The sequence below is a fragment of the Talpa europaea genome (assembly GCF_964194135.1).
Source record: "Talpa europaea genome assembly, chromosome: 4".
In the NCBI taxonomy this organism is placed as follows: domain Eukaryota; kingdom Metazoa; phylum Chordata; class Mammalia; order Eulipotyphla; family Talpidae; genus Talpa; species Talpa europaea.
Window position 1 is genome coordinate 146520783 of NC_140070.1, and position 118883 is coordinate 146639665.

The following is a 118883-nucleotide window of genomic DNA, read 5'->3' on the forward strand; positions in this document are numbered from 1 at the left end:
GTCCTTCACGCCCCAGCAGCGCAGGACAGCAGGCCCGGTTGGGAGTGACTCAGGGGTCCTGCGGGCCGGAGTGCGGAGCGTCCTTTCCTCCTAGCCGGGGCAGCCGGTGCAGGTGCCGCGGGGCGGGAGGGAGGCGGGCCGGGCGAGCAGGTATGCAGGACTGTGGGCAGCAACCCAGGCAGGGGCGCGGGCTGTCCGTGGGCCTGGGCTTGGCGCGGTGCTGGGCTCCAGGGCTTGGCACGCCCAGGGCTCCAGGGAGTGCGGGCTGCAAGGTCAGCTTGGGGACCTGTAAACTTGGGGAGCAGCCCTGGTGCTGGGCATCCGGGATCCAGGGACGCCGTGGGGCCGCAGCCCGTGCGGGAGCGGGGTGACCTGCGAGGTCGGGGACCTGGAGGGTCTCGCGGTGCTCCGAGCCCTGTCGGGCCACTGCTGCCGCCCCGCGCCCGGCTCCTCAGCAGAGCGGGGCCGTGTTCAGCCCGGGAAGCGCCGGCGGGCAGAGGAGGAGCCGCGGGGGCAGCTGGTCCGCGGGAGGAAGGGGTCACGCTCAGGCAGCGGCCAGCCCGCCCCTGCCGCCAGGCCCTGCTCCTGTTCTGCGGGGAGCCCTGGGGCTGGGCGGGGGCCGCGGAGGAGCCTGGCCCTGAACCCCAGGCCGGGGCCCACCCGACCGCAGGGCCCGGTGCTGCCGAAGAGTGAGCCCCGTGTCCGGTGCCCGGGCAGGACCTCCGGGCTCAGGTCTCAGCAGGAGACTCTTGCGGCGGGCGGGGGCCGGGGCTGGGGCGCCGCTTTCCTCTTTACGGGGCTTCTGGACGCTCCACCTCTCTCGAAAGCTCCCGGGGCTTTGTCTGGCCCTACTTGGCCTTATGGCCGCCTGCGGTCACCCCAAGGCGTGAGGCACCCCGGGGCGGCTCCTTCCCACGCCTCTCCCTGGCCACGCGCTGTGGCCGCGCCTCAGGCCTGCGTGTTCCCCGTGCGGGGGCGGCTCACGCCAGGGGTGCCGACTACGACGCCCCTTGGGGTGCCGGGCCCAGCCCCCGGCCGCGTCCGCCTGCCCCGCAGGGCCCTGCCTCTGCGCCGAATGCCGGGCCTGGGTGCGTGGCTTTTGGCCCCACCGTCTGAGAGGGGCTCCCTGGCAGAGTGTCCTCCCGGCCGTGGCCCGGGGTGCGGCGAGGGTCCTCGAGCGCCGAGCGCCCTGGCGGGTGGAGAGGCTGGAGGAGGTGATCTGGGGAGAAGCCCCAGGGACGGCGGGATGGGGTCTTCGTAAGGTCACTGCTGGCCCAGGCCCAGGCTGTGGGCAGGGGCGGCGGGCAGGCGGGGGTGGGCAGGGGCAGCAGCTGGCAGGCTGGGGCGGCAGTGGGCGGGGGCAGCAGCTGGGAGGCTGGCAGCAGGCAGGGCGGTGGCGGGCGGGGGCAGCAGCTGGTAGCAGGCTGGGGCGGCAAGGGCAGGGTGGGTAGGGGCAGCAGCTGGGAGGCTGGCAGTGGGTGGGGGCGGCGGGCAGGGGCAGCTGGCAGGGCGGTGTTGGGCAGACAGCAGACGGGGCAGACCTGCACGGGCCCCGCAGGGTGTGCGGATGCCAACGTGGACGAGAGCAGCCGGGCCGGCAGGGTGGCCCCGGCCGTTCCCACAGGCCCCTGTGGCAGGGCAGGGCTCGCTGTCCAGGGGAGGGGCTGGGCCTCCCTTGAGGCCGTGGACCCCATCTGTGAGGGCGGCTGCTGACCTCCCCGCCCTCCCGCGGACGCGTGTGCTTCCAGCGCCCACCCCGCGCCCACACCCGGCGCTGCCTCGGCCGACTTCATCTGAGCACCCCCTAAGCCAGGGGGACCGGGAGGTCCCGGCCCTGCCAGGGCCCCTCAGCTGCGTCCCGGCAAGCAGAGCACACGCCGGCTGACACCTGCGCCCCGGGCGTCGGGAAGACCCTGGTGAGGCTCGCGGGCCGTGCGGGGCGGCTCTGCTCCCTCCTGGTGCGGCTCTGGGGCTCCCTGTCCCCACAGGGCTCTCTGCCTGGGACTGAGCCCCATCCTGGGATGCCCCCACCTTCACTCTGGTGGGGCAGCTGCCCTGCTGGGCACACTTCACACGGTGCCAACAGCCCTGACACTCTGGGTCACCAGGGGTCACGCTGGGTCAATAGGGGTCACGCTGGGTCAGAGGGTCACACTAGGTCACAGAGAGAGACGCTAGGTCACTGGGGGTCACACTGGTTCACAAAGGGTCACTCTAGGTCAGAGGGTCACAGAGGGTCACGCTGGGTTACAGAGGGTTAGAGGGTCACACTGGGTCACGGGGTCACAGAGGGTCAATCAGCCACCCAGGCCACATCTGGCTGTACCAGGCCTCACTGGGCCACACCTGGCTGCTGCGCACAGCGTGCTGGGATGCTGGGGGCCGAGTCACGATGGGGTGCTGGCAGCCGTGCCTCCCCTTGAAGCCTCCCGGGTGCGGGACGGCCTGCGCCCAGCTGCTGCCAGATGGCCGGGTGGACGGCTGTGCGTCCTGACCAGAGTCTGCTCGCCACCGCGGAGCTGCTCTCGGGAGCATGGGGCTTCTCCCCAGGGCTCCCCTCCCTGCTGAGGCCTCCCAAAACCCCGTGTCCGGCCTGCAGCACGCACCTCCAGCCTCTGTGGGCTCTGCGCCCATGTCCGCGCCTGCGGGTGTCTGGCAGCAGCCCCACTGGCAACGCCTTGGCGGGCCCCGCCTTCACGGTGGGCCTGGGCGTGAGCCTGGCCCGGGGCACACCGGAGGCCAGGCCGGAGGCTTGCTGGAGACCTTCGCCAAGGCCGGGCCCCAAGTGCCGGGTGCTGAGCAGAACAACTGAGGAGGGAAGTCAGGGGCTGGTGGGAACCCCGTCCCGAGGGCACTGACTGCGGGAGGGGTGGGCTGTCCGCTTGGGACACTGCTGGAGTCCAGCGGAGGATTTGCCAGCCCTCCTCGCCTGACCCGGCTGTGGGAATGGTTCCTCCCCGGCCCCACCGTTGCCCGGATGACCTGCTGTGTAGGGGACTGAGGGCAGGCTGGGTCCAGGAGGCCACGCCCCACCGAGGGCGCTGGGGGCGGTGCCTGGGGCGGCGGGCTCCCCGCGGGGCCCCAGTGTGGACCCGGGTCTCTGGTGGTAGGTGGGAGGCCGCGTCTGGGCCAGGCCGGTGCTGGCCGGTCGCATTTTGCTGGCTCGGCTCCTGGCTCCATGGGGGTCGGCTCCCGGCCGTCGCTCCTCGGTGCTGGAGGCCACTCAGGGTGGAGGGAGGTGAGGTGGGGCTGCTCTTCCAAATGGCCCTGGGATGTGAGCCTGCATGGGCGACGCCATGGGGGGAGAGCACGGCCTGAGGTGTAGATGATGTCACAGGGCAACACTCGGGGTGGCATGGGCTGGCATCGCTGGGTGACATCGTGGAGGTGACATGGGGACATCACGGGGTGACATCACAGGGTGACGTCGCGGGTGACATCACAGGGTGCCGTCGCAGGCACGTCACCTGGGTTCTGCGGGCTGGGCTTGTGCACGCGCTTGCAGACCGCTGGGCCCTGGCCAGGCTCCGCGTGCGGCCTCCGAGTGCTGCCTCATCGCCCCGTCTGTCCCCACAGCCGAGGCCCAGCCGTGCAGGCCTCACTCGGGAAGCTGAAGGCCAGGCCACCCCCAGGGAGGACGGCGCTGGAGCCCGGGGCCTGCGGGATGGAGCTCGCCACCCTTCCGAGAGCTGGTTCCAGGCAGGAGGACGTGGGGGTGCCGCCCGGGGTGGTGGCCAGTCTGGCCCCAGGCCTCCACCTCCGGCGCGGCAGCAGCTTCCCCTGCGAGAACGGGAGGCAGACGCAGCTCTCCAGGGAGCTGGAGAAGGTGGGACGGCGTCTCGGCTCGGGCACGGCTCTGCCGCCTAGGGGCACCCCGGAGAGCCCTGAGGAGACTGGAGAGACGGGGAGTGGCCAGCTCTGCCCTCCCTGTGCCCACACCTCCAGTTCAGATCCTGATGGGGGTTGCTGGGCTCCTGGCACTGTCCCCCACTGTGCGGTGAACCCCACTGCACCCTTGTTCAGGTCCCGAGACCTTGCGTGGTACCCGGTCCCCTTGCGTGAGACTGGGGGATGGCAGGGGCAGCCTGCCTGTGCACCCTCCTTCCCGGGGCAGGGGTGCCACGCGCCCCCCAGTGCTCTGGGAACCTCAGGGGGTGTGATTCTGGGTCAGGTCACCCTGAACCTGCGGCAGTGCCCGGCAGGTGGTGGTGCCCGCGGGCCCTGACGATGGGTGGGGGTCTCAGGGTCTCAGGGCCTGACACCAGCACCCCTCACCCCCGCAGGACAACCTGAGAAGGTGGGTTTCTGAGAACATCAGGAAGAAGGTGTGCGTGTGCTTCGTGGAGAGCACCAACCAGTCCGATGCGGGGTGAGTGCTGCTCCCCGGCCCCCGTGGCTGACGGTGTGGAGGGCGGCGGGTGTGGGGGACGGGCACCGGCTCGGCCCGGCTGGCTGCAGGGGAGGCACCACTTCCCGGGTGCAGAGACAGCTGCAAGCTGCGCTCTGAGGCGGCCACCCCGCAGGGGACTCTGCTGTGAACTCAGGTGCTTAGGCTGGTGTCACCCCTTCCAGGACACCCCATTTCACTCTCTACGGGTGCGCCACACCCAGGCCAGTCTGAGGACCAGGCCTCTCTGAGTCTCATGGCCTCCTCTAGTACACCCCCCAGAGAGGCCACCAGGGCCACGTCCATGCAGCAGCGGCCACCCGCTGGCCATTGGGCATGCATGGCTGCCTGTGGCTGCTCTGAGGACCGCTGTGGAGGGACCTGGCATCCTCTGCGGCCCCGGTGTGCTGGTCTCAGGTTCCTTGGAGGCCATCAGGGAGCTGACCAACGGGTGATTCTCCTGAAGCCACACCCCGGCTGGCTCCGTGCCACCACCACGCCGACACCCGGGTACAGCCTGCCTCTCCCTCCTCTGCCCGAGTCTCACTGGCTTCACCGGGGCCCGCCCAGGGAGGGGCCACGGGGCTGTGCCATGCACAGCTGAAAGCTGGCGTGGGGTCTGAGCCCCTGCCCTCAGGTCACCTGTGGCGCCGGACACGCGGTCAGCCTCAAGCTCCTGTCTGCTGAGAGGCAGGGAGGAGGCGCGTCCTGGGCCTGGGCAGGAGGTCAGGGCAGAGACGCCCCTGCTGAGGTCGCTCCGGACCCTGCGATGTGCTGGGTGGCCTCGGCCTGGCTCCTCTGCAGATTGGACCCTCGTCTCATCGGGGAGACCCAGGAGCGACCCCCCAGATGGGAGGGTCCCCATCTCTGTCCAGGAGCCTCCCAGCCCATAAGGCCGACATCCGAAATCCTTGTCCTTAATCAGCTTCAGCTCCCGCCGCGTGTGACAGGGGCCGGGGCTCTGCGTCGGGCTGGCTTTCGTCACTTAAAATAGGGGCATGATCAGCCTCGGGGGCTGTGGGTTCAGCTTCCATCGGAACTGCTGGTTTGAAGGCATCCTGACCGTCCTGTGCAATCTCGTGTCCAGTTTGTGGGTGACCGGGGTGCCCCGCATTGAGCCCTGGCTACTTCTGTGAATTCTGAGCCATGGAGCCTGTGGCCAGGCAGGCGAGGGCCGGGGCTGAGTGGGGCCCCAACTCCCTTAGTGCTTCTTCCCTGCTCTGCACTGGTGCTCAGGATGTGCGTGCTGCTGGAGACGTGTGCGTGCGGCCTCAGCGGAGCCCTCAGGTGTGCTGTGCGTGGAAGTGGGTATGTGCACAATCCACCTGCATGTTATGTGTCACATGGCACGGAAACAGCACGGCCTGCTGGGCACGTTCACTCGCTTGAGTGGCGGGTAGAGACCCTACCACCTTCCCTCACCGTGCGCAGCAGGATCGAGGTGTCCCCCACACGCGCCGGGCGCCGTGTTGGATGGTGGTGTCATTTGTATGTAGTTCCAGAGGGAGCCAGGTCGTCTGCACCACGATTGGACACTGCCCGTTGCTCTTTGGCGTTCACCATCTCACCTGTTTAGAGCCTGACACCCCCCCCCCCCCCCCAGCCCTTCTCGCAGGGCGGCAGAGGGCGCCTCAGGCTTCTCTCGCCTGCGAACGCCTCTGTGTCCCTTCCCGCGCCAGGGATATCTGCTCTGGGCACGGAATCCAGGTTGGTAGTTCCGTCTCTCAGCATTTGAGAAAGGCTGCGCCCCTCCTTTCCGGCTCCTGACGAGGAGCTCCTCGTTGGCGGTGTTTCGCGGGTGCCGTCTCCGGCCTGCAGCGTGCGAGGGTTTCTCGCTGTTCTCAGTCCTTAGCGTCTGGCTGTTCCGCGGCCCGACCCTGCCTCCTGCGTGTCTCCCGCGCGTCGGTCACTCCGTTCTCACAGTCTGTACACTGAGGCCTTTTTTCCAAGCATGGGGAATGTTGGCCAGTCTCTGTTTTCCTTTTGTAATAGATTTTTAGAGTTCACTTTTGAATTGTTTATTTCCGCTAGAAAATGGAACATTGATCTATGTAGGTGGGCCTGAGCGCCTGCCAACTCTCTTCCCTGCCGCGTCTCGCAGCTTTTTCTGGGAACGTCCTTAGGAATTTCTACACCTACTCGCTTTGTCGCTGGTGGATAAAGGAAGTTCTGGTTCTTCTTCTCTTGTCCGTGTGTCTTTTATTCCTCCTTCCCTCCCTCCTTTCCCTTCTGGTACGATGCTGACTGGCAGTGGCGGGCGGGCTGCCTGGCCTTGTCCCGTCTTAGGGTTAGGGTGAAAGCAGCGAAACCTGGTCTGAGGTGAGCGGCAGGACTTTCATAGATGCCCTTAAAAAAAACCAGGTTTAGGGCCTCCCCGGCGGCGCAGCGGTTGAGCGCTGAGCTGTGAAGCTGTGGGCAGCCTCTGCAGCGCCGGTTCGATCCCCGGCTGCTCCCCGGCCACCGGAGGAGGGTCCCACGTGGCGCGCAGACCTCTCCTGCCGCCCGCTGCTCCCCTCAGCAGTGTCCTTCGGTCCTTCTGCCTGCTCTGCTCCCTGCTCCGGCTCTGGTGAATTCTCTCCCCCTCCCGCGCTTCTGACTGTGCCCAGGGCTTGTGTAAATAAATAAATAAATAAATAAATAAAATCAGGTTTAAACCTACTCACCTATTCTCAGTTTGTGGAGTTGTTATTAGGGGCGAGTGCGGTTGCTGGTAAATCAGGTCATGTCTCCAGCCTGACAGAGGCTCCTGGGTCTCCTTTATTCTGCGGAGATGACGCGTCCCATGCGCTGCTTTCTCCGTGTCAGCCCAGCTGTGTGGCTGGTCGTCTCTGTCACACGCCCTTCAGCCCTGCCTCTGCTTCTCGTCCCGGGCTCTGGTGGCAGCCCCGTCCGTGTTCCCCACATGGGCCCCGAGGCTCTGTTCTTTCGTGGATCACTCAGTCCGGTTTCTGTCTCTGGGCCACTGTGAGGGGTCCCTCGAGAGGGTCTTCTCTGTGTCGCCTCCGCTCTGCTGCCTGCTTATCTTCCGAGTCTCTGAAATTGTGGTCTTTGCATTTTCAGTGGCAAAGCTTCCACTGGCCACGTCTCTCTGGACATTTTTCAGTGTTTCAAGCGTGTGTGTAGTTGCTGCGAAAGCGTCTGGCCTGAGGGCGGCTCCACGGGCCTGTCGGGGGCCCTCGCCCACGTCTGTGGAGCAAGTGCTCTCGTCTATCCTCACCCTGCCCGAGAGCTCCTGGCTCCTGGTGTGACTGGAGATTTGCCACTGAAACGCGGCTATTTCAGATCTCGTGTTATGAGCCCTGCGCCTCGTGTTCCAGCCCCTGTGCCGTGTCTGTGGGGAGGGGAGCCCCACATTATTGCCCCGGGGTGGAGGTCAGGGCCGCTCCGCCTCAGGAACCCTCGTGGGGGGCCCTGGCCGGGCAGGGGTGTGTTCCTGGGGTGGGGGTGGAAGCCCCGCTCCTGTGACCGTGGACCCCTGCAGGGAGGTGGTGTGTGCCTGCGGCTACACACGCGAGCAGCACCTGGAGGAGGCCACCCGGCCCCAGGCCGCCCCGGACACAGAGTGGGACCGGAGTTCGCATGTCCGGGAGATGCCCACGGACGCCTTTGGGGACATTGTCTTCACGGGTCTGGGCCACAAGTCGGCAAAGGTCGGTGTCCTCCACTTGCTCTCAGTGTGGAAGGGGCTGGGGACCCATGGGACCTCCTGGGGAGGCGGGGGGCAGGCTGCCCGGTGTAGGGCCTCTGGGATTAGGGGGACAGTAGGATGTGCCCCCCTCCCCACACAGCAGGGTGGGCTGCCCGTTTGGGCGTGCTGCTTTGTGGGGCCGGGAGGGAGTGGGCAGCCCCCAGACACTCAGGGCCCACTGAGGAGTGGTGCACGGGAGGGCCAGCCTGGGGCCGGCTGCCAGGGAGCCCACCCGCGCCAGCGCCCCCCGCCGGCCGCGCGTTCACACCAGTCCACCTGTTGGCGGCAGCGAGGGCAGCGTCAGGCCCAGAGTGGGAGGCCGATGGGCCGCCGACACGGGCAGGTGGTGGGCCACGGCCTTGCTGCGAGGTCGGGAGAGGACAGGGTGTCGAGGGGCTCCCCAGACACGGGCGGGGCGCGTGATGTGGATGTGGGGGAGGGCTCCTCTGTGGCCCCCCAGGCCCCCCGTCCCTCCTGGCTCTCAGCCCTGGTCCTGCGGGCACGGCTGCCTTTACTCACCAGGTCTGGCCAGCCTGGGCGTCCCCCGGCCACCGGGCTCGCTCCGGGCCGGCACAGGCCACCGCTGACACCCTCCCCTCCCCGCGTCCAGAAGTACATCCGCGCCGCCTGGGACACGCCGCCCCGCCTGCTCTACGAGCTCATGACCCAGCGCTGGGGCCTGAAGGAGCCCAACCTCCTCATCTCGGTGGCCGGCGGGGCCAAGAACTTCCACATGAAGCCCAGACTGAAGAGTGTCTTCCAAAGAGGCCTGGTCAAGGTGGCCCAGACCACAGGTAGTGTCCGCGCGGGGCGGCGCCCAGGCTGGGCCGTGCAGGAGGGTGGGAGCAGGGAGCCGCGCCGTGTCAGGGCCATCGCGCTGAACGCCGGGCCTCGGGGCCCTCCCCGCCTGCCGCGGCTGTGGGCTGGTGCCTGGCCTCAGGCACCGTGGGGGACGCTCGCCTGCCAAGCCCAGAGGCGCCGGCACACAGGGGCCCACCCTGGGGAGGGTGGAGGAGGGAGGTGGGACCTGGGTCTCCGGGGCCAGGCTGGGGTCTCACGGGTCTGCTTTTTCTGGGTGGCCGAGGACAGGGCACCCAGACCCCACTACTCTCTGCTCCTCCCAGGGGCCTGGATCATCACCGGGGGGTCCCACGTGGGCGTGATGAAGCAGGTGGGGGAGGCCGTGCGTGCGTCCAGCATGAGCTGCAGCGAGGGAGACGTGGTCACCATCGGCGTGGCCACCTGGGGCTCCATCCACGGCCGGGAGAGCCTGGTCCACCCCGAGGTGAGTGCGCGGTGCCAGGTCCGCACTAGGCGCCACACGCACAGACCCGGGGCAGCAGGCAGGAGGGTCGACATGGCCAGGACGCAGGCGACGTGCTCAGGGCCGGACAGGCTGTGGCCACGGCTGCCTGGGCTGCCCTCCTCCCTGGACCTCGGGCCTGTGGGCAGTAGCGGCTCAGTGAAGGCTGGCCCTTGCCTGAGTCAGGCCGTGTGACCCCAGGGCCAGGCCCTTGACCCCGGAGCCATAGGCAGAGGCCCCTGCAGCCCGCCCCGGGGCTCCCCCTCTCGGAAACCCCCCCCAGAGCCAGCTCCGTGTCTGGTGCCCAGTTGCCTAAATACAGACACCGAGTGGGGAACGGCCCCCCTCCCCGTGGCTTGTAGGGGCCCAGCAGGTGTGTCCAGCTTGCCCACGGTCAGGAGAGCTCGGGGAACACACTGGCCCAGGCCCCGGGCCCCGGATCCTCAGGGGGGAGGCCCCTGGGTGCCGCCCCTCGCTGCTCACTGGGTCCCGCTCAAGCCCCGTTCCGCAGGTGACGACCTCGGCGGGGAGCACCCGTCGCGCAGGCGAAGGTCTGAGCTCAGCTCACCTGCGCAGACGCTCCCGAGGCCGGGGTTCCCGCAGGCTGGGGTGCGGTGACGTCTGGGTGTGACCCCCACTGCCGTGTTCAGGACGGGCGATCCCCGCGTCCACCCTGCAGGGCAGGTTCCCCGCCGAGTACCCGGTGGACGAGGAGGGCCAGGGCCACCTGACCTGCCTGGACAGCAACCACTCCCACTTCATCCTGGTGGACGACGGGACCCACGGCCAGTACTGGGCGGAGATTGAGCTGCGGACGAGTCTGGAGAAGTTCATCTCGGAGTGGACCAACAAGAGAGGCGGTGGGCAGCGCATACCCTCGGGGTGTCGGGGGCGAGAACGGGGCTCTGGGTGGGGGACCGGGAGGGCCGCGCTGGGTCCGCCCATGCCCTGCCCCGGCTGCGCGCCAGCCCCAGCCTCTCAGGTGGGGGCAGGTGAGAATGGGCGATGCTGCTGGGCGGGGCGGGCTTGAGAACGCTGCCCCCCCGTGGGTGTTGGGGTGCGCGTGGGGCCAGCCAGGCCACGTGGCCCTTGGAGGGAGCCTGCTGCTGGCAGCGTTTGTGGTGCCTCTTCAGCTCCCCGGGCTGCTGGGCGGGGAGGGCAGAGTGGATGTCGCTGGGGCTTCACCCAATGCGGCCCAGGCTGACACCCCGTGTCAGGGCTGCAGAGGAGAGCGGCTGTGGCCGGCATGGCCTATAGGTAGAGAAGGGCCAGGCCTGGGCGTGGCTGGAGCCAGCCTCACCCCTGCCAGCGGGAGCAGGGGCTGCGCTGCGGGGAGGGGCGCTGCCCTGGCCCTGGCTAGGGAGCCGCCACCTCTGACTCCTCAAGAGCCCTGAGGAGCTGCCCTGGGGTCAGGCTGGGCCTGGGCGGGGACGGGTCCCGGGTGGAGGGGTGAGCCCCGCTCCCTAAGTCGGCTCTGGGCTTTGTCCTAGTCGTGGACATCAAGATCCCCATCGTGTGTGTGGTGCTGGAGGGGGGCACCGGCACCCTAAAAGTGAGTACTGGCCGGGCAGGGGGGCGTGTCTGCCGCGGGGGATACCGCATGTGCCCATCCCCAGCACCCAGGGCCCTGCTCAGAGCGGGCTGCACCAGGGAGGCTGTGCCGGGTGGGTGCCGCTCAGGAGGGGGGGGACTCTCAGGAGGAAGAGCCGTGGCCCTGGGCGGTGACCGGCTGATGTCTTCTGGGGCCGGGCGGCTGGGGGGCGTCCCGGGGGCTGTCCCAGGCGGGTTCTCAGGGTCCAGGCCCCAGGTTCCGCCGGCCGAGGCCGCAGCTGAACGCATCAGGCCTTCCACGCGGGGGCCGCGGGCCTGGGCCAGCGGGATTCCCACCGCGGGATCGCGTGGGGATGTCACAGCCTCAGAGCTGGGGCACGAGAGTGGACGCTTCACTACGGGGCCTGGAAAACGCCCCCCAAGTCAGCAAGCGCAGCTCCCCCCAGAGCGGGACTCCCGGGGGTGCGCCCCACGGCCCGTATGTGCGGGGTCCCTTGTGGGCCCCCCGACGGCACCCGGGCCGCATCCCCCGCCCCCAGCAGGCACCACTTGCCCTACAGCCTCCTGGCCGGCCCCAGCCCCTCCTGGCACCCGGCTCGCGGGGTCTGTGGGCCTCCCCTGGCGCCCCGGTCTCGCCCGGCCTGACGGAGGAGCAGCGCACCCTCGCCCCGGAGCAGCGCTGGCAGCCCGGGGGCCTTGCTCCCGGGTGCCAAGGGCGTGGCCTTTGGGTCGCCCAGCAGCGGGACCAAGGAGCCAGAGCCCAGGCTGGGCGCGGGGGCCGGGTGTGGGCGCGCGGCTCACTCGCCCGTGTTGCAGACCATCTACGACGCCATCACCAGGGGCACCCCCTGCGTGGTCATGGAGGGCTCGGGCCGCGTGGCCGACATGATTGCCCAGGTGGCCGGCCTGCCCGTCTCGCGCATCACCATCGGCCTGGTCCAGCAGAAGCTGGGCGCGCTCCTCCCGGAGGTGTTCGCGAAAGTCACCGAGCCCGAGCTTATGGAGTGGACCAAGAAGGTGAGTCCGGTGCACCCCCGGGCGGGCCCACGGCCAGGGGGTGGGAGGGAGACAGACACTCACGCGGGACCCTGGGGCTGGCCGGGGGCGCCTTGGGGTTACTGGGCAGTGCCCAGAGGACCCGCAGCTGCCTGGGCCTTCAGGTCCGGGCTGTTCTGGGGGGAGCCTGGGGGTGGGCGGGCAGCTCAGCTCCTCCCGGAGCGTCTCCGCTCGGCCGTGGGTGCTGCGTGGTGGAACCTATACTCTGGAGCCCGCTCCCTGGGCTGCAAGCGGGGCCCCTCCAGTGCTTCCCTCCACTGGAGGTTCCAGGGGGGTTCCCCGCTTTGGCCCAGTGGGTCAGCGCCGTGGGTGGGGACGGGACGGGCGGGCTCCTGCAGGGCTCCGGCTGGCGGACCGCCAGGCGCACGGGGCTGGTGGGACTGCGTGTCCTTGTCGCGTGGCCTGGTCGCAGCGCCAGCTCGGGCGGGGGGCCGTGAGCACCGGGGCTGCACCCGCCCAGGCAGCGTGGGGATGGGGCAGCGTGGGTGCGGGGCCTTGTGGCTGGGCAGGGTGGGGGCCGTGGACTCACTGTGAGAGCCAGTCCTGCGGGCTGGGCCCAGGGGCTGGGCTGTGGTGTGCGCGCAGGTGGGCCCCGGCTGGGCGGCAACCCATGGGTTGTGGCTGCTGGGGGGAGAGACAGTTGCACAGCTGGGCGGGCAGGGGCTGAGCCCAGGCTGAGCTGCAGCACCGTCCGCCCCTTGCGACCACGGGCGGGCGCCCCGTGCCTGGCCCCTCAGCGTCCTCGTCCTGGCCGCCGGTGGGAGCGAGGTGTGGCCGTGGCGGGCGGGCGGGCGGGCGGCCGGGGCGCAGGGCCTGCCCCTGGGGAACGCACTGTGTGCAGATCCAGGACATCGTGAGGAGGCGGCAGCTGCTGACCATCTTCCGGGAGGGCAGGGATGGCCAGCAGGACGTGGACGTGGCCATCCTGCAAGCCTTGCTGAAAGGTGATCTGGGCAGAGGGGGGGCAGGGAGAGAACACGGGGACGGGGGCGGGGGGCTCGCAACCCCGGTCTGGAGGCGCCAGGACACCACACCTTCGGACACGGGGGCGGCCATCCAGGCCTCGTCTGTGCCCACGCGAGGAGAGAGCCGCGCTCCAGGGGGCACACGTGTGCCGGGGGCCGCACGCCGGAGGCCAGGGTGGGCAGGAACCCTCAGTGGAGACCCCAGATGCGGGTGGGCGGAGGAGGCCGTGCCCCACATGCTCCCCACGCGCCCCCCAGCTTCCCGCAGCCACGACCGCCCTGGCCATGAGAACTGGCTGCACCAGCTCAAGCTGGCGGTGGCCTGGAACCGCGTGGACATCGCCCGCAGCGAGATCTTCACGGACGAGTGGCAGCGGAAGGTGAGGCCGCTGCTCTGGAGGGCCCGGGTGGCCCCGGCCCGGGGGCGGCCCCCACAGTGCCCACGCCTTGCTGGGCCACCGGCCGCCTCCCGGAGGCCTGACCCGGCGCCCCTCAGCCCTCAGAGCTGCACCCCGTCATGATGGCCGCCCTCGTCGCCAACAAGCCTGAGTTCGTGCAGCTCTTCCTGGAGAACGGGGTGCAGCTGACAGAGTTCGTCACCCCGGACATGCTGCTCACCCTGTACCGGAAGCTGGACCCCGACAGCCTCTTCCACCGCAAGCTGCAGAGGGTGCAGCATTACCCCGAATCCCTGGGCCTGGACCACGTGTCGCGGGTGCTGCAGGAGCTGCTGGGGGACTCCGTGCAGCCGCTGTACGGGCCCAGCGACCATACGGAGCCCAAGGTGAGCGCCGGCCCGGTCTGTGGCAATGCTGGCTTCCGGGCCCAAGCAGCACCCACGGGTAGGACACCGGTGGCCCCGCCTCTGTGGTGAGGGTGGCCCGGCGGCCCCCGAGGCTGTCCTGGGCGGGTGGACGGGTCTCCTCGCCCGCCCGCCAGGGCCCCGGGCTCCTGGGGCAGGTCACCCCACCCGGGGCTCCAGAGGCAGCGCCCTCTTTTCTGCAGCACGGATAGGGCGAGAACCCCCAGCCTTCGGGCTCTGGTGCCTTTTCGTAGCAGCCCCTCCCGCGTGTCTGTGTCCTCTGACGCTGCTGCGAGCGGGGCCTGGACGCCCCGCGCCACCCGCCCCACCCGCCTGCCCTCCGCAGCTCCGCCTCCGCTCTGGACGTGGCCTCGGTGCTTCTGGCCGAGGGCCTGCGCGAGTCTGTGGGGTTCTGCTGCCTCCCCACCAGCTGTGAGACCCCGCGGAGCCCCTCGCTCCCCCCATTCACGCGAGCGATTGCGAGCCCGTCGGTCTCCAGAGGCCATCGGGCGGCCCTTTCGCGCAGTCACTGGACGGCTCCGGCCTCGCTCCGGGGCCTCTGTTCGGGGACCTGCTGGTCTAAGAGGCACTTGCTCTTGCTGGCTTCCTGCCAGAGAGTCCCCACTTCTCTCAGGGGCTCGGGGCAGCCGCTGCCCAGGGGCGCTGGGCCCCCCTCCAAGAGGACGGGAGCCGGTGTGCCCATGTGGTCCTCGTCGCCCACGTCGTCTCTAGGGCGCTGCCAGGAAGGCCCGGCCCGGGCGCTCCGCGGACCCCGAGTCTGTGATCTAAGGGGGGGCAGGTTTCCTGAGCGCCCAGGCTGCAGGAGTTTCCTGACATGAGCTCAGCGGGGACTGGCCGGAGTGTCCGAGGCTGTCCCTGCCGGGGGGGCGCGGGGCTCCGGCCGCGCTGGGAGGCGCGGGGCCGGGTCAGGCTGCCCCCCGGGTCCCGAGCCCTCGGCGCCAGGCCTTGGGACGCCGGCTGGCCGGGCGCCGACCACCCGGCTCCTCCGATGCAGGGCCCGTGCCCGTGCTGCCCCCAGAAGGGCGCCCCCAGCCAGGACGCCTTCACCGCAGACCCGGTCCGGGACCTTCTCCTTTGGGCCGTCGTCCAGAACCGCCGGGAGCTGGCGGAGATCGTCTGGGGTCAGGTAACCAGGTCCGCTGCTGTGGGTGGGAGGATGCGCCCAGGGTCAGGCTCTGGTGGATCAGGGCTGAGGCGGGGCGGGGCCTGCTCTGGGGGCGGGGCCTGTTCTGGGGGCGGGGCCTGCACTGGGGGCGGGGCGCTGCTCCCCTCTGAGCCAGCAGGTACAGGCTCAACTCCTCTGCGGGCACATGGGCTCTGCTGACCCACCCTGGCGCTTGCCCTGTTCCTGGAGCCCTCCCCGGCCCAGGGCAGGCCCCAGCGGGCGTCCTGACAGGGTCTGCTGCTGAGGGTCCGGTGCTCGCTGCTGCGGGCAGGGGCGGCGCTGCCCTGCGGGCCCAGGTCCCAGGCGCGGGCAGTGGCTCGAGGGGCGCCTGAGCCGGGCTGGGGCTGGCCTGGGCTGGGAACCTTCCCCCTGTGGGTCCCTCCGCGCCCGCATGGGCCAGAGGCAAGGAAGCCCGGGCCAGCCCCCAGGCCCTGCCAGGCAGGACAGGGAAGGGGCCGCCAGCCGGCAGGCTGCCCGGCCAGTGCGGGCGCTGACCCCAGCAAGGGCTCCTGGCTCTGGGGCGGCCGGGCCACCCGGTGCTCACCGTGGCTGTGCCGGCCGGGGCTGCGTGTGACCACTGGGCAGAGCGTCTGGGCTCCCCCGACCGCGTCATCCGGCTCCTCACTGCGGCCTCCGGTCCTCAGAGCCGGGACTGCATCGCCGCGGCCTTGGGCTGCACCAAGATCCTGAAGGCGCTGGCCAAGGAGGAGCACCCGGACTCACAGGAGATGCAGGCGCTGGCCGGCGAGTACGAGGACAAGGCCATCGGTGAGCTGGCGCCCGCGGTCCCCGGTCCGGTCCCCACCTCGGCCCCGGCCCACCAGGCTGCGCCCTCGGGGCGGGACACCCCAAGCCAGCCCCAGCGCAGCCAGACAGGCCCCTCCTCCGCAGGGGTGTTCACCGAGTGCCACCGGAAGCACGAGGAGAGGGCGTGGAAGCTGCTCACCCGCCAGTCGGAGGCCTGGGGCAAGACCACCTGCCTGCAGCTGGCCCTGGAGGCCGATGACAAGAAGTTCGCATCTCATGTGGGCGTCCAGGTGACCCTCGTCATGCCCGGGGTTGCGGTGCTGCTGGGGCCCGGGCACGGCTCGAGGGGCCGCAGACAGGCGGCAGCCCCCGCTCCTGCGGGGAGTGGCTGTTGGGTGCAGGCAGAGGACGCAGGAGCCTTCCTCTTGGGTGTCTCTCTGGGGCCCCACGGGTCCCCAGGTGCCCCAGGATCCAAATGCCACCCTACTTGGCCTGGGGGGGGGAAGGTGGGGAGGCAGCTCCTGGGTGCTGGGTCCCGAGCACCTCACTGCCCACGTGGTCTGGCCCCCGGCCCCCGTGGCACACCCTGCGCTGCCCCATGGGGGTTACAGGGTCTGGCCGGTGGGGGCAGGAGGTGGGTCCTGAGGCCAGAATCCCAATCTGAGCCCCCTTCGGGCAACTGCCCCCTCTCCCCGGCCACCGCACGCCTGCCGCACGGCCTGTGCGCCCCTCCCTTGGCAGGACCACCACCCACCCCCAGGGACCAGGGGCAGGTGCCCACCGGCCTGACCCTCTGCTCCGCCCACAGGCCTTCCTGACCAGCGTGTGGCAGGGCCAGCTCTCTGTGGACAACGGGCTGTGGTAGGTGCTGCTGTGCATGGTGGTCTTCCCGCTGCTCTTCACCGACTTCGTGGCCTTCAGGTCCCGTGGGGTGCGGGGGGCGCGGGCTGGGCAGGACTCCATCCCCAGGGCCTGGGTGAGGGGTCTCCAGTCCTCACTGCTGCACCCCAGTGCTTGAGATGCCACGGGCAGGAGCAGGGCAGAGCGCCCCGTGCAGGGTCCAATGCCAAGGCCTGTAGGGCCCACCTGCCTTCCCCTGCCTGTGTCCCCACCTGCCCTCCCCACCTGCCCTCACACTCACCTGCCCTCACACTCACCTGCCCTCCCCACCTGCCCTCACACTCACCTGCCCTCCCCACCTGCCCTCACACTCACCTGCCCTCACACTCACCTGCCTTCCCCACCTGCCCTCACACTCACCTGCCCTCCCCACCTGCCCTCACACTCACCTGTCTTCACACTCACCTGCCCTCCCCACCTGCCCTCACACTCACCTGCCCTCCTCCCCCACCTGCAGTGGTGTCTCATCACAGTCTAGGGAAAAAGGTACCAAAAGACTCTTTTGTGCCCCAAGTCGAGGGGCCACCTGGATGCCCCTTCCCGAGGCCGCGTGGGGGCCGCTGCGCAGAGGCCCATCGTCTGGAGCCCCTTGGGGCGTCGGGGCGGGGCGGGGCAGGGCGGCGTGGCCCCTCACGGCAGGTGTGTCCCGCAGGGAGCCCAGGCCGAGGCCTGCGCGTGGCCTGCGGCGCCTGTGCGCTTTCCTGGCGGCGCCGGTGGGCGTCTTCTGCCTGAACGTGCTGTCCTACTGCGCCTTCCTCGGCCTCTTCGCCTACGTGCTGATGGCGGACTTCCAGCCCGCGCCCTCGTGCTGCGAGATCATCGTCTACGTGTGGATCGTCTCGCTGGTGTGCGAGGAGCTGCGGCAGGTGCCGGCCCTCCCCGTCCCGGGGGTGGGGGGCGGGACCCCGGGGAGGTCACCCCACCGCTCTGCCCCTCCCCTGCCCCGCGGGCAGCGCGTTGTCCTGGAAACCTGTCCGGGTCCCCTACTCCCCTCACGGGCAGTGCCCCGTGTGGGGGTCCCCTGGGTTGGAGCTCCTCCGGGGGTGCCCACCAGCGCCATCTCCCCTCCGCTGCTCAGGGGTGCGGGCCGTGGGGCGCAGGGGTATTGCTGGGGCCGGTCCGCGTCTGGCGGCCTCTCCACCACCCTGGAGCCCAGGCCCCTCCGAATCCCTCCAGACCGCTGAGCCCCCAGGCCCAGGAGATCAGAGACTTGTTGGGGGTGGGTCCCTCCCAGGGTTCAGGGCTCAGTTAATCTCACGCTGTGTCCTTGCTGCACCCCCTTGTGGCAAATGTGACCCTTTGGGGCTGGACTTGGGGTTCAGGGCCCACAGGGGTTGCTGCTGGGAGCAGGGTTGTCCCCCTGGCTGCCCGGCCCCTCTCTCCCCTCCCTTCAGGGCCTGCAGCAGCCAGACCCCCACCAAGGGGGCGGCCCCCGTGCCAAGGCTGCCAGCTCACGGCTCTGCCTGTGAGGGCGGGGCAGGCAGGGGCCGGTACCTGCAGGGGTGTGCGGGCAGGCCAGCTGGTGCTCCGCAGCCGCCGGTACCTCCCGCTTCCTCTTGGGGCTCCCGTGGGAACAGCTGGGCTCCCCTGGGATCAACGGTCCCAACAGGCAGGGGCTGGGCAGGGCCGGGAGACCCCGGGCCACTGGGAGGTCCCACCTTCGTGCTGGCCACAGAGCAGGCGCTTCTCGCAGCTCCTCTGCAACCCCCACTGGAGCGGGCCGGCGAGGATGGCGCGCCGGTACCTCAGCGACTCCTGGAACCAGCTGGACGTCGCTGCCATTGTGCTGTTCATGGCGGGGCTGGTCTGCAGGTGGGCGCCGGGCCGCCACTCGCGGGGACGCCCTCCCGTCGCCAGAGGCCGGGTGGCGGGGACAGCTGGCTGCGCCCGTGAGCCCCAGCACCTCTGAAACGCTCCCGTCCTTTGGGCGGGCACACGCTGGCCGAGACCGTCTGTCCTGGACCCGAGGAGCGAGGAGGGGCTCCCCAGCCCCCATCCCTCCTGCCCTGGGGCCGGCCGCATGTCTGCTCTGCCAGGAACCCCTTGTTCTCCGAGGGAGAGGCGCTGGCCCCCCTCCTGGCACTGCTGGCCCGTGGGGCTGGGCTGTGGCCTGCGGAGAGCGCTCCTGGAGGGCCGCAGCGCTCGGCTGTTACGACAGGGCCCAGGGGCTGCCGCAGCTCTGCCTCGGGGTCCCCCTGGGTGGGACGCGGCAGCAGGGGCAGCCTGAGCAACCCCCTCTGCCCGGCAGGCTCACCCCGGGGATGCTGTATCCCGGCCGCGTCATCCTCTCCGTGGACTTTATCATCTTTTGCCTCCGGTTCATGCACATTTTTACCGTCAGCAAGACTCTCGGGCCCAAGATCATCATGTTGAAGCAGATGGTGAGAGAACGAGCTGGGTGCCGGCTGCGAGCGAGTCCCTCCTGGATGCCGCAGTCCATGTCCAGGTCCCTGCCCCACCCCGACTCCCAGCGCTGGCAAAGCCATCTGGGTCTTTGCCTGTATGTCACCTCCTCCAGGCAGCCTTCCCTGATCTCCACCTCTCATTCCTCATCCCTGTTACAGCTCCTGGTGTCCCTCTCCTTGGGTGGCAGTCATGGCCGACCCCGGCCACATCTCCGGGGTGTCCAGCACCCCTTAGGTTGTGAGGCGATCACAGCTCCCCGCCTCGAGCTCCGGGGTTCCCTGGTGTGGGTGTCGGGGTCTCCCTCCGCAGCAGGGGCGCGGGCTGGGCGGGGAGGCCTGGAGCACAGCTGCTGCCTGTCCCTGCAGACGAAGGACGTCTTCTTCTTCCTCTTACTGCTGGCCGTGTGGGTCGTGTCCTTCGGGGTGGCCAACCAGGCCATCCTCATCCACAACGAGCGTCGGGTGGACTGGATCTTCCGGGGGGCCATCTACCAGTCCTACCTCGCCATCTTTGGGCAGATCCCCGACTACATCGACGGTAACGGCTGCCTGACAGCTGCGGGGGGGCCGGGGGCGTTCAGCTCCTGCCGCCTCCGGTGGGGGGGTCTCCCGCCGCCTCACACTCTAGGGGGAGCTTCCGGAGTCAGGGGTGTCGGCCGGAAGGGGGGTTGGCTGACAGCGCCTCCCTGATAAAGGTCACCCCAAGCGGGAGGGTCTTCGGGCGGTGAGTGCTTCTTTAAAAACGCGTTTGATCGAAGCCACGTTGGGTGGCGACGTCCGGTGTTTGGGGTGCGCTCGACCCGCACCCGGACTGCGCGGCTTGTGTGCGTGGTGACTGTCTCCGAGTCGCTTCCCCCCGCCGCCCTCCGGCCGAGCCCCCTCCTGCCAGCCGCCTTCCTCTCTGGGCTGTGCGTGCACTGGCCTCACTTCACCCTCCGCGCAGCGGCGAACCCACCGGCGTCGTCTGCCTCTGACTCACTTCCCTGAGCCTCGTCACCTCACGTCCAGCCAGTGGACGGCAGGACCCACCTTTTTCTCAGCTGAGTAGTGCTCCGCGGCACGATGGGCCTCCTGCCTGGTCACGCCTCAGGGGACGCAGCTTCCCCGCAGCTGTGCCTCAGCGAGTGTGCCGGGCAGAGGCCCGAGAAGAGCGTTTCCGCAGCCTCCGGATGACACCAGACGCGGGCTAGCCGAGCCCATCGTGAGGGAGCCCCGCCCCGCCCCGCACAGAGGCCGCGTGGATTCGCGTGCCCGCGCCGAGCCCAGGGGTGCCCTCTCCCCGCTCCCTCACCGCGTTGTCTCTGGCCTGTGGACACAGCCTCTCTCCGGGCGTGCGGCGGCCTCCCCTGCGGCTTTGATTTGCTCTTCCCGGCGCGGAGCGGGGGCGCGTGTTTCGGAGCCGCTGGTTAGCGCGCGCTCGCTGTGGAAAAATTGAAAAACCCAAGTCTAGAGAAGCACGCGCGCCCCGACGCGGCCCAGAGTTCGCCGCCGCTGCAGCCTGGCGCGTGTCCTTGGCGCTAATGCACAGGCCCGGGGCGCGGGGTGCGCGCTGGGGGCGCGTCGGTGAGCTGCGGGGCGTCCGGTGTGGCCACCGCTCACCGAGGGCGACCCCCTGCCCCGCCAAAGCGCTGCTTCTCTTTCTGAAGCCTCTTCCCCTGCGTGAGCTGCGCAGGGCCGGGGCGCGTCTCAGCCGTCGTGGCGGCCGCCGTCCCCCCTGGAGCAGCGTCGCGGGGCCCGGCGGGGCCTGGCGGAGAAGCTGAAGCGGGCGGGCCGCAGGAGTGGAGCCGCCCTTGGCGGAGGGTGCGGGGCAGGACGGGTGTCTCTCTCGGGCCTTCTCTGGGGCCCCCGGCTCGGGGCGCCTGGTGATTTGTTGGGGCGCCCTCGGTCCAGGAGTGAACTTCAGCCTGGACCACTGCAGCCCCAACGGCACGGACCCCTACAAGCCCAAGTGCCCCGAGAGCGATGCTGCCCGGCAGGAGCCCGCGTTCCCCGAGTGGCTGACGGTCACCCTGCTCTGCGTCTACCTGCTCTTCACCAACATCCTGCTGCTCAACCTCCTCATCGCCATGTTCAAGTGAGTGGCACCGGCGCCCCCTTCCCGGGAGGCCACGGGGCGCCGCCCAGCAGGCCCGGGACGCGGGCGGGTCTGTCCGGCTGGCACCTGCGTCCCCCTCTGCGGGTCACGGCTGCCGCGTCTGTACAGGGCGGGCCTGGTGCCGTGTCTTGGGGAGCCGAGGGCCGGGCTCCCCCGCGTCCTGCTCTCCCCCACCCCGGGGTCGGGCCGTGGGGGCGCCGGCTCTGCTGGAGGGGCCCGGGGCGCGCACACTGCAGGGAGCGGCTCTACGGCGCCGGGGCTCCCGGCCGGCAGAGGGGCCGCTGTTAGCAGGTGGTGTGTGGGAAGGAGTCAGGTCCTGGGGCGGAGGCTCCTGCGGGCGCGTCCCCGTGCGGTCAGGGAGCCGCTGCCCAGGCGAGGCTGGCGGACGCATCCCTGTGGGCGGGCGGGCGCCGGAGGCCGCCGTGGGGAGGCCCGTGCGGTTCTCACCACGGAAGGCGCCACAGCGGCGGGCACCCTCCAGCTGACCAGCCGGCCCGGCGGCCCCCTCCGCCCGGGGACAGCCCCCTCTGCCCTGGCATCAGCGGAGCCGCCGCGCTGTCCCCTGCGGGCGACCGTTCCTGATGCTGCTGGACCCAGTGCTGGGCCACAGGGGCCGGCAGGGCAGCCGCAGCCCCTCGTCTCAGACCCCACCCGAGGGGCCGCCGGGGATGCGGCGCGAGCCGGCCTGTAAACCTGGGCGTGCGGCGCCAGGACACGGCCGGGAGCGCCCCTGTCTGGCGGGCCCGCGGGCCGTTGGGCCTCCACTGAGGGTGTCTCCCCTCCTGTCTGGGGGGCCAGCTCGGCCGTGTCTCCGCACCTGCGCTCGCTGCGGCCCCCCACTCGGCCGGGGCCCATGGGGCGCTGTCTTAACGGTGGTGCCTCTTGTCCCCCAGCTACACCTTCCAGCAGGTGCAGGACAACACGGACCAGATCTGGAAGTTCCAGCGCCACAGCCTGATAGAGGAGTACCGCAGGAGGCCCCTCTTGCCGCCGCCCCTCATCCTGCTCTGCCACCTGTGGCTCGTTGGAAAGTGGATTGTCCGGAGGACCCCTTGCAGGGGGTACCAGCCGCTCAGTAAGCCGCCCCACCGGCCCGCGCTGGCCGTCCCCGGGTGCAGGGGGCCCGCGGCTCGAGGGCGACCCCCGACATCCTGGAAGGTCGGCGGGCACGGATGCCGCTTGGGCCTGAACCCCCAGTTCCCACGGCAGGCGGGCGGCTCCGCCCGGGGCCCAGACGCTTCCTGGCCAGGCCTGCGCGTGGGTCGGGGCCCTGCGGCCGCCTCGGGTTCAGGTGCCTCTGCCCCCCACCCCCAGATACCGCGCTGGAGAAGGCCGAGGAGGACAAGGAGGCCGAGCTTCTGGACTGGGAGGCGTGCCGGAAGGACCACTACCTGCAGCAGCAGCAGCAGCAGGGGTCGGAGCAAAAGATCCAAGACATGAGCCATAAGTACGCGCCAGGGCGGCGCCCCTGGGCGCCCGGGGCTCCCTCGCTGCAGTGCAGGCACCAGCGCGTGCCCACCTGAGGGCGGCCCGGTGCCGGCTCACCTGGGGGGGACGCCTGCGCGTGGTCCTGCAGTTCCGCCGCCCGCTGGCCCCAGGGAGGCAACCCAGTGGGCGGAGGGGCGGGTCACGGGCAGGTGGGAGCCTGTGGGCGGCTGCTGGAGGAGCGGTGAGCTGTGCGCGGGCCTGGCACGCTCAGCCCGTCTTCCCCGCTGGCCTCCCGCCCTGCTGCTTTCCGGGTGCCGGTCACCCCCTGTGACGCGCTGGCCGGGCTCAGCTGTGCCATCTCTCAGGGTGGACGCCATGGTGGACCTGCTGGAGATGGACTGTCTAAAGCAGTTGGGCTCCCTGGAGCAGAGACTGGCCTCCTTGGAGGAGCAGGTGGGCCCAGGCCCTTCTGGGGGGCGGGATCCCAGGGCCCGGCCTCCACAGCCCTGGGCCTGGCCATCAGCAGCAGCTGGCTCCGCGCCCTTAGGCCGAGGCGGGCAGCTCCGAGGGCCTGGACCCGAGTCTTCACTGAGGCCGGCTGGGCTCGGTTGCGGGAGCGCTACAGAGGGGTGTGATGGGCATGAGTGCGGCTGTCCCCCGCCCGCCCGGCCACCCGGCCATGCGTCCCCACCCGTGCACTGGGCACCTGTGCAGGCACCAGCCTAGCCTGCATTTCTTGCACAACTCCCCCGGCCCGGCCTAGAACTGGCGTCTGGAACCGGAGGGTGAGCGCGCATTTCACCCTCAGGAGCCCCAGCCCCTGGGCACAGGCGCACGAGTCCATGGGCGCTCGCGCTCTGGAGGCAGCTGGACTGGAGCCTGCAGGCCCTCAGGCTGCCTGCGCCCCTCCTGCTGAGAGGAGCAGGGAGCTCTGCTCTGGTGTCCCCGGCCTCTGCGCCGGGGTCCCCTCTCGCCCCACGCTCTCCGTGCCTGTCAAGAGTGCGGCCTCCTCCAGCCGCGCCGTGCTGGGGGGGGTGTGACCCTTGCACTGGGGTGGCCACCGTCAGCTGGCCCCTGGCTGGGGCAACTGCAGCTTGGGATCTGCTGGTCACCTTCTCTCCTGGCCTTGGCGACTTCCCCTGAATGGGCGCAGCTGCTCCAAGATGCCTTCTCCCGGCCCGTTAGTCACAGCTGTCCCCTGTGCTGAGGCCGTTTGGCTTCCGGGAGGCCTAAGGACCACAGGGCACCTGGCGGGGTGAGGTGTGAGGCCTCACGCTCTCCTTGGACTCGGATTTGTCTCTCCGGGGCCCTTGTTGTTTCCATGGGCTCAGGTGTCCAGCCTTAGAGGTCACTGTCTCCCCCCTAGTGATGCTGGCCGTCAGCAGCCTTGACCCTGGGAAGCAGGATGAGCCCCCCAGCGCCCTGGCCGTTGGCCGGCGGCCCGGGGAGCAGGTGGCTGAGCAACAGGAATGCAGGGGCCGGTGCTGACAGTCCCCTTGGGGACATGCGTGCCTTCCAGGTGGCCAGAGTGCTGCGCTGCGTGGCCAGTTCCCGGAGCGAAGCCAGCTTGGGCGGGGAGCGCGCCCCCCACCTAGGTGAGTGGGCGGCTGTGCCGGCCACTGCATTCCTCCAGCCTGCTTTGCGCCTGGGGGAGTGAGAGAGGGCAGCTTCCAGGCAGGGGTCTGGCTGTGCCTAGAGGTGGGCTGTGGGCACGAGCCCGGCTTGACCAGACTGGGCCTTCCAAGGGGGAGTCCTGGCCCATGGACCTGGTCCTCTTGGGCATCGTGCTGCCAGGGGGCAGCTCCTGGAGACATCGGAGTCCAAGCCATGTCAAGTGGGCGAGAGAAGACAAGTCTGTCCCCTGTACTTCAGCCAGCCGGGAATCGGGCCCGGGGGGGCTCCTGGGGGTCAGGCCTGTGGGGCCTGTGGGCTGGCAACAGCCAGAGTTGCAGGAGGCAGCACCACCCAGTCTTTGTCCTGCCAGTATCTGGGCCAGGGCCAGGGTTCCGCTCAGTGCTGGGGTTGGAGCTGGTCGGAAGGGGAGGCAGCCCACTTTGGGGCAGAGGACCATGGGGGACATTCCTGCCCTGGGGTCCAGTCCCAGAGCCTGCTCTGGCTCTGCACATGGCTCCACACGGCTGTTTCCAGCACCCCAGGAAGCTGAGGAGGAGAAGGACCCTGAGCTGGAAGGCAGGCTGACGGCGGGGGACCCGGATGACACCCACCACGTGTACGCTCGGGACCTCCGCTACCCCAGCTCGCGCATCGAGCGCTTCCCCGTGCCCAACGAGAAGGTGCCTTGGGAGGTGAGTGCTGCCCGCGCACTGCCCCAGGCAGGGCCCACGTTCTGGGCAGGGGCGGGGTCCTGGCCCGTCTGATGCCACGCAGGTGACAGCACTGCAGAGGTGAGGCAGGTGGGGGCGGGAGAGTGGATAGCGGTGTTGGATGCCTTCCACCCCTGCAGTTTCCTGGCCCTTCCAGAACATTCCAGGGTGTGGGTCTATTGCCTTCTCAGTCTCTGCCAGTGGGACTCCTCTCCTCCAGAGTCCGGCTGACGCCCCTGCCCCGTCTTGGGGAGACCCCTAGACCTCCAGTCTGTCGCCAGCCCCCCGGCAGTTCCCTGGGTGTGGCCAGCTCTGGTCCGCCTGGCGCCCTCCCGCACGGGCTCTGGGGCATCTTGGGTGCCTCGGCTGTGGGTGCCCGAGCAGTCACTGGGCAGGGCTGAGGGGAACCACGTCTCCCGCAGACAGAGTTCCCCATCTACAACCCGCGTGACTACTCGGGCGAGAGGGAGGACGCGGTGGACCCCTCGGGAAGGTGCGTGCCCCTGAGGCCCTGGGCTTCCTCACAGCCGCGGGGTGGGGGTGTCTGGGTGGGAGGCCCCCAGGAACTCCTCGGGCAAGGGTCTGCCCCTGCTGGCAGGGCCTGTGCTCCCAAGGGGCCTGGGGAGAGGCGTGGGGGGCCCCCCCTCGGCCCACAGCCCGTGAGGGCCGGCCCGGGCCAGCTGGGGCTCGGCGGTCACTGTCCCTGTTCTCTCCTGGGCTGCGTCCTGCCGCCTGGCCGCGGCGCCCTGGAACCTCTGTCCGGGATCAGCTGCGACACCGTGGACAGCCCCGTGGCCCGCCCAGGAGCCTCCGTGGCGCAGGACGGGCGCCCGCTGTGAGTGCTGCCCCGGCCCACCCCGGGGCCTGGCCCCTGCCCCTCGGCCTGGCCGCAGCCGGATCCTCTCTGAGTGCTGCCCCGGCCCACCCCGGGGCCTGGCCCCTGCCCCTCGGCCTGGCCGCAGCCGGATCCTCTCTCGCTCGGGGCGCCTCTGACTCGACAGCCTCGAGGCGGCTCCCAGGACGGCCGGCCCAGGGCGTGGATGGCCAGGCTGCCCCCAGGAGGGGCTATGGCCAGGGGGCGGGGCTTGTCAGCTCTATGCAAATGAGGGCTTCAGTAGCCCAGTTCTGATTGGTGGGACGTGTGCCAAGAGGTGATTGGTGGAATTTCAACCCTGGGCGTGGCTTGCGGCTGTGATTCCCTCCCCCCACGCAGCTGCACCGCCCCACAAGCCGGGGGTATGAGGGGGCGCCTGGACGGTCTGCGCAGCCCCTCACGCCTGGGCCTGGGCACGGCAGCACACCCGCCCGGGCCCTGCGGGGCTGAGCCCCTGGTGGTCACCCAGACCCGGGAGGGCTCCGTGCTCGTTTTCTTATTTTATTCCTCAGGGTTTGGGGCACTGTAGGGGACGGTGGGGTCAGCGTCTGTCCTCTGGGGACTGTGCCCCAGAGCGGTGCCCTCTTGTCTGTGGCTACGGCCGCCGGGCCTCTGGGTCCTGGGCTGCCCGGCGCTGCCCCCTTGCCGGCTCAGGCGCTGGGACCTTCAGGTGTGGTGGGTGCGAACGGCTTCGGCCGGCAGGTGGGGCCCCCTGACTTCTAGCTGTCCGCGGTGGGCGGCATTTTGCTCCCAAGGAGACCCCTTTTCAGCCAACCCCAAGGTAACCTGACGCTCCCGCCCCACCCTGAGGAGGCCCCCAAAGATTTGCTGCCAGCAGGTCTTGGTCAGTGATGAGGATTCAGCCTCTGACTCAATGGGTGTTGGGGGTCATCTGAGTCTCCCCCACTTCCTGTGGAGGCCAGTTGCCTGGGCTCTGGGCTCCCTGGGCCAGGGCAGGTGCAGGGGTGGGCATGCTGCCCACTGACCACTCAGTGCCCCCCGGCCCCTCTGGCTCTCGGGCAGCAGCTGAGCAGACCCCTCCTGCCTGCAGGAACCCCAAGGGCCGCACGGGGCTGCAAGGACGCGGAAGCCTGCGCTGCTTTGGACCCAACCACACGCTGCAGCCCGTGATCACCCGGTGAGCACGCTGCCTCCGGCCCACAGCACCCTGCGTCCTCGACAGCCCCCGGCCCGGCCCCGCAGGCTTGAGCACACAGCTTGAACTTGGTGCTGGGGCAGCCTCGGGGCAGGGTCTGGTACACGTGGGTCGCCCCAAGACACAGGCAGAAACATGCCTGTCCCTTGGACAAGCCCAGGCTGCCCCCTCTGCCCGGGGGCTGCCCAGCAGGTCCCCCGTGGCGTGAGCCTGGAGGAGGAACAAGGGCGGGGCGCACCCGCCAGAGACGAGCGAAACACAGCTGCGTCCCTGCCGACAGGCACGTTCTAGGAGACACACCGTGTGCAAGCGTCGCGCAGACCCCCAGGCGACGGGCTGCACGCCGGGGCTGCGAGCGGGGGTCACGCACACGCGTGGCCATGTGACCCGTTGTCCTGGGCCCGCCACGACCCGTGCTGCCTTTGGCTCGCGGACGAGGGGGCATCCGACAGCCCCAGCCCAGCCAGCTCCAGCGGGGGCTCCCCCGTGTCACGGGAGGGGGGCACCCTGACGTCACGGGGGTGGCCCCTCTGCCGGTGGAGAGGCTTTTCCCGGGCGGGGTCTCAGGAAGGGGTCCACCCTGTTGGCAGCTGGCAGCGCAGCCAGGACGGTGCCATCTGCAGGAAGAACGGCAGGATGGTGCTGGAGGTGCTGGTGATGCTGCGCGCGGACTGGGAGCACTGGGCCCTGCCCGGGGTAAGCCCGCTCTGGTCCCTCTCTGGTCCGGACCGCCCCCCACCACCTGCCCGCCGTCGGCCTGGGCTCTCTGCCCTCCCGGATGCGCAGGATGGAGGCCAGGACCTTCCCTGCCAGAGGGCAGCTCCCGCCTCAGGTGGCTGCTGCGGACTGAGGTCCCGACGTGCTGGAACTGACCACAAACCTTGGGCGTCCCGGCCCACGCTCAGGGGCTGTGCCAAAGTGGTCGGGCTCCCGGGAGCTCGCGGCTCCTGTGCAGCGAGCGTCGCCGGGGCACCCCTACCCTCGCCGGGGCCTCAGGCCCAAAGGACGGGTGTTGCCCACCCTGCCCCTCGGCTCGGGCGGATGGTTGTGGGGCGGAGGCCTCTGGGGGCACCAGAGGCCGTGTGGGCACAGACAGAACTGGAGTGTGGAAGGTGCCGGATTTTCTGGTCTGAGGAGCCAGACTGCTGAGGTGTAGCTCCCGGATCAGCCGCCCTCTGCGCCCACCTCGTGTCTGGGGGGACCGTGGTGAGCCCGGCCTTGGTGAGCCGAGTCTGGGACGCACCGTCAGGGATCTTCTCTAGGCCTGTGTATCCAGCTCAGCGAGGGCCTCTGGGGCCAGTGGCTGCCCTCCCATGGCTGCGCGGCTGTGCGGCTCCTCGGCCCAGGCTCTGAGGGCCGGGGCAGCCGTGACCCGCCGCTCCTGCTGAGGGTGTGGGGTGCGGCTGCCTCCCTGGGTACTTCGCTCGCCCCACGGAGGACACTGGCCCATCCTGACGTGGCGTCCACCACGGGGGTCTTTGAGTGGGTCCCTGCCAGCCCTGGCCGGCCACTGGGGTGCCGGATGAGTACCCGGACGCTGCTGTCGCAGCTGGCATGGGGCGGGGGACCACGGGCAGATGGGGGGAGTGCCGGGACAGCAAACAGGGTCCCTTGGATGGCCAGGGGTGGCGACCCTGGCGCCGGGTGTGTTCCTGGGGCAGGTGGCCACAGGCGTGACCGGAGTCAGGGGCTGAGCAAGAGACAGGGACAGAGGATGTGACCAGGCGCAGATCACAGCCCGGCGGCGGGCGGCACGTGTGCTGCCGGCTCCCTGACCGAGCCGAGGGGGCCCGTGGCCTGCGCTCAGGCTGGCCTCAGCTCGCACGCGCCCAGCTCTGCCTGATGTGGGCACTGGCTCTGGAACGTGCCCTTCTGGCGAGGCAGCTGGGCTGCCGGACTCTGCGCCTGCGGGTCCCGGGGGTGGCTGGCTGCCTGGGCCTGGCCAGTGGCCAGCAGAGATGGTCCCCAGAGGGCCACTCTGTCTGCCTCCCTCTGCTCAGGGCTCCCGGGAGCCAGGGGAGACGCTGCCCCGGAAGCTGAAGCAGGTCCTCCCGAGTGAGTTCTGGACGACCTTCGAGACGCTGCTGGCGCAGGGCACCAAGGTGGGCGGCCCCTTGCTCTCTGCCCCTCCCGCGGCCTGAGCCCCCGTGTGCTGGGTGTGCTAGGGTTTGCCGGGTGTGCTGGGGTGTGCTGGGGTGGGCTCGGCGCTGGGGACCAGCGGGAGTGAGTGCAGTGCTCTAACTCCCCGTGGGGTGGGGCTCCCCGTTGCAGCCAGGGCGCCCCGCCTGCTCCCTCCCGCGGCTGCGTGGCGCCGTGGCCGGCTCATGCGAGCAGCGGGTGTGACCAGGTCATGGCGGCCCGTGTCCGTGTCCGTGTCCGGGGAGAAGGCAGTGGCCGTGTCCCTGGTGCCGGCCCCGGGGGGCACACGCCTCGACTTTCCTTGCTTTGTGAAGTTGTTGCTTACGGGGGTGAAAGGCAAACATGAAACGAACCGCTTTGCAGTGAGCAGTTCGTGGCCGTGGCGCTTTCACACGCTGCAAGCACCGCCCGTCTAGTTCCAGAACATTCCATCCCTGAGCCGACACAGCTCCTCCCTGGCCCATGGGCCTCCCTGGGCCTTTGTCACCTGGCTGCTCTGGGCACCTCTGGCGTCTGCCTCTGGCCGGGCCTCACTGGTCCAGCCCTTCCAAGACCCACCAGGCTCTGCTCTCCGTGCCCCGGATGCCAGGCTGGGAGGCGGTAGTGAGGCCACGGAGCGCGGCCGGATGGGCAGGAGAGGCCGGCCCGGGGCTCGGGCTTGCTGGATGGCCACGCTCAGAGGGCCCCAGGGCGGGACGGTGCAGGGAGACCTGAGGGCCTCCCCCCGGAGCAAAGCTGGGGCGGCGCCCAGGGGCCCCCGGAGAGCCGGCTCACCCTGCGCTGTCCCCAGGTGTACGAAGGGTACGTGGATGACCCTCGGAACACGGACAACGCCTGGCTGGAGACGGTGGCCGTGAGCATCCACTTCCCAGACGAGAGCGACGCGACCCTGCGAGCGCTGAGTGCTGTACGTGCCGGTCAGGCGCCCGGGAGAGGGAGCCCCGGGGCCCGACCCATTTCCGGCCGGGGCCAGAGCTGACCGGGGCTCCTGAGGCTTCCTGGGTCAGAGACTTGCACCAGAGGGCAGGGGTCGCCAGGGCCCCCTCTGGGTGACCGGAGTGGACGGCACCTGGGGACTGGTGGGGAGGGGTCGGCCCAGCGCCCTGTGGGGGTTCTGTCTCCTGCACCTCCCTGACCCAGAGCCGTGCCCCACGCTCCCCTGAGAGCCGGCAGGCCCCCCGCTCATGTCCCGGGCTTTGAAGGCGCTTTTGGCTCTTTCCTGCTCCTGTGTCTTGCCCTGTCCGCGGGAGGTCACCCGAGCAGCTGGCCCGGACCGCTGGCCAGGCCCAGAGGGGCCCCAGCACCACCCCAGCCCCACAGCCCGAGGTTTGGGTGTCCGGCAGGGCCAGGCGGGCGCTCAGGTGCTCCTCCCTCCACAGCACCTGCAGCGCGAGGACGCAGCGACATCCCTCAAATGGCAGGTGGTGGACGGGCGCTTCCCGCTGTACGCCGGCCACAGTGCCCTCCTGCAGAAGGCCGCCGCCCTGCTCGAGGCTCACTACTGACGGGACGGCCAGAGCGGGGCCTTGTACAGCTACACGCCCAGTGGCCTGGGCCTGGCCCCTCGGCGTGGTTTGGGACCAGACACCCCTCAGCCAGCTCAGGGCCTGCGGGATTTGCCTGGGGGGTGGGCGGGTACTGGCTTGGTCTTGGGCACGCTTCAGGGCAGGGATGGACACTGGCCCCACCAGTCTCACTGCCTTCCATGCTGGTGGAGGCCAGTCAAGGGGCTGGGTCATTGGCCTGGTGTCCACACCCCCAGTCCATGCCACTGTGACCAGCACGTGCAGCTCAGGGATGTGCTTCCTGGAGAACTGGGTCCCCATGCCTCCTCTTGGGCCCAGCCCCTCCAGAGTGTCCCCACAGACTGTGCCTGGCTGGGGGCATCGTGGGGTGCTGAATCTCCACCCCTCAGTGGGCAGGAGGCCAGTGCTGCATCCCCAAGATGTGGGGTCCCTGCCTGTGCTTGTCCCAGGGGTCCCTGCCTGTGAGCTGAGGGCGGAGCGGGTGGTGGGCGTGGACCTTGGGGGCACCTGGTCTAGTGTCAGACTCACAAGCCATCAGCATCAGGAGCCCTGAGGACCGCCAGTCCCTGACTTTCAGCCCACTCCCCACAGCCCGGTGCTCCCGAGCGGTTACCAGCATGCGGGGTTGGGGGCTGTGTCCGAGCACCTGCCCTCTCCAGGCCCCACCAAGCTGCCCATGGCCCCAGCGTCCCTGTGGGTGGCGTCCCCCGCGCTCGCCTGCAGGCCCTCAGGTCCAAACCCATGGTCTCCCCCTGACACCCGCCCCCGCTCCTTTGCTTTCTGGGCCCCTGAGGACTCGCCCTACCCACGGCTGCTGGGCCGCCGGGCCTGGGCAGTCCTTCTAGGGTCCCGGACACAGCCTGACGAACACTCGGGCAGTGCCAAATAAAGGCCCCTCAGAGTGGGCAGGACACAGCGGCGTGTCACTGGCCGTCCTTCCCAGGAGAGCCTCGGCGATGGGCCCCGGGCAGGCTGAGCTCCTGTGGCCTGCTTGAGTGGCTGTGACTGCCCCCGGGCTGGGCCAGACTCCTCACCGCGTGGTGACCTGTCCACAGCCGTGGCCGGACAGGCAGGCTGTCTCGGGGGCCCCCCTCCTGCTCGCAGACTCCTGTGCTCACTGGCCTGCCCCAGGGCAGCCGGATGCCCTCGTTCTCCTGCTTGAGGACACTGGTCCTGCCCCACCAGGCCTCCTGGCACCTCATCTACCCCCATGTCCTCCTGGCCCTCTCCAGACAGTCCCGCAGGAGGTGGGGCTCCCGGGCGGGCCCTTGGGGAGGGACACGACACGAAGCCCTCAGACACACGTGCACACGCACACAGGTCCGCCCAGAGACAGGTACACGTGTGCACACACGCACATGTACGGCAGACAGGCGCACACAGACGTGCACACAGACACAGACATGCAGATTCAGGGACATGCGCAGGCACGTGCACACCAAGCAGAGGAGCCGGGGACACGCCCCCGAGTGGGGCCGGACCGGCCGCTGCTGCGCACGCCGGGAGGGACGCGTGGCCAGAGCCTAGGCCTGACTGCGGGCGGGCGGGGTGGGGGCAGCGGGCGGGCGGTTCTCAGGCCGCGGCAGGGATGGGCGAGCGGGGCTGGGGCCGCTCCAGGGCCGCGGGGAAGCCCTGAGCCGGCGAGGCCTGAGTGCGAGGAAGCAGGGAGGCCGGGGGCGAGGGCGGGCGGTGTGGACGGAGCGGCGGGGCAGTGAGACGCGGCAGCGGAGCTCGTGCTGGGGGAGAGGCGGCACGCGTCTCTGGTTTTCTCTCATGTTCCGTGTCATCCAAAGCACAGGCGGCGGCCGGCTGACCCCGGAGTCAGTGGCCCCGGGCGAGGCGGGCCGGAGCAGACCTGGCCTGGGCGCGCTCGAGTGGGGGGCGGCACGGGCCCAGGAGGCGACGGCAGCCTCGGGCGCCCACAGCCACCGACACCGCGGCCCCCAGACATCTGCACACTCGATGAGCGGCTGGGGTGTCGGCCCCCCGGGGACCACGGAACTCTCAGAAGTCAGGGACTCGAGAAGCAAAAGGAAAGTAGGGCAGAATGTGGATGCTGCAGTGCACAGATGGAGGCTGCTCTGTGTGTTCCTGCGTGTGTACCTGTGTGTGCCTGTGTGTGCCTGTGTGAACCTGTTTGTGTGTGTACCTGTGTGTATGGGTATTTACACGTAAGTGTGCAGCACACACGATGCTCAGCCCCCATCCCCGTCACTGGCCTCTTCTGGAATGTTCGGTAAACAGAATGTGCTGTGAGTGCCTGGCCTGTCTCACTCCACATGTAGATTTAACCACATTAATCTGTTTCATTAAAATATTAAAAATTATAATTTGGAGGTTCTGTCTTGGCATGTCTTCAGTTTAGCGTATAATTCATACCAGCAGCTTCACGGCTCATATTATTTTAGTCTGTTTAAAAGAAAATTTGCTATTTGAAGCAGAAATAATATTGTGGTGGGGGATTAATGCATACGTGGGAGCTTCTGAGCCTCCCTCTGGGGTGGGCAGGGTTCCCACACCACGTGGGTCTGAGACCGGGGAGAAGCCACACTGCAGTGGAGTCACCCGGCAGTCAGCCAGGGGGAGGAGATGGACTCACAAGCAAGCTCAGCCCCGAGGAAGCAGGAGACATGGGAAAGGGACTGAGCAGAGGGACCTTCGAAGAGGGAGCAGGAGGGGACAGGCGGCCGACCACAGGCCGTCATGCCACAGGGGGTTACCAGAGCCAGGAGTCCCCTTGCTGTGCCCCAGTCTCACCTCCTGAGGTTTTACCAGTGCTCCCACCTGGTCCTTGGGCGACTCTGATCCCACCTGCCGTTAGCTTTTCTTGATCTGTTGTTCTTGATCTTCTCCAAACTGGGACAGAGACTCAATCCAGTCTTTTCTTTTGGCATCTTTTTGAAGTGGGCTCATGGTTCACTTTATGTCTTTCAGCTTGGGTGTGTGAGCTTTGTCCTCATGGCCAGAACGAGATTATGCACTTCTGGCAAGTTATGACTGTCCTGGTCCTGCATGTCAGGGCTATATGATGTCCATCTGGCTAATTGCTGGTGATATTAACTGAGCTTACACAGCTAAGGTGGTTTCTGCTGGGTTTCTCCCCTGGGAAGTCATTCTTTTTTTCTCTGTGTTACAAAATTTATAGAGAAAGATACTCTGATGCTATGGAAATCCTAAGCATAAAGACATACGAAGTTAAAAGGAATGGAAGAAGACATCTCACGTTAATCTCATCAAAAGAGAGCTGGAGGGGCTCTATTAATGTCAGACAGAGTTCAAGGCAAATGCTCTGGGGATTGATAAGAGGGTTGCTTCACAATGGAAAGGCAGCTGGCTAATCCAGGGGACACTCATCTGAATCAAATTGCATGAAACAAAAACAGATGGAGAGGCAGAACGGTCTACAGTTACAGCCAGCTCCGCAACACCCTCTCTGGGTAACTAACAGTGCAAGTAACTGAATGTCGGTGATGAGGTGGAGCACTGGAGCCAGGCAGTGGCAGAGGAGACTTCAGCACTTATAGAACATTCACAGGATGACACACAGACTCACAGAACTATGATGCAGACTATCTGGGGTCATGAAATGAGTTGATAAATTTCTAAAAATCCAGAACATATAGTGTATGTTCTCTGACAACAATGGATTTAAATGAATAATTATCATAAAGTTCTTTGGAAAATCCCCAAATAAATGGAAATTAAATAATATATTGTTCTAAAACCATAGGCCACAAAAGAAGTCAGAAAATATTTCAAACTTAATGACCGTGAAAAGACAGCAGTAGAATTTCTGGGGTGCAGCAACAGCAGGACTCAGAGGGAAATTTATAGCCCTGGTACATCTATATTAGAGGATTGGTGGTCCCTAATTAGTGAGGACAGCTTCTATCCTAGGAAACCAAAAAGAGAAAATTAAAATCAATGTACGCTAAAGATCAGAATGAAAATTGATGGTGGGGGTGGGGAGTGGAGTGGGTGGTGGGGAGGAGCAAGCAAAACACTAGACAAATCAATGAAACAAAAAATCTGTTCTTTGAATATCAATAAAATGGATAAATTAAAAAAAATTATTTTGAATGAGTGAAAAAAAAAAAAACCCAAAACCTTCCATCCTGACTGATGAGTAAAAGTGACAAGTCACACGCTACCAATGTCAGGAAGAGAAAGGAAGATCATTTTTCACTCTGTATTGACATAATAATAATGGGAGATTACGGACAGCTTTATGCTGATAAATGCGACTTGAATGAAATGGACAATTCCTTGAGAAATTCAAGCGACCATTACTAGGCAAGGAAAAGAAAAACTTCAACAGTTGTACAGCCACCGAATAATTAACAACATACAGGAAGGAAAATACGTCATGGCCAAGTGGGGTTTCTCCCAAGAACATAAGGTGATTTAATGCTTGAAAATGTAGCGATATAATCTACCACATTTGAAAAAGATTCAGCACAAAACATTTGCTGACAGTGACTCTCTGCAAACAGGTAATAGAAGCACACTCCCTCCACATGCCTGGGGGCAACAGTGTTCTTAATGTTGGAAGACTGAATGCCTCGCCCAGGGTCAGGAAGAGTAAGGCCATTTGCTCTCACTCATATTCAGAAACTGAAATAGAAATACCATTTACAATAACATAAAGTATACCTACAAATCTGAGAAAAATTGCAAGATCTATGAACAGAAAGTCATAAAACATGGGGAAAAACTACAAATTGATGAGAAGGTATACCATGTTCATGGATGTTAATATGTCTAGCTTTTCAAAATGATCTAAAAATTCAATGCTATTTGAAACAAAATCCCCATTGGCTTTTTTGGGGGGTAGAAATTGACACATTGGTTCTAAAATTTGTGGGGAAACACAAAACATCTGGGATGACCAAAGAACTTCATGAGAGACAAAATTTGGAAATTTAGAAATGACCTGATTTCAGATCATTATAAAGCTACAACAATGAAGACAGCTTGGGATATTGGCCTTAAAATGGGAAGGTAATCCAGCTGAACATGGAAACCTATACATACATGGACTGCGGATTTTCAACAGAGGTACAAAGGCGGCTCGGTAAAGAAAGGAGAGTTTTGTTAACAAACAATCCTGGAAAACTGGATATCCAAAGACACAAAAAATGAACTTTGACCAAAACTTAACTTGGATAAAATTAAAATGGATAGTAGACCCAGATGCAAAACCTGACCTGTAAAATTCTTGAGAAGAGTCTTTACGCATGATACTAAAAGTATGTGCAAAGAAGTCGCAAGGTGGCATGAAAAGAACCTGGAAAGATTTGAACAACACATTCCCCCAAAGAAGACAGATGGTGGCAAACAAACAGAAAAGGTGCTCAACACCTTCGCCACCTGGGACATACAAATTGAAGCAAAAGGAGAGCATGCCTGCCAGCAGCAGGGAGGCTGGGAAGCTGCAGGTGGGGATGCCCAGGAGCAGGGGGAGTGGCCGGAGCCACCCCCCTCTGCATGGTTCCTGCTGTGTCCTCCCAACGCTCATGAGGAACTCTGACCCCTGAGGTGGCAGTTCTGCAGGTGTCTGGGCTGAGGTGGGCCTGACAGCATGGGCTGGCCACAGCCCGACCCTTCCACCCTGCCAGACAGTGAGCAGGGAGGGCGCCCAGGCACGCTGGGGCTGCCTTCAGGGGCGGCCTCCAGGCCTGGGGGCCCTGTTGTGGCCTCCCAGACTCGACACAGTCCCGGGGAACTGACTCTCACTCGAGGGGCCGTTCCCAGAGGGGTGCGCCCAGCAGGCCTGGATACCGGCACCCCCAGGTTCCGTCTTCCCCCGACTAGGCCGACCAGAGCCCCCCGGGGCGGCCCGCAGCAGCCGCCTCAGCCGCCTGAGCCCCCCGAGGGTCTGCAGCCCGAACCTACGAGGCCGGGGGCGCCGCCCCGAGGGCGCGGAGGGGGCGCAGGCCCCCGAGGCTGCAGCGGGGCGGCGCCCCTGGCCTTGCGGAGCCGGCAGGACCCCAGCCCGCCCTGGTCTGTGGGGGCCGCGGGCCCCCGAATGGCGGAGGAGGGAGGTGCAGTGTCCGCCGGGACCCCCGGCCCCTCCCGCGCCCCGCGCCCTCCCCCTCCCCCCAGCCAACTTGGCCAGGCCCAGGGAAGGGAGCCGCCCTGGCCGGCCCCCGGTCCTCGGGTCCGCGCCCGGCCCCCGGAGGCCCCACGAGGACGGGGCGCCCACGCGGGGCTGAGCCGGGGCGCCCGCAGCGGGGCTCGGGGCCCCCAGGAGGCTGGCGGGAGCGGGTGGGGGGGGGCCCAGACGCGGGGCTTTTCCGTCGCGGCTGCTGGAGGCCGCGCCCGCCACAGAAGGACCCGCGGGGCCCTGGCTTGACAGTGACGGGGACCCGGCGCCCCTGGCAGGGTCGTGGGGACCACGCTGCGCCCCCTCCCCGTGGCCCACGGCCCCTGCGGCGCCCGGGAGGGCCGCGCCGTGGGTTCCCGCGGTGCCCCGAGGGGCTGCTGCGAGGACGCCCCGGGAGATGCGGGAATTGGGGCGGCCGCCCCAGGAAATGTAAGCGCCTCTGCCCTCAGAGAGACGCCCCCACGCGCGGGAAGATCGGTGGGGCCACCTGCGCCCACCCCAAAAGCTGAAGATCCGAGAGCGGCAGAAACCCCGGAGACCGAACCCAGGAGACGGAACCTGGGAGACGGAACCGGGCCCCTCCTGCGCTCGCAGGTGTTTCTCGCGGGCGCCCCCATCCACACGCCCTGCCTTGAGCATTTTCTGGCGGCCGTGAGTCCTCGCCAGCACCCCTCCGGGGGCCCCGCCTGCAACAGGCCTTGCTTCGGGGGTCACGGCTGCTGTGGGGCGCCCCTGCCCGCAGTGCTGACCACCCACCCGGTCTGGCCAAGCCGGCCCCCACCCCCGCACCTGACAGGGGCCCCGAGCAGCCCGGGCCACCGTGCGTCCAGGACGCGGGTGACCCGCTGGCCAGAGCAGGACCTGGTGGCTCCTGGTCCCGGGGGGCCGGGCACAGTGGGAGCCAGAGCCAGCCCAGCCCAAGTGGTGAGGGCCGTTGGGGCGCCCTGCCCACATGGTGAAGGCAGTTGGGGCACCCCGCCCGCTTGGTAAAGTCCCAACCCTAGGTCCTGCCGCCTGCCCGGTGGCTGTGGTGGCCGTGGCCCCTCCTGGCCTGACCCAGGGCCGCTGGGACCAGCTGACTGCGCTGCGGTTTGCTGCAGGGAGCGGCCGCCTGCACGGCCTGGCCAGCTGCGTGCCCTCAGGCAGAGAGTCTTCCCGGGAAGGAAGCACATTTCATAATTGCCCCGGGGTGGGGAGGGCTGGGGAGCGGCAGGGGTGTTGTCCAGGCTGCCTGGAACAACTCTCTCTACCGAGGGGAGGGCCCGGGAGCCTGGCTGGTGACCGCTGCCTCCCCGTCGGCCGCAAGGGGGTCCCCATGCCAGGGCTCCTGGGCGGTGAGCTGGTGCTCCCTCCGGTGCCCTGGGCGGCAGCCTGAACGCAGCTGGGGACATTTTTCCTGCCTCCTCGCCATTCACGGGGTGTAGACACCTCGGGGCTCCGGAGCATCCTGGGCCGACTTTGGAGGGGCCCCTGCAATTTGTGGGGTCTGAGGGTGCAGGGCCGTCTCCGGGGGCCACCCAGCGGGCCCCACTTGCATGGCCACGTGCAGTCCGAGCAGACTGCGCTGGCCAGGGCCGGAGCGGCCCCAGCCCCTCCTTGTGCAGCGGCGTGTCTTGGAAAGCGGACCCGGTGCTCCCTGAGAGGGGCTCGTGGCCCCCCACAGCTGCCAGGCGCCTCGGGGTGGCGGGCGAGGCTGGTTCCTCCGCAGTGAGGGCAGTGAGGGCCGGAGCCACGGGAGGAGGGTCTCATGCAGGAGTCTGGCTACCGGGCCAGCCCGAGACCGGGTGCTCTTCAGCTCCCTGGGCGTCCGTGGGGATTAGGGCCCCAGGGCGGGTGGGGGGACGGCAGGGAGCCTTCTAGGGGTGAGAGCTTCTGCCAGGGTGGGTGAGCTTTCCAGGGGTCAGCACCCTGTGCCCCGCCCCCCAGGCCGAGCCCCTGTGCCAAGGAGCCCCCTGGGACTGGCCCCCATCCCCCAGGCTCTGAGTTGACTGGCCCTTCCTGCTGGTCTCCTGCTGGACTTCCTGAGGAAGGCCCTAGTGTGGGGATCCTGGGGCCACCGGAGGATGTGGCTCTTGTTCCCAGGCCCCTGGGTCCCCTGCCCCGCCTCTGACACGCCCCCTTCCGCCCTGCAGTGGGGTAAATAGGGGCCACTGGGTGAACAGGCCCACCGGGCTGCTGGGGCACTGGCAGGCCCGGCCCTCGAGAGGAGACCTCAGGGAGTGGCCGGCGGGCGACCCTGGGGAGACCCCGCAGGTCACGTCCTGGGTCTGACCCTGGGAGACCCTGGCTCATCCTTCACGCCCCAGTGGAAGGTCGACGCAGGGGACAGGAATGCAAAGCCCACTGCCAGAGCCCAGCGCCAGCCGAGGTCGGGGCGCGAAGGACAGGTCGGCGTCGGCGAATGAGGGGATCCAGACTCGGGACCAGGGCGCAGGCTCGTCCTGCTGATAGCCTCAGCGCGGGTTTATTCATACATCAGGAGTGTTGAGTTGGTCTTTACATCATGCCGTCATGTGATTTTGTTTTTACATCCTTTAGAAATTATGAATGATAGTAACAGTGCACGGCCCTTTCCTCATGTTCCTAGTCTGTGATGACCTGGGTCACCTTGTTTCCCCAGGTGCGGCAACCTCTGCCGCTGAAAGCCAGTGAACTTACTCTAAAGAGGAAGGCTTTCACTCAAACACATCCGAGTGAGTAAGACCCCTTCCCCTGTGCGCTGGACTGGACAGTCAGTGACGGGTAAGATCGGGGGCAGACTAAAGAAGGCACTGGCCAGCCTCATGTCTGTGACTCCTGACAACCTAAGACAGGCGCAGTCCCCGAGGGGCTTCATCATGATAAACTTTGGCGTTCAGATCAAACAAGGCCCACATGCCTATAAGCCTAACTTAGGCAACAAGCCCACAGTAAATAACCCCTCCTTTGATGGAAAACAAGGCTGCTAAGAGCATCACCTGCAAACAAGCCTGATGGAATTACCTACAAAGCAGTTTAACCATTAACCAGATAGTCATTGTTTCAGAAATAGCAACTTAGCCCTAGCAACCTGTCTATAATCCTACTACTTTTTCACTTACTTTGCTTTTTCTTTATATGTGTACAATCAGTTTCAGGAAATGCATGATAAAGAAAATAGTGTGTGGCAATGGTAGTTTTATAATAATCATAACACTTCTCACATGAGACAACACCACAAAAATCAAAATGCTTACGTAGAGAATGTATTGCTCATGATCACTAAAAGTAGAAGGTGCCAGTAGGTAAATATCAATGCTTTTTGATCATTATGGTTTTGGGATACGAATCAAGAAAAGCTAGCTTAAAGAATGCTGTTCTATGTAAACAAAACTGATTGTGTAGATTCAGTACCTTGGGGTTGTTTACTGTGTCATGGAACGGCGATCACATGGACATGAATAACAAAGTAGATGTCTTATGCCTTACAAAGTATTTTATGCTGAGAAAGAATTAAATTGTATAAAATCATCTATTGTTAGAAAAGGTATAAAAGTCTATGATAATTTTGAGCAAATTACATTCAGATCTTCACTCTTGAAGTGTGTCTGTCTGTCATTTATGTGTCTGTCTGTCATTTATGCACCGATTCCTTGAGCATCCTCACAGTTTCTCAATCCTGAGACAGTCCTGCGAGTCTACCACTGCGCTGGTCCGCGGCACCCAGGTGACTGTTTTTCAGAAAATAGAAACAGGCGCTCCGGGCCACGTGACTTCCGCGGCCAGCAGGTGACCCACGTCAAGGTCAAGCAAGCGTCGTGGCCTCAACGGCGGCTTCCTATGGCACGCGCTGGGCCCAGGGTCCCCGCTGGGGAACGGTGTGTGTGTGTTTTTCCTCAGTCCAGGTGTCTCTGGGGCGCCTCAGGGTCTCCCCAGTGGAGGCTTTCCCCGGGCTCAGTGCCTACGGTGCTATGAAGCGGAGCGTGTCACCGAATTCAGAATTCCTCAGGCCGGATGGAGGATAAATCGGGGGACGTGGAGAACTATTGGAGATCGCCTCATCGCCAGTGATCCGGAATGTCCGTTCCTCAGGCTTCTGGAGAGCGCGATACCGACACCGACACTGATGTCCACAGCCATCCGTCATTCTCCAAACGCAGAAAGTGCCCAGGGTTCCGGAAACGGCCATCAGCTAATGAAGGGAAGTAGCGGGAGCCAGCTGCGCAGTCTCCCGGTTTTTCAGGAACTCGCCCCCTGCCTGCATTGGTCAAAGGGCCTGGGCAACGCGGCTGACCCCAGCCCGCCCAGCGGGAGGAAGCCCCCCTAGGGGCGAGAACGAGGTAGCCCGGAACCACGGCTGACTGGAGAACCCCAGAACCTGAACCGTTGACCTGGACAAACAACCGCTCCTCGTCAAACCAGTTCCCTCGCCCCTGCCAGCCTGCGGTCCCTCCCACCCTAGACAAACCTGCCGTCCCTGAGGCCGGGCATGACTTCACTGGCCCCCACCTCGGGTCTGTGAACGTCGACCCGGGGTGCGATATCGTCCCCGCCCGAGGAACTTGGCCCGGCTCTCCTTTTCTTTGCTGTGCCAAACTGTCGCGGGGCAGGGAGAGGGGCAGCCCAAACCCTGCTCTGCAGCTTCTCTCCCTGCTCAGCTCTACCCTCCCTTGGGTGGGGCAGGGGACCTGGAACCTCCCCCTTCCCTGGGGACCCCCCTGTTATAAAACCTTTCACCCAGCAGTGCGGGACGGCAGACGGCGCACCCGGCAACGACGAGTGAACGGGTGCTGCGGGCCGGGGTGCCAGGCACGTGTTCCTCCCAGCCACTGAGGCGGTGCAGGTGCTGCGGGGCGGGAGGGAGGCGGGCCGGGCGAGCAGGAACGCGGGACTGCGGGCAGCAACCCAGGCGGGGGCAAAGGCTGTCCCTGGGCCTGGGCTTGGTGCGGTGCTGGTGGGCGCGCCCAGGGCTCCAGGGAGTGCGGGCTGCAAGGTCAGCTTGGGGACCTGTAAACTTGGGGAGCAGCCCTGGTGCTGGGGGTCGGGGATCCAGGGTGCCATGGGGCCACAGCCCGGGCAGGAGCGGGGTGACCTGCGAGGTCAGGGACCTGGAGGGTCTCGCGGTGCTCTGAGCCCCGACGGGCAGGCAGAGAGGAAAGGGTCACGCTCAGCCAGCGGCCAGCCTGTCCCCGACTCCAGGCCCTACTCCTGTTCTGCGGGGAGCCCTGGGGCTGGGCGGGGGCCGCGGGAGGAGCCTGGCCCTGAGCCCCAGGCCGGGGCCCACCTGACCGCAGGGCCCCGCAGGGCCCGGTGCTGCCAAAGGGCGCGCCCCGCATCCAAGCGGTGCCCGGGCAGGACCTCCGGGCTCAGGTCTCAGCAGGAGACTCTGGCAGCGGGTGGGGGCGGGGGCTGGAGTGGGCAGGGGCATGCAGGGCGGGCAGGGGCCGCGGGCGGGGGAGCGCAGTTGCTGGCAGAGGCAGCGGCTGGCAGCGGGTGGGGGCGGCGGCGAGGGTGGAGCCTGGCGGGGCGGCGTTGGGCAGACAGCAGACGGGGGGCAGACCCGCATGGGCCCCGCAGGGTGTGCGGATGCCAAAGTGGACAAGAGCAGCCGGGCTGGCAGGGTGGCCCCGGCCGTTCCCACAGGCCCCCGTGGCAGGGCGGGGCTGCGCTGTCCAGGGGAGGGGCTGGGCCTCCCCTGAGGCCGTGGACCCCATCTGTGAGGGCGGCTGCTGACCTCCCCGCCCTCCCGCGGATGCGTGTGCTTCCAGCGCCCACCCGGAGCGCCTGCCCTGGCCCGGGCAGCAGAGCTGTTGCCCCGCGCCCGCACCCGGCGCTGCCTCGGCCGACTTCATCTGAGCACCCCCTAAGCCAGGGGGACCGGGAAGTCCCGGCCCAGCCAGGGCCCCTCAGCTGCGTCCCGGCACCAGAGCACACGCCGGCTGACACCTGCGCCCCGGGCGTCGGGAAGACCGTGGTGAGGGCCGCGGGCCGTGTGGGGCGGCTCTGCTCCCTCCTGGTGCGGCTCTGGGGCTCCCTGTCCCCACAGGGCTCTCTGCCTGGGTCCTGAGCCCCTTCCTGGGATGCCCCCACCTTCACTCTGGTGGGGCAGCTGCCCCGCTGGGCACACTTCACACGGTGCCAACAGCCCTGGTGACGCTGGGTCACCAGGGGTCACGCTGGGTCTCAGAGAGTCATGCTGGGTCAGAGGGTCACGCTGGGTCTCCAGGGGTCATGCTGGGTCACAGAGAGTCACTGGGTCAGAGGGTCAACGAGCCACCCAGGCCACATCTGGCTGTACCAGGCCTCACTGGGCCACACCTGGCTGCTGCGCACAGCGTGCTGGGATGCTGGGGGCTGAGTCACGATGGGGTGCTGGCAGCCGTGCCTCCCCTTGAAGCCTCCCGGGTGGCGGGACGGCCTGCGCCCAGCTGCTGCCAGATGGCCGGGTGGACGGCTGTGCGTCCTGACCAGAGTCTGCTCGCCACTGCGGAGCTGCTCTCAGAGCTTCTCCCCAGTGCTCCCCTCCCTGCTGAGTCCTCCCAGAACCCCGTGGCCGGCCCGCTCTCTGCAGCACGCACCTCCAGCCTCTGTGGGCTCTGCGCCCATGTCCGCGCCTGCGGGTGTCTGGCAGCAGCCCCACTGGCAACGCCTTGGCGGGCCCCGCCTTCACGGTGGGCCTGGGCGTGAGCCTGGCCCGGGGCACACCGGAGGCCAGGCCGGAGGCTTGCTGGAGACCTTCGCCAAGGCCAGGCCCCAAGTGTGTAGGGGACTGAGGGCAGGCTGGGTCCAGGAGGCCACGCCCCACCGAGGGCGCTGGGGGCGGTGCCTGGGGCGGCGGGCTCCCCGCGGGGCCCCAGTGTGGACCCGGGTCTCTGATGGCAGGTGGGAGGCCGCATCTGGGTCAGGCTGGTGCTGGCCAGTCGCATTTTGCTGGCTCGGCTCCTGGCTCCATGGGGGTCGGCTCCCGGCCGTCCTCGGTGCTGGAGGCCACTCAGGGTGGAGGGAGGTGAGGTGGGGCTGCTCTTCCAAATGGCCCTGGGATGTGAGCCTGCATGGGCGACGCCATGGGGGGAGAGCACGGCCTGAGGTGTAGATGATGTCACAGGGCAACACTCGGGGTGGCATGGGCTGGCATCGCTGGGTGACATCATGGAGGTGACATGGGGACATCACGGGGTGACATCACAGGGTGACGTCGCGGGTGACATCACAGGGTGACGTCGCGAGTGACATCACAGGGTGCCGTCGCAGGCACGTCACCTGGGTCCTGCGGGCTGGGCTTGTGCACGCGCTTGCAGACCGCTGGGCCCAGGCCAGGCTCCGCGTGCGGCCTCCGAGTGCTGCCTCACCGCCCCGTCTGTCCCCACAGCCGAGGCCCAGCCGTGCAGGCCTCACTCGGGAAGCTGAAGGCCAGGCCACCCCCAGGGAGGACGGCGCTGGAGCCCGGGGCCTGCGGGATGGAGCTCACCACCCTTCCGAAGGCTGGTTCCAGGCAGGAGGACGTGGGGGTGCTGCACAGGGTGGTGGCCAGTCTGGCCCCATGCCTCCACCGCCGGCGCGGCAGCAGCTTCCCCTGCGAGAACAGGGGGCCGCAGCAGCTCCCCAGGGAGTTGGAGAAGGTGGGACGGCGTCTCGGCTCGGGCACGGCTCTGCCGCCTAGGGGCACCCCGGAGAGCCCTGGAGAGACGGGGAGTGGCCAGCTCTGCCCTCCCTGTGCCCACACCTCCAGTTCTGATCCTGATGGGGGTTGCTGGGCTCCTGGCACTGTCCCCCACTCTGCGGTGAGCCCCAACAACACCCTGGTTCAGGTCCCGAGCCCCAGCGTGGTACCCGGTCCCCTTGCGTGAGACTGGGGGACGGCAGGGGCAGCCTGCCTGTGCTACCTCCTTCCCGGGGCAGGGGTGTCACGCGCCCCCCAGTGCTCTGGGAACCTCAGGGGGTGTGATTCTGGGTCAGGTCACCCTGAACCTGCGGCAGTGCCCGGCAGGTGGTGGTGCCTGAGGGCCCTGACGATGGGTGGGGATCTCAGGGTCTCAGGGTCTGACACCAGCACCCCTCACCCCCGCAGGACAACCTGAGAAGGTGGGTTTCTGAGAACATCAGGAAGAAGGTGTGCGTGTGCTTCGTGGAGAGCACCAACCAGTCCGATGCGGGGTGAGTGCTGCTCCCCGGCCCCCGTGGCTGACGGTGTGGAGGGCGGCGGGTGTGGGGGACGGGCACCGGCTCGGCCCGGCTGGCTGCAGGGGAGGCGCCGTTTCCCGGGTGCAGAGACAGCTGCAAGCGTCGCCTCGAGGCGGCCACGCTGCAGGGGGCTCTGCTGTGAACTCAGGTGCTTAAGCTGGTGTCGCCCCTTCCAGGACACCCCATTTCACTCTCTAGAGGGAAATCCCAGGGCAGGGGTGCTCCACACCCAGGTCAGCCTGAGGACCAGGCCTCTTTCACTCTCATGGCCCCCTCTAGTACGCCTCCCCAGAGAGGCCAGCAGGGCTACGTCCATGCAGCAGCGGCCACTCACTGGCCATTGGGCATGCAGGGCTGCCTGGGGCTGCTCTGAGGACCGCTGTGGAGGGACGTGCAATCCTCTGCGGCCCCGGTGTGCTGGTCTCAGGTTCCTTGGAGGCCTTCAGGGCCCTGACCAACGGGTGATTCTCCTGAAGCCACACCCTGGCTGGCTTCCTGCCACCACCACGCCCACACCCGGGTCCAGCCTGCCTCTCCCTCCTCTGCCCGAGTCTCACTGGCTTCACCGGGGCCCGCCCAGGGAGGGGCCACGGGGCTGTGCCATGCACAGCTGAAAGCTGGCGTGGGGTCTGAGCCCCTGCCCCCAGGTCACCTGTGGCGCCGGACACACGGTCAGCCTCAAGCTCCTGTCTGCTGAGAGGCAGAGAGGAGGCGCGTCCTGGGCCTGGGCAGGAGGTCAGGGCAGAGACGCCCCTGCTGAGGTCGCTCCGGGCCCTGCGATGTGCTGGGTGGCCTCGGCCTGGCTCCTCTGCAGATCGGACCCTCGTCTCATCGGGGAGACCCAGGAGCGACCCCCCAGATGGGAGGGTCCCCATCTCTGTCCAGGAGCCTCCCAGCCCATAAGGCCGACATCCGAAATCCTTGTCCTTAATCAGCTTCAGCTCCCGCCGCGTGTGACAGGGGCCGGGGCTCTGCGTCGGGCTGGCTTTCGTCACTTAAAATAGGGGCATGATCAGCCTCGGGGGCTGTGGGTTCAGCTTCCATCGGAACTGCTGGTTTGAAGGCATCCTGACCGTCCTGTGGAATCTCGTGTCCAGTTTGTGGGTGACCGGGGTGCCCCGCATTGAGCCCTGGCTACTTCTGTGAATTCTGAGCCATGGAGCCTGTGGCCAGGCAGGCGAGGGCCGGGGCTGAGTGGGGCCCCAACTCCCTTAGTGCTTCTTCCCTGCTCTGCACTGGTGCTCAGGATGTGCGTGCTGCTGGAGACGTGTGCGTGCGGCCTCAGCGGAGCCCTCAGGTGTGCTGTGCGTGGAAGTGGGTATGTGCACAATCCACCTGCATGTTATGTGTCACATGGCACGGAAACAGCACGGCCTGCTGGGCACGTTCACTCGCTTGAGTGGCGGGTAGAGACCCTACCACCTTCCCTCACCGTGCGCAGCAGGATCGAGGTGTCCCCCACACGCGCCGGGCGCCGTGTTGGATGGTGGTGTCATTTGTATGTCGTTCCAGAGGGAGCCAGGTCGGCCTCGGCGTGATTGGACACTGCCCGTTGCTCTTTGGCGTTCACCATCTCACCTGTTTAGAGCCTGACACCCCCCCCCCCCAGCCCTTCTCGCAGGGCGGCAGAGGGCGCCTCAGGCTTCTCTTGCCTGCGAACGCCTCTGTGTCCCTTCCCGCGCCAGGGATATCTGCTCTGGGCACGGAATCCAGGTTGGTAGTTCCGTCTCTCAGCATTTGAGAAAGGCTGCGCCCCTCCTTTCCGGCTCCTGACGAGGAGCTCCTCGTTGGCGGTGTTTCGCGGGTGCCGTCTCCGGCCTGCAGCGTGCGAGGGTTTCTCGCTGTTCTCAGTCCTTAGCGTCTGGCTGTTCCGCGGCCCGACCCTGCCTCCTGCGTGTCTCCCGCGCGTCGGTCACTCCGTTCTCACAGTCTGTACACTGAGGCCTTTTTTCCAAGCATGGGGAATGTTGGCCAGTCTCTGTTTTCCTTTTGTAATAGATTTTTAGAGTTCACTTTTGAATTGTTTATTTCCGCTAGAAAATGGAACATTGATCTATGTAGGTGGGCCTGAGCGCCTGCCAACTCTCTTCCCTGCCGCGTCTCGCAGCTTTTTCTGGGAACGTCCTTAGGAATTTCTACACCTACTCGCTTTGTCGCTGGTGGATAAAGGAAGTTCTGGTTCTTCTTCTCTTGTCCGTGTGTCTTTTATTCCTCCTTCCCTCCCTCCTTTCCCTTCTGGTACGATGCTGACTGGCAGTGGCGGGCGGGCTGCCTGGCCTTGTCCCGTCTTAGGGTTAGGGTGAAAGCAGCGAAACCTGGTCTGAGGTGAGCGGCAGGACTTTCATAGATGCCCTTAAAAAAAACCAGGTTTAGGGCCTCCCCGGCGGCGCAGCGGTTGAGCGCTGAGCTGTGAAGCTGTGGGCAGCCTCTGCAGCGCCGGTTCGATCCCCGGCTGCTCCCCGGCCACCGGAGGAGGGTCCCACGTGGCGCGCAGACCTCTCCTGCCGCCCGCTGCTCCCCTCAGCAGTGTCCTTCGGTCCTTCTGCCTGCTCTGCTCCCTGCTCCGGCTCTGGTGAATTCTCTCACCCTCCCGCGCTTCTGACTGTGCCCAGGGCTTGTGTAAATAAATAAATAAATAAATAAATAAAATCAGGTTTAAATCCTCACCTATTCTCAGTTTGTGGAGTTGTTATTAGGGGCGAGTGCGGTTGCTGGTAAATCAGGTCATGTCTCCAGCCTGACAGAGGCTCCTGGGTCTCCTTTATTCTGCGAAGATGACGCGTCCCATGCGCTGCTTTCTCCGTGTCAGCCCAGCTGTGTGGCTGGTCGTCTCTGTCACACGCCCTTCAGCCCTGCCTCTGCTTCTCGTCCCGGGCTCTGGAGGCAGCGACGCCCCGTCCGTGTTCCCCACATGGGCCCCGAGGCTCTGTTCTTTCGTGGATCACTCAGTCCGGTTTCTGTCTCTGGGCCACTGTGAGGGGTCCCTCGAGAGGGTCTTCTCTGTGTCGCCTCCGCTCTGCTGCCTGCTTATCTTCCGAGTCTCTGAAATTGTGGTCTTTGCATTTTCAGCGGCAAAGCTTCCACTGGCCACGTCTCTCTGGACATTTTTCAGTGTTTCAAGCGTGTGTGTAGTTGCTGCGAAAGCGTCTGGCCTGAGGGCGGCTCCACGGGCCTGTCGGGGGCCCTCGCCCACGTCTGTGGAGCAAGTGCTCTCGTCTATCCTCACCCTGCCCGAGAGCTCCTGGCTCCTGGTGTGACTGGAGATTTGCCACTGAAACGCGGCTATTTCAGATCTCGTGTTATGAGCCCTGCGCCTCGTGTTCCAGCCGCTGTGCCGTGTCTGTGGGGAGGGGAGCCCCTCATTATTGCCCCGGGGTGGAGGTCAGGGCCGCTCCGCCTCGGGAACCCTCGTGGGGGGCCCTGGCCGGGCAGGGGTGTGTTCCTGGGGTGGGGGTGGAAGCCCCGCTCCTGTGACCGTGGACCCCTGCAGGGAGGTGGTGTGTGCCTGCGGCTACACACGCGAGCAGCACCTGGAGGAGGCCACCCGGCCCCAGGCCGCCCCGGACACAGAGTGGGACCGGAGGTCGCATGTCCGGGAGATGCCCACGGACGCCTTTGGGGACATCGTCTTCACGGGTCTGGGCCACAAGTCGGCAAAGGTCGGTGTCCTCCACTTGCTCTCACTGTGGAAGGGGCTGGGGACCCATGGGACCTCCTGGGGAGGCGGGGGGCAGGCTGCCCGGTGTAGGGCCTCTGGGATTGGGGGGACAGTAGATGTGCCCCCCTCCCCACATGGTAGGGTGGGCTGCCCGTTTGGGCGTGCTGCTTTGCGGGGCCGGGACGGAGTGGGCAGCCCCCGGACACTGAGGGCACACTGAGGAGTGGTGCACGGGAGGGCCAGATTGGGGCCGGCTGCCAGGGAGCCCACCCGCGCCAGCGTACCCCGCCGGCCGCACGTTCACACCAGTCCACCTGTTGGGGGCAGCGAGGGCAGCGTCAGGCCCAGAGTGGGAGGCCGATGGGCCGCCGACACGGGCAGGTGGTGGGCCACGGCCTTGCTGCGAGGTCGGGAGAGGACAGGGTGTCGAGGGGCTCCCCAGACACGGGTGGGGCGCGTGATGTGGATGTGGGGGAGGGCTCCTCTGTGGCCTCCCAGGCCCCCCTTCCCTCCTGGCTCTCAGCCCTGGTCCTGCGGGCACGGCCGCCTTTACTCACCGGGTCTGGCCAGCCTGGGCGTCCCCCGGCCACCGGGCTCGCTCCGGGCCGGCACAGGCCACCGCTGACACCCTCCCCTCCCCGCGTCCAGAAGTACATCCGCGCCGCCTGGGACACGCCGCCCCGCCTGCTCTACGAGCTCATGACCCAGCGCTGGGGCCTGAAGGAGCCCAACCTCCTCATCTCGGTGGCCGGCGGGGCCAAGAACTTCCACATGAAGCCCAGACTGAAGAGTGTCTTCCAAAGAGGCCTGGTCAAGGTGGCCCAGACCACAGGTAGTGTCCGCGCGGGGCGGCGCCCAGGCTCGGGCTGTGCAGGAGGGCGGGAGCAGGGAGCCGCGCCGCCTCAGGGCCATCGCGCTGAACGCCGGGCCTCGGGGCCCTCCCCGCCTGCCGCGGCTGTGGGCTGGTGCCTGGCCTCAGGCACCGTGGGGGACGCTCGCCCGCCAAGCCCAGAGGTGCCGGCACACAGGGGCCCACCCTGGGAGGGCAGAGGAGGGAGGTGGGACCTGGGTCTCCGGGGCCAGGCTGGGATCTCACAGCCCCCCCTTTCTGGGTGGCCGAGGACAGGGCACCCAGACCCCACTACTCTCTGCTCCTCCCAGGGGCCTGGATCATCACCGGGGGGTCCCACGTGGGCGTGATGAAGCAGGTGGGGGAGGCCGTGCGTGCGTCCAGCATGAGCTGCAGCGAGGGAGACGTGGTCACCATCGGCGTGGCCACCTGGGGCTCCATCCACGGCCGGGAGAGCCTGGTCCACCTCGCGGTGAGTGCGCGGTGCCAGGCGGTCCTCACTAGGCGCCATGCGCACAGACCCGGGGCAGCAGGCGGGAGGGTCGACATGGCCAGGACGCAGGCGACTTGCTCAGGGCCGGCCAGGCTGTGGCCACGGCTGCCTGGGCTGGACTCTGCCCTCCTACCTGGACCTTGGCCGTTGCCTGTGGGCAGTAGCGGCTCATTGAAGGCCGGTGCTGGCCTGACCTAGGCCGTCTGACCCCATAGCCAGGCCCTTGACCCCCGGGAGCCACAGGCAGAGGCCCCTGCAGGCCCGCCCTGGGGCTCCCCCTCCCGGAAACCCCCTCAGTTGCCTAACTACAGACACCGAGTGGGGACAAGCCCAGCAGGTGTGTCCAGCTTGCCCACGGTCAGGAGAGCTCGGGGAACACACTGGCCCAGGCCCTGGGCCCCGGATCCTCGATGGGGGGAGGCCCCTGGGTGCCCCCCCTCGCTGCTCGCTGGGTCCCGCTCAAGCCCCGTTCCGCGGGTGACGACCTCGGCGGGGAGCACCCGTCGCGCAGGCGAAGGTCTGAGCTCAGCTCACCTGCGCAGACGCTCCCGAGGCCGGGGTTCCCGCAGGCTGGGGTGCGGTGACGTCTGGGTGTGACCCCCACTGCCGTGTTCAGGACGGGCGATCCCCGCGTCCACCCCGCAGGGCAGCTTCCCCGCCGAGTACACGGTGGACGAGGAGGGCCAGGGCCACCTGACCTGCCTGGACAGCAACCACTCCCACTTCATCCTGGCGGACGACGGGACCCACGGCCAGTCCTGGGCGGAGACTGAGCTGCGGACGAGTCTGGAGAAGTTCATCTCGGAGCGGACCAACAAGAGAGGCGGTGGGCAGCGCATACCGTCGGGGTGTCGGGGGCGAGAACGGGGCTCCGGGTGGGGGACCGGGAGGGCCGCGCTGGGTCCGCCCATGCCCTGCCCCGGCTGCGCGCCAGCCCCAGCCTCTCAGGTGGGGGCAGGTGAGAACGGGCGACGCTGCTGGGCGGGGCGGGCTTGAGAACGCTGCCCCCCCGTGGGTGTTGGGGTGCGCGTGGGGCCGGCCAGGCCACGTGGCCCTTGGAGGGAGCCTGCTGCTGGCAGCGTTTGTGGTGCCTCCTCAGCTCCCCGGGCTGCTGGGCGGGGAGGGCAGAGTGGATGTCGCTGGGGCTTCACCCGCATGCGGCCCAGGCTGACACCCCGTGTCAGGGCTGCAGAGGAGAGCGGCTGTGGCCGGCATGGCCTATAGGTAGAGAAGGGCCAGGCCTGGGCGTGGCTGGAGCCAGCCTCACCCCTGCCAGCGGGAGCAGGGGCTGCGCTGCGGGGAGGGGCGCTGCCTTGGCCCTGGCTAGGGAGCCGCCACCTCTGACTCCTCAAGAGCCCTGAGGAGCTGCCCTGGGGTCAGGCTGGGCCTGGGCGGGGACGGGTCCCGGGTGGAGGGGTGAGCCCCGCTCCCTAAGTCGGCTCTGGGGTTTGTCCTAGGCGTGGCCATCAAGATCCCCATCGTGTGTGTGGTGCTGGAGGGGGGCACCGGCACCCTAAAAGTGAGTACTGGCCGGGCAGGGGGGCGTGTCTGCCGCGGGGGATACCGCATGTGCCCATCCCCAGCACCCAGGGCCCTGCTCAGAGCGGGCTGCACCAGGGAGGCTGTGCCGGGTGGGGGCCGCTCAGGAGGGGGGGGACTCTCAGGAGGAAGAGCCGTGGCCCTGGGCAGAGACGGGCTGATGGCTTCTGGGGCCGGGCGGCTGGGGGGCGTCCCAGGGGCTGTCCCAGGAGGGTTCTCAGGGTCCAGGCCCCCGGCTCACGGCCATGGCCACAGCTGAACGCATTGGGCCTTCCACGCGGGGGCCGCGGGCCTGGGCCAGCGGGATTCCCGCCGCGGGATCGCATGGGGATGTCACAGCCTCAGAGCTGGGGCACGAGAGTGGACGCTTCACTTACGGGGTCTGGAAAACACCCCCCAAGTCAGCAAGCGCAGCTCCCCCCAGAGCAGGTCTCCTGGAGGTGCACCCCACGGCCCGCATATGTGGGGTCCCTTGTGGGCCCCCCGACGGCACCCGGGCCGCATCCCCGCCCGCAGCAGGCACCACTCGCCCTGGAGCCTCCTGGCCGGCCCCAGCCCCTCCTGGCGCCCGGCTCGCGGGGTCTGTGGGCCTCCCCTGGCGCCCCGGTCTCGCCCGGCCTGACGGGGGAGCAGCGACCCTCGCCCCGGAGCAGCGCTGGCGGCCTGGGGGCCTTTCTCCCGGGTGCCAAGGGCGTGACCTTTGGGTCGCCCAGCAGCGGGACCAACGAGCCAGAGCCCAGGCTGGGCGCGGGGGCCGGGTGTGGGCGCGCGGCTCACTCGCCCGTGTTGCAGACCATCTACGACGCCATCACCAGGGGCACCCCCTGCGTGGTCATGGAGGGCTCGGGCCGCGTGGCCGACATGATTGCCCAGGTGGCCGGCCTGCCCGTCTCGAGCATCACCATCGGCCTGGTCCAGCAGAAGCTGGGCGCGCTCCTCCCGGAGGTGTGGGCGAGAGCCACCGAGCGCGAGGTTCTGGAGTGGACCGAGAAGGTGAGTCCGTTGTACCCCCGGGGGGGCCCACGGCCTGGGGGTGGGAGGGAGACAGACACTCACGTGGGACCCTGGGGCTGGCCGGGGGCGCCTTGGGGTTACTGGGCAGTGCCCAGAGGACCCGCAGCTGCCTGGGCCTTCAGGTCTGGGCTGTTCTGGGGGGAGCCTGGGGGTCGGCGGGCAGCTCAGCTCCTCCCGGAGCGTCTCTGCTCGGCCGTGGGTGCCGCGTGGTGGAACCTATACTCTGGAGCCCGCTCCCTGGGCTGCAAGCGGGGCCCCTCCAGTGCTTCCCTCCACTGTTGTCTCCAGGGGGGTTCCCCGCTTTGGCCCAGTGGGTCAGCGCCGTGGGTGGGGACGGGACGGGCGGGCTCCTGCAGGGCTCCGGCTGGCGGAACGCCGGGCTCACGGGACTGGTGGGGCCGCGTGTCCTCGTCGCGTGGCCTGGTCGTGGCGCCAGCTCGGGCGGGGGGCCGTGAGCACCGGGGCTGCACCCGCCCAGGCAGCGTGCAATGGGACAGTGTGGGTGCGGGGCCTTGTGGCTGGGCAGGGGCGGGGTTGGGGCCCGTGGACTCGCCGTGAGAGCCAGTCCTGCGGGCTGGGCCCAGGGGCCGGGCTGTGGTGTGCGCGCAGGTGGGCCCCGGCCGGGCGGCAACCCATGGGCTGTGGCTGCTGGGGGGAGAGAGTCAGGGGCACAGCTGGGCGGGCAGGGGCCGAGCCCAGGCTGAGCTGCAGCACCGTCTGCCCCTTGCGGTCACGGGCGGGCGCCCCGTGCCTGGCCCCTCAGCGTCCTCGTCCTGGCCGCCGGTGGGAGCGAGGTGTGGCCGTGGCGGGCGGGCGGGCGGGCGGCCGGGGCGCAGGGCCCGCCCCTGGGGGACGCTCTGTGTGCAGATCCAGGACATCGTGAGGAGGCGGCAGCTGCTGACCATCTTCCGGGAGGGCAGGGACGGCCAGAAGGACGTGGATGTGGCCATCCTGCAGGCCGTGCTGAAAGGTGATCTGGGCAGAGGGGGGGCAGGGAGAGAACACGGGGACGGGGGCGGGGGGCTCGCAACCCCGGTCTGGAGGCGCCAGGACACCACACCTTCGGACACGGGGGCGGCCATCCAGGCCTCGTCTGTGCCACGCGAGGAGAGAGCCGCGCTCCGGGGGGCCCACGTGTGCCGGGGGCCGCACGCCGGAGGCCAGGGTGGGCAGGGACCCTCAGTGGAGACCCCAGATGCGGGTGGGCAGAGGAGGCCGTGCCCCACATGCTCCCCACGCGCCCCCCAGCTTCCCGCAGCCACGACCGATTTGGCCATGAGACCTGGCTGCACCAGCTCAAGCTGGCGGTGGCCTGGAACCGCGTGGACATCGCCCGCAGCGAGATCTTCACGGACGAGTGGCAGCGGAAGGTGAGGCCGCTGCTCTGGAGGGCCCGGGTGGCCCCGGCCCGGGGGCGGCCCCCACAGTGCCCACGCCTTGCTGGGCCACCGGCCGCCTCCCGGAGGCCTGACCCGGCGCCGCCCTCAGCCCTCAGAGCTGCACCCCGTCATGATGGCCGCCCTCGTCGCCAACAAGCCTGAGTTCGTGCAGCTCTTCCTGGAGAACGGGGTGCAGCTGACGGAGCTCGTCACCCGGGACAAGCTGCTCACCCTGTACCAGAACCTGGACCCCGACAGCCTCTTCCACCGCAAGCTGCAGCATGACCTCTGGATCCTGTGCCAGCACCATGTGTCGCGGGTGCTGCAGGAGCTGCTGGGGGACTCTGTGCCGCCACTGTACGGGCCCAGCGACCATATGGAGCCCAAGGTGAGCGCCAGCCCGGTCTGTGGCACTGCTGGCTCCCGGGCCCAAGCAGCACCCACGGGTAGGACACCGGTGGCCCCGTCTTTTTGGTGAGGGCAGCCCGGCGGCCCCCGAGGCTGTCCTGGGCGGGTGGACGGGTCTCCTCGCCCGCCCGCCAGGGCCCCGGGCTCCTGGGCCAGGTCACCCCACCCGGGGCTCCAGAGGCAGCGCCCTCTTTTCTGCCGCACGGATAGGGCGAGAACCCCCAGCCTTCGGGCTCTGGTGCCTTTTCGTAGCAGCCCCTCCCGCGTGTCTGTGTCCTCTGACGCTGCTGCGAGCGGGGCCTGGACGCCTCCGCTCTGGACGTGGCCTCGGTGCTTCTGGCCGAGGGCCTGCGCGAGTCTGTGGGGTTCTGCTGCCTCCCCACCAGCTGTGAGACCCCGCGGAGCCCCTCGCTCCCCCCATTCACGCGACCGAGCTGAGCTGCGAGCCCGGCCGGTCTCCAGAGGCCATCGGGCGGCCCTTTCGCGCAGTCACTGGACGACTCCGGCCTCGCTCCGGGGCCTCTGTTCGGGGACCTGCTGGTCTAAGAGGCACTTGCTCTTGCAGGCTTCCTGCCAGAGAGTCTCCACTTCTCTCAGGGGCTCGGGGCAGCTGCTGCCCAGGGGCGCTGGGCCCCACCTCCAAGAGGCCAGGGGCCGGTGTGCCCATGCGGTCCTCGTGCCCACGTCCTGTCTCCAGGGCGCTGCCAGGAAGGCCCGGCCCGGGCGCTCCGCGGACCCCGAGTCTGTGATCTAAGGGGGGGCAGATTTCCTGAGCGCTGAGGCTGCAGGAGTTTCCTGACATGAGCTCAGCGGGGACTGGCCGGAGTGTCCGAGGCTGTCCCTGCCGGGGGGGCGCAGGGCTCCGGCCGCGCTGGGAGGCGCGGGGCCGGGTCAGGCTGCCCCCCGGGTCCCGAGCCCTCGGCGCCAGGCCTTGGGACGCCGGCTGGCCAGGCGCCGACCACCCGGCTCCTCCGATGCAGGGCCCGGGCCCGTGCTGCCCCCAGAAGGGCGCCCCCAGCCAGGACGCCTTCACCGCAGACCCGGTCCGGGACCTTCTCCTTTGGGCCGTCGTCCAGAACCGCCGGGAGCTGGCGGAGATCGTCTGGGGTCAGGTAACCGGGTCCGCTGCTGTGGGTGGGAGGACGCACCCAGGGTCAGGCTCCAGGGGAACAGGGTTGCGGATGGGGCGGGGCCGGTGTGCGTGTGGGAGGTGGTCGCATTGGGGGGGCAGCTCTGGGGGCGTGGCCGGCGCTGCCCTGCGTGCCCAGGTCCCAGGCGCGGGCAGTGGCTCGAGGGGCGCCTGAGCCGGTCTGGGGCTGGCCTGGGCTGGGAACCTTCCCCCTGTGGGTCCCTCCGCGCCCGCATGGGCCAGAGGCAAGGAAGCCCGGGCCAGCCCCGCGGCCCTGCCAGGCAGGACAGGGAAGGGGCCGCCAGCCGGCAGGCTGCCCGGCCAGTGCGGGCGCTGGCCCCCAGCAAGGGCTCCTGGCTCTGGGGGGGCCAGGCCACCCGGTGCTCACCGTGGCTGTGCCGGCCGGGGCTGCGTGTGACCACTGGGCAGCGCGTCTGGGCTCCCCCGACCGCGTCATCCGGCTCCTCACTGCGGCCTCCGGTCCTCAGAGCCGGGACTGCATCGCCGCGGCCTTGGGCTGCACCAAGATCCTGAAGGCGCTGGCCAAGGAGGAGCACCCGGACTCACAGGAGATGCAGGCGCTGGCCGGCGAGTATGAGGACAAGGCCATCGGTGAGCTGGCGCCCGCGGTCACCGGTCTGGTCCCCATGCTCGGCCCCACCCACCAGGCTGCGCCCTCCGGGCGGGACACCCCAAGCCGGCCCCAGCGCAGCCAGACAGGCCCCTCCTCCGCAGGGGTGTTCACCGAGTGCTACCGGAAGGACGAGGAGAGGGCGTGGAAGCTGCTCACCCGCCAGTCGGAGGCCTGGGGCAAGACCACCTGCCTGCGGCTGGCCCTGGAGGCCGATGACAAGAAGTTCGCATCTCACAGGGCCGTCCAGGTGACCCTCGTCATGCCCGGGGTTGCGGTGCTGCTGGGTCCCGGGCAAGGCTCGAGGGGCCGCAGACAGGCGGCAGCCCCCGCTCCTGCGGGGAGCAGACTGGTGGGTGCAGGCAGAGGACGCAGGAGCCTTCCTCTTGGGTGTCTCTCTGGGGCCCCACGGGTCCCCAGGTGCCCCAGGATCCAAATGCCACCCTACTTGGCCTGGGGGGGGGAGGTGGGGAGGCAGCTCCTGGGTGCTGGGTCCCGAGCACCTCACTGCCCACGCGGTCTGGCCCCCGGCCCCCGTGGCACACCCTGCGCTGCCCCATGGGGGTTACAGGGTCTGGCCGCTGGGGGCAGGAGGTGGGTCCTGAGGCCAGAATCCCGATCTGAGCCCCCTTCGGGCCCCTGCCCCCTCTCCCCGGCCACCGCACGCCTGCCGCACAGCCTGTGCGCCCCTCCCTTGGCAGGACCACCACCCTCCCCCAGGGACCAGGGGCAGGTGCCCACCGGCCTGACCCTCTGCTCTGCCCACAGTCCTTCCTGACCAGCGTGTGGCAGGGCCAGCTCTCTGTGGACAACAGGCTGTGGTAGGTGCTGCTGTGCATGGTGGTCTTCCTGCTGCTCTTCACCGACTTCGTGGGCTTCAGGTCCCGTGGGGTGTGGGGGGCGCGGGCTGGGCAGGACTCCATCCCCAGGGCCTGGGTGAGGGGTCTCCAGTCCTCAGTGCTGCACCCCAGTGCTTGAGATGCCACGGGCAGGAGCAGGGCAGAGCGCCCCGTGCAGGGTCCAATGCCAAGGCCTGTAGGGCCCCACCTGCCCTCCCCTGCCTGTGTCCCCACCTGCCCTCCCCACCTGCCCTCACACTCACCTGCCCTCACACTCACCTGCCCTCCCCACCTGCCCTCACACTCACCTGCCCTCCTCCCCCAACTGCAGTGGTGTCTCATCGCAGTCTAGGGAACCGGTACCAAAAGCCTCTTTTGTGCCCCAAGTCGAGGGGCCACCTGGATGCCCCTTCCCGAGGCCGCGTGGGGGCCGCTGCGCAGAGGGCCATCGTCTGGGAGTCCCCTGGGGCGATCGGGGCGTCGGGGCAGGGCGGGGCGCCATGGCCTCTCACAGCGGGTGTGTCCTGAAGGAAGCGGAGGCCGTGGCCGGCGCGTGGCCTGCGGCACCTGTGCGCCTTCTTGGCGGCGCCGGTGGGCGTCTTCTGCCTGAACGTGCTGTCCTACTGCGCCTTCCTCGGCCTCTTCGCCTACGTGCTGATGGCGGACTTCCAGCCCGCGCCCTCGTGCTGCGAGATCATCGTCTACGTGTGGATCGTCTCGCTGGCGTGCGAGGAGCTGCGGCAGGTGCCGGCCCTCCCTGCCCCGGGGGTGGGGGGCGGGACCCCGGGGAGGTCACCCCACCGCTCTGCCCCTCCCCTGCCCCGAGGGGAAGCGCGTTGTCCTGGAAACCTGTCTGGGTCCCCTACTCCCCACACGGGCAGTGACCCGTGTGGGGGTCCCCTGGGTTGGAGCGCCTCCGGGGGTGCCCACCAGCGCCATCTCCCCTCCCCTGCTCAGGGGCGCGGGCCGTGGGGCGCAGGGGTATTGCTGGGGCCGGTCCGCGTCTGGCGCCCTCTCGACCACCCTGGAGCCGAGGCCCCCCCGAATCCCTCCAGACTGCGGTGACCCCAGGCCCAGGAGATCAGAGACTTGTTGGGGGTGGCTCCCTCCCAGGGTTCAGGGCTCAGTTAATCTCACGGTGTGTCCTTGCTGCACCCCCTTGTGGCAAATGTGACCTTTTGGGGCTGGACTTGGGGTTCAAGGCCCACAGGGGTTGCTGCTGGGAGCAGGGTTGTCCCGCTGCTTGCCCGGCCTCTATCTCCCCTCCCTTCAGGGCCTGTAGCAGCCAGACCCCCACCAAGGGGGCAGCCCCAGTGCCAAGGCCGCCAGCTCCTGGCTCTGCCTGTGCGCGGGGACGTGCCCTCCAGCCGCGGGGCCAGGGGCCGGTACCTGCAGGGGTGTGCGGGCAGGCCAGCTGGTGCTCTGTAGCTGCCGGGACCTCCCGCCTCCTCTTGGGGCTCCGTGGGAACAGCTGGGCTCCCCTGGGACCAACGGTCCCAAGGCAGGGGCTGGGCAGGGCTGGGGGACCCCGGGCCACTGGGAGGAGCCACCCGCGTGCTGGCCTCAGAGCAGGTGCTTCTCGCAGCTCCTCTGCAACCCCCACTGGAGCGGGCTGGCGAGGACGGCGCGCCGGTACCTCAGCGACTCCTGGAACCAGCTGGACGTCGCTGCCATTTTGCTGTTCTTGGCGGGGCTGGTCTGCAGGTGGGCGCCGGGCCGCCACTCCACGGGGACGCCCTCCCGTTGCCAGAGGCCGGGTGGCGGGGACAGCCGGCTGCGACCGTGAGCCCCAGCACCTCTGAAACGCGCCCGTCCTTCGGGCGGGCACACGCTGGCCGAGACCGTCTGTCCTGGACCCGAGGAGTGAGGAGGGGCTGCCCCAGCCCCCGTCCCTCCTGCCCTGGGGACGGCCTTGTGTCTGCTCTGCCAGGAACCCCTTGTTCTCCGAGGGAGAGGCGCTGGCCCCCCTCCTGGCACTGCTGGCCCGCGGGGCTGGGCTGTGGCCTGCGGAGAGCGCTCCTGGAGGGCCGCAGCGCTCGGCTGTTACGACAGGGCCCAGGGGCTGCCGCAGCTCTGCCTCGGGGTCCCCCTGGGTGGGACGCGGCAGCAGGGGCAGCCTGAGCAACCCCCTCTGCCCGGCAGGCTCACCCCGGGGATGCTGTACCCCGGCCGCATCATCCTCTCCCTGGACTTCATCATCTTTTGCCTCCGGTTCATGCACATTTTTACCGTCAGCAAGACTCTCGGGCCCAAGATCATCATGTTGAAGCGGATGGTGAGAGAACGAGCTGGGTGCCGGCTGCGAGCGAGTCCCTCCCGGATGCCGCAGTCCGTGTCCAGGTCCCTGCCCCACCCCGACTCCCAGCGCTGGCAAAGCCATTCTGGGTCTTTGCCTGTATGTCACCTCCTCCAGGCAGCCTTCCCTGATCTCCACCTCTCATTCCTCATCCGTGTTATAGCTCCTGGTGTCCCTCTCCTTGGCTGGCGGTCATGGCCGACCCCGGCCACATCTCCGGGGTGTCCAGCACCCTTTAGGTTGTGAGGCGATCACAGCTCCCCGCCTCGAGCTCCGGGGTTCCCTGGTGTGGGTGTCGGGGTCTCCCTCCGCAGCAGGGGCGCGGGCTGGGCGGGGAGGCCCTGAGCACAGCTGCTGCCTGTCCCTGCAGACGAAGGACGTCTTCTTCTTCCTCTTCCTGCTGGCCGTGTGGGTCGTGTCCTTCGGGGTGGCCAACCAGGCCATCCTCATCCACAACGAGCGTCGGGTGGACTGGATCTTCCGGGGGGCCATCCTCCAGTCCTACCTCGCCATCTTTGGGCAGATCCCTGACTACATCGACGGTAACGGCTGCCTGACAGCTGCGGGGGGGGCGGGGGCGTTCAGCTCCTGCCGCCTCGGGTGGGGGGGTCTCCCGCCGCCTCACACTCTAGGGGGAGCTTCCGGAGTCAGGGGTGTCGGCCGGAAGGGGGGTTGGCTGACAGCGCCTCCCTGATAAAGGTCACCCCAAGCGGGAGGGTCTTCGGGCGGTGAGTGCTTCTTTAAAAACGCGTTTGATCGAAGCCACGTTGGGTGGCGACGTCCGGTGTTTGGGGTGCGCTCGACCCGCACCCGGACTGCGCGGCTTGTGTGCGTGGTGACTGTCTCCGAGTCGCTTCCCCCCGCCGCCCTCCGGCCGAGCCCCCTCCTGCCAGCCGCCTTCCTCTCTGGGCTGTGCGTGCACTGGCCTCACTTCACCCTCCGCGCAGCGGCGAACCCACCGGCGTCGTCTGCCTCTGACTCACTTCCCTGAGCCTCGTCACCTCACGTCCAGCCAGTGGACGGCAGGACCCACCTTTTTCTCAGCTGAGTAGTGCTCCGCGGCACGATGGGCCTCCTGCCTGGTCGCGCCTCAGGGGACGCAGCTTCCCCGCAGCTGTGCCTCAGCGAGTGTGCCGGGCAGAGGCCCGAGAAGAGCGTTTCCGCAGCCTCCGGATGACACCAGACGCGGGCTAGCCGAGCCCATCGTGAGGGAGCCCCGCCCCGCCCCGCACAGAGGCCGCGTGGATTCGCGTGCCCGCGCCGAGCCCAGGGGTGCCCTCTCCCCGCTCCCTCACCGCGTTGTCTCTGGCCTGTGGAAACAGCCTCTCTCCGGGCGTGCGGCGGCCTCCCCTGCGGCTTTGATTTGCTCTTCCCGGCGCGGAGCGGGGGCGCGTGTTTCGGAGCCGCTGGTTAGCGCGCGCTCGCTGTGGAAAAATTAAAAAATCCAAGTCTAGAGAAGCACGCGCGCCCCGACGCGGCCCAGAGTTCGCCGCCGCTGCAGCCTGGCGCGTGTCCTTGGCGCTAATGCACAGGCCCGGGGCGCGGGGTGCGCGCTGGGGGCGCGTCGGTGAGCTGCGGGCGTCCGGTGTGGCCACCGCTCACCGAGGGCGACCCCCTGCCCCGCCAAAGCGCTGCTTCTCTTTCTGAAGCCTCTTCCCCTGCCTGAGCTGCGCAGGGCCGGGGCGCGTGTCAGCTGTCGTGGCGGCCGCCGTCCCCCCTGGAGCAGCGTCGCGGGGCCCGGCGGGGCCTGGCGGAGAAGCTGAAGCGGGCGGGCCGCAGCGTGGGGCTGGAGTGGAGCCGCCCTTGGCGGAGGGTGCGGGGCAGGACGGGTGTCTCTCTCGGGCCTTCTCTGGGGCCCCCGGCTCGGGGCGCCTGGTGATTTGTTGGGGCGCCCTCGGTCCAGGAGTGAACTTCAGCCTGGACCACTGCAGCCCCAACGGCACGGACCCCTACAAGCCCAAGTGCCCCGAGAGCGATGCTGCCCGGCAGGAGCCCGCGTTCCCCGAGTGGCTGACGGTCACCCTGCTCTGCGTCTACCTGCTCTTCACCAACATCCTGCTGCTCAACCTCCTCATCGCCATGTTCAAGTGAGTGGCACCGGCGCCCCCTTCCCGGGAGGCCACGGGGCGCCGCCCAGCAGGCCCGGGACGCGGGCGGGTCTGTCCGGCTGGCACCTGCGTCCCCCTCTGCGGGTCACGGCTGCCGCGTCTGTACAGGGCGGGCCTGGTGCCGTGTCTTGGGGAGCCGAGGGCCGGGCTCCCCCGCGTCCTGCTCTCCCCCACCCCGGGGTTGGGCCGTGGGGGCGCTGGCTCTGCTGGAGGGGCCCGGGGCGCGCACACTGCAGGGAGCGGCTCTACGGCGCCGGGGCTCCCGGCCGGCAGAGGGGCCGCTGTTAGCAGGTGGTGTGTGGGAAGGAGTCAGGTCCTGGGGCGGAGGCTCCTGCGGGCGCGTCCCCGTGCGGTCAGGGAGCCGCTGCCCAGGCGAGGCTGGCAGGACGCGTCCCTGTGGGCGGGCGGGCGCCGGAGGCCGCCGTGGGGAGGCCCGTGCGGTTCTCACCACGGAAGGCGCCACAGCGGCGGGCACCCTCCAGAGTTACCTGCCAGCCCCGCCGCCCCCTCCGCCCGGGGACAGCCCCCTCTGCCCTGGCATCAGCGGAGCCGCCGTGCTGTCCCTGCGGGCGACCGTTCCTGATGCTGCTGGACCCTGGGCCGGGCCACAGGGGCCGGCAGGGCAGCCGCAGCCCCTCGTCTCAGACCCCACCCGAGGGGCCGCCGGGGCTGCGGCGCGAGCCGGCCTGTAAACCTGGGCGTGCGGCGCCAGGACACGGCCGGGAGCGACCCTGCCTGGCGGGCCCGCGGGCCGTTGGGCCTCCACTGAGGGTGTCTCCCCTGCTGTCTGGGGGGCCAGCTCGGCCGCGTCTCCGCACCTGCGCTCGCTGCGGCCCCCCACTCGGCCGGGGCCCGCGGGGCGCTGTCTTAACGGTGGTGCCTCTTGTCCCCCAGCTATACCATCCAGAACGTGCAGGACAAGACAGACCAGTTCTGGAATTTACAGCGCCACAGCCTGATAGAGGAGTACCGCAGGAGGCCCCTCTTGCCGCCGCCCCTCATCCTGCTCAGCCACCTGTGGCTCCTCCGGAAGAGCTTCGTCTGGGAGACTCCCGCTAGGGGGTACCAGCCGCTCAGTAAGCCTCCCTACTGGCTTGTGCTGGCCGTCCCCGGGTGCAGGAGGACTGCGGCTCGAGGGCCCCCCCGACATCCTGGAAGGTCGGCGGGCACGGACGCCGCTTGGGCCTGAACCCCCAGTTCCCACGGCAGGCGGGCGGCTCCGCCCGGGGCCCAGATGCCTCATGGACAGGCCTGCGCATGGGTCGGGGCCCTGCGGCCGCCTCGGGTTCATGTGCCTCTACTCCCCGCCCCCAGATACCGCGCTGGAGAAGGACGAGGAGGCCGAGAAGGCCGAGCTTCTGGACTGGGAGGCGTGCCGGAAGGACCACTACCTGCAGCGTCAGCAGCAGCAGCAGCAGCAGGGGTCGGAGCAAAAGATCCAAGACATGAGCCATAAGTACGCGCCAGGGCAGCGCCCCCTGGGCGCCCGGGGCTCCCTCGCTGCAGTGCAGGCACCAGCGCGTGCCCACCTGAGGGCGGCCCGGTGCCGGCTCACCTGGGGGGGACGCCTGCGCGTGGTCCTGCAGTTCCGCCGCCCGCTGGCCCCAGGGAGGCAGCCCAGTGGGCGGAGGGGCAGGTCACGGGCAGGTGGGAGCCTGTGGGCGGCTGCTGGAGGAGCGGTGAGCTGTGCGCGGGCCTGGCACGCTCAGCCCGTCTTCCCCGCCGGCCTCCCGCCCTGCTGCTTTCCGGGTGCCGGTCACCCCCTGTGACGCGCTGGCCGGGCTCAGCTGTGCCATCTCTCAGGGTGGACGCCGTGGTGGACCTGCTGGAGATGGACTGTCTAAAGCAGTTGGGCTCCCTGGAGCAGAGACTGGCCTCCTTGGAGGAGCAGGTGGGCCCAGGCCCTTCTGGGGGGGCGGGATCCCAGGGCCCCGCACCACAGCCCTGGGCCTGCCATCAGCAGCTGCTGGCTCCGCGCCCTTAGGCCGAGGCGGGCAGCTCTGAGGGCCTGGACCCGAGTCTTCACTGAGGCCGGCTGGGCTCGGTTGCGGGAGCGCTACAGAGGGGTGTGATGGGCATGAGTGCGGCTGTCCCCCGCCCGCCCGGCCACCCGGCCATGTGTCCCCACCCGTGCACTGGGCACCTGTGCAGGCACCAGCCTAGCCTGCATTTCTTGCACAACTCCCCCGGCCCGGCCTAGAACTGGCGTCTGGAACCGGAGGGTGAGCGCACATTTCACCCTCAGGAGCCCCAGCCCCTGGGCACAGGCGCACGAGTCCATGGGTGGCAGCTGCTGGCGCTCTGGAGGCAGCTGGACTGGAGCCTGCAGGCCCTCAGGCTGCCTGCGCCCCTCCTGCTGAGAGGAGCAGGGAGCTCTGCTCTGGTGTCCCTGGCCTCTGCGCCGGGGTCCCCTCTCGCCCCACGCTCTCCGTGCCTGTCAAGAGTGCGGCCTCCTCCAGCCGCGCCGTGCTGGGGGTGGTGTGACCCTTGCACTGGGGTGGCCACCGTCAGCTGGCCCCTGGCTGGGGCAACTGCAGCTTGGGATCTGCTGGTCACCTTCTCTCCTGGCCTTGGCGACTTCCCCTAATGGGCGCAGCTGCTCCAAGCTGCCTTCTCCGGCCCGTTAGTCACAGCTGTCCCCTGTGCCCTGTGCTGAGGCCGTTTGGCTTCCGGGAGGCCTAAGGACCACAGGGCACCTGGCGGGGTGAGGTGTGAGGCCTCACGCTCTCCTTGAACTCGGATTTGTCTCTCCGGGGCCCTTGCTGTTTCCATGGGCTCAGGTGTCCAGCCTCAGAGGTCACTGTCTCCCCCTAGTGATGCTGGCCGTGGGCAGCCTTGACCCTGGGAAGCAGGATGAGGCCCCCAGCGCCCTGGCCGTTGGCCCCGGCCCGGGGAGCAGGTGGCTGGAGCAACAGGAGCGCAGGGGCCGATGCTGACAGTCCCCTTGGGGACATGCGTGCCTTCCAGGTGGCTGAGACAGCCAGAGTGCTGCGCTGGGTGGCCAGTACCCTGAGGGAAGCCAGCTTGGGCGGGGAGCGCGCCCCCAACCTAGGTGAGTGGGCGGCTGTGCCAGCCACTGCATTCCTCCAGCCTGCTTTGCGCCTGGGGGAGCGAGAGAGGGCAGCTTCCAGGCAGGGGTCTGGCTGTGCCTAGAGGTGGGCTGTGGGCACGAGCCCGGCTTGACCAGACTGGGCCTTCCAAGGGGGAGTCCTGGCCCACGGACCTGGTCCTCTTGGGCATCGTGCTGCCAGGGGGCAGCTCCTGGAGACATCGGAGTCCAAGCCATGTCAAGTGGGCGAGAGAAGACAAGTCTGTCCCCTGTACTTCAGCCAGCCGGGAATCGGGCCCGGGGGGGCTCCTGGGGGTCAGGCCTGTGGGGCCTGTGGGCTGGCAACAGCCAGAGTTGCAGGAGGCAGCACCACCCAGTCTTTGTCCTGCCAGTATCTGGGCCAGGGCCAGGGTTCCGCTCAGTGCTGGGGTTGGAGCTGGTCGGGAGGGGGGGCAGCCCACTTTGGGGCAGAGGACCATGGGGGACATTCCCGCCCGGGGGGCATCTTGGGTGCCTTGGCTGTGGGTGCCCGAGCAGTCACTGGGCAGGGCTGAGGGGAACCACGTCTCCCGCAAACAGAGTTCCCCATCTACAATCCGCCTGACTACCCGGCCAAGAGTGAGGACGCGGTGGACCCTTCGGGAAGGTGCGTGCCCCTGCGGCCCTGAGCTTCCTCACAGCCGCGGGGTGGGGGTGTCTGGGTGGGAGGCCCCAGAGCGACCCCGGGAACTCTTCGGGCAAGGGTCTGGCCCTGCGGGCAGGGCCTGTGCTCCCAAGGGGCCTGGGGAGAGGCGCGGCGGGGCCCCCCCTCGGCCCACAGCCCGTGAGGGCCGGCCCGGGCCAGCGGGGCTCGGCGGGTCACTGTCCCTGTTCTCTCCTGGGCTGCGTCCTGCCTCCTGGCCGCGGCGCCCTGGAACCTCTGTCCAGGATCAGCTGCGATGCCCTGGACGGCCCCGTGGTGCCGGGGCCCACCCTCCGGCACAATGTCGTGTCGGGGGTTCCGGAAAGGATGAGACGGCCTCGGCGACACGTTAAGGGCTGAAACTTAAGGGCTGAGGGGAAGGGCATGAGGTAGAAGGAGGAGTCACCGGCCCTTGGTGAGGTGCTGGTATCTCCTGCCGAGAGACTCAGCAGGTCTTTATTTATTCATTATTAGTAATCAAAAAAGTACATTCTCACGTGTAAAGCAGAAACCACGAGTGTATTTTCTTCCCAGGGACTGCTGGCCTCTGCGGGTCCCAGCTAGACAGTCGCCTTCAAGGTTCATAGATAAAAAGCCAGACCTAACACTCAAACTTGTTATTTCCGCTAGACAATGACCTCAGACGCCGGAGAGCCGCCAGGACACCCCTGTCAGCCAGAGCCTCAGCCTCAAAAGACTCTTCTACTCTCATGGCCTCAGCCGGAGACCAGCGGCTGCTCGGCTCTCAGGACTTTTTCTCCCTAGAAACTCCTTAACACAGTCCACTTCATTTAAAAACTTTCCTAGGAAACTTCTAAATAAAAAGGAAACTTCTCAAAAACCAAAGGACTTGCTATAATTGCTGTGCTGGTTGCTTGTCAGATACAGACGATCAATGGTCTCCCATTGTTAACTGGGCCCATTGTGTAGTAACTACTTTCTAAACCGGTAATTTTCCGTGCCAATTGCTTGCAGGCTGCTGGTACATGTAATTTATAGCCTAGTGCACTTTTTGGGAAATTTTGTCTCTCTTTATGACCAAGAACAAAAAATGAAGGAATGTTAGATCTTCCGCGCCACGGTGTGAGGCTCTTTAGCTTCGCTGCTTGCCAGTGTCTTATCTGGCTGGGGCATCAAGGCCTCCTGCAGCCCCGTGGCTGCCCAGGAGCCTCCGTGGCGCAGGACGGGCGCCCGCTGTGAGTGCTGCCCCGGCCCACCCCGGGGCCTGGCCCCTGCCCCTCGGCCTGGCCGCAGCCGGATCCTCTCTCGCTAGGGGCATCTCTGACTAGACAGCTTCGATGCGGGCTCCCAGCGACGGGCAGGGCCCAGGGCTCAGAGCGGTGCCCTCTTGTCTGTGGCTACAGCCGTCGGGCCTCTGGGTCCTGGGCTGCCCGGCGCTGCCCCCTTGCCGGCTCAGGCGCTGGGACCTTCAGGTGTGGTGGGTGCGAACGGCTTCGGCCGGCAGGTGGGGCCCCCTGACTTCTAGCTGTCCGCGGTGGGCGGCATTTTGCTCCCAAGGAGACCCCTTTTCAGCCAACCCCAAGGTAACCTGACGCTCCCGCCCCACCCTGAGGAGGCCCCCAAAGATTTGCTGCCAGCAGGTCTTGGTCAGTGATGAGGATTCAGCCTCTGACTCGATGGGTGTTGGGGGTCATCTGAGTCTCCCCCACTTCCTGTGGAGGCCAGTTGCCTGGGCTCTGGGCTCCCTGGGCCAGGGCAGGTGCAGGGGTGGGCATGCTGCCCACTGACCACTCAGTGCCCCCCGGCCCTTCTGGCTCTCGGGCAGCAGCTGAGCAGACCCCTCCTGCCTGCAGGAACCCCAAGGGCCGCACGGGGCTGCAAGGACGCGGAAGCCTGCGCTGCTTTGGACCCAACCACACGCTGCAGCCCGTGATCACCCGGTGAGCACGCTGCCTCCGGCCCACAGCACCCTGCGTCCTCGACAGCCCCCGGCCCGGCCCCGCAGGCTCGAGCACACAGCTTGAACTCGGGCAGCCTCAGGGCAGGGTCTGGTACACGTGGGTCGCCCCAAGACACAGGCAGAAACATGGCCCCAGAACCACCCCCAGTCCCGCAGCCCGAGGTTCGCGTGTCTGGCAGGGCCGGGCGGGCGCTCAGGTGCTCCTCCCTCCACAGCACCTGCAGCGCGAGGGCACAGCGACATCCCTCAAATGGCAGGTGTTGGACGGGCGCTTTCCGCTGTACGCCGGCCACAGTGCCCTCCTGCAGAAGGCCGCCGCCCTGCTCGAGGCTGACTACTGACGGGACGGGCAGAGTGGGGGCCTTGCAGAGTGACATGCCCACCTGACGTGTTTGGGACCAGCCACCCCTCAGCCGGCTCAGGGCCTGCGGGATTTGCCTGGGGTGTGGGCGGGTACTGGCTCGGTCCTGGGCACGCTTCAGGGCAGGGATGGACACTGGCCCGCCAGTCTTCACTGCCTTCCAGGTAGTGTTTGGTTCTAATCAGTGGGTGACTGGTTTCTAATCAGTGAGCACAGCTTGTATGCTAGGAAACCAAAAAGAGAAAATTAAAATCAATGGAAGCTAAAGATCAGAATGGAAATTGATGGTGGGGGTGGGGAGTGGAGTGGAGGGGGTGGTGGGGAGGAGCAAGCAAAACACTAGACAAATCGATGAAACAAAAAACCTGGTTCTTTGAATAGCAATAAAATGGATAAATTAAAAAAAATTATTTTGAATGAGTGAAAAAAAAAAAAACCCAAAACCTTCCATCCTGACTGATGAGTAAAAGTGACAAGTCACACGCTACCAATGTCAGGAAGAGAAGGGAAGATCATTTTTCACTCTGTATGGACATAATAATAATGGGAGATTACGGACAGCTTTATGCTGATAAATGCGACTTGAATGAAATGGACAATTCCTTGAGAAATTCAAGCGACCATTACTAGGCAAGGAAAAGAAAAACTTCAACAGTTGTACAGCCACCGAATAATTAACAACATACAGGAAGGAAAATACGTCATGGCCAAGTGGGGTTTCTCCCAAGCACACAAGGTGATTTAACGCTTGAAAATGAAGCGATATAATCTACCACATTTGAAAAAGATTCAGCACAAAACATTTGCTGACAGTGACTCTCCGCAAACAGGTAACGGGACGCACACTCCCTCCACATGCCTGGGGGCAGCAGTGTTCTTAATGTTGGAGACTGAATGCCTCGCCCAGGGTCAGGAAGAGCAAGGCCACTTGCCCCCCCCTTGTCGCAGGGGGCCGTGTTGCCCCAGCCGATAGGACACTGATGAGCAGCAAAGAGAAAGGGCCTCACCCCGTGGGGCTGAAGTTCTGGCATCCCTTTGCTTTTTATTCTTGGTCATAGAGAGAGAAAAATGTATTAGAGAGTATACTGGGCAGTGGATTGTACGTGTCAGCAGACTGTGGGTGGACGGCGCGGAAAATTATCTGTTTAGAAATTAGTGATGAAACAGTTTGGCCCACTTGACAACGGGAGACAATTTGTTGTACATGCCTGACAAGCAATCCAGCACGATGATTCTAGTAGGTCCTTCTTTTGCCTTCTCTGGAAGTTTCTTGGGAAAGTTTTGAAATGAAGCTATTTGAATTAAGGAGTTTCTAGGTAAAACAGTTCTGAGAGCTGAGTAGCAGCCGGTCCCAGGCTGAAGGCCATGCGAGTAAGAAAAGTCTTTTCTTGCTTGGCTTTCCCTGGAGGCAATCCACTGTCTCAGGTAATTGTTTAGCTGAAACAATGAGTTCTCGGGTAAGGCTTAGTTTTTTATTAACTTCGAAGTTTGCCTTCTTGCTGAGAGCACATGGTGGCCAAAAGTCTATGGGAAAGGGATGCACTCATTGTTTCTGCTTTGCTTCTATGCATGTGATGATGTCATCTCCCTGCTTGCTAAAAATGCATAAATAAAGAAGCTGCTGAGCCCCTCAGCAGAAGATACTTGCACCTCATCCAGTGTCGGTGTCTCCTCACTACTTCACCCCCTTCCCCTCAGCCCCTTAACGTGGCACCTAGGCCGGCTCATCCTTTCAGGAACCCCTGACACGGGGCTTTTCCGTCGCGGCGCCGGAGGCTGCGCTCGCTGCGGGGCACCGGCTCAGCCGTGACAGGGAGCCTGGCGGCCCCTGGCAGGGTCGTGGGGGCCACGCCGCGCCCCCCGCCCCGTGGCCGACGGCCCCTGCGGCGCCCGGGAGGGGCTGCGCCCATGGGTTCCTGTGGTGCCCTGAGGGGCTGCTGTGAGGACGCCCCGGGAGATGCGGGAATTGGGGCGGCCGCCCCAGGAAATGTAAGCGCCTCTGCCCTCAGAGAGACGCCCCCACGCGCGGGAAGATGGGTGGGGCTGTTGTAGAGCAACCCCGATACAAAACGGGGTGCCTGACTGTGGGTCCTCACCCGCGCGCTTAAAAGGACTTATCCATGCTCCACTGCAGGCGCTCGCGAAAGGTTCATAAAAGGTTTATGTACAAGGGAGGGGGAAATGAGGAAATGGACAGCTCAGGGAGAAAAGTGGGAGACAAAGTTTTAAATGCGTCCTACCCGATCCGCCGACCAGGAATCCCAAATGGCGCTCTGAGAGCTGCCGCCAGCCAGGAGCGGTCAAGCCGGGAGGCCAGCGATCGCGAGCCAGAGAGCCCAAGGCCCAGTGGTTGGTTTTTATACCACACCTGGCTGCCCAGCTCCACCCTCAGGTCCCAGCCACCTTTGTTACCGAACGCCGGCCTCAGTTTCCCTCAGCACAAATGAGGAGGGAGGCAGACTCATGTCCGAAAAACCACCGTCCTGCTCTTTGGCAGCGGGCAGGGGTATTTATACAGGGGGAGATGGGCAGGGGTCCGCGAAGGGGAGGGGAAGGGGTCCGCACAGAGACAAGTGGGCGCCAGCTCAACAGGGAGCTGGATGGGCGTCAGCTCCTTCATCTTAAGGGAAGGGGAAGGTGTCAAGGCACAGAGACGGGTGGTCGCCAACTTGTTTTCCTTAGGGCGAGGGGGAAGGGTCTGCAGGGAAACCGGTGGGCGCCAGCTTTTTTTTTCTTCCCAAGGGGAGGGGAAGCTGCAACAAATGGGAAAGACAAGCCATCAATCCTGCCAATGCTAGATAAGGGGAATTGCAAAAAATGGGGAAAAGACAAATTTGTGAACTGTATCATAATCCCCACTCTCAGTTATGACCTTCCATTTCTATGGGAAAAGGGGCGTCGTGTCATCTGGCTGCTTCCTGCTGAACAGGGTCGTTGTCCTATTGGGGGTTTACTATGGAAGGCCTGCACTTACTGGTGCCATAGTTCCCGACATGATGCTAAGGTCTTGGTGCTGGTGTGGCAGCGACAAGATATACAACACAGCGTAGTCCTAAATGTAAGAGGGATTACTTTTTCTCTTCCTCAAGATGATGACATTAAGGCTATAGCCCTCACTGGAGAGGACCAGAGAATAATATAGTTACGGAGACATAATTTTTCTCTACCCTCATCCCAATTCTGTAAAATAGTAAACCGAATCTAATTTTAACAATTTTCCCTGTATTTGCATAAACTCATTGGGCAGAGTAAACAAGTAGAGTGTTGCTGGCTTTGTTGAAAATTCCACAGGCCTTAGCGTGAGCTTTTTAACATCCAGTCCATGCCGGCTTTATCAAAGTCACAGTCTCACCGATCTTCACCTGAGATTTCCTCTTCTCAAGGTTCCCAGGACTTTTTCCAGGGTTTTCCTCAGTCCTGTCCATGGAGGCAGCTTCCTCACCTTTCACGGAGGTCTCTGGAACCCAGTAAGCAAGGGGACAGGCTCTTCTTGGCTTGCTCTTCTCAGCTCAGCACGGTTTATTCCCAGAAGAATTTCAATCAAAGCCTTGTAACAAAACATGTTTAATTTACCAGGTTAAGGAGAAATAAATAAAATTCCCTATTGAGATTATGCAAAGATAGACATTGTCCTGAGAAGTACAAATATTGCCTATAAATTTTTGGGATGAGACAAGAGAAAAGCAAATGCTTCAGTTTGTTCATAAAAAGATGCAAATTGTCATTGTTAAGATCATAGCCCAGCTTAAAGACAAGGTTTCTGGAGACCCAAAAAACCAAAACATTAAAAACTAATTTTTTTTTAAAAGTCATGAAATATTATTCAAATTTTAATAAATCAAATTTTTATAGGCTCGGTAGGTCTTTTCAGTTCCAAAACATATCTATATTGTCAGTCTCTTTTTGTGAGTTTTTTTTAAAGACAAAGCTCAGCAAATAAACTTTAGAAAGAACAAAAACTCGAAAATGACCATACCTAAAATCATGGCTTAAGGTAAAAGACAAGGATGTTTGCTCAATTTTGTGACACACATACACATATATATTTCAGTATAATCAGAACCATCCGATTATATTATACCAGAACATACTAGGTTTTAAAAATCGCATATATTTTAGAACACTTTAATCAATTTTATATATGCTGAAAAGGTATAACTTTTTCCCTCAATGACAATTTTTATGAAGTTTTAACATTTCTAGATTGGTCCAATGTGTTTTAGCATTTTGCTATAAGGAAAATATTAAGAGTCCTAAGACGCATCAAATAATTTTACTTGATTCAAAAAAAAAAAAAACTTTACCATTTCTGAAATTTGACTCCAAGAAAAGTTTCTTCACAGGCTTAATAATATATATAGATTTTTATAAAACAACACCAAGGTACCCAGAGTGATAACTAGAGGTTTTTAAAAGTAGATATATTTTCGGGCCTCCCCGGTGGTGCAGCGGTTGAGCGCTGGGTTGCGAAGCTGCCCGCAGCCTCTGCGGCGCCGGTTCGATCCCCGGCTGCTCCCTGGCCACCGGAGGAGGGTCCCACATGGCGCGCAGACCTCTCCTGCCGCCCGCTGCTCCCCTCAGCAGTGTCCTTCGGTCCTTCTGCCTGCTCTGCTCCCTGCTCTGGCTCTGGTGAATTCTCTCACCCTCCCGGCTTCTGACTGTACCCAGTGCATGTATAAACCAAACAAACAAATAGATAAATAAATAAGACATGCCTCTAGAAAATTAAAAAAAAAAAAAAAAGTAGATATATTTTCACAGTGCTCAACAATGCTGACAGGACTATATTTTTCAGTTTACCAAGTCCAAGGGTAAAAGAGAACCAAGATTTCAGATTACCTAAACAGTTTTTAATTTGTCATCAAGAACTAGTAAAAGCAGTTTAAGAATACTTGAGCCTTTACTGCAGATGGAAAAGAAATTAAATTTTGGTTTTACGTAAGTACACCACTGATAATAAATTTGAATATTCCTAAAGCAAGTCATTCTAGCACATAGCATTTTACTAAGATACCTCTCTCAGATCTGCAAAGCTTTAACACCATTTTTTTTTCAAGATAGCTATTTTGTTTTGACACTAAATTTTTCAGACCTTTAGCATATTTTTTTACATATATATCTTAACACAATCTCGCTTTATTTGCATTTAGAGTTACAACATTTTAGTTTTTAATTTTTAGATTGTAAGACTGTTATAGAAGACTTTTGTCTTTATTTATGCCCACAGGCCCAGAGATCTTTTTCCAAAGTTCAAGCCCCCAGCAATTAGGCAATAGAGCATCCATTGCCCCAGCAGAGGCACATTCGCACTTTAAAGCAAGCAGGGAGTACAGAAACTGGAGACTCCCAAGAGGTCATCTGGTCATCTGGGGCACACAAGTCAGGCGCCTGGCCAGAGAAAGTCCATCAGTCACTCCCTGAAACTTTTAGTCCACTCTGAGGCCTTGTCCCAACAAAACTTCAGCTAATTAACAGGCAAGCCTCACATTTTTTACTTTAAGACATTGTTAGAGCTGTTATGCTATTATTCCTTTGTACTGGATAACTCGTACATAAACACATGTTTTATTTTTTCCTGGATGATAACAATAAAGTTTTGTTTTCCTACTATAAGAAGCAAAAATACACCAAAAGCTCATCAAGCAGTCAACAAACTTTCGTTATTAAACTTAGTAAATCCTTAGTTTTATAGGAAAAATATACCACCATTTAAATAATGATAAGAAGAACAGAGATACCAACTGTAGCTCTAGTTTTTCTTAGGATACGAAGTTCAAATTGCAGAGTTATAAATGAAACAAATTTATATACCAGAGGTTTTTTTTTTTTTTTCCTTGGCTAGGACAAGGGAAGGAAAAATCAATTAAGTTGCTTACCTGGGGAACAAAGGTATTTCTTTCAAGGTAAATAAATAGTGGGCCAGTCTTTTTAGAAGAGAATTTTATCAAAAAGAAGTCCAGCTATAAACAAAATCACACTTATCTCTGTTAACATAGACCAGGTCAATATTTTTTCTTTTTTTTTTTTTTTTTTGACCACTCCAAATTTTTTAAAACACATTTAACATACAATAAAACTTTTAACTCCCAACATTATAAATCTAAGACATATGTGCTTTAATTAAACCATTACATTTTGAACTAGTTTTTGTTTACCAAAAATTTTAGATCGCGATCTCAAAATTTGGGTTCTTTTCTATTAGAATTTATATAGGCGCCATTTAAAATGATTTTTAACACAGTAACCCTCCAGAGACAAAAAAACACAAAGGCAAAGACATAGACACAGAGATCTCTTTCATTTAGAATTTTGGCCATTTGCACTAATTTTTAGAGATAGTTATTTTACCAATATTTCTGACAACACTGACAACAATTATTAATTTGCTTTTTAATATCTTTTCTAACTAACTCCTTCAGATAAGAAAACATTTCTCAAGTTATATTTGTAAGAATGCCCCTTAGGTTCTAAAGAAAGTGGGGCATAAAATTCCCTATCAGTTTTCTAAGGCCACATATTCCTTTAAATTCCTAGAAGAGATATTGGATGGGTAGACAGTTTCACCAAAACTATATCCCTTTCAATACAAAGATAGACTAATTCCTAAAACAACTTAAGTTTTCAAGTTAAGTTGATATAGCCATCTAAGTTCTGTTGTGTTTTTTGTTTTTGTTTTTGTTTTTAATCAAGGAGGTTTCCAATAAGAGAGATGGAAGTTAAAGTCCTTACATGTTCTAATAAGCATCCCATTTTAATCATTTTAAAACCTCTAGAACCCAAGATTGGAACCATTTTTAAAGACAAGCATAGAAAACTCAAATTGCTTCACGGAGTCCTAGTTTCTGTTTGACCTCACGGATGAGGCCTGGTCCTAAGAAAGATAGAACATGGGCCATGAGATATACATGGGCCACGAGAAGGACAGCAGAAGAGGCAAATTAAGATCTTAACTTGGCAGCTTATTTGTTCTTAGATTCTTACTAGAAATTTGATAAGGAATATTATTTACAGAAACCTACTATGTAGTTTGATTAGTAAATTGATTATTTTAAGAGACTTAGATTTTCAAGGAAACCTAAAATTTTATGGTCAATAAGAAGTTTAGAAATTTTCCAACCAACTAGCAAGCTTCCTTTACAGCTACCTAGAAAGTCCAAAGTAATCTTGACAAAACCATCTGAGCCTGATCCCAGAAGTCTCAGCATGTGATCAGAAAAAGCCTGCAAATTTATAGGAAGAAAACACCTCCTTAAAGTGGAGAACACTCTCTTCAGCTTACTTTACATCCAATTATTACAGTGACTGGTAAATACTGAGTTAGGTATCTGACTAAAACATAAAAAGCAGAAAAATACCAAATTTTTAAATTATCCAAGACCTGATTCCAGATACTTGCTTGAATTCCTTACACAGGCACAAAGATCAGATTCACAAATCTATTTGCATAAAATGGAGAAAAGGTAAGGTAAGACAAGAATAGAAAAACTGAAAAAGAGGTGTCCACAAGACCAAAAACCTGGCTCACAAAATGCCAAGAGCTGGAGGCCTGGGTAGAAGGGATTAGCATAGCCATTGACACAGCTATGGAAACCAAGATCCTCAGTCTCCAATGCCTAGATTACAAAGCATAACACCCAAGCAGGTATAAAGATATGGAGATTGGGCCTATTGTAGAATTGGGCCTATTGTAGAATCTCTGGTCACTTTCAGATTCTACATAATTATCCAGAATCAGCAACTAACCCGAAGGCTCACAAGGGGCGATTCCCTCCCAAACAGAAGACAACTATATCCGTTCAATCTCTGCACAGGCTCCGGAGAGCACTCCGTCTGCCCACCTGTGCCTAAGTAGCTTCCTCTTTTCACCAGCCCTCTCCCTCTGCAGGGCAGCAGCCTCCCTGCCTGCCCATGACCTGTCTCTCTGGGGCCTCTCCTCACTGACCTCCCTCAGCGGAGGTCACTCTCCTCAAAGCCACCCACCTGCAACCACGCAGGCCTCTCTCAGCAAACCTGTCCCTCCTGGGGCAGCTATTCCTGCCCGCTTGTGTCTCCTTTACTTTCCTTGTCCCCTTTCCCTAATAAACCTGCCCTTACAATATAACTAATGTCTCTGTCTCGTGGAGAAACTGGCCTGGGAAGCTTGCTGCAGGTCCCTGAAACAGGAGCTCTGGCAACACCTTTCCCATAGTGAACCCAAAGACCCCGCACTCCAGACCCACTAACTCCAAAAACAACATCAAATAGAAGTCCTGGTCCAAGCCCAGTTTTCTCTCTGGAACAATTACAGTCCTTCCAGCCATCTGCCAATGTCCTAGAAGAGTCAGAATAATCTTAGGTTGCCTAAAGCCAAAGCATCTGGACTGACACTGAATGTCAGGGTAAGATTTTAGCAGAGCATAGATAAAAGGAGCTCACAGGTAAGCCAGCCAATGTGGAAAAGGAGAGTGTATTGCCTGGCTCTTGTGCTAAAAAAAAATCAGTCTGTTCCCCACAATCAGTTTTTCCTGGGCTCCTGCAGGGAAACCGTGATAGGAGCTGCTTCTTAGACATAGGTTTGTAGCTACAGGTCGACCACTCAGTTAATATTTTCCCCAAGGGGCTTTTAGATGGAACAAATACGGCACCTCTCATAAGTTTAACTAAATCCCTGGCTTCCAAAAACAAATGGGAAACTCCAAATACCAAATAGATATCAAGTGACAAAAACACCAAATGTTTCCCAATTCCCACTCAACCGGGCCTAACACACCAAAGAGCGCTCCAAATTGAGGGAGACTCATAGACTCCCTCCCAAATGAGGAGGCCTGAACTCCCTCCGCGAGGGGACTCAGATTCCTCCCGAATGTGTGAAGGCCAAGGTCTTGGCGTGCACGCCAGGGGAACTTACACCAAACGCCAGGGGAACTTACACCAAACGCCAGGGGAACTTACACCAAACGCCAGGGGAACTTACACCAAACGCCAGGGGACCGCGGTTTTCCATCCAGTTTCCATCTCCTCAAAGGTAAATCCAGGGTGCAGAGAAGAGCTGTGCCTCTCCCGAGGAGGACTTGGGAAGTTCCCCGGAGGAAAAAGAACTCCGGCAGCTGCTGGGACTCCCCCTCATCCTCCTGGAGAGAGGGCGCTCCCTCCCAGCAGGAGGGTCAGGATGCCACCCGGGATGCCCAGGCCCCTCTCTGACAGCACAAACCAGCATAGATAGGTGAGCCCTGGTGCTCTGCAGCGGGCAACTGCTCCGTCAGTTGGAAGTCAGAGTTGGGGTTGGGAGAGCCTGGTGGCATCCACCTCCTGGCTGGCTCGCCAAAATTTTTACCGAACGCCGGCCTCAGTTCCCCCCAGCCAATAAAAGGAAACTAAGTTTGAGGAAAAGGAAAGCGGTTTTATTTGTCGACAAATGAGGAGGGCGGCAGACTCATGTCCGAAAAACCACCGTCCTGCTCTTTGGCAGCGGGCAGGGGTATTTATACAGGGGGAGATGGGCAGGGGTCCGCGAAGGGGAGGGGAAGGGGTCCGCACAGAGACAAGTGGGCGCCAGCTCAACAGGGAGCTGGATGGGCGTCAGCTCCTTCATCTTAAGGGAAGGGGAAGGTGTCAAGGCACAGAGACGGGTGGTCGCCAACTTGTTTTCCTTAGGGCGAGGGGGAAGGGTCTGCAGGGAAACCGGTGGGCGCCAGCTTTTTTTTTCTTCCCAAGGGGAGGGGAAGCTGCAACAAATGGGAAAGACAAGCCATCAATCCTGCCAATGCTAGATAAGGGGAATTGCAAAAAATGGGGGAAAGACAAACTTGTTAACTGTATCACCTTCCCTTGGTGGTGACGGGATTTGTCTTTCCCAGTGTCCTGATGGCTTTGGTCTGGAGTGGGGGTGGCGTCCACAAAGCCTGTATGGGATTAACTCAGGACATCATTTCCCCCTAACAGGGCCACCTGTGCCCACCACAAACGCTGAAGATCCAAAAGCGGCTAAAACCCCGGAGAACAAACCCAGGACACAGAACCGGGCCCCTCCTGCGCTCGCAGATGTTTCTCGCCGGCGCCCCCATCCACACGCCCTGCCTTGAGCATTTTCTGGGGGCCGTGAGTCCTCACCAGCACCCCTCCGGGGGCCCCGCCTGCAACAGGCCTTGCTTCGGGGGTCATGGCTGCAGTGGGGCGCCCCTGGCCGCAGTGCCGACCACCCACCCGGTCTGGCCAAGCCGGCCCCCACCCCCGCACCTGACAGGGGCCCCGAGCAGCCTGGGCCACCGTGCGTCCGGGACGCGGGTGACCCGCTGGCCAGAGCATTACGAGTCGCAGGACCCTGGTGGCTCCCGGACCCTGGGGGGCCGGGCACAGTGGGAGCCAGAGCCAGCCCCGACCCCGTGGTGAGGGCCATTAGGGCGCCACGCCCGCTTGGTAAAGTTCCCACCCTAGGTCCTGCCGCCTGCCCGGTGGCTGCGTGCCTGGCCCAGGGCCGCCAGCGCCAGCTGACAGCGCTGCGCTGTGGTTTCCTGCAGGGAGCGGCCGCCTGCACGGCCTGGCCAGCTGCGTGCCCTCAGGCAGAGAGTCTTCCCGGGAAGGAAGCACATTTCATAATTGCCCCGGGGTGGGGAGGGCTGGGGAGCGGCAGGGGTGTTGTCCAGGTTTCCTGGAACAACTCTCTCTACCGAGGGGAGGGCCCCGCGGGCCCCGCACACGTTCCCTGGGAGCCTGGCTGGTGACCGCTGCCTCCCCGTCGGCCGCACGGGGGTCCCCATGCCAGGGCTCCTGGGCGGTGAGCTGGTGCTCCCTCCGGTGCCCTGGGCGGCAGCCTGAACGCAGCTGGGGACATTTTTCCTGCCTCCTCGCCATTCACGGGGTGTAGACACCTCGGGGCTCCGGAGCATCTTGGGCTGACTTCGGAGGGGCTCCTGCAAGTCGTGGGCTCTGAGGGTGCAGGGCCGTCTCCGGGGGGCACCCAGCGGGCCCCGCTTGCATGGGCACGAGCAGCCCGAGCAGTCTACGCTGTTCCTGGCCGGAGCGGCCCCAGCCCCTCCTTGTGCAGCGGCGTGTCTTGGAAAGCTGACCCGGTGCTCCCTGAGAGGGGCTCGTGGCCCCCCACAGCTGCCGGGCGCCTCGGGGTGGCGGGCGAGGCTGGTTCCTCCGCAGTGAGGGCAGTGAGGGCCGGAGCCGCGGGAGGAGGGTGTCCTGCAGGAGTCTGGCTACCGGGCCAGCCCGAGACCGGGTGCTCTTCAGCTCCCTGGGCGTCCGTGGGGATTAGGGCACAGGGCGGGTGGGGGGACGGCAGGGAGGCTTCTAGGGGTGAGAGCTTCTGCCAGGGTGGGTGAGCTTTCCAGGGGTCAGCACCCTGTGCCCCGCCCCCAGGCCGAGCCCCTGTGCCAAGGAGCCCCCTGGGACAGGCCCCCATCCCCCAGGCTCTGAGTTGACTGGCCCTTCCTGCTGGTCTCCTGCTGGACTTCCTGAGGAAGGCCCTAGTGTGGGGATCCTGGGGCCACCGGAGGATGTGGCTCTTGTTCCCAGGCCCCTGGGTCCCCTGCCCGGCCTCTGACACGCCCCCTTCCGCCCTGTGGTGGGGTAAATAGGGGCCACTGGGTGAACAGGCCCACCCGGCTGCTGGGGCACTGGCAGGCCCGGCCCTCGAGAGCAGACCTCAGGGAGTGGCCGGCCGGCGGGCGACCCTGGGGAGACCCCGCAGGTCACGTCCTGGGTCTGACCCTGGGAGACCCTGGCTCGTCCTTCACGCCCCAGTGGAAGGTCGACGCAGGGGACAGGAATGCAAAGCCCACTGCCAGAGCCCAGCGCCAGCCGAGGTCGGGGCGCGAAGGACAGGTCGGCGTCGGCGAATGAGGGGATCCAGACTCGGGACCAGGGCGCAGGCTCGTCCTGCTGATAGCCTCAGCGCGGGTTTATTCATACATCAGGAGTGTTGAGTTGGTCTTTACATCATGCCGTCATGTGATTTTGTTTTTACATCCTTTAGAAATTATGAATGATAGTAACAGTGCACGGCCCTTTCCTCATGTTCCTAGTCTGTGATGACCTGGGTCACCTTGTTTCCCCAGGTGACTGTTCTTCAGAAAATAGAAACAGGCGCTCCGGGCCACGTGACTTCCGCGGCCAGCAGGTGACCCACGTCAAGGTCAAGCAAGCGTCGTGGCCTCAACGGCGGCTTCCTATGGCACGCGCTGGGCCCAGGGTCCCCGCTGGGGAACGGTGTGTGTGTGTTTTTCCTCAGTCCAGGTGTCTCTGGGGCGCCTCAGGGTCTCCCCAGTGGAGGCTTTCCCCGGGCTCAGTGCCTACGGTGCTATGAAGCGGAGCGTGTCACCGAATTCAGAATTCCTCAGGCCGGATGGAGGATAAATCGGGGGACGTGGAGAACTATTGGAGATCGCCTCATCGCCAGTGATCCGGAATGTCCGTTCCTCAGGCTTCTGGAGAGCGCGTTACCGACACCGACACTGATGTCCACAGCCATCCGTCATTCTCCAAACGCAGAAAGTGCCCAGGGTTCCGGAAACGGCCATCAGCTAATGAAGGGAAGTAGCGGGAGCCAGCTGCGCAGTCTCCCGGTTTTTCAGGAACTCGCCCCCTGCCTGCATTGGTCAAAGGGCCTGGGCAACGCGGCTGACCCCAGCCCGCCCAGCGGGAGGAAGCACCCCTAGGGGCGAGAACGAGGTAGCCCAGAACCACGGCACTCGAGAACCCCAGAACCTGAACCGTTGACCTGGACAAACAACCGCTCCTCGTCAAACCAGTTCCCTCGCCCCTGCCAGCCTGCGGTCCCTCCCACCCTAGACAAACCTGCCGTCCCTGAGGCCGGGCATGACTTCACTGGCCCCCACCTCGGGTCTGTGAACGTCGACCTGGGGTGCGATATCGTCCCCGCCCGCGAGGAACTTGGCCCGGCTCTCCTTTTCTTTGCTGTGCCAAACTGTCGCGGGGCAGGGAGAGGGGCAGCCCAAACCCTGCTCTGCAGCTTCTCTCCCTGCTCAGCTCTACCCTCCCTTGGGTGGGGCAGGGGACCTGGAACCTCCCCCTTCCCTGGGGACCCCCCTGTTATAAAACCTTTCACCCAGCAGTGCGGGACGGCAGACGGCGCACCCGGCGACAAGTGAATGAGTGAACGGGTGCTGCGGGCCGGGGTGCCAGGCACGTGTTCCTCCCAGCCGGGGCAGGCGGTGCAGGTGCTGCGGGGCGGGAGGGAGGCGGGCCGGGCGAGCAGGAACGCGGGACTGCGGGCAGCAACCCAGGCAGGGGCAAAGGCTGTCCCCGGGCCTGGGCTTGGTGCGGTGCTGGTGGGCGCGCCCAGGGCTCCAGGGAGTGCGGGCTGCAAGGTCAGCTTGGGGACCTGTAAACTTGGGGAGCAGCCCTGGTGCTGGGGGTCGGGAATCCAGGGTGCCATGGGGCCGCAGCCCGTGCAGGAGTGGGGTGACCTGCGAGGTCAGGGACCTGGAGGGTTTTGCGGTGCTCTGAGCCCGGACGGGCAGGCAGAGAGGAAAGGGTCACGCTCAGCCAGCGGCCAGCCTGTCCCCAACTCCAGGCCCTACTCCTGTTCTGCGGGGAGCCCTGGGGCTGGGCGGGGGCCGCGGAGGAGCCTGGCCCTGAGCCCCAGGCCGGGGCCCACCCGACCGCAGGGCCCGGTGCTGCCGAAGAGTGAGCCCCGTGTCCGGTGCCCGGGCAGGACCTCCGGGCTCAGGTCTCAGCAGGAGACTCTTGCGGCGGGCGGGGGCCGGGGCTGGGGCGCCGCTTTCCTCTTTACGGGGCTTCTGGACGCTCCACCTCTCTCGAAAGCTCCCGGGGCTTTGTCTGGCCCTACTTGGCCTTATGGCCGCCTGCGGTCACCCCAAGGCGTGAGGCACCCCGGGGCGGCTCCTTCCCACGCCTCTCCCTGGCCACGCGCTGTGGCCGCGCCTCAGGCCTGCGTGTTCCCCGTGCGGGGGCGGCTCACGCCAGGGGTGCCGACTACGACGCCCCTTGGGGTGCCGGGCCCAGCCCCCGGCCGCGTCCGCCTGCCCCGCAGGGCCCTGCCTCTGCGCCGAATGCCGGGCCTGGGTGCGTGGCTTTTGGCCCCACCGTCTGAGAGGGGCTCCCTGGCAGAGTGTCCTCCCGGCCGTGGCCCGGGGTGCGGCGAGGGTCCTCGAGCGCCGAGCGCCCTGGCGGGTGGAGAGGCTGGAGGAGGTGATCTGGGGAGAAGCCCCAGGGACGGCGGGATGGGGTCTTCGTAAGGTCACTGCTGGCCCAGGCCCAGGTCGTGGGTAGATGCAGCAGCCGGCGGGGCTGGCCAGGGGCAGCAGCTGGCAGCAGGCCGGGGCGGCGGCGGGTGGGGGCGCGTCAGGAGCGGGCAGGGGCATGCAGGGCGGGTGGGGGCAGCGGGCGGGGGAGCGCAGGAGCGGGCAGAGGCAGCAGCTGGCAGCGGGTGGGGGCGGCGGCCAGGGGCTCGGGCAGAGACTGGCGGGGCGGCGTTGGGCAGACAGCAGACGGGGGGCAGACCCGCACGGGCCCCCAGGCTGTGCGGATGCCAACGTGGACGAGAGCAGCCGGGCCGGCAAGGTGGCCCCGGCCGTTCCCACAGGCCCCCATGGCAGGGCGGGGCTGCGCTGTCGGGGGAGGGGCTGGGCCTCCCCTGAGGCCGTGGACCCCATCTGCGAGGGCGGCTGCTGACCTCCCCGCCCTCCCGCGGATGCGTGTGCTTCCAGCGCCCACCCGGAGCGCCTGCCCTGGCCCTGGCAGCAGAGCTGCTGCCCCGCGCCCGCACCCGGCGCTGCCTCGGCCGACTTCATCTGAGCACCCCCTAAGCCAGGGGGACCGGGAGGTCCCGGCCCAGCCAGGGCCCCTCCAGCTGCGCCCCCACAACCAGAGCACACGCCGGCTGACACCTGCGCCCCGGGCGTCGGAAGACCGTGGTGAGGGCCGCGGGCAGTGTGGGGCGGCTCTGCTCCCTCCTGGTGCGGCTCTGGGGCTCCCTGTCCCCACAGGGCTCTCTACCTGGGTCCTGAGCCCCTTCCTGGGATGCCCCCACCTTCACTCTGGTGGGGCAGCTGCCCTGCTGGGCACACTTCACACGGTGCCAACAGCCCTGGTGACGCTGGGTCACCAGGGGTCACGCTGGGTCACAGGGGTCACACTGGTTCTCCGGGGGTCATGCTGGGTCACAGAGAGTCACACTGGGTCAGAGGGTCAACCAGCCACCCAGGCCACATCTGGCTGTACCAGGCCTCACTGGGCCACACCTGGCTGCTGCGCACAGCGTGCTGGGATGCTGGGGGCCGAGTCACGATGGGGTGCTGGCAGCCGTGCCTCCCCTTGAAGCCTCCCGGGTGCGGGACGGCCTGCGCCCAGCTGCTGCCAGATGGCCGGGTGGACGGCTGTGCGTCCTGACCAGAGTCTGCTCGCCACCGCGGAGCTGCTCTCGGGAGCATGGGGCTTCTCCCCAGGGCTCCCCTCCCTGCTGAGGCCTCCCAGAACCCCGTGGCCGGCCCGCTCTCTGCAGCACGCACCTCCAGCCTCTGTGGGCTCTGCGCCCATGTCTGCGCCTGCGGGTGTCTGGCAGCAGCCCCACCGGCAACGCCTTGGCGGGCCCCGCCTTCACGGTGGGCCTGGGCGTGAGCCTGGCCCGGGCACACCGGAGACCAGGCCGGAGGCTTGCTGGAGACCTTCGCCAAGGCCGGGCCCCAAGTGTGTAGGGGACTGAGGGCAGGCTGGGCCCAGGAGGCCACGCCCCACCGAGGGCACTGGGGGCGGTGCCTGGGGCGGCGGGCTCCCCGCGGGGCCCCAGTGTGGACCCGGGTCTCTGATGGCAGGTGGAGGCCGCGTCTGGGCCAGGCTGGTGCTGGCCGGTCGCGTTTTGCTGACTGGGCTCCTGGCTCCATGGGGGTCGGCTCCCGGCCGTCCTCGGTGCTGGAGGCCACTCAGGGTGGAGGGAGGTGAGGAGGGGCTGCTCTTCCAAATGGCCCTGGGATGTGAGCCTGCATGGGCGACGCCATGGGGGGAGAGCACGGCCTGAGGTGTAGATGATGTCACAGGGCAACACTCGGGGTGGCATGGGCTGGCATCGCTGGGTGACATCATGGAGGTGACATGGGGACATCACGGGGTGACATCACAGGGTGACGTCGCGGGTGACATCACAGGGTGACGTCGCAGGCACGTCACCTGGGTCCTGCGGGCTGGGCTTGTGCACGCGCTTGCAGACCGCTGGGCCCAGGCCAGGCTCCGCGTGCGGCCTCCGAGTGCTGCCTCACCGCCCCGTCTGTCCCCACAGCCGAGGCCCAGCCGTGCAGGCCTCACTCGGGAAGCTGAAGGCCAGGCCACCCCCAGGGAGGACGGCGCTGGAGCCCGGGGCCTGCGGGATGGAGCTCACCACCCTTCCGAAGGCTGGTTCCAGGCAGGAGGACGTGGGGGTGCCGCCCGGGGTGGTGGCCAGTCTGGCCCCAGGCCTCCACCTCCGGCGCGGCAGCCGCTTCCCCTGCGAGAACGGGAGGCAGACGCAGCTCTCCAGGGAGCTGGAGAAGGTGGGACGGCGTCTCGGCTCGGGCACGGCTCTGCCGCCTAGGGGCACCCCGGAGAGCCCTGAGGAGACTGGAGAGACGGGGAGTGGCCAGCTCTGCCCTCCCTGTGCCCACACCTCCAGTTCAGATCCTGATGGGGGTTGCTGGGCTCCTGGCACTGTCCCCCACTCTGCGGTGAGCCCCAACAACACCCTGGTTCAGGTCCCGAGCCCCAGCGTGGTACCCGGTCCCCTTGCGTGAGACTGGGGGACGGCAGGGGCAGCCTGCCTGTGCACCCTCCTTCCCGGGGCAGGGGTGCCACGCGCCCCCCAGTGCTCTGGGAACCTCAGGGGGTGTGATTCTGGGTCAGGTCACCCCGACCCTGCGGCAGTGCCCGGCAGGTGGTGGTGCCCGCGGGCCCTGACGATGGGTGGGGGTCTCAGGGTCTCAGGGCCTGACACCAGCACCCCTCACCCCCGCAGGACAACCTGAGAAGGTGGGTTTCTGAGAACATCAGGAAGAAGGTGTGCGTGTGCTTCGTGGAGAGCACCAACCAGTCCGATGCGGGGTGAGTGCTGCTCCCCGGCCCCCGTGGCTGACGGTGTGGAGGGCGGCGGGTGTGGGGGACGGGCACCGGCTCGGCCCGGCTGGCTGCAGGGGAGGCGCCGTTTCCCGGGTGCAGAGACAGCTGCAAGCGGCGCCCCGAGGCGCCCCCCCCCCCCCCGAGGCGGGCTCTGCTGTGAACTCAGGTGCTTAGGCTGGTGTCGCCCCTTCCAGGACACCCCATTTCACTCTCTAGGGGGCAATCCCGGGGCAGGGGTGCTCCACACCCAGGCCAGTCTGAGGACCAGGCCTCTTTCACTCTCATGGCCTCCTCTAGTACGCCTCCCCAGAGAGGCCAGCAGGGCCACGTCCATGCAGCAGCGGCCACCCGCTGGCCATTGGGCATGCATGGCTGCCTGGGGCTGGTCTGAGGACCGCTGTGGAGGGACCTGGCATCCTCTGCGGCCCCGGTGTGCTGGTCTCAGGTTCCTTGGAGGCCTTCAGGGCCCTGACCAACGGGTGATTCTCCTGAAGCCACACCCTGGCTGGCTTCCTGCCACCACCACGCCCACACCCGGGTCCAGCCTGCCTCTCCCTCCTCTGCCCGAGTCTCACTGGCTTCACCGGGGCCCGCCCAGGGAGGGGCCACGGGGCTGTGCCATGCACAGCTGAAAGCTGGCGTGGGGTCTGAGCCCCTGCCCCCAGGTCACCTGTGGCGCCGGACACGCGGTCAGCCTCAAGCTCCTGTCTGCTGAGAGGCAGGGAGGAGGCGCGTCCTGGGCCTGGGCAGGAGGTCAGGGCAGAGACGCCCCTGCTGAGGTCGCTCCGGGCCCTGCGATGTGCTGGGTGGCCTCGGCCTGGCTCCTCTGCAGATCGCACCCTCGTCTCATCGGGGAGACCCAGGAGCGACCCCCCAGATGGGAGGGTCCCTCTCTCTGTTCAGGAGCCCCCCAGCCCATAAGGCCGACATCCGAAATCCTTGTCCTTAATCAGCTTCAGCTCCCGCCGCGTGTGACAGGGGCCGGGGCTCTGCGTCGGGCTGGCTTTCGTCACTTAAAATAGGGGCATGATCAGCCTCGGGGGCTGTGGGTTCAGCTTCCATCGGAACTGCTGGTTTGAAGGCATCCTGACCGTCCTGTGGAATCTCGTGTCCAGTTTGTGGGTGACCGGGGTGCCCCGCATTGAGCCCTGGCTACTTCTGTGAATTCTGAGCCATGGAGCCTGTGGCCAGGCAGGCGAGGGCCGGGGCTGAGTGGGGCCCCAACTCCCTTAGTGCTTCTTCCCTGCTCTGCACTGGTGCTCAGGATGTGCGTGCTGCTGGAGACGTGTGCGTGCGGCCTCAGCGGAGCCCTCAGGTGTGCTGTGCGTGGAAGTGGGTATGTGCACAATCCACCTGCATGTTATGTGTCACATGGCACGGAAACAGCACGGCCTGCTGGGCACGTTCACTCGCTTGAGTGGCGGGTAGAGACCCTACCACCTTCCCTCACCGTGCGCAGCAGGATCGAGGTGTCCCCCACACGCGCCGGGCGCCGTGTTGGATGGTGGTGTCATTTGTATGTCGTTCCAGAGGGAGCCAGGTCGGCCTCGGCGTGATTGGACACTGCCCGTTGCTCTTTGGCGTTCACCATCTCACCTGTTTAGAGCCTGACACCCCCCCCCCCCAGCCCTTCTCGCAGGGCGGCAGAGGGCGCCTCAGGCTTCTCTCGCCTGCGAACGCCTCTGTGTCCCTTCCCGCGCCAGGGATATCTGCTCTGGGCACGGAATCCAGGTTGGTAGTTCCGTCTCTCAGCATTTGAGAAAGGCTGCGCCCCTCCTTTCCGGCTCCTGACGAGGAGCTCCTCGTTGGCGGTGTTTCGCGGGTGCCGTCTCCGGCCTGCAGCGTGCGAGGGTTTCTCGCTGTTCTCAGTCCTTAGCGTCTGGCTGTTCCGCGGCCCGACCCTGCCTCCTGCGTGTCTCCCGCGCGTCGGTCACTCCGTTCTCACAGTCTGTACACTGAGGCCTTTTTTCCAAGCATGGGGAATGTTGGCCAGTCTCTGTTTTCCTTTTGTAATAGATTTTTAGAGTTCACTTTTGAATTGTTTATTTCCGCTAGAAAATGGAACATTGATCTATGTAGGTGGGCCTGAGCGCCTGCCAACTCTCTTCCCTGCCGCGTCTCGCAGCTTTTTCTGGGAACGTCCTTAGGAATTTCTACACCTACTCGCTTTGTCGCTGGTGGATAAAGGAAGTTCTGGTTCTTCTTCTCTTGTCCGTGTGTCTTTTATTCCTCCTTCCCTCCCTCCTTTCCCTTCTGGTACGATGCTGACTGGCAGTGGCGGGGCGGGCTGCCTGGCCTTGTCCCGTCTTAGGGTTAGGGTGAAAGCAGCGAAACCTGGTCTGAGGTGAGCGGCAGGACTTTCATAGATGCCCTTAAAAAAAACCAGGTTTAGGGCCTCCCCGGCGGCGCAGCGGTTGAGCGCTGAGCTGTGAAGCTGTGGGCAGCCTCTGCAGCGCCGGTTCGATCCCCGGCTGCTCCCCGGCCACCGGAGGAGGGTCCCACGTGGCGCGCAGACCTCTCCTGCCGCCCGCTGCTCCCCTCAGCAGTGTCCTTCGGTCCTTCTGCCTGCTCTGCTCCCTGCTCCGGCTCTGGTGAATTCTCTCCCCCTCCCGCGCTTCTGACTGTGCCCAGGGCTTGTGTAAATAAATAAATAAATAAATAAATAAAATCAGGTTTAAACCTACTCACCTATTCTCAGTTTGTGGAGTTGTTATTAGGGGCGAGTGCGGTTGCTGGTAAATCAGGTCATGTCTCCAGCCTGACAGAGGCTCCTGGGTCTCCTTTATTCTGCGGAGATGACGCGTCCCATGCGCTGCTTTCTCCGTGTCAGCCCAGCTGTGTGGCTGGTCGTCTCTGTCACACGCCCTTCAGCCCTGCCTCTGCTTCTCGTCCCGGGCTCTGGTGGCAGCCCCGTCCGTGTTCCCCACATGGGCCCCGAGGCTCTGTTCTTTCGTGGATCACTCAGTCCGGTTTCTGTCTCTGGGCCACTGTGAGGGGTCCCTCGAGAGGGTCTTCTCTGTGTCGCCTCCGCTCTGCTGCCTGCTTATCTTCCGAGTCTCTGAAATTGTGGTCTTTGCATTTTCAGTGGCAAAGCTTCCACTGGCCACGTCTCTCTGGACATTTTTCAGTGTTTCAAGCGTGTGTGTAGTTGCTGCGAAAGCGTCTGGCCTGAGGGCGGCTCCACGGGCCTGTCGGGGGCCCTCGCCCACGTCTGTGGAGCAAGTGCTCTCGTCTATCCTCACCCTGCCCGAGAGCTCCTGGCTCCTGGTGTGACTGGAGATTTGCCACTGAAACGCGGCTATTTCAGATCTCGTGTTATGAGCCCTGCGCCTCGTGTTCCAGCCGCTGTGCCGTGTCTGTGGGGAGGGGAGCCCCTCATTATTGCCCCGGGGTGGAGGTCAGGGCCGCTCCGCCTCGGGAACCCTCGTGGGGGGCCCTGGCCGGGCAGGGGTGTGTTCCTGGGGTGGGGGTGGAAGCCCCGCTCCTGTGACCGTGGACCCCTGCAGGGAGGTGGTGTGTGCCTGCGGCTACACACGCGAGCAGCACCTGGAGGAGGCCACCCGGCCCCAGGCCGCCCCGGACACAGAGTGGGACCGGAGGTCGCATGTCCGGGAGATGCCCACGGACGCCTTTGGGGACATCGTCTTCACGGGTCTGGGCCACAAGTCGGCAAAGGTCGGTGTCCTCCACTTGCTCTCACTGTGGAAGGGGCTGGGGACCCATGGGACCTCCTGGGGAGGCGGGGGGCAGGCTGCCTGGTCTAAGGCCTCTGGGATTAGGGGGACAGTAGGATGTGCCCCCCTCCCCACATAGTAGGGGGGGCTGCCCGTTTGGGCGTGCTGCTTTGGTGGGCCGGAGGGAGTGGGCAGCCCCCGGACACTCAGGGCCCACTGAGGAGTGGTGCACGGGAGGGCCAGCCTGGGGCCGGCTGCCAGGGAGCCCACCCGCGCCAGCGCCCCCCGCCGGCCGCGCGTTCACACCAGTCCACCTGTTGGCGGCAGCGAGGGCAGCGTCAGGCCCAGAGTGGGAGGCCGATGGGCCGCCGACACGGGCAGGTGGTGGGCCACGGCCTTGCTGCGAGGTCGGGAGAGGACAGGGTGTCGAGGGGCTCCCCAGACACGGGCGGGGCGCGTGATGTGGATGTGGGGGAGGGCTCCTCTGTGGCCCCCCAGGCCCCCCTTCCCTCCTGGCTCTCAGCCCTGGTCCTGCGGGCACGGCCGCCTTCACTCACCGGGTCTGGCCCGCCTGGGCGTCCCCGGCCACCGGGCTCGCTCCGGGCCGGCACAGGCCACCGCTGACACCCTCCCCTCCCCGCGTCCAGAAGTACATCCGCGCCGCCTGGGACACGCCGCCCCGCCTGCTCTACGAGCTCATGACCCAGCGCTGGGGCCTGAAGGAGCCCAACCTCCTCATCTCGGTGGCCGGCGGGGCCAAGAACTTCCACATGAAGCCCAGACTGAAGAGTGTCTTCCAAAGAGGCCTGGTCAAGGTGGCCCAGACCACAGGTAGTGTCCGCGCGGGGCGGCGCCCAGGCTTGGGCCGTGCAGGAGGGCGGGAGCAGGGAGCCGCGCCGCCTCAGGGCCATCGCGCTGAACGCCAAGCCCAGAGGCGCCGGCACACAGGGGCCCACCCTGGGAGGGCGGAGGAGGGAGGTGGGACCTGGGTCTCCGGGGCCAGGCTGGGCTCTCACAGCCCCCCCTTTCTGGGTGGCTGAGGACAGGGCACCCAGACCCCACTACTCTCTGCTCCTCCCAGGGGCCTGGATCATCACCGGGGGGTCCCACGTGGGCGTGATGAAGCAGGTGGGGGAGGCCGTGCGTGCGTCCAGCATGAGCTGCAGCGAGGGAGACGTGGTCACCATCGGCGTGGCCACCTGGGGCTCCATCTACGGCCGGGAGAGCCTGGTCCACCCCGAGGTGAGCGCGCGGCGCCAGGCGGTCCTCACTAGGCACCACGCGCACAGACCCGGGGCAGCAGGCGGGAGGGTCTACATGGCCAGGATGCAGGCGACATGCTCAGGGCCGGACAGGCTGTGGCCACGGCTGCCTGGGCTGCCCTCCTCCCTGGACCTCGGGCCTGTGGGCAGTAGTGGCTCAGTGAAGGCTGGCCCTAGCCTGAGTCAGGCGGTGTGACCCCAGGGCCAGGCCCTTGACCCCGGAGCCATAGGCAGAGGCCCCTGCAGCCCCACCCCGGGGCTCCCCCTCTCGGAAACCCCCCCCAGAGCCAGCTCCGTGTCTGGTGCCCAGTTGCCTAAATACAGACACCGAGTGGGGAACGGCCCCCCTCCCCGTGGCTTGTAGGGGCCCAGCAGGTGTGTCCAGCTTGCCCACGGTCAGGAGAGCTCGGGGAGCACACTGGCCCAGGCCCCGGGCCCCGGATCCTCAGGAGGGGGGGAGGCCCCTGGGTGCCGCCCCTCGCTGCTCCCTGGGTCCCGCTCAAGCCCCGTTCCGCGGGTGACGACCTCGGCGGGGAGCACCCGTCGCGCAGGGGAAGGTCTGAGCTCAGCTCACCTGCGCAGACGCTCCCGAGGCCGGGGTTCCCGCAGGCTGGAGTGCGGTGACATCTGGGTGTGACCCCCACTGCCGTGTTCAGGACGGGCGATCCCCGCGTCCACCCCGCAGGGCAGCTTCCCCGCAGAGTACATGGTGGACGAGGAGGGCCAGGGCCACCTGACCTGCCTGGACAGCAACCACTCCCACTTCATCCTGGTGGACGACGGGACCCACGGCCAGTCCTGGGCGGAGACTGAGCTGCGGACGAGTCTGGAGAAGTTCATCTCGGAGCGGACCAACAAGAGAGGCGGTGGGCAGCGCATACCCTCGGGGTGTCGGGGGCGAGAACGGGGCTCCGGGTGGGGGACCGGGAGGGCCGCGCTGGGTCCGCCCATGCCCTGCCCCGGCTGTGCGCCAGCCCCAGCCTCTCAGGTGGGGGCAGGTGAGAATGGGCGACGCTGCTGGGCGGGGCGGGCTTGAGAACGCTGCCCCCCCGTGGGTGTTGGGGTGCGCGTGGGGCCGGCCAGGCCACGTGGCCCTTGGAGGGAGCCTGCTGCTGGCAGCATTTGTGGTGCCTCCTCAGCTCCCCGGGCTGCTGGGCAGGGAGGGCAGAGTGGATGCCGCTGGGGCTTCACCCGCATGCGGCCCAGGCTGACACCCCGTGTCAGGGCTGCAGAGGAGAGCGGCTGTGGCCGGCATGGCCTATAGGTAGAGAAGGGCCAGGCCTGGGCGTGGCTGGAGCCAGCCTCACCCCTGCCAGCGGGAGCAGGGGCTGCGCTGCGGGGAGGGGCGCTGCCCTGGCCCTGGCTAGGGAGCCGCCACCTCTGACTCCTCAAGAGCCCTGAGGAGCTGCCCTGGGGTCAGGCTGGGCCTGGGCGGGGACGGGTCCCGGGTGGAGGGGTGAGCTCCGCTCCCTAAGTCGGCTCTGGGCTTTGTCCTAGGTGTGGCCATCAAGATCCCCATCGTGTGTGTGGTGCTGGAGGGGGGCACCGGCACCCTAAAAGTGAGTACTGGCTGGGCAGGGGGGCGTGTCTGCAGCGGGGGATACCGCATGTTCCCATCCCCAGCACCCAGGGCCCTGGTCAGAGCGGGCAGCACCAGGGAGGCTGTGCAGGGTGGGGGCCGCTCAGGAGAGGGGGGACTCTCAGGAGGAAGAGCCGTGGCCCTGGGCAGTGACGGGCTGATGTCTTCTGGGGCCGGGCGGCTGGGGGGCGTCCCGGGGGCTGTCCCAGGCGGGTTCTCAGGGTCCAGGCCCCCGGCTCTCGGCAATGGCCACAGCTGAACGCATCGGGCCTTCCACGCGGGGGCCGCGGGCCTGGGCCAGCGGGATTCCCACCGCGGGATCGCGTGGGGATGTCACAGCCTCAGAGCTGGGGCACGAGAGTGGACGCTTCACTTACGGGGCCTGGAAAACGCCCCCCACTTCAGCAAGCGCAGCTCCCCCCAGAGCCTGGACTCCCGGGGGTGCGCCCCACGGCCCGCATATGTGGGGTCCCTTGTGGGCCCCCCGACGGCACCCGGGCCGCATCCCCCGCCCGCAGCAGGCACCTCTCGCCCTGCAGCCTCCTGGCCGGCCCAGCCCCTCCTGGCGCCCGGCTCGCGGGGTCTGTGGTCCTCCCCTGGCGCCCCGGTCTCGCCCTACCTGACGGGGGAGCAGCGACCCTCGCCCCGGAGCAGCGCTGGCGGCCTGGGGGCCTTGCTCCCGGGTGCCAAGGGCGTTGCCTTTGGGTCGCCCAGCAGCGGGACCAACGAGCCAGAGCCCAGGCTGGGCGCGGGGTCCGGGTGTGGGCGCGCGGCTCACTCGCCCGTGTTGCAGACCATCTACGACGCCATCACCAGGGGCACCCCCTGCGTGGTCATGGAGGGCTCGGGCCGCGTGGCCGACATGATTGCCCAGGTGGCCGGCCTGCCCGTCTCGAGCATCACCATCGGCCTGGTCCAGCAGAAGCTGGGCGCGCTCCTCCCGGAGGTGTGGGCGAGAGCCACCGAGCGCGAGGTTCTGGAGTGGACCGAGAAGGTGAGTCCGTTGTACCCCCGGGGGGGCCCACGGCCTGGGGGTGGGAGGGAGACAGACACTCACGCGGGACCCTGGGGCTGGCCGGGGGTGCCTTGGGGTTACTGGGCAGTGCCCAGAGGACCCGCAGCTGCCTGGGCCTTCAGGTCTGGGCTGTTCTGGGGGGAGCCTGGGGGTGGGCGGGCAGCTCAGCTCCTCCCGGAGCGTCTCCGCTCGGCCGTGGGTGCTGCGTGGTGGAACCTATACTCTGGAGCCCGCTCCCTGGGCTGCAAGCGGGGCCCCTCCAGTGCTTCCCTCCACTGGAGGTTCCAGGGGGGTTCCCCGCTTTGGCCCAGTGGGTCAGCGCCGTGGGTGGGGACGGGACGGGCGGGCTCCTGCGGGGCTCCGGCTGGCGGAACGCCGGGCTCACGGGACTGGTGGGGCCGCGTGTCCTCGTCGCGTGGCCTGGTCGTGGCGCCAGCTCGGGCGGGGGGCCGTGAGCACCGGGGCTGCACCCGCCCAGGCAGCGTGCAATGGGACAGTGTGGGTGCGGGGCCTTGTGGCTGGGCAGGGGCGGGTTTGGGGCCCGTGGACTCGCCGTGAGAGCCAGTCCTGCGGGCTGGGCCCAGGGGCCGGGCTGTGGTGTGCGCGCAGGTGGGCCCCGGCCGGGCGGCAACCCATGGGCTGTGGCTGCTGGGGGAGAGAGTCAGGGGCACAGCTGGGCGGGCAGGGGCCGAGCCCAGGCTGAGCTGCAGCACCGTCTGCCCCTTGCGGTCACGGGCGGGCGCCCCGTGCCTGGCCCCTCAGCGTCCTCGTCCTGGCCGCCGGTGGGAGCGAGGTGTGGCCGTGGCGGGCGGGCGGGCGGGCGGCCGGGGCGCAGGGCCCGCCCCTGGGGGACGCTCTGTGTGCAGATCCAGGATATCGTGAGGAGGCGGCAGCTGCTGACCATCTTCCGGGAGGGCAGGGACGGCCAGAAGGACGTGGACCTGGCCATCCTGCAGGCCGTGCTGAAAGGTGATCTGGGCAGGGAGAGAACACGGGGACGGGTGCGGGGGGCTCGCAACCCCGGTCTGGAGGCGCCAGGACACCACACCTTCGGACACGGGGGCGGCCATCCAGGCCTCGTCTGTGCCACGCGAGGAGAGAGCCGCGCTCCGGGGGGCCCACGTGTGCCGGGGGCCGCACGCCGGAGGCCAGGGTGGGCAGGGACCCTCAGTGGAGACCCCAGATGCGAGTGGGCGGAGGAGGCCGTGCCCCACATGCTCCCCACGCGCCCCCAGCTTCCCGCAGCCACGACCGCCCTGGCCATGAGAACTGGCTGCACCAGCTCAAGCTGGCGGTGGCCTGGAACCGCGTGGACATCGCCCGCAGCGAGATCTTCACGGACGAGTGGCAGCGGAAGGTGAGGCCGCTGCTCTGGAGGGCCCGGGTGGCCCCGGCCCGGGGGCGGCCCCCACAGTGCCCACGCCTTGCTGGGCCACCGGCCGCCTCCCGGAGGCCTGACCCGGCGCCGCCCTCAGCCCTCAGAGCTGCACCCCGTCATGATGGCCGCCCTCGTCGCCAACAAGCCTGAGTTCGTGGAGCTCTTCCTGGAGAACGGGGTGCAGCTGACGGAGCTCGTCACCCGGGACAAGCTGCTCACCCTGTACCAGAACCTGGACCCCGACAGCCTCTTCCACCGCAAGCTGCAGAGGGTGCAGTATGACCCCGAATCCCTGGGCCTGGACCACGTGTCGCAGGTGCTGCAGGAGCTGCTGGGGGACTCCGTGCCGCCGCTGTACGGGCCCAGAGACCATACGGAGCCCCAGGTGAGCGCCGGCCCGGTCTGTGGCACTGCTGGCTCCCGGGCCCAAGCAGCACCCACGGGAGGACAACAGGGGCCCCGCCTCTGTGGTGAGGGCGGCCTGGTGACCCCCTGAGGCTGTCCTGGGCGGGTGGACGGGTCTCCTCCCCCGCCCGCCAGGGCCCCGGGCTCCTGGGGCAGGTCGCCCCACCTGAGGCTCCAGAGGCAGCGCCCTCTTTTCTGCAGCACGATAGGGTCAGAACCCCCAGCCTTCAGGCTCTGGTGCCTTTTCGTAGCAGCCCCTCCCGCGTGTCTGTGTCCTCTGACGCTGCTGCGAGCGGGGCCTGGACGCCTCCGCTCTGGACGTGGCCTCGGTGCTTCTGGCCGAGGGCCTGCGCGAGTCTGTGGGGTTCTGCTGCCTCCCCACCAGCTGTGAGACCCCGCGGAGCCCCTCGCTCCCCCCATTCACGCGAGCGATTGCGAGCCCGGCCGGTCTCCAGAGGCCATCGGGCGGCCCTTTCGCGCAGTCACTGGACGGCTCCGGCCTTGCTCCGGGGCCTCTGTTCGGGGACCTGCTGGTCTAAGAGGCACTTGCTCTTGCTGGCTTCCTGCCAGAGAGTCCCCACTTCTCTCAGGGGCTCGGGGCAGCTGCTGCCCAGGGGCGCTGGGCCCCACCTCCAAGAGGCCAGGGGCCGGTGTGCCCATGCGGTCCTCGTGCCCACGTCCTGTCTCCAGGGCGCTGCCAGGAAGGCCCGGCCCGGGCGCTCCGTGGACCCCGAGTCTGTGATCTAAGGGGGGGCAGATTTCCTGAGCGCCGAGGCTGCAGGAGTTTCCTGACATGAGCTCAGCGGGGACTGGCCGGAGTGTCCGAGGCTGTCCCTGCCGGGTGGGCGCGGGAAGCTGGGAGGCGCAGGGGGGGTCGGGCTCCCCTCGGGTCCTGGGCCCTCGCCGCCAGGCCCTGGGATGCCGGCTGGCCAGGCCCCGACCCCCGGCTCCTCCAATGCAGGGCCCGGGCCCGCGCTGCCCCCAGAGGGGCGCCCCCGGCCAGGACGCCTTCACCGCAGACCCGGTCCGGGACCTTCTCCTTTGGGCCGTCGTCCAGAACCGCCGGGAGCTGGCGGAGATCGTCTGGGGTCAGGTAACCGGGGTCCGGGGCTGTGGGTGGTGGGCGCGCCCAGGGTCAGGCTCTGGTGGAGCAGGCTGTGGCGGGGGCGGGTCTGCATTGGGGGCGGGGCCTGTGCAGGGGGCGGGGCGCCGCTGCCCGCTGATCCAGCAGGTTCAGGGTCAAGTCCTCTGCGGCCAGGTGGGCTCTGCTGACCCGCCCAGGAGCTCGCCCTGTTCCTGGAGCCCTCCCCGGCCCAGTGCAGGCCCCACCGGGCGTCCTGACAAGGTCTGCTGCTGAGGGTCCGGTGCTCGCTGCTGCGGGCAGGGGCGGCGCTGCCCTGCGTGCCCAGGTCCCAGGCGTGGGCAGTGGCTCGAAAGGCGCCTGAGCCGGGCTGGGGCTGGCCTGGGCTGGGAACCTTCCCCCTGTGGGTCCCTCCGCGCCCGCATGGGCCAGAGGCAAGGAAGCCCGGGCCAGCCCCACGGCCCTGCCAGGCAGGACAGGGAAGGGGCCGCCAGCCGGCAGGCTGCCCGGCCAGTGCGGGCGCTGACCCCAGCAAGGGCTCCTGGCTCTGGGGGGGCCGGGCCACCCGGTGCTCACCGTGGCTGTGCCGGCCGGGGCTGCGTGTGACCACTGGGCAGAGCGTCTGGGCTCCCCCGACCGCGTCATCCGGCTCCTCACTGCGGCCTCCGGTCCTCAGAGCCGGGACTGCATCGCCGCGGCCTTGGGCTGCACCAAGATCCTGAAGGCGCTGGCCAAGGAGGAGCACCCGGACTCACAGGAGATGCAGGCGCTGGCCGGCGAGTACGAGGACAAGGCCATCGGTGAGCTGGCGCCCGCGGTCACCGGTCCGGTCCCCACCTCGGCCCCGGCCCACCAGGCTGTGCCCTCGGGGCGGGACACCCCAAGCCAGCCCCAGCGCAGCCAGACAGGCCCCTCCTCCGCAGGGGTGTTCACCGAGTGCCACCGGAAGGACGAGGACAGGGCGTGGAAGCTGCTCACCCGCCAGTCGGAGGCCTGGGGCAAGACCACCTGCCTGCAGCTGGCCCTGGAGGCCGATGACAAGAAGTTCGCATCTCATGTGGGCGTCCAGGTGACCCTCGTCATGCCCGGGGTTGCGGTGCTGCTGGGGCCCGGGCACGGCTCGAGGGGCCGCAGACAGGCGGCAGCCCCCGCTCCTGCGGGGAGCAGGCTGGTGGGTGCAGGCAGAGGACGCAGGAGCCTTCCTCTTGGGTGTCTCTCTGGGGCCCCACGGGTCCCCCAGTTGCCCCAGGATCCAAATGCCACCCTACTTGGCCTGGGGGGGGAAGGTGGGGAGGCAGCTCCTGGGTGCTGGGTCCCGAGCACCTCACTGCCCACGCGGTCGGGCCCCCGGCCCCTGTGGCACACCCTGTGCTGCCCCATGAGGGTTACAGGGTCTGGCCGCTGGGGGCAGGAGGTGGGTCCTGAGGCCAGAAGCCCGATCTGAGCCCCCTTCGGGCAACTGCCCCCTCTCCCCGGCCACCGCACGCCTGCCGCACGGCCTGTGCGCCCCTCCCTTGGCAGGACCACCACCCTCCCCCAGGGACCAGGGGCAGGTGCCCACCGGCCTGACCCTCTGCTCCGCCCACAGGCCTTCCTGACCAGCGTGTGGCAGGGCCAGCTCTCTGTGGACAACGGGCTGTGGTAGGTGCTGCTGTGCATGGTGGTCTTCCCGCTGCTCTTCACCGACTTCGTGGGCTTCAGGTCCTGCGGTGTGTGGGGGGCGCGGGCTGGGCAGGACTCCATCCCCAGGGCCTGGGTGAGGGGTCTCCAGTCCTCACTGCTGCACCCCAGTGCTTGAGATGCCACGGGCAGCAGCAGGGCAAGGAACCTTGTGCAGAGTCCAATGCCAAGACCTGCAGGGCCCACCTGCTCTCCCCACCTGCCCTCACACTCACCTACCCTCACACTCACCTGCCCTCCCCACCTGTCCTCACACTCACCTACCCTCACACTCACCTGCCCTCTTCCCCCACCTGCAGTGGTGTCTCATCACAGTCTAGGGAAACAGGTACCAAAAGCCTCTTTTGTGCCCCAACTCGAGGGGCCACCTGGATGCCCCTCCCCGAGGCCGCGTGGGGGCCGCTGCGCAGAGGCCCATCGTCTGGAGCCCCTTGGGGCGTCGGGGCGGGGCGGGGCAGGGCAGCGTGGCCTCTCACGGCAGGTGTGTCCCGCAGGGAGCCCAGGCCGAGGCCTGCGCGTGGCCTGCGGCGCCTGTGCGCCTTCTTGGCGGCGCCGGTGGGCGTCTTCTGCCTGAACGTGCTGTCCTACTGCGCCTTCCTCGGCCTCTTCGCCTACGTGCTGATGGCGGACTTCCAGCCCGCGCCCTCGTGCTGCGAGATCATCGTCTACGTGTGGCTCTTCTCGCTGGCGTGCGAGGAGCTGCGGCAGGTGGCGGCCCTCCCCGCCCGGGGGTGGGGGGCGGGACCCCGGGGAGGTCACCCACCGCTCTGCCCCTCCCCGGCCCCGCGGGCAGCGCGTTGTCCTGGAAACCTGTCCGGGTCCCCTACTCCCCTCACGGGCAGTGCCCCGTGTGGGGGTGCCCTGGGCTGGAGCTCCTCCGGGGGTGCCCACCAGCGCCATCTCCCCTCCGCTGCTCAGGGGCGCGGGCCGTGGGGCGCAGGGGTATTGCTGGGGCCGGTCCGCGTCTGGCGGCCTCTCCACCACCCTGGAGCCCAGGCCCCCCCGAATCCCTCCAGACCGCTGAGCCCCCAGGCCCAGGAGATCAGAGACTTGTTGGGGGTGGGTCCCTCCCAGGGTTCAGGGCTCAGTTAATCTCAAGGTGTGTCCTTGCTGCACCCCCTTGTGGCAAATGTGACCCTTTGGGCTGGGTTTGGGGTTCAGGGCCCACAGGGGGTGCTGCTGGGAGCAGGGTTGTCCTGCTGGCTTCCTGGCCCTTATATCCCCTCGCTTCAAGGCCTCCAGCAGCCAGACCCCCACCAAGGGGGCAGCCCCAGTGCCAAGGCTGCCAGCCCCTGGCCCTGCCTATGCGCGGGGACGTGCCCTCCAGTCGCGCAGCCAGGGGCCGGTACCTGCAGGGGTGTGCGGGCGGGCCAGCTGGTGCTCCGCAGTGGCCGGGACCCTCCGCCTCCTCTTGGGGCTCCTGTGGGAACGAACAGCTGGGCTCCCCTGGGATCAACGGTTCCAACAGGCAGGGGCTGGGCAGGGCCGGGGGACCCCAGGCCACTGGGAGGTCCCACCTGCCTGCTGGCCACAGAGCAGGTGCTTCTCGCAGCTCCTCTGCAACCCCCACTGGAGCGGGCTGGCGAGGACGGCGTGCCTGTACCTCAGCGACTCCTGGAACCAGCTGGACGTCGCTGCTATTTTGCTGTTCATGGCGGGGCTGGTCTGCAGGTGGGCGCCGGGCCGCCACTCGCGGGGACGCCCTCCCGTCGCCTGAGGCCGGGTGGCGGGGACAGCTGGCTGTGCCCGTGAGCCCCAGTGCCTCTGAAACGCGCCCGTCCTTCGGGCGGGCACACGCTGGCCGAGACCGTCTGTCCTGGACCCGAGGAGCGAGGAGGGGCTCCCCCAGCCCCCCTCCCTCCTGCCCTGGGGCCGGCCGCGTGTCTGCTCTGCCAGGAACCCCTTGTTCTCCGAGGGAGAGGCGCTGGCCCCCCTCCTGGCACTGCGGGCCCGCGGGGCTGGGCTCTGGCCATCGGAGAGCGCTCCTGGAGGGCCGCAGCGCTCGGCTGTTACGACAGGGCCCAGGGGCTGCCGCAGCTCTGCCTCGGGGTCCCCCTGGGTGGGACGCGGCAGCAGGGGCAGCCTGAGCAACCCCCTCTGCCCGGCAGGCTCACCCCGGGGTTGCTGTACCCCGGCCGTGTCATCCTCTCCCTGGACTTCATCATCTTTTGCCTCCGGTTCATGCACATTTTTACCGTCAGCAAGACTCTCGGGCCCAAGATCATCATGTTGAAGCGGATGGTGAGAGAACGAGCTGGGTGCCGGCTGCGAGCGAGTCCCTCCCGGATGCCGCAGTCCGTGTCCAGGTCCCTGCCCCACCCCGACTCCCAGCGCTGGCAAAGCCATCTGGGTCTTTGCCTGTATGTCACCTCCTCCAGGCAGCCTTCCCTGATCTCCACCTCTCATTCCTCATCCCTGTTACAGCTCCTGGTGTCCCTCTCCTTGGCTGGCGGTCATGGCCGACCCCGGCCACATCTCCGGGGTGTCCAGCACCCCTTAGGTTGTGAGGCGTTCACAGCTCCCCGCCTCGAGCTCCGGGGTTCCCTGGTGTGGGTGTCGGGGTCTCCCTCCGCTGCAGGGTCGCGGGCTGGGCGGCGAGGCCCTGAGCACAGCTGCTGCCTGTCCCTGCAGACGAAGGACGTCTTCTTCTTCCTCTTCCTGCTGGCCCTGTGGGTCGTGTCCTTCGGGGTGGCCAACCAGGCCATCCTCATCCACAACGAGCGTCGGGTGGACTGGATCTTCCGGGGGGCCATCCTCCAGTCCTACCTCGCCATCTTTGGGCAGATCCCTGACTACATCGACGGTAACAGCTGCCTGACAGCTGCGGGGGCTGGGGGGGGCCCATTCAGCTCCTGCCGCCTCCGGTGGGGGGTCTCCACCTCCTCACACTCTAGGGGGAGCTTCCGGAGTCAGGGGTGTCGGCCGGAAGGGGGGTTGGCTGACAGCACCTCCCCGATAAAGGTCACCCCAAGCGGGAGGGTCTTCGGGCGGTGAGTGCTTCTTTAAAAACGCGTTTGATCGAAGCCACGTTGGGTGGCGACGTCCGGTGTTTGGGGTGCGCTCGACCCGCACCCGGACTGCGCGGCTTGTGTGCGTGGTGACTGTCTCCGAGTCGCTTCCCCCCGCCGCCCTCCGGCCGAGCCCCCTCCTGCCAGCCGCCTTCCTCTCTGGGCTGTGCGTGCACTGGCCTCACTTCACCCTCCGCGCAGCGGCGAACCCACCGGCGTCGTCTGTCTCTCACTCACTTCCCTGAGCCTCGTCACCTCACGTCCAGCCAGTGGACGGCAGGACCCACCTTTTTCTCAGCTGAGTAGTGCTCCGCGGCACGATGGGCCTCCTGCCTGGTCGCGCCTCAGGGGACGCAGCTTCCCCGCAGCTGTGCCTCAGCGAGTGTGCCGGGCAGAGGCCCGAGAAGAGCGTTTCCGCAGCCTCCGGATGAACACCAGACGCGGGCTAGCCGAGCCCATCGTGAGGGAGCCCCGCCCCGCCCCGCACAGAGGCCGCGTGGATTCGCGTGCCCGCGCCGAGCCCAGGGGTGCCCTCTCCCCGCTCCCTCACCGCGTTGTCTCTGGCCTGTGGAGACAGCCTCTCTCCGGGCGTGCGGCGGCCTCCCCTGCGGCTTTGATTTGCTCTTCCCGGCGCGGAGCGGGGGCGCGTGTTTCGGAGCCGCTGGTTAGCGCGCGCTCGCTGTGGAAAAATTAAAAAATCCAAGTCTAGAGAAGCCGCGCGCCCCGATGCGGCCCAGAGTTCGCCGCCGCTGCAGCCTGGCGCGTGTCCTTGGCGCTAATGCACAGGCCCGGGGCGCGGGGTGCGCGCTGGGGGCGCGTCGGTGAGCTGCGGGGCGTCCGGTGTGGCCACCGCTCACCGAGGGCGACCCCCTGCCCCACCAAAGCGCTGCTTCTCTTTCTGAAGCCTCTTCCCCTGCCTGAGCTGCGCAGGGCCGGGGCGCGTGTCAGCTGTCGTGGCGGCCGCCGTCCCCCCTGGAGCAGCGTCGCGGGGCCCGGCGGGGCCTGGCGGAGAAGCTGAAGCGGGCGGGCCGCAGCGTGGGGCTGGAGTGGAGCCGCCCTTGGCGGAGGGTGCGGGGCAGGACGGGTGTCTCTCTCGGGCCTTCTCTGGGGCCCCCGGCTCGGGGCGCCTGGTGATTTGTTGGGGCGCCCTCGGTCCAGGAGTGAACTTCAGCCTGGACCACTGCAGCCCCAACGGCACGGACCCCTACAAGCCCAAGTGCCCCGAGAGCGATGCTGCCCGGCAGGAGCCCGCGTTCCCCGAGTGGCTGACGGTCACCCTGCTCTGCGTCTACCTGCTCTTCACCAACATCCTGCTGCTCAACCTCCTCATCGCCATGTTCAAGTGAGTGGCACCGGCGCCCCCTTCCCGGGAGGCCACGGGGCGCCGCCCAGCAGGCCCGGGACGCGGGCGGGTCTGTCCGGCTGGCACCTGCGTCCCCCTCTGCGGGTCACGGCTGCCGCGTCTGTACAGGGCGGGCCTGGTGCCGTGTCTTGGGGAGCCGAGGGCCGGTCTCCCCCGCGTCCTGCTCTCCCCCACCCCGGGGTCGGGCCGTGGGGGCGCCGGCTCTGCTGGAGGGGCCCGGGGCGCGCACACTGCAGGGAGCGGCTCTACGGCGCCGGGGCTCCCGGCCGGCAGAGGGGCCGCTGTTAGCAGGTGGTGTGTGGGAAGGAGTCAGGTCCTGGGGCGGAGGCTCCTGCGGGCGCGTCCCCGTGCGGTCAGGGAGCCGCTGCCCAGGCGAGGCTGGCGGACGCATCCCTGTGGGCGGGCGGGCGCCGGCGGCCGCCGTGGGGAGGCCCGTGCGGTTCTCACCGCGGAAGGCGCCACTGCTGCGGGCACCCTCCAGAGGGACATGCCGGCCCCGCCGCCCCCTCCGCCCGGGGACAGCCCCCTCTGCCCTGGCATCAGCGGAGCCGCCGCGCTGTCCCCTGCGGGCGACCGTTCCTGATGCTGCTGGACCCAGTGCTGGGCCACAGGGGCCGGCAGGGCAGCCGCAGCCCCTCGTCTCAGACCCCACCCGAGGGGCCGCCGGGGCTGCGGCGGGAGCTGGCCTGTAAACCTGGGCGTGCGGCGCCAGGACACTGCCGGGAGCGCCCCTGCCTGGCGGGCCCGCGGGCCGTTGGGCCTCCACTGAGGGTGTCTCCCCTCCTGTCTGGGGGGCCAGCTCGGCCGCGTCTCCGCACCTGCGCTCGCTGCGGCCCCCCACTCGGCCGGGGCCCGCGGGGCGCTGTCTTAACGGTGGTGCCTCTTGTCCCCCAGCTACACCTTCCAGCAGATGAAAGAGAACACGGACCAGATCTGGAAGTTCCAGCGCCACAGCCTGACAGAGGAGTACCGCAGGAGGCCCCTCTTGCCGCCGCCCCTCATCCTGCTCAGCCACCTGTGGCTCCTCTGCGAGAGGATGGGCCGGCAGACCCCTTGCAGGGGGTACCAGCCGATCAGTAAGCCGCCCCACTGGCCTGCGCTGGCCGTCCCCGGGTGCAGGGGGCCCGTGGCTCGAGGGTGTGTGTCCTGGAAGATCGGGGGGCACGGACGCCGCTCGGGCCTGAACCCCCAGTTCCCACGGCAGGCGGGCGGCTCCGCCCGGGGCCCAGACGCTTCCTGGACAGGTCTGCACGTGGGTCGGGGCCCTGCGGCCGCCTCGGGTTCAGGTGCCTCTGCCCCCCACCCCCAGATACCGCACTGGAGAAGGCCGAGGAGGACGAGGAGGCCGAGCTTCTGGACTGGGAGGCGTGCCGGAAGGACCACTACCTGCAGCAGCAGCAGCAGCAGGGGTCGGACCAAAAGATCCAAGACATGAGCCATAAGTACGCGCCAGGGCGGCGCCCCTGGGCGCCCGGGGCTCCCTCGCTGCAGTGCAGGCACCAGCGCGTGCCCACCTGAGGGCGGCCCGGTGAGGCTCACCTGGGGGGGACGCCTGCGCGTGGTCCTGCAGTTCCGCCGCCCGCTGGCCCCAGGGAGGCAGCCCAGTGGGCGGAGGGGCAGGTCACGGGCAGGTGGGAGCCTGTGGGCAGCTGCTGGAGGAGCGGTGAGCTGTGCGCGGGCCTGGCACGCTCAGCCCAGCTTCCCCGCCGGCCTCCCTCCCTGCTGCTTTCGGGGTGCCGGTCACCCCCTGTGACGCGCTGGCCGGGCTCAGCTGTGCCCTCTCTCAGGGTGGACGCCGTGGTGGACCTGCTGGAGATGGACCGTCCAAAGCAGCCGGGTTCCCTGGAGCAGAGACTGGCCTCCTTGGAGGAGCAGGTGGGCCCAGGCCCAGGCCCTTCTGGGGGGCGGGATCCCAGGGCCCGGCCACTACAGCCCTGGGCCTGCCATCAGCAGCTGCTGGCTCCGCGCCCCTAGGCCGAGGCGGGCAGCTCCGAGGGCCTGGACGCGAGTCTTCACTGAGGCCGGCTGGGCTCGGTTGCGGGAGCGCTACAGAGGGGTGTGATGGGCATAAGTGCGGCTGTCCCCCGCCCGCCCGGCCACCCGGCCATGCGTCCCCACCCGTGCACTGGGCACCTGTGCAGGCACCAGCCTAGCCTGCATTTCTTGCACAACTCCCCCGGCCCGGCCTAGAACTGGCGTCTGGAACCGGAGAGTGAGCGCACATTTCACCCTCAGGAGCCCCAGCCCCTGGGCACAGGCGCACGAGTCCATGGGTGCTCGCGCTCTGGAGGCAGCTGGACTGGAGCCTGCAGGCCCTCAGGCTGCCTGCGCCCCTCCTGCTGAGAGGAGCAGGGAGCTCTGCTCTGGTGTCCCCGGCCTCTGCGCCGGGGTCCCCTCTCGCCCCAGGCTCTCCGTGGCTGTCAAGAGTGCGGCCTCCTCCCAGCTGCGCCGTGCTGGGGGTGGTGTGACCCTTGCACTGGGGTGGCCACCGTCAGCTGGCCCCTGGCTGGGGCACACTGCAGCTTGGGATCTGCTGGTCACCTTCTCTCCTGGCCTTGGTGACTTCCCCTGAATGGGCGCAGCTGCTCCAAGATGCCTTCTCCCGGCCCGTTAGTCACAGCTGTCCCTCGTGCCCTGTGCTGAGGCCGTTTGGCTTCCGGGAGGCCTAAGGACCACAGGGCACCTGGCGGGGTGAGGTGTGAGGCCTCACGCTCTCCTTGGACTTCGGATTTGTCTCTCCGGGGCCCTTGTTGTTTCCATGGGCTCAGGTGTCCAGCCTCAGAGGTCACTGTCTCCCCCTAGTGATGCTGGCCGTGGGCAGCCTTGACCCTGGGAAGCAGGATGAGCCCCCCAGCGCCCTGGCCGTTGGCCCCGGCCCGGGGAGCAGGTGGCTGGAGCAACAGGAATGCAGGGGCCGGTGCTGACAGTCCCCTTGGGGACATGCGTGCCTTCCAGGTGGCCGAGACAGCCAGAGTGCTGCGCTGGGTGGCCAGTACCCTGAGGGAAGCCAGCTTGGGCGGGGAGCGCGCCCCCCACCTAGGTGAGTGGGCGGCTGTGCCAGCCACTGCATTCCTCCAGCCTGCTTTGCGCCTGGGGGAGCGAGAGAGGGCAGCTTCCAGGCAGGGGTCTGGCTGTGCCTAGAGGTGGGCTGTGGGCACGAGCCCGGCTTGACCAGACTGGGCCTTCCAAGGGGGAGTCCTGGCCCATGGACCTGGTCCTCTTGGGCATCGTGCTGCCAGGGGGCAGCTCCTGGAGACATCGGAGTCCAAGCCATGTCAAGTGGGCGAGAGAACACAAGTCTGTCCCCTGTACTTCAGCCAGCCGGGAATCGGGCCCGGGGGGGCTCCTGGGGGTCAGGCCTGTGGGGCCCGTGGGCTGGCAACAGCCAGAGTTGCAGGAGGCAACACCACCCAGTCTTTGTCCTGCCAGTATCTGGGCCAGGGCCAGGGTTCCGCTCAGTGCTGGGGTTGGAGCTGGTTGGGAGGGGAGGCAGCCCACTTTGGGGCAGAGGACCGTGGGGGACATTCCCGCCCGGGGGGCATCTTGGGTGCCTTGGCTGTGGGTGCCTGAGCAGTCACTGGGCAGGGCTGAGGGGACCCACGTCTCCCGCAGACAGAGTTCCCCATCTACAATCCGCCTGACTACCCGGCCAAGAGTGAGGACGCGGTGGACCCCTCGGAAGGTGCGTGCCCCTGCGGCCCTGGGCTTCCTCACAGCCGGGGGGTGGGGGTGTCTGGGTGGGAGGCCCCAGAGCGACCCCGGGAACTCCTCGGGCAAGGGTCTGCCCCTGCGGGCAGGGCCTGTGCTCCCAAGGGGCCTGGGGAGAGGCGCGGGGGGCCCCCCCTCGGCCCACAGCCCGTGAGGGCCGGCCCGGGCCAGCTGGGGCTCGGCGGTCACTGTCCCTGTTCTCTCCTGGGTTGCGTCCTGCCGCCTGGCCGCAGCGCCCTGGAACCTCTGTCCGGGATCAGCTGCGATGCCCTGGACGGCCCCGTGGTGCCGGGGCCCACCCTCCGGCACAATGTCGTGTCGGGGGTTCCGGAAAGGATGAGACGGCCTCGGCGACACGTTAAGGGCTGAAACTTAAGGGCTGAGGGGAAGGGCATGAGGTAGAAGGAGGAGTCACCGGCCCTTGGTGAGGTGCTGGTATCTCCTGCCGAGAGACTCAGCAGGTCTTTATTTATTCATTATTAGTAATCAAAAAAGTACATTCTCACGTGTAAAGCAGAAACCACGAGTGTATTTTCTTCCCAGGGACTGCTGGCCTCTGCGGGTCCCAGCTAGACGGTCGCCTTCAAGGTTCATAGATAAAAAACCAGACCTAACACTGAAACTTGTTATTTCCCCTAGACAACGACCTCAGACGCCGGAGAGCCGCCAGGACACCCCTGTCAGCCAGAGCCTCAGCCTCAAAAGACTCTTCTACTCTCATGGCCTCAGCCGGAGACCAGCGGCTGCTCGGCTCTCAGGACTTTTTCTCCCTAGAAAGTCCTTAACACAGTCCACTTCATTTAAAACTTTCCTAGGAAACTTCTAAATAAAAAGGAAACTTCTCAAAAACCAAAGGACTTGCTATAATTGCTGTGCTGGTTGCTTGTCAGATACGGACGATCAATGGTCTCCCATTGTTAACTGGGCCGATTGTGTAGTAACTACTTTCTAAACCGGTAATTTTCCGTGCCAATTGCTTGCAGGCTGCTGGTACATGTAATTTATAGCCTAGTGCACTTTTTGGGAAATTTTGTCTCTCTTTAAGACCAAGAACAAAAAATGAAGGAATCTTAGATCTTCCGCCCCACGGTGTGAGGCTCTTTAGCTTCGCTGCTTGCCAGTGTCTTATCTGGCTGGGGCATCAAGGCCTCCTGCAGCCCCGTGGCCGCCCAGGAGCCTCCGTGGCGCAGGACGGGCGCCCGCTGTGAGTGCTGCCCCGGCCCACCCCGGGGCCTGGCCCCTGCCCCTCGGCATGGCCGCAGCCGGATCCTCTCTCGCTAGGGGCATCTCTGACTAGACAGCTTCGATGCGGGCTCCCAGCGACGGGCAGGGCCCAGGGCTCAGAGCGGTGCCCTCTTGTCTGTGGCTACAGCCGTCGGGCCTCTGGGTCCTGGGCTGCCCGGCGCTGCCCCCTTGCCGGCTCAGGCGCTGGGACCTTCAGGTGTGGTGGGTGCGAACGGCTTCGGCCGGCAGGTGGGGCCCCCTGACTTCTAGCTGTCCGCGGTGGGGCAGCATTTTGCTTCCAAGGAGACCCCTTTTCAGCCAACCCCAAGGTAACCTGACGCTCCCGCCCCACCCTGAGGAGGCCCCCAAAGATTTGCTGCCAGCAGGTCTTGGTCAGTGATGAGGATTCAGCCTCTGACTCGATGGGTGTTGGGGGTCATCTGAGTCTCCCCCACTTCCTGTGGAGGCCAGTTGCCTGGGCTCTGGGGACCCTGGGCCAGGGCAGGTGCAGGGGTGGTCATGCTGCCCACTGACCACTCAGTGCCCCCCGGCCCTTCTGGCTCTCGGGCAGCAGCTGAGCAGACCCCTCCTGCCTGCAGGAACCCCAAGGGCCGCACGGGGCTGCAAGGACGCGGAAGCCTGCGCTGCTTTGGACCCAACCACACGCTGCAGCCCGTGATCACCCGGTGAGCACGCTGCCTCCGGCCCACAGCACCCTGCGTCCTCGACAGCCCCCGGCCCGGCCCCGCAGGCTCGAGCACACAGCTTGAACTTGGTGCTGGGGCAGCCTCAGGGCAGGGTCTGGTACACGTGGGTCGCCCCAAGACACAGGCAGAAACATGCCTGTCCCTTGGACAAGCCCAGGCTGCCCCCTCTGCCCGGGGGCTGCCCAGCAGGTCCCCCGTGGCGTGAGCCTGGAGGAGGAACAAGGGCGGGGCGCACCCGCCAGAGACGAGCGAAACACAGCTGCGTCCCTGCCGACAGGCACGTTCTAGGAGACACACCGTGTGCAAGCGTCGCGCAGACCCCCAGGCGACGGGCTGCACGCCGGGGCTGCGAGCGGGGGTCACGCACACGCGTGGCCATGTGACCCGTTGTCCTGGTTCCGCCGCCACCCGTGCTGCCTTTGGCTCGCGGACGAGGGGGCATCCGACAGCCCCAGCCCAGCCAGCTCCAGCGGGGGCTCCCCGTGTCACGGGAGGGGGGCACCCTGACGTCACGGGGGTGGCCCCTCTGCCGGTGGAGAGGCTTTTCCCGGGCGGGGTCTCAGGAAGGGGTCCACCCTGTTGGCAGCTGGCAGCGCAGCCAGGACGGTGCCATCTGCAGGAAGAACGGCAGGATGGTGCTGGAGGTGCTGGTGATGCTGCGCGCGGACTGGGAGCACTGGGCCCTGCCCGGGGTAAGCCCGCTCTGGTCCCTCTCTGGTCCGGGCCGCCCCCCACCACCTGCTGCCTGGCCCCCGCCCGCCGTCGGCCTGGGCTCTTTGCCCTCCCGGATGCGCAGGATGGAGGCCAGGACCTTCCCTGCCAGAGGGCAGCTCCCGCCTCAGGTGGCTGCTGTGGACCGAGGTCCCGACGCGCTGGAACTGACCACAAACCTCGGGCGACCCGGCCCACGCTCAGGGCCTGTGCCAAAGTGGACGGGCTCCCGGGAGCTCGCGGCTCCTGTGCAGCGAGCGTCGCTGGGGCACCCCTACCCTCGCCGGGGCCTCAGGCCCAAAGGACGGGTGTTGCCCACCCTGCCCCTCGGCTCGGGCGGATGGTTGTGGGGCGGAGGCCTCTGGGGGCACCAGAGGCCGTGTGGGCACAGACAGAACTGGAGTGTGGAAGGTGCCGGATTTTCTGGTCTGAGGAGCCAGACTGCTGAGGTGTAGCTCCCGGATCAGCCGCCCTCTGCGCCCACCTCGTGTCTGGGGGTGCCGTGGTGAGCCCGGCCTTGGTGAGCCGAGTCTGGGACGCACCGTCAGGGATCTTCTCTAGGCCTGTGTATCCAGCTCAGCGAGGGCCTCTGGGGCCAGTGGCTGCCCTCCCACGGCTGCGCGGCTGTGCGGCTCCTCGGCCCAGGCTCTGAGGCCCGGGGCAGCCGTGACCCGCCGCTCCTGCTGAGGGTGTGGGGTGCGGCCGCCTCCCTGGGTACTTCGCTCGCCCCACGGAGGACACTGGCCCATCCTGACGTGGCGTCCACCACGGGGGTCTTTGAGTGGGTCCCTGCCAGCCCTGGCTGGCCACTGGGGTGCCGGATGAGTACCCGGACGCTGCTGTCGCAGCTGGCATGGGGCGGGGGACCACGGGCAGATGGGGGGAGTGCCGGGACAGCAAACAGGGTCCCATGGATGGCCAGGGGTGGCGACCGTGGCGCCGGGTGTGTGTCCTGGGGCAGGTGACCACAGGCGTGACCGGAGCCAGGGGCTGAGCAAGAGACAGGGACAGAGGACGTGACCAGGCGCAGATCACAGCCCGGCGGCGGGCGGCGCGTGTGCTGCCGGCTCCCTGACCGAGCCGAGGGGGCCCGCGGCCTGCGCTCAGGCTGGCCTCAGCTCGCACGCGCCCAGCTCTGCCTGATGTGGGCACTGGCTCTGGAACGTGCCCTTCTGGCGAGGCAGCCGGGCTGCCGGACTCTGCGCCTGCGGGTCCCGGGGGTGGCTGGCTGCCTGGGCCTGGCCAGTGGCCAGCAGAGATGGTCCCCAGAGGGCCACTCTGTCTGCCTCCCTCTGCTCAGGGCTCCCGGGAGCCAGGGGAGACGCTGCCCCGGAAGCTGAAGCAGGTCCTCCCGAGTGAGTTCTGGACGACCTTCGAGACGCTGCTGGCGCAGGGCACCAAGGTGGGCGGCCCCTTGCTCTCTGCCCCTCCCGCGGCCTGAGCCCCCGTGTGCTGGGTGTGCTAGGGTTTGCCGGGTGTGCTGGGGTGTGCTGGGGTGTGCTGGGGTGGGCTCGGCGCTGGGGACCAGCGGGAGTGAGTGCAGTGCTCTAACTCCCCGTGGGGTGGGGCTCCCCGTTGCAGCCAGGGCGCCCCGCCTGCTCCCTCCCGCGGCTGCGTGGCGCCGTGGCCGGCTCATGCGAGCAGCGGGTGTGACCAGGTCATGGCGGCCCGTGTCCGTGTCCGTGTCCGGGGAGAAGGCAGTGGCCGTGTCCCTGGTGCCGGCCCCGGGGGGCACACGCCGCGACTTTCCTTGCTTTGTGAAGTTGTTGCTTACGGGGGTGAAAGGCAAACATGAAACGAACCGCTTTGCAGTGAGCAGTTCGTGGCCGTGGCGCTTTCACACGCTGCAAGCACCGCCCGTCTAGTTCCAGAACATTCCATCCCTGAGCCGACACAGCTCCTCCCTGGCCCATGGGCCTCCCTGGGCCTTTGTCACCTGGCTGCTCTGGGCACCTCTGGCGTCTGCCTCTGGCCGGGCCTCACCGGTCCAGCCCTTCCAAGACCCACCAGGCTCTGCTCTCCGTGCCCCGGATGCCAGGCCGGGAGGCGGTAGTGAGGCCACGGAGCGCGGCCGGATGGGCAGGAGAGGCCGGCCCGGGGCTCGGGCTTGCTGGATGGCCACGCTCAGAGGGCCCCAGGGCGGGACGGTGCAGGGAGACCTGAGGGCCTCCCCCCGGAGCAAAGCTGGGGCGGCGCCCAGGGGCCCCCGGAGAGCCGGCTCACCCTGCGCTGTCCCCAGGTGTACGAAGGGTACGTGGATGACCCTCGGAACACGGACAACGCCTGGCTGGAGACGGTGGCCGTGAGCATCCACTTCCCAGACGAGAGCGACGCGACCCTGCGAGCGCTGAGTGCTGTACGTGCCCGTCAGGCGCCCGGGAGAGGGAGCCCCGGGGCCCGACCCATTTCCGGCCGGGGCCAGAGCTGACGGGGCTCCTGAGGCTTCCTGGGTCAGAGACTTGCACCAGAGGGCAGGGGTCGCCAGGGCCCCCTCTGGGTGACCGGAGTGGACGGCACCTGGGGACTGGTGGGGAGGGTTCGGCCCAGTGCCTGTGGGGGTTCTGTCTCCTGCACCTCCCTGACCCAGAGCCGTGCCCCACGCTCCCCTGAGAGCCGGCAGGCCCCCCGCTCACGTCCCGGGCTTTGAAGGCGCTTTTGGCTCTTTCCTGCTCCTGTGTCTTGCCCCGTCCGCGGGAGGTGACCCGAGCAGCTGGCCCAGACCGCTGGCCAGGCCCAGAGGGGCCCCAGCACCATCCCCAGTCCCGCAGCCCGAGGTTTGGGTGTCCGGCAGGGCCAGGCGGGCGCTCAGGTGCTCCTCCCTCCACAGCACCTGCAGCGCGAGGACGCAGCGACATCCCTCAAATGGCAGGTGGTGGACGGGCGCTTCCCGCTGTACGCCGGCCACAGTGCCCTCCTGCAGAAGGCCACCGCCCTGCTCGAGGCTCACTACTGACGGGACGGCCAGAGCGGGGCCTTGTACAGCTACACGCCCAGTGGCCTGGGCCTGGCCCCTCGGCATGGTTTGGGACCAGACACCCCTCAGCCAGCTCAGGGCCTGCGGGATTTGCCTGGCGGGTGGGCGGGTACTGGCTTGGTCTTGGGCACGCTTCAGGGCAGGGATGGACACTGGCCCCACCAGTCTCACTGCCTTCCATGCTGGTGGAGGCCAGTCAAGGGGCTGGGTCATTGGCCTGGTGTCCACACCCCCAGTCCATGCCACTGTGACCAGCACGTGCAGCTCAGGGATGTGCTTCCTGGAGAACTGGGTCCCCATGCCTCCTCTTGGGCCCAGCCCCTCCAGAGTGTCCCCACAGACTGTGCCTGGCTGGGGGCATCGTGGGGTGCTGAATCTCCACCCCTCAGTGGGCAGGAGGCCAGTGCTGCATCCCCAAGATGTGGGGTCCCTGCCTGTGCTTGTCCCAGGGGTCCCTGCCTGTGAGCTGAGGGCGGAGCGGGTGGTGGGCGTGGACCTTGGGGGCACCTGGTCTAGTGTCAGACTCACAAGCCATCAGCATCAGGAGCCCTGAGGACCGCCAGTCCCTGACTTTCAGCCCACTCCCCACAGCCCGGTGCTCCCGAGCGGTTACCAGCATGCGGGGTTGGGGGCTGTGTCCGAGCACCTGCCCTCTCCAGGCCCCACCAAGCTGCCCATGGCCCCAGCGTCCCTGTGGGTGGCGTCCCCCGCGCTCGCCTGCAGGCCCTCAGGTCCAAACCCATGGTCTCCCCCTGACACCCGCCCCCGCTCCTTTGCTTTCTGGGCCCCTGAGGACTCGCCCTACCCACGGCTGCTGGGCCGCCGGGCCTGGGCAGTCCTTCTAGGGTCCCGGACACAGCCTGACGAACACTCGGGCAGTGCCAAATAAAGGCCCCTCAGAGTGGGCAGGACACAGCGGCGTGTCACTGGCCGTCCTTCCCAGGAGAGCCTCGGCGATGGGCCCCGGGCAGGCTGAGCTCCTGTGGCCTGCTTGAGTGGCTGTGACTGCCCCCGGGCTGGGCCAGACTCCTCACCGCGTGGTGACCTGTCCACAGCCGTGGCCGGACAGGCAGGCTGTCTCGGGGGCCCCCCTCCTGCTCGCAGACTCCTGTGCTCAGCGGCCTGCCCCAGGGCAGCCGGATGCCCTCGTTCTCCTGCTTGAGGACACTGGTCCTGCCCCACCAGGCCTCCTGGCACCTCATCTACCCCCATGTCCTCCTGGCCCTCTCCAGACAGTCCCGCAGGAGGTGGGGCTCCCGGGCGGGCCCTTGGGGAGGGACACGACACGAAACCCTCAGACACACGTGCACACGCACACAGGTCCGCCCAGAGACAGGTACACGTGTGCACACACGCACATGTACGGCAGACAGGCGCACACAGACGTGCACACAGACACAGACATGCAGACTCAGGGACATGCGCAGGCACGTGCACACCAAGCAGAGGAGCCGGGGACACGCCCCCGAGTGGGGCCGGACCGGCCACTGCTGCGCACGCCGGGAGGGACGCGTGGCCAGAGCCTAGGCCTGACTGCGGGCGGGCGGGGTGGGGGCAGCGGGCGGGCGGTTCTCAGGCCGCGGCAGGGATGGGCGAGCGGGGCTGGGGCCGCTCCAGGGCCGCGGGGAAGCCCTGAGCCGGCGAGGCCTGAGTGCGAGGAAGCAGGGAGGCCGGGGGCGAGGGCGGGCGGTGTGGACGGAGCGGCGGGGCAGTGAGACGCGGCAGCGGAGCTCGTGCTGGGGGAGAGGCGGCACGCGTCTCTGGTTTTCTCTCATGTTCCGTGTCATCCAAAGCACAGGCGGCGGCCGGCTGACCCCGGAGTCAGTGGCCCCGGGCGAGGCGGGCCGGAGCAGACCTGGCCTGGGCGCGCTCGAGTGGGGGGCGGCACGGGCCCAGGAGGCGACGGCAGCCTCGGGTGCCCACAGCCACCGACACCGCGGCCCCCAGACATCTGCACCCTCGATGAGCGGCCGGGGTGTCGGCCCCCCGGGGACCACGGAACTCTCAGAAGTCAGGGACTCGAGAAGCAAAAGGAAAGTAGGGCAGAATGTGGATGCTGCAGTGCACAGATGGAGGCTGCTCTGTGTGTTCCTGCGTGTGTACCTGTGTGTGCCTGTGTGTGCCTGTGTGTGCCTGTGTAAACCTGTTTGTGTGTGTACCTGTGTGTATGGGTATTTACACGTAAGTGTGCAGCACACATGATGCTCAGCCCCCATCCCCGTCACTGGCCTCTTCTGGAATGTTTGGTAAACAGAATGTGCTGTGAGTGCCTGGCCTGTCTCACTCCACATGTAGATTTAGCCACTTTAATCTGTTTCATTAAAATATTAAAAATTATAATTTGGAGGTTCTGTCTTGGCATGTCTTCAGTTTAGCGTATAATTCATACCAGCAGCTTCACGGCTCATATTATTTTAGTCTGTTTAAAAGAAAATTTGCTATTTAAAGCAGAAATAATATTGTGGTGGGGGATTAATGCATACGTGGGAGCTTCTGAGCCTCCCTCTGGGGTGGGCAGGGTTCCCACACCACGTGGGTCTGAGACCGGGGAGAAGCCACACTGCAGTGGAGTCACCTGGCAGTCAGCCAGGGGGAGGAGATGGACTCACGAGCAAGCTCAGCCCCGAGGAAGCAGGAGACATGGGAAAGGGACTGAGCAGAGGGACCTCGAAGAGGGAGCAGGAGGGGACAGGCGGCCGACCACAGGCCATCACCAGAGCCAGGAGTCCCCTTGCTGTGCCCCAGTCTCACCTCCTGAGGTTTTACCAGGGCTCCCACCTGGTCCTTGGGCTACTCTGATCCCACCTGCCGTTAGCTTTTCTTGATCTGTTGTTCTTGATCTTCTCCAAACTGGGACAGAGACTCAATCCAGTCTTTTCTTTTGGCATCTTTTTGAAGTGGGCTCATGGTTCACTTTACGTCTTTCAGCTTGGGTGTGTGAGCTTTGTCCTCATGGCCAGAACGAGATTATGCACTTCTGGCAAGTTATGACTGTCCTGGTCCTGCATGTCAGGGCTATGTGATGTCCATCTGGCTAATTGCTGGTGATATTAACTGAGCTTACACAGCTAAGGTGGTTTCTGCTGGGTTTCTCCCCTGGGAAGTCATTCTTTTTTTCTCTGTGTTACAAAATTTATAGAGAAAGATACTCTGATGCTATGGAAATCCTAAGCATAAAGACATACGAAGTTAAAAGGAATGGAAGAAGATATCTCACGTTAATCTCATCAAAAGACAGCTGGAGGGGCTCTATTAATGTCAGACAGAGTTCAAGGCAAAGGCTCTGGGGATTGATAAGAGGGTTGCTTCACAATGGAAAGGCAGCTGGCTAATCCAGGGGACACTCATCTGAATCAAATTGCATGAAACAAAAACAGATGGAGAGGCAGAACAGTCTACAGTTACAGCCAGCTCCGCAACACCCTCTCTGGGTAACTAACAGTGCAAGTAACTGAATGTCAGTGATGAGGTGGAGCACTGGAGCCAGGCAGTGGCAGAGGTGACTTCAGGACTTATAGAACATTCACAGATGACACACAGACTCACAGAACTATGATGCAGACTATCTGGGGTCATGAAATGAGTTGATAAATTTCTAAAAATCCAGAACATATGGTGTATGTTCTCTGACAACAATGGATTTAAAGGAATAATTTTCATAAAGTTCTTTGGAAAATCCCCAAATAACTGGAAATTAAATAATATATTGTTCTAAAACCATAGGCCATAAAAGAAGTCAGAAACTATTTCAAACTTTTGACCGTGAAAAGACAGCAGTAGAATTTCTGGGGTGCAGCAACAGCAGGACTCATAGGGAAATTTATAGCCCTCAAACATCTGTATTAGAGGATTGGTGGTCCCTAATTAGTGAGGACAGCTTCTATCCTAGGAAACCAAAAAGAGAAAATTAAAATCAATGTACGCTAAAGATCAGAATGGAAATTGATGGTGGGGGTGGGGAGTGGAGTGGGTGGTGGGGAGGAGCAAGCAAAACACTAGACAAATCAATGAAACAAAAAACCTGTTCTTTGAATATCAATAAAATGGATAAATTTTAAAAAATTATTTTGAATGAGTGAAATAAAAAACCCAAAACCTTCCATCCTGACTGATGAGTAAAAGTGACAAGTCACACGCTACCAATGTCAGGAAGAGAAAGGAAGATCATTTTTCACTCTGTATGGACATAATAATAATGGGAGATTACGGACAGCTTTATGCTGATAAATGTGACTTGAATGAAATGGACAATTCCTTGAGAAGTTCAAGCGACCATTACTTAGGCAAGGAAAAGAAAAACTTCAACAGTTGTATTGCCACCGAATAATTAACAACATACAAGAAGGAAAATACGTCATGGCCAAGTGGGGTTTCTCCCAAGAACATAAGGTGATTATGCTTGAAAATGTAGCGATATAATCTACCACATTTGAAAAAGATTCAGCACAAAACATTTGCTGACAGTGACTCTCTGCAAACAGGTAATAGAAGCACACTCCCTACACATGCCTGGGGACAACAGTGTTCTTAATGTTGGAAGACTGAATGCCTCGCCCAGGGTCAGGAAGAGTAAGGCCATTTGCTCTCACTCATATTCATAAACTGAAATAGAAATACCATTTACAATAACATAAAGTATACCTACAAATCTGAGAAAGATTGCAAGATCTATGAACAGAAAATCATAAAACATGGGGAAAAACTACGAATTGATGAGAAGGTATACCATGTTCATGGATGTTAATATGTTTAGCTTTTCAAAATGATCTAAAAATTCAATGCCATTCGAAACAAAATCCCCATTGGCTTTTTTGGGGGGGTAGAAATTGACACATTGGTTCTAAAATTCATGGGGAAACACAAAGCATCTGGGATGACCAAAGAACTTCATGAGAGACAAAATTTGGAAATTTAGGAAATGACCTGATTTCAGATCATTATAAAGCTACAACAATGAAGACAGCTTGGGATATTGGCCTTAAAATGGGAAGGTAATCCAGCTGAACATGGAAACCTATACATATATGGACTGCGGATTTTCAACAGAGGTACAAAGGCGGCTCGGTAAAGAAAGGAGAGTTTTGTTAACAAACAATGCTGGAAAACTGGATATCCAAAGACACAAAAAATGAACTTTGACCAAAACTCAACTTGGATAAAGTTAAAATGGATAGTAGACCCAGATGCAAAACCTGACCTGTAAAATTCTTGCGAAGAGTCTTTACGCATGATCCTAAAAGTATGTGCAAAGAAGTCGCAAGGTGGCATGAAAACAACCTGGAAAGATTTGAACAACACATTCCCCCCAAGAAGACAGATGGTGGCAAACAAACAGAAAAGGTGCTCAACACCTTTGCCACCTGGGACATACAAATGAAACCACGATGAGAGCACGCCTGCCAGAATGCCTGAAAAGACTGGCCACCCCAAGTGCTGCGAGGAGGTGCAGCAAGCACTCCTGGGGAGTGTAAAACCCTACAACCACTGTAACCCAGACATGTCACCGCTGGGTATTCACCCAAGGGAAATAAGACCATTTGTGCAGACGAAGACGGACACACACACACACACACACACACACGGACACACACCAAACGCCCTCGCGCAGGTGGGGGATCTGCAGTCTGGAGCACCCACTGGGCAGACCCTGCTCGGGAGAGATGAGGAGCAACGACCGGCCCTGGAGAGCAGAGGTGACCGAGGGAAGGAAGCTGGAGGAAAACACACAGACCCAAGATCCCATCCACACACGCGACAGCAACGCAAGCCAATCCACAGCCACCGCGCAGGCCTGCTGGGGGCTTCCGGGGGCCAGCGCCACGCTGACCGCAGGCGCAGGTGCGGCCAGTGCGGCCAGGTGCGGCCAGGTGCGTGTGCACGTGTGTGCACGAGGTGAAGGCGGGGCTTCCTGCGTGTCCTTCCCCGCGCAGCGATGCTGCCGTAACAGCTCCCGAGGGCGCTGGGGGCCCCAGCAACCCACACCCCACCTTCCCGGGGAGGGCCCCGGGCAGCCCAGGACGCACAGGCGGGCGCGAGGGTGGCGGGGACGGGTCTGGCTCTTGAGGGGCCCAGGCGAGCCGAGACCTAACCCGCCAACGGCCCCGGGGGCCCTGGATCGGGACTGCGAGGGCGGCCGCTCCCCAGTAAGGCCCGCGGTCCGCCCGCGGCCTCAGCCCTACGGGCGGCGGGGCTGGACCCGGGCAGGCGCCGCCCACCGGCCCTTGTCAGGTCCTTGAATGTCGGCCCCGCCCACGCCGCCCACGCCCCGCCCACACCGCCCACGCCCCGCCCAGGCCCTGCCCCGCCCAGCCGCCCAGGCCCCGCCCAGGCCCTGCCCCGCCCACGCCGCCCAGGCCCCGCCCAGGCCCTGCCCCGCCCAGGCCGCCCAGGCCCCGCCCAGGCCGCCCAGGCCCCGCCCAGGCCCTGCCCCGCCCACGCCGCCCAGGCCCCGCCCAGGCCCTGCCCCGCGCGGCAGCCCCGTCCGAAGCAGCCCCCCCGCAGCAACCCCCGCCCGCAGTAGCCCCCCCGCGGCAGCCCCCCCGCGGCAGCCCCCCCGCGGCAGCCCCCCCACCGCAGCTGCCCCGCCCCGCGGCAGCCCCCCCCCGCGGCAGCCCCCCCGCAGCAGCCCCCCCGCGGCTGCCCCCCCCCGCGGCTGCCCCCCCGCGGCAGCCCCCCCGCAGCAGCCCCCCCCGCGGCTGCCCCCCCGCGGCAGCCCCCCCGCAGCAGCCCCACCCCCCCCCCGCAGCAGCCCCGCCCCGCGGCTGCCGGCCGAGCCGGAGTGTCCGAGGCTGAGGCCGGGGCGGCGCCCGTCGCTGGCAGAGCCGCCTGGGCGCGGCCGCGCAGGTAGGACCCCCCCCCCCGCCCCGCCGGGAGCGCCTGCCTCCGCCCGCGCCGGCCCGACCCCCGACCCCCCCACCCCCGACCCCCCCCTCCACCCCCCCTCCCCCGCCGCCGGCCTCCGCGCCCGCCCCTCCGCCCCCCTGCAGGGCCGGGCCGGAGGCGGCTCCGAGCTCCGAGCTCCAGTGTCGAGGCCCCGAAGCTCCCAACCAGCCCCCCCCACCCCCCTGCTGCCCGCGCGCTGGCCGGGGGTGCGCGGGGCGCTGCGGGGCGCCGCCCTGGCTCCTTGGGGTGGCTTTGGGGCTCTCCCAGAATAAGGTATGGGGACCCCCGGCCGGGTGCTTTCATGTGCCCACGACACCCCAAAAGTGCAAGTGCGCCTGGCTTCCCGGCTGGACCGCGGTGGACGATGCTGATGCGCCTCCTCGTTTCTTCCAGAACCAAAGGAAACATCGCGTCCCCCACCGGCAGGGAGCTGCGGCCCAGTCAGTGCCCTCGGGCTGGCCCGGCCCTGGGTGGAGGGTCGGCCGCGCCCCTGAGCAGAGCAGCGAGCCCGCCCGGCGCGGGCAGCATGGGCCCCCCGGGCCCCCCCGGCGGGTCTTGCCTCCTCCTCCTCTTCTGTCTGCCTTTGGGCACGTCCTGCCCGCAGGGCTGCCAGTGCCCTGACCACTCAGGGGCCGTGGCCGTCCACTGCAGCTCCCGGGGCCTTCAGGAGGTGCCCAGGGACATCCCCGCCGACGCCGTGCTCCTGAAGCTGGATGCCAACAGGATCGCCCGCATCCCCAACGGCGCCTTCCAGCACCTGGGCCAGCTGCGGGAGCTGGACCTGTCGCAGAACGCCATCGAGTCCATCGGCCCTGCCGCCTTCGCGGGCCTGGCGGGGGGGCTGCGGCTGCTGGACCTGTCCCACAATCGCATCCGGCGGATCCCCAAGGACGCCCTGGGCAAGCTGAGTGCCAAGATCCGCCTGTCCCACAACCCACTGCACTGCGAGTGTGCCCTGCAGGAGGCCCTGTGGGAGCTGAGGCTGGACCCGGACTCGGTGGACGAGATCGCCTGCCACACCGCGGTGCAGGAGGAGTACGTGGGCAAGCCGCTGATCCAGGCCCTGGACGCGGGCGTCAGCTTCTGCAGCGTCCTCCACAGGACCACCGACGTGGCCATGCTGGTCACCATGTTCGGCTGGTTCGCCATGGTCATCACCTACGTAGTGTGCTATGTGCGCCAGAACCGGGAGGACGCCAGGAAGCACCTGGAGTACCTGAGGTCGCTGCCCAGCGCCCCTCTGACCGTGGACCCCACCAGCCCTGCGCCCTAGAGCGCCGGCACCCCTCCCCAGCTCGCTCCCCAGCTTGCTGGCCGCTTAAGCCTGCGCTGTCCCCAAAAGCCCTGCCCAGCTGCAGGCCCGGTGCCCCCAGGCCGGCGCTGCACCACCAGACCTGCGGGGCCAGGAGAGAGACGCCTGGGGGACGGAGGGCTGCCCAGGGCCTGCCCGGAAGCGGCCCTGCTGGACTTAAGCAGGCGCCCTGAGGGGGTCCGTGTCCCTCGGCTCCGCATGGCCCGCGTGGCTGCCGGGCTGGGGATGGAGAGGTGGCCCCGGTGGGGCCGTGAGCGGGGTCCTCTGCGGGGGCTGGGGGAGCACTTTGCCTGCTGAAGGCGCAGGATGCCCCCATGGGCCCGACTCGCCTTGATTCCTGAGCGCGTTGGCCACAGGCCTCTCTCTAGAGCCGGGAGTGGACGCCCGGGTTCCGGGAGCGAGTGGACGGCGCCTCAGACTAACCTTTGAACACGAGCTGTTGTTAAACGTGTGACAAGCGTGGTTCGGATCACACCAGCCCGGAGGGGGGCAGCCCGGCCCAGAAGAGCGAGGGAACCTGGCAAAGGGGGGGTGCGGGGGACAGGGGGCAAGGTCAGCGCCGAACTGACCCTCCCGCTCTGCTCCCCACTCCTGAGCCCCGCTTGCCGGAGGCCCAGCCTCCAAGTGGCTGCTGTGCCTCCTCCTGCACCCCAGGGCTCCTCCCGGACGGGGCGGGGGGGGGGGGTGTGGGGGGCCAGCAGCCGGCAGGAAGCCTCCCTCTCCCCCAGCCCGCGCCC

General features: G+C 65.8%; 4 protein-coding genes across 4 annotated transcripts; all 4 read left to right on the forward strand.

Annotated features, from left to right (window-relative positions):
- Positions 1 to 3664: 3664 nt before the first annotated feature.
- Positions 3665 to 30820, forward strand: LOC311170413 (transient receptor potential cation channel subfamily M member 2-like; the record flags this gene model as incomplete). The annotated part of the gene is given in 33 exon segments (XM_084232777.1): positions 3665 to 3826; positions 4284 to 4369; positions 7869 to 8043; positions 8686 to 8869; positions 9200 to 9360; positions 10058 to 10238; positions 10869 to 10930; positions 11746 to 11946; positions 12827 to 12929; positions 13209 to 13330; positions 13447 to 13820; positions 14099 to 14243; positions 14792 to 14899; positions 15583 to 15706; positions 15830 to 15975; positions 16494 to 16547; positions 16551 to 16606; positions 17238 to 17451; positions 18279 to 18397; positions 18834 to 18966; positions 19357 to 19528; positions 20881 to 21064; positions 21979 to 22160; positions 22400 to 22532; positions 22879 to 22966; positions 24033 to 24108; positions 24662 to 24819; positions 25260 to 25330; positions 26763 to 26849; positions 27458 to 27563; positions 28868 to 28969; positions 29797 to 29913; positions 30386 to 30820. Coding segments are annotated over 33 exon segments (4512 nt in total). The 3' UTR covers positions 30512 to 30820.
- A 12726-nt stretch (positions 30821 to 43546) lies between these two features.
- LOC311170414 (transient receptor potential cation channel subfamily M member 2-like) lies at positions 43547 to 66757 on the forward strand (the record flags this gene model as incomplete). The annotated part of the gene is given in 30 exon segments (XM_084232778.1): positions 43547 to 43602; positions 43966 to 44215; positions 44665 to 44750; positions 48268 to 48442; positions 49084 to 49267; positions 49597 to 49757; positions 50424 to 50604; positions 51236 to 51297; positions 52110 to 52310; positions 53199 to 53301; positions 53580 to 53701; positions 53820 to 54156; positions 54977 to 55230; positions 55736 to 55859; positions 55983 to 56128; positions 56647 to 56700; positions 56704 to 56759; positions 57248 to 57461; positions 58303 to 58421; positions 58860 to 58992; positions 59384 to 59555; positions 60917 to 61100; positions 62016 to 62236; positions 62436 to 62577; positions 62925 to 63012; positions 64089 to 64173; positions 64750 to 64816; positions 65828 to 65834; positions 66217 to 66285; positions 66539 to 66757. Coding segments are annotated over 30 exon segments (4272 nt in total).
- Positions 66758 to 67262: 505 nt separating this feature from the next.
- Positions 67263 to 109931, forward strand: LOC311170415 (transient receptor potential cation channel subfamily M member 2-like; the record flags this gene model as incomplete). Its single annotated transcript, XM_084232779.1, is given in 35 exon segments — positions 67263 to 67298; positions 77056 to 77498; positions 82664 to 82792; positions 82914 to 83036; positions 83375 to 83624; positions 84083 to 84168; positions 87690 to 87864; positions 88505 to 88688; positions 88939 to 89099; positions 89805 to 89985; positions 90617 to 90678; positions 91492 to 91692; positions 92580 to 92682; positions 92949 to 93070; positions 93189 to 93476; positions 94278 to 94589; positions 95254 to 95377; positions 95501 to 95646; positions 96166 to 96219; positions 96223 to 96278; positions 96752 to 96965; positions 97810 to 97928; positions 98366 to 98498; positions 98889 to 99060; positions 100424 to 100607; positions 101523 to 101704; positions 101938 to 102070; positions 102416 to 102503; positions 104241 to 104310; positions 105709 to 105805; positions 106160 to 106246; positions 106854 to 106959; positions 108279 to 108380; positions 109218 to 109334; positions 109806 to 109931. Coding segments are annotated over 35 exon segments (5166 nt in total).
- A 7267-nt stretch (positions 109932 to 117198) lies between these two features.
- Positions 117199 to 118107, forward strand: LRRC3 (leucine rich repeat containing 3; the record flags this gene model as incomplete). Its single annotated transcript, XM_084232780.1, has 1 exon — positions 117199 to 118107. The coding sequence occupies one exon, from the start codon at positions 117199 to 117201 to the stop codon at positions 118105 to 118107; it is 909 nt and encodes a 302-aa protein (XP_084088906.1).
- Between the last annotated feature and the right edge of the window lie 776 nt (positions 118108 to 118883).